Source organism: Vipera ursinii (assembly GCF_947247035.1).
Source record: "Vipera ursinii genome assembly, chromosome: 5".
NCBI classification, from domain to species: domain Eukaryota; kingdom Metazoa; phylum Chordata; class Lepidosauria; order Squamata; family Viperidae; genus Vipera; species Vipera ursinii.
The window spans coordinates 11,230,484-11,374,662 of NC_139518.1; the positions used below are offsets into that span (position 1 = coordinate 11,230,484).

General features: G+C 41.3%; 3 protein-coding genes across 10 annotated transcripts in view; 1 reads left to right on the forward strand and 2 right to left on the reverse strand.

The window, feature by feature from the left end:
• The window catches only part of ZNF639 (zinc finger protein 639), a 23,362-nt gene extending 8,047 nt beyond the window's left edge, over positions 1–15,315 (reverse strand). The window contains exons 1-3 of one of the 5 annotated variants that reach the window (XM_083363149.1): positions 15,200–15,233; positions 6,082–6,308; positions 4,408–4,466 (exon numbers count right to left, since the gene is read on the reverse strand). The gene's annotated coding sequence lies outside the window, so the exon portion shown is untranslated. Of the gene's footprint in view, positions 1–3,539; positions 5,128–6,081; positions 6,309–15,199 lie in introns of those variants that run through there. The other 4 variants (XM_083363147.1, XM_083363150.1, XM_083363148.1 and 1 more) reach the window with 4 other exon arrangements.
• Positions 15,316–39,232: 23,917 nt separating this feature from the next.
• PIK3CA (phosphatidylinositol-4,5-bisphosphate 3-kinase catalytic subunit alpha) lies at positions 39,233–80,510 on the reverse strand. 3 transcript variants are annotated; one of them, XM_083363643.1, is made up of 22 exons: positions 79,944–80,510; positions 66,030–66,297; positions 63,878–64,280; positions 61,467–61,673; positions 59,042–59,292; positions 58,320–58,565; positions 57,737–57,822; positions 56,380–56,485; positions 56,030–56,182; positions 54,566–54,700; positions 53,667–53,791; positions 52,922–53,003; positions 52,424–52,588; positions 51,698–51,801; positions 51,191–51,362; positions 50,353–50,459; positions 48,706–48,827; positions 47,672–47,750; positions 46,992–47,162; positions 46,031–46,148; positions 43,991–44,142; positions 39,233–39,704 (listed from the first exon to the last, which is right to left on the reverse strand). In XM_083363643.1, the coding sequence occupies exons 3-22, from the start codon at positions 64,227–64,229 to the stop codon at positions 39,434–39,436; spliced, it is 3,204 nt and encodes a 1,067-aa protein (XP_083219769.1). In that variant the 5' UTR covers positions 64,230–64,280; positions 66,030–66,297; positions 79,944–80,510; the 3' UTR covers positions 39,233–39,433. The 3 variants fall into 3 exon arrangements, with proteins under 3 accessions (XP_083219769.1, XP_083219771.1, XP_083219770.1); XM_083363645.1 differs by having other exon boundaries at positions 63,878–64,292; XM_083363644.1 differs by lacking the exon at positions 79,944–80,510 and adding an exon at positions 75,198–75,251.
• An 8,992-nt stretch (positions 80,511–89,502) lies between these two features.
• On the forward strand, positions 89,503–112,256 carry ZMAT3 (zinc finger matrin-type 3). Of its 2 annotated transcripts, none has more exons than XM_083363516.1 (6): positions 89,503–89,700; positions 94,620–94,954; positions 98,190–98,309; positions 102,382–102,548; positions 102,676–102,779; positions 103,804–112,256. In XM_083363516.1, exons 2-6 carry the CDS (start codon positions 94,679–94,681, stop codon positions 104,013–104,015), a joined length of 879 nt encoding a protein of 292 aa, XP_083219642.1. In that variant the 5' UTR covers positions 89,503–89,700; positions 94,620–94,678; the 3' UTR covers positions 104,016–112,256. The 2 variants fall into 2 exon arrangements, with proteins under 2 accessions (XP_083219642.1, XP_083219643.1); XM_083363517.1 differs by having other exon boundaries at positions 102,676–102,848; positions 103,804–103,926.
• Positions 112,257–144,179: the final 31,923 nt, after the last annotated feature.

The window sequence follows — 144,179 nt, forward strand, 5'->3', positions numbered from 1 at the left end:
AAGCTGCATTTATGACTGTTTTCAGCGCCCTGCAGTCATATGAACATTCTTTACGATGGTTTGGATTGCAGTGTTAACAGTGGATCAATGGTGGTTCATTGAATAACAGCCAGAAAAAAAAGATTATAGCATCGAATTAGTCATGCGACAGACCCATTTTACAACCGTGATGGGAAAGGCTCCATTACGGTCATAACTCGAGGAGTATTTGCAAAGAGCAAATAGGGCTGTGATCCCATGGTCGTGGCCTCCTTTTTCTGGCAACCTCTTGCTGCTGAAATAGATATTCAGACATATCTTTAAGTTTTATTAGCATGCCAATTTGGATACAAGAAAATTCTCTGCACTTTGCTTCTTTGTCTGTCACAGCATCCGCTGTATAATTATTTCACCGATGCAAGAAAACTTTAAATTGGCCTTATTATTTAATGGACTATTTATAAGTATTTTTAGGATAGGAATTGTGTGTTATTAAATGTAGATGCCCAAAGAAAGGCCTGAAGAATTAGAAATACCATTCAATAATTTCTCGAATAAAAGAAGTTCACAATCGCATTTCAATTTAATGTTACCACCCAGGTACAGAAGCCTCAGGTCAGAAATTTTCTTACTAATTAAAATATCAGTTAAAGATTTCATAAGAAAATATACTTTCGCTCTTTATTGCTGAGGTAAACCCAAAAGTATGATGAAAAAGATGCGACAGTATTTGCTCAGGGCGATTCTTATCTGTCAGCTTCAATGCATAATTCATAAGTATAGTCCTGGTATGGCAGAACCCCGCTAGACAATTCTCAATTCTCACCAGGCAATTTATTTCAGTATTGTGTATTACTGATAAATTATTCTTGATCTGATATCAGTTTTAAACAAAAGCTGTCCTCTCCTGGTGCAAATCTTGTAAATTCAAAGTCTGATACTTGGAGATCTCTAAAGAAAATGACAGATAATTTGTTTAAAAGTGGCTTGAGGCTGCATATGTAGCTTAGAAAACTACAGCCTCAAGCAGGCACCTGGAAAAAGCATGGTCAGAAACAAATGCTCCATTCTTCTCATGTAAGCTAGTGAGAGGCACTACTTAGAGATCTGAATGTAAAAGGATTATGAAGTTATTTCTCAGTATATTTTTAAAAAACATGTAATGCCCCTATATCAACACTAGGTAAAGGTAAAGGTTCCCCCGCACATGCGTGCTAGTCATTTCCGACTCTAGGGGGCAGTGCTCATCTCTGTTTCAAAGCCGAAGAGCCAGCGCTTGTCCGAGGACGTCTCCATGGTCATGTGGCCGGCATGACTAGACGCCAAAGGCGCACGGAACGCTGTTACCTTCCCACCGTAGTGGTCCCTATTTTTCTACTTGCATTTTTACGTGCTTTCGAACTGCTAGGTTGGCAGAAGCTGGGACGAGTAACAGGCGCTCACTCTGTTACGCGGCACTCGGGATTCGACCCGCCAAACTGCCGACCTTCTGATCGACAAGCTCAGCGTCCTAACCCACTGAGCCTATATCAACACTACAACATATTAAATGAAAGAGAACAGTCTATTATGCTACAATTTCCCAAACTGAATGAAAGCACATTTGTGATGGTATTTTATCTACAAGTTGATCTAAAAGCCATCAGGAATCAACAGTAAATCTCTATCTTGGTTCTCTATTGTTGAAGAAACTCCTTTTTCAGGGGCTTTGGGTTATTGACAAGCTTTGACAGCTAGCTGAAATGTGTCAGTGTCACCAATGCAACTCCTATTCTGAGTTTCGAACAACAAAGCTTTCACTGTGATGTAAAGTAAGCTTTCTAGTTTAGGGGCCAGTGGGAATAAAGGGCGTCCCTTTTATTGAAAGTGGAGGGAGTGAATTCATTGCAGTTTTTGTTAATTCTATGGGGGGTTACCAAAATGTAAGCATCTTCTCTAAGCATTATACAACTTTTGGCTTTCACTGGTTTTTGAATATGTCATTTTTTTTCTCCTCTTCGATGTTCAAGAATGATATTGCAATCCAGAAAGAGAGAAAGAAAATCTGTCTAAGAATTTCCCTCTAATTATAATGAATCCTTATAATATGAATTTTTCAAATTCAATTTTAAATTAACTGTTTGCATCTCCAGATCTGTAAAACAAAAATATGAAAGAACGTACAAGTTGCTAAATAGAATTTTTTAAAAAAAATTTATTTTATTCCAAAAAATAAATATAAAATATGAAATACTAAAGAAAAAAAATCTAAAAAAGAAGAAAATAACAAAAGCAAAACAAAACTTGACAAGAACATTAAGAATTATGAGTTAAAAAGTACAAAAAAAACAAAAACACATATTATCCACCCTAGTTGAGCACTAAAAAATCTATTCCAACCATAATAACTCCCCGCCTTGCAAAGCAGGTCCAAAATTTATAAATTTCTACATCTCTGTGCAGCCTAATTGACCTGTCATACATTACATATATATGAAAAACAACAGCAAAGTTAAAGTTCAAGGCCCTATGTTAACAGACTACCATTGTAATTTACTCATAGAAACTCTACAACAGTTCCTTATCTATCACAAATCAACCCCAACCATTATTTCTAATCTGTCCGGGATCAAATACCCTTGTTTGGCTCCTAATAATGAAACCTTTCCTTAGGTTTTTAATTGGGAACTTTCCCAACACAGTTCATAAGTCTCTGTTGTAAATATCTCTGCAACATATGTTTTTGAAAAATTCTCCTTTCTCACACTCCTCTTGCCAAGAAAGAAGTCCAGTCCACTGTTCATCAATTCCACTATCTCAGAATTTCTTGTGTTCGTATTCCTTTCAAACTCTTCTGGCACATATATATTTTTCAAACCAAGTGCCTTCTTCTTCACATCTGCCAGCAACAGATCAGATTCCAATTCTTCAAGTTGCAAATCAAATCCCATTGTTATTTCCTGCTTTTGGGTTTGTCTTGAGTGTGGTTCATAGCCATTGTTGAACCAGCAATTTTTTGTTTATATTTTCAAATAAAACCTATACGTTGGAGAACATTTTTTCAAATGCTTCCCAGAAAATTATATCACCTTTTAGAGACATTTGAGAAACACACTGTTCTTTCCAAGGACATGAGGAGCAGATAACCCAGCATCCACAAGGAAGGTTGAAATAAGTTTTTCCCCCCTAGTATTAAACATGACTAAAGGAAGGGGAATTTTCCCATCAAAAGTTAAGAAACAAAGATCAGAGGGTTTTTTTTTATTAAAGAGCTAGAAAGAACAAAATTTGTAATATGATCCGGTATAAATGTAAGTCCAATCAGATGATATTCACTGTCAGAAAATATACTTTCACTGCAGACCTCCTTATGGCTAAAATGAAAGTGGTTTGGAATTTAATAGTAAACAGTGAAAGAACAGGAAAAAATAGTTGCAGAAGTCCAACAAAGGATTGTAAAATAGTTCAGCAGTCAACTAGTTGTAAATCAAAAGGCAGTAAAGCTGCAAAAATTACAATTAAAACCTAGGCATGCTTAAGAAAAATGAACAGCTGAGAGAAAAGATGGTAAGAGACCCAACCTTCCGATTGCTCCTCACTAAGAATTGCAGTCTTCAAGATCCCCTCTTCTCCGTAGGTGCGTGATTGCCTGAAGGTAATGTTGGATCTTTCCTAGTCTCCCCTTCAAAAAACAGGGAGCAGAGCCACCAAATAACCAGCTTTGTGGCAAAAAAAGAGGTCACCAATTGTTCAGCACACCATCTTGGGTGAAGTCTGCTAAATAGAATTTCTGATTATTAGAAAAAGAAATAACACCAAAGGGTTGAGAACTACAAATTATACAAAAATAAAAATAAGGATGTTATTTTACTAACCATGGAATATATTACGCAACTCTAATATTTGTAAACATGGACAAACAACTCTTTTCAATAGAAGAGAATATTTGACTGAACTGTGGAGTCCTTGGTGCTGTCTGAATTTGGTTGTTTGCTTGCAGACATTTCATTACCAACTAAGTAACATCATCAGTGCTAGAGAGTGTGGGGTTTGCTCCCTATTTATATATAGTAGCTTGCTTTGCCAGTATTGGTGGAGGTGTGATTTTTTTCCTTGGTCGCTCCTTGATTTAGGGTAGTTTTTTGCTTGATTGTCTAGTGTTAATCAGACAAACAATCCACTTTAATTTTCAGTTTGGAAATTGTTTGTAGATGTGGAGATTGGGGGACAAAGACTTCATAAACAGGAGTCCCCACATGGAATCAAACACAGATCCCAAAATAAATAAATCAAGGTTTACAGCAGTGTTTATTAAAAAAACGTGCTAGTGAGACTCCCTCCAAAGAATACTGAGAGAAGTCCCATCCACTCACAATTATACATCTCAAAAAGACTGGAGAAACTAATGCATAAACAACACATTATGTAAGCATACATATTCATAGGTACCTTATGTTACTACAAATAATGGACCTCTGGCCACTTTCTGCACTGTTTTCCTTCCGAAACTAAAAAGAGGGAAAATAAAGCAATAAAACAAGGAAGGAAAAATCTCCTGTAAATAAAGAGGAGGGGGCAATTTGGGAATGCCAGACACCAAAAGAAAAATATTTCCCATTGCAAATCTATGGGATTATTCTAGTTTACCAAACTGTAGCCTTATATCTTTATACATCATCATTTAATCAATTTTACTCATCTAAGAACTGATTTTCCCACACTCAATATGGTGTTCACAGATCTGCGCATTCAAACTAATTTGGCTTTTTGATTTTTGACTGGCATGCTATTTATGGCAGTCATTTTGTAATTGGACAACATGTCCCTCCAACATAAACATAAAGTAAAAGTTATCTATTACTAAACTGAGGGATGAAATTTACAAATATGTACCATGTTTTCCCCAAAATAAGACCGGGTCTTGTATTAATTTTTGCTCCAAAAGACTCATTGTGTCTTATTTTCCTATTAGCTCTTATTTTCAGGGAAATACGGTACTAAATGTGTCCATCTGGCTGATGATCTTAACTGGGGCTTATTTTGGGGGTAGGGTTTAAAATACGAGCATCCTGAAAAACCATGCTAGGGCTTATTTTCCGGTTGGGTCTTATTTTCTGGGAAACGCAGTATGTATGTGTGTGAACATAAGGTATTTTTTAAGAAAATGAATTTATCTGAAGGGTTTCTAATTCTTGGTTCACAGAATAGAAGTGTTCCCAAGGCACTGAAATGTCTTGGAGGAAATTCACTAGAAAGAACACTCTGAACTGTGGAGGCTACAAGGCAAACTTTCTAAAGATCAAGGATAATCTATGCGCAGGCAGAGGTTTTTCAAAGAGAGAATTATGCTTGGTTAAGCATCTGTTAAGCACCCTTTAAGAGCTATAAGAATAGTCAATGACAAAAGTCTTTGAGGTTTGTATCTTGCCCTGCCATTAAGCCACTAGGTAGAAAATCTTTTATTGGTATAATGGATATCTATGTACAATGAAACTAGGAGAGGTGTTAAATAGGCTAAGATGAGATTGGTTCCCTCACGAACCTTTGAACTACATTCTATTATGTAGCTGGGCTTCAGAAGAGCTGTAGTTATAATACCATCAAGTTATTTATGCATGTGTTACGTACTGAACATTTGGTTTAAAAAAGTAACAAATGTCTACAAAGAACCTGAACATTCTAAACTCTATATACTACTAAATTTCTCGTGTCTGTTTCATTATTTGTAACCTTCAACTGGGCAAAAGACGCATTATAGGGCAACAATTTTTAAATCAGCGTTTTCGCTGCTATGTGCTTTTTTTTTAAAACTAGCATATTATCCTTTCTTCAGTGTGACTGTGGGAGTCCCACATGAAAACTATAGATCACATCATGACCAGTTGTAAGCTGAGGTCATATACCAGTCCAGTATCTGTTTTGTTTTTTAATATAAACAATGCTGCGCTTCAATGGTTAGATGACCTAGAGCAGACAGGTCAAACTTGTGACGTCACGCAACATATCGGAGCTTTTTCACCATTGCTGCATTTGCTTCCAGTTGTCTTCCGGGTGAGATTCAAGGTGCTGGTGATGACCTATAAAGCCCTAAATGGCATGGGCCCGGATTATTTACGGGAGTACCTTTTGCTGGCGTTAACTTCCCATCGTCCTGTGCGCTCCCATAGAGAGGGCCTCCTCAGGGTGCCGTCAGTCAGGGAATGTCGACTGGTGGCCCCCAGGGGGAGAGCATTCTCTGTGGGCGCCCCTGCCCTCTGGAACCAGCTTCCTGTTGAGCTCCGGATGGCTCCCGACCTTCGCTCTTTCCGCCGCAACCTGAAGACTTGGCTATTTGAACTTGCCGGCCTGGACTAAGGGATTAGGGTTTTAGAATTTACCGTATATACTTGAGTATAAGCCGAATTTTTCAGCCCACTTTTTGGGCTGAAAAATTCCACTTCGGCTTATACTCCAGTCAACAAAAAAAACTTACCGAGGACTTGTGCGCGGCCGAGGCTTTGGTGCTTCCGGGATCGCCCGCACCTCTCCCAAGCCACCGCCGTCCGAGACCTGCCGAAGTTTGGGGAGGTTTGGGGAGGTGCGCGCGCACCTCCCCAAACTCCGCGCCTTGCCTGCCTGCTTCTTTCCGCAGCGGAAAGAAGCAGGCAGGCAGGGCGCGGAGGAACGGAGACTTGCCGACGTTTGGGGAGGTTTGGGCGTCTCCCCAAACCTCGGCAGGTCTCCGTTCCTCCGCGCAGACCTGCCGACGTTTGGGGAGGTTTGGGCGCCTCCCCAAACCTCCCCAAACCTCGGCAGGTCTCCGTTCCTCCTGCCGACCTTTGGGGAGGTTTGGGCGCCTCCCCAAACCTCCCCAAACCTCGGCAGGTCTCCGTTCCTCCTGCCGACCTTTGGGGAGGTTTGGGCGCCTCCCCAAACCTCCCCAAACCTCGGCAGGTCTCCGTTCCTCCTGCCGACCTTTGGGGAGGTTTGGGCGCCTCCCCAAACCTCGGCAGGTCTCCGTTCCTCCGCGCAGACCTGCCGACGTTTGGGAAGGTTTGGGCGCCTCCCCAAACCTCCCCAGGTCTCCGTTCCTGTTTGGGGAGGTTTGGGCGCCTCCCCAAACCTCCCCAAACCTCGGCAGGTCTCCGTTCCTGTTTGGGGAGGTTTGGGCGCCTCCCCAAACATCCCCAAACCTCGGCAGGTCTCCGTTCCTCCGCGCAGACCTGCCGACGTTTGGGGAGGTTTGGGCGCCTCCCCAAACGTCCCCAAACCTCGGCAGGTCTCCGTTCCTCCGCGCAGACCTGCCGACCTTTGGGGAGGTTTGGGCGCCTCCCCAAACGTCCCCAAACCTCGGCAGGTCTCCGTTCCTGTTTGGGGAGGTTTGGGCGCCTCCCCAAACGTCCCCAAACCTCGGCAGGTCTCCGTTCCTCCGCGCAGACCTGCCGACCTTTGGAGAGGTTTGGGCGCCTCCCCAAACGTCCCCAAACCTCGGCAGGTCTCCGTTCCTGTTTGGGGAGGTTTGGGCGCCTCCCCAAACGTCCCCAAACCTCGGCAGGTCTCCGTTCCTCCGCGCAGACCTGCCGACCTTTGGGGAGGTTTGGGCGCCTCCCCAAACGTCCCCAAACCTCGGCAGGTCTCCGTTCCTGTTTGGGGAGGTTTGGGCGCCTCCCCAAACGTCCCCAAACCTCGGCAGGTCTCCGTTCCTGTTTGGGGAGGTTTGGGCGCCTCCCCAAACCTCCCCAAACCTCGGCAGGTCTCCGTTCCTCCGCGCAGACCTGCCGACCTTTGGGGAGGTTTGGGCGCCTCCCCAAACGTCCCCAAACCTCGGCAGGTCTCCGTTCCTGTTTGGGGAGGTTTGGGCGCCTCCCCAAACGTCCCCAAACCTCGGCAGGTCTCCGTTCCTCCGCGCAGACCTGCCGATCTTTGGGGAGGTTTGGGCGCCTCCCCAAACGTCCCCAAACCTCGGCAGGTCTCCGTTCCTCCGCGCAGACCTGCCGACCTTTGGGGAGGTTTGGGCGCCTCCCCAAACGTCCCCAAACCTCGGCAGGTCTCCGTTCCTGTTTGGGGAGGTTTGGGCGCCTCCCCAAACCTCCCCAAACCTCGGCAGGTCTCCGTTCCTCCGTGCAGACCTGCCGACCTTTGGGGAGGTTTGGGCGCCTCCCCAAACGTCCCCAAACCTCGGCAGGTCTCCGTTCCTGTTTGGGGAGGTTTGGGCGCCTCCCCAAACCTCCCCAAACCTCGGCAGATCTCCGTTCCTCCGCGCAGACCTGCCGACGTTTGGGGAGGTTTGGGCGCCTCCCCAAACCTCCCCAAACCTCGGCAGGTCTCCGTTCCTGTTTGGGGAGGTTTGGGCGCCTCCCCAAACCTCCCCAAACCTCGGCAGGTCTCCGTTCCTCCGCGCAGACCTGCCGACCTTTGGGGAGGTTTGGGCGCCTCCCCAAACCTCCCCAAACCTCGGCAGGTCTCCGTTCTTCCTGCCGACCTTTGGGGAGGTTTGGGCGCCTCCCCAAACCTCCCCAAACCTCGGCAGGTCTGCGCGGAGGAACGGAGACCTGCCGAGGTTTGGGGAGGTTTGGGGAGGTTTGGGGAGGCGCCCAAACCTCCCCAAACAGGAACGGAGACCTGCCGAGGTTTGGGGACGTTTGGGGAGGCGCCCAAACCTCCCCAAAGGTCGGCAGGTCTGCGCGGAGGAACGGAGACCTGCCGAGGTTTGGGGAGGTTTGGGGAGGCGCCCAAACCTCCCCAAACAGGAACGGAGACCTGCCGAGGTTTGGGGACGTTTGGGGAGGCGCCCAAACCTCCCCAAACAGGAACAGAGACCTGCCGAGGTTTGGGGACGTTTGGGGAGGCGCCCAAACCTCCCCAAAGGTCGGCAGGTCTGCGCGGAGGAACGGAGACCTGCCGAGGTTTGGGGACGTTTGGGGAGGCGCCCAAACCTCCCCAAACAGGAACGGAGACCTGCCGAGGTTTGGGGACGTTTGGGGAGGCGCCCAAACCTCCCCAAACAGGAACGGAGACCTGCCGAGGTTTGGGGACGTTTGGGGAGGCGCCCAAACCTCCCCAAACAGGAACGGAGACCTGCCGAGGTTTGGGGACGTTTGGGGAGGCGCCCAAACCTCCCCAAAGGTCGGCAGGTCTGCGCGGAGGAACGGAGACCTGCCGAGGTTTGGGGACGTTTGGGGAGGCGCCCAAACCTCCCCAAACAGGAACGGAGACCTGCCGAGGTTTGGGGACGTTTGGGGAGGCGCCCAAACCTCCCCAAAGGTCGGCAGGTCTGTGCGGAGGAACGGAGACCTGCCGAGGCTTGGGGAGGTTTGGGGAGGCGCCCAAACCTCCCCAAACAGGAACGGAGACCTGCCGAGGTTTGGGGAGGTTTGGGGAGGCGCCCAAACCTCCCCAAACAGGAACGGAGACCTGCCGAGGTTTGGGGACGTTTGGGGAGGCGCCCAAACCTCCCCAAAGGTCGGCAGGTCTGCGCGGAGGAACGGAGAGCTGCCGAGGTTTGGGGACGTTTGGGGAGGCGCCCAAACCTCCCCAAACAGGAACGGAGACCTGCCGAGGTTTGGGGACGTTTGGGGAGGCGCCCAAACCTCCCCAAAGGTCGGCAGGTCTGCGCGGAGGAACGGAGACCTGCCGAGGTTTGGGGAGGTTTGGGGAGGCGCCCAAACCTCCCCAAACAGGGACGGAGACCTGCCGAGGTTTGGGGAGGTTTGGGGAGGCGCCCAAACCTCCCCAAACAGGAACGGAGACCTGCCGAGGTTTGGGGAGGTTTGGGGAGGCGCCCAAACCTCCCCAAACAGGAACGGAGACCTGCCGAGGTTTGGGGAGGTTTGGGGGAGGCGCCCAAACCTCCCCAAACAGGAACGGAGACCTGCCGAGGTTTGGGGACGTTTGGGGAGGCGCCCAAACCTCCCCAAAGGTCGGCAGGTCTGCGCGGAGGAACGGAGACCTGCCGAGGTTTGGGGACGTTTGGGGAGGCGCCCAAACCTCCCCAAACAGGAACGGAGACCTGCCGAGGTTTGGGGACGTTTGGGGAGGCGCCCAAACCTCCCCAAAGGTCGGCAGGTCTGCGCGGAGGAACGGAGACCTGCCGAGGTTTGGGGACGTTTGGGGAGGCGCCCAAACCTCCCCAAACAGGAACGGAGACCTGCCGAGGTTTGGGGACGTTTGGGGAGGCGCCCAAACCTCCCCAAAGGTCGGCAGGTCTGCGCGGAGGAACGGAGACCTGCCGAGGCTTGGGGAGGTTTGGGGAGGCGCCCAAACCTCCCCAAACAGGAACGGAGACCTGCCGAGGTTTGGGGAGGTTTGGGGAGGCGCCCAAACCTCCCCAAACAGGAACGGAGACCTGCCGAGGTTTGGGGACGTTTGGGGAGGCGCCCAAACCTCCCCAAAGGTTGGCAGGTCTGCGCGGAGGAACGGAGACCTGCCGAGGTTTGGGGACGTTTGGGGAGGCGCCCAAACCTCCCCAAAGGTCGGCAGGTCTGCGCGGAGGAACGGAGACCTGCCGATGTTTGGGGAGGTTTGGGGAGGCGCCCAAACCTCCCCAAAGGTCGGCAGGAGGAACGGAGACCTGCCGAGGTTTGGGGAGGTTTGGGGAGGTGCCCAAACCTCCCCAAAGGTCGGCAGGAGGAACGGAGACCTGCCGACGAGCCGCGGCTACACAGGGTATTCCTGTGTATTCAGGCTTGCAAAATGGCGGATCGAGCCTCTGCTGGCGGCAGAGGCTTGCAGAACGGCGGATCGGCTTATACTCGAGTCAATAACTTTTTCCAGTTTTTGGGGGTGAAATTGGGGGTCTCGGCTTATACTCGAGTCGGCTTATACTCAAGTATATACGGTAAATTTTAGAACGTGTTTTACTGTTTAGGGCTACTTGGTTTATTTTAATTTTTGTATATTATGTGTTGTATAGTGTTTTGATTGCCCTGTACACCGCCCCGAGTCCTTCAGGAAAGGGGCGGTATATAAATAATATTAATATTAATATTAATAATAATAATAATAATAATAATAATAATAATAATAATAATAATAATAATAATAATAATAATAATAATATTAATAATAATAATAATAATAATAATAATAATAATAATAATAATAATAATAATAATAATAATAATAATGGGGTGGGCATGGCTTCCCGATGATGCGTCCAGCCTGTGGGCTGGCAGTTTGACACCCCTGGCCTAGAGAGACATTGAAATTTGAACATAAAGATTCTTTTAACATTTATATTTTACTATGTTTTACTAATCTAGATGAAATGTTAATATATATATATATATATTACAAGTCCATGTATGATAAGCCATAAGCTAAGTAAATAAGTAGGACTAAATGAAAACTGGGCTAACTTAAAGAATGCATCCAAAATCTGGGGCCCAAGATTCTTCTGGGATTGAAATTTGGCAAGGTTATAGTCACTTCAGGGCTGCCAAGCCCATCTGCGGTCATGAGACTGTCGTTGTCAATTCTTCCTTTAAGTCAAGTCAATTGGGAATCTGGCAGGAAGTGGCTCGCACTCTCACTCAATGTAGACCACCCACGGGTATTTTGTTTCTCTGTTTAGGTAAAGAAATATCTTTGAAACAATGACCCAATGGGTTGAGGTTATCTTGACTATATAACGGTAAATATTAGGACGAGAAAAAGCACTTGGGAATGGGAAGAACATAGCTGCTCGTGCTTTTCTCACTTTCAGATATTGCCTGCAAAGTTTCCAATTTATCTTAACTGCACAGCTAAAGTTTTGAGACCTTGGATGCTGATCTAGATAACACACACACACACACACACACACACACACACACACACAGAGAGAGAGAGAGAGAGAGAGAGAGAGAGAGAGAGAGAGAGAGAGAGAGAGAGAGAGAGAGAGAGAGCGCTCTTACACAGGAAGAGAGCACAGACATACCACACTCAAGTATGCATCTCTGCTTCCAAATGAATAACCTTCAGCTCAGTTCAAAAATTTCTGCATTTGCCAAAGGCAATTCCCACCATCGCAACATCTCAGAAATCACCCGGGTTTCTCAAAGATCACTAACTTGGGAGGGTTGAATTATATATGAGGCTGCATGGGTTAGCTGGAAGTCAAGACAGGAAACCTGTTATCTTAAAATATCCAAGTCATATTGAGTGGACCTGTATACGGTCCCAAAAACAGAAGTTGTTTCTTCTTTTATGCCAACTGAAGGGAAAGAATGGGGGGGGGGGGAGAAGAGATGCACCATCTGACCTGTAAATAACTCAGGAGTACTGTATATAAAAGTGGTGCAGATGAACTGCCCTTTACATAAAATATGAAGAAAGAAACATCACAATAAATGTTCTTCAAAGAGGAGGAGTAGAATTTTGGTTTGTTTTCATCTAGTGCAGGGATCAGCAACCTGAAACAGTGAAAGAGCCACTCGGAACCGGTTCCCTCACAAAAGGAAAAACTGGGAGCCGCAAAAAATGTGTGCACATGCGCATACATGCGCAGAACAGGGTTTGACTGAAGAGTGGAGCCAAGGTGAGATATGCACCTACCCTGCATATTTGAATTGATTGGTTGAACTTTTTTAGTCCCACTCTTTTTTTTTTTTTTTGGACTGCACATGTCAGAGGACTGGGAGCTGCAGGAGACGGCTGAAAGAGCCACATGCAGCTCTGGAGCCGCGGGTTGCAGACCTGTGATCTAGTGGGACCCAGGAAACATGCCTTTTCCATAACAGACCTGCTGTGGAACACCCTTCCCCTTGAGATCCAGCAAGCTTTCACCCATAACTTTCTGGAAAGCTGCTTGAAAGATTGCTTTTCTCTCAAGCATGGGAATAAGAGTCACTTTGGGCAGCCAGATGGGTGGCATATAAAAATAACTAAATACATACATACATCTGCAACTCTGGGACTCCATAGTTCACGCGCTCCAAATACGTGGTCCCATGGGCTGCATGTGGCCCTAGACAGCTAGTAATGTGGCCCCACAAGACTGTAAACTTTAAACATTATATAGTACAGTTATATACATTGACTGTTATATATTTTATATGCATCCCAAGAAAATTCCTCTTTGCTCAATGTAGCCCAGGCCAGGTGAAAGGTTGGTCACCCACAGCATAGATCAGGGGTGTCAAACTGCTGGCCCACAGGCCAGACACCTCATGAGGAAACTGCACCCACCCCATTGCTGGCAATGGGGGGAAAGTTCTGATACGTCTCACATCACGTGACTTGAGTTTGACATGTCTGGCATAGATGAATGTGGATGTACATAGATTGAGTGCTTGTTTTTTCTTGATATTTTATTGTTTGTGATTTTATACTGTAGGCCAGGGGTGTCAAACTGCCGGCCTGTGGGCCAGAGGCGTCGTCCCAAAACCACGCCCACCCCATTGCCGGCAATGGCAAAAAAGCTCCGATACATTGCTCGATGTCACATGACGTCGCACGTTTGACATGTCTGCTGAAGATAGCTACCCTGGGTTGTGAATACTGTACTGCAAGATGGCAGCCAAATAAATATTTTAAATTAAATAAAAGAGTCATAAATAATGTACTTTGATCCATAATCCAACCTTCTCTCTCAAAAATTCTCAGACAGAAGAATGGAGTTATTAGAATAGAGGAAGAAATGGATCTTCCCTATCAATACATTGATGTCTAATGTACATACGACTAGGCTCACACAATGTGCTTAAACTAGTTACATTTTTCTGGGTTCCCATATTACAATGCATTATAAACTAATCAAACAGGCCTTGTTTTATATGTGCTATTAAAACAATACTCTCCCCACCCTGCAATAAAATGAAGTTTTGCTTGGTATTCACATGCAACCACTGTCTTTAACTGATTGATGGATTGCACAAAAAATAACCACGCATAATCTGAGGAGGAAGGAGAAGTTCTACCTGGAGAAGAGATTTCAAATGTTTCTTCAAATAAAACCCTTAGAGCAAGGAAAAATAAAACGTTCCAGCCTGCCAATCTATGCTTTACCTACCAGTTTCCTACTTCCAAAGATTTAATGTGTTACAAAGATGGCTTCTCTGAATGAGGAAAGTTTGAACTGGCACCCGTGCATTTTTACACCACCAAGGCGCTACCATCTCCTTCTGATGAGGTAAACTTGTATATTCTTCCAAGACAAGAGAGGAAAAACAGTAGAAGGGGCACCCATTTTTGCAGACTTATTCCAAAGACCAGAGAAAGATCTACTAACAACCAGCAGAAATCTCCTTTCAGAGGGGGCATTTCGAATTGGGAAAAAGTGCAAGAAGAGAAAGCATTCAAACCATTATATATATATATATATATATATATATATATATATATATATATATATATATATATATATATATATATATATATATATATATATTGTGTGTGTGTGTGTGTAAATTACTAACAAAGAATTAAAGGGAAACTGAGATGCATTTCTGACTCCTTAGTCGTCATTTGAAACATATATATATATATATATATATATATATATATAAAAGAATTAAGCAAGTGATCATTTTTTTTTAAAAAAAAAAGAAAAATAACAGCTGGCAGAACCGGTAGTAGAGATGTCCCAACGGTTGCAGAGGAGAAGATGCAAAGCAGATCATACACCACATTCTTATTGTAGGAAAGATGAATTATCCCCCCACTTTTTTTTATAAAAAAAATTATCTCCTGCAAATCCAGGGCCCTCAATCAACTCGTTCACCCCCCTTCCCTCGAACCCCCCCCCAGCCTGGTTTCACCTCAGACTGCGTAGTTATTTTGGACCTGAAATCCTTTGTGGGGGAGTGAGAATTGACTCCTACGAGGGGAATCGGAAGGAGCTTCCCTTCCTCTCTGACCCCCCCACCTCCACCCCCCCAAGGCGACCTGATGCCTGGCGGGCGGGAAGAGGAGGCTTCCCATTCAACACCCGGGGTTACTCCCAGGTAAAAAGGAAAGGGCGGCGCAACGGTTCGCCCGCCTGCTGCTTAACCTTGGAAGCGAGGAAAGCGCGGAGAATAAACCACCACGGTCGTTATCGCCGCGCACGAGAGAGAGAGAGGCTTCATTCACCGCCCTTCTGCAGAGCCTCGAGGCATGCCTTCCCCCCTCACACACACACACACACACAAAGCCCTCCCCGGGAAAGCGGTCGGGCTCTGAGCCGGAGCTCCGAGCTCCTGGGAAGGAAGGGAAATGGGAAACTCCGCCGGCCCGGCCCGGCGCGGCCCGACCTGAGGCGGCTCTCGGCGCACGCGAGCGGGAGAGGCGCGGCCAAACTCACCTCAAAGAGCAGGCCGCAAGCGTCGCCTCACGCGCCGCCGCCGGAACACGGGAGACCGGCGGGGGAGCGCGCGAGGACCTGGTGGACGTGAGGGACGGCTGGCCCCGCCCTTCCCCGCTCCGCCCCTCGGGGAACAGGAGAGCGCGCGCGCGCCAACGCGCACGCGCGCTGCCTTCCTTCTCTTTTCGGGAGGTCAGCCTGGACCTGGGTCAGACGTTGGGTGGCTTGTAGTGGCCTTCATGTGGGGGGGTGGGGGGGGTGGGTTTCAGCCGTGGTCACCCTGGGGAAGGAGTCCCAGGTCTCCTGTCATGCAGGGCTTGACCTCTGACTTAGGGCATCAAAAAGAGGATGGGGGTAGCCGTGCAACCCCAAGAGCAGGGGGTCTTCAAACTTGGCCCTTTTATGACTTGTGGACTTCGACTCCCAGAATTCCTCAGCCGGTCACGCTGGCTGAGGAATCCTGGGAGTCGAAGTCCACAAGTCATAAAAGGGCCAAGTTTGAAGACCCCTGCCCAAGAGGATCTGAATACAGTTGGCTTATCTGCAGCGGTTTCAATCAAAGAATTGGGGCAGGGATGCATTTATTTATTTATTTATTTAATTAATTAATTAATTAATTAATTAATTAATTAATTTTATTTTATTTTTATACCGCCCTTCTCCCGAAGGACTCAGGGCGGTGTACAGGGCAATACAATAAAATACAATATATAAAAATTAAAAAATATTAAATACAACGGCCCAATTCAATAAATTAATACAAAGCGTTAAAATACCCCTAAAGCCATCAGACCAGGCTGGCTTGTTCAAATAAATATGTTTTTAGGTCACGTCGGAAGGAGCGAAGGTCGGGAGCCGTCCGGAGCTCCACCGGTAAATGGTTCCAAAGGTCTGGCGCGGCTACAGAGAACGCCCTCCCCCGGGGGCCGCCAGTCGACACTCTTTGACCGACGGCACCCTAAGGAGGCCCTCTCTGTGGGAGCGCACTGGACGAAGGGAAGTTGATGCCGGCAGCAGGTGCTCCCGTAAATAACCTGGACCCATGCCATTTAGGGCTTTATAGGTCGTAACCAGCACCTTGAATCTTACCCGGAGGGCAACCGGAAGCCAATGCAGCTTACATGGGAGTATCGGGAAGCCACCACCACCACCACTCGCGCGGCTGCATTCTGCACCAGCTGGAGCCTCCGAGTAGTCCTCAAGGGCAGCCCCATGAATGTTGGCATTGGAGAAGATTCCAGAAAGCACCATGGACAGCCAAAAAGAAAACCTATGGAACAGCCAACAAAGTGACCTAGTGTTCTCATCAAGGCCCAAATGCCCAAGATTAAATTATATCCTTCAGACACGTTATTGAAAGATGTAGAGAAGGCTTGCAGAATAACGGGAGTTGGAAGGGACCTTGGAGGTCTTCTAGTCCAACCCCCTGCTCTAACAGGAGACCCAGTACCTTTTTTAAGAAAATGGCTGCCCAATCTCTTATTAAAAGCTCTAATGCTGGGAAAAGTGGAAGGAAAGACAGGATGACCACCAGGGAGGTGGGGTGACTCAGTTATAAAGGTGAAGCGTGCATTGTTAGAAGAACTAAAGAACAGGTTGGGGACAGATTGTTAGGGGTGGGTGGGGGGAAATCTATATGATCACTTAAGAATTGAAAATGGGTTGATGATTAATCAATGATTATTAAAGTTGGCTATCGGTATAATGTTAGGTATGTTGAATTGCCCCAAATATATAAAAGGCAAGATAAAAAGATAATAATGCTAATGGAGAAAAAGTTGAAATCAAATCTAGCCACAATGGAAAAGCTGTTGTAAGTAAGCTAGATTCAAGGCATCTACTTTATATTAGATGATTGCACTTTCTGTAATTAAAAGAGCAGGTAGAGCATCTGGAAGGTGGTCCTTGATCTTCAGCTGTCACTGGATTTGCAGATGGTAGTTGTGGCGAAGGCAGATGTTTACAGCCATGACCCTTCAGCTACAATCCTTCCTGAATTAGTTTTGATTTGGCAGTTTTAGCTTGGTTATGCACAATCTTAGTTATTGCAATGTATTCTATGTGAGGCTACCCTTGGAAGCATCTAGAAGTTGCAATTGGTGTAAAATATGGCAACCAGGCTATCTTCTTTTTTGACAAAAATACTGGCTTAATAGATGAGAATATGACTCACACAGCATACCTACTGCTACAAAGCCTTAAACAGACCTTCTCCTGATAATTGTCTTAAAAAAATATGGGGTAAAATATGGGGTAGTTGATATTAGTGCTTGATGGATTCATAGTTGGATGAATGACCATACCAGCACAGTGCTGGTTAATGGCTCCGCTTTTACTTATAGAAAAGGGTTGAGTGGATGATTATCAGGTTTACAGATGACACAAAGCTAGGAATGGTAGCTTTAGAGGAGAGACTTTAACAAACCCACACAGGCTTCAGCTCGGTGCTGAAATGAATGCAAGTCACGCTGGCTGAGGAATCCTGGGAGTCGAAGTCCACAAGTCATAAAAGGGCCAAGTTTGAAGACCCCTGCCCAAGGGGATCTGAATACAGTTGGCTTATCTGCAGCGGTTTCAATCAAAGAATTGGGGCAGGGATGCATTTATTTATTATTTATTTATTTATTTACTTACTTACTTACTTACTTACTTACTTATTTATTTATTTATTTTAATTTTTATACCGCCCTTCTCCCAAAGGACTCAGGGCGGTGTACAGGGCGATACAATAAAATACAATATATAAAAATTAAAAAATATTAAATACAACGGCCCAATTCAATAAATTAATACAAAGCGTTAAAATACCCCTAAAGCCATCAGACCAGGCTGGCTTGTTCAAATAAATATGTTTTTAGGTCACGTCGGAAGGAGCGAAGGTCGGGAGCCGTCCGGAGCTCCACCGGTAAATGGTTCCAAAGGTCTGGCGCGGCTACAGAGAACGCCCTCCCCCGGGGGCCGCCAGTCGACACTCTTTGACCGACGGCACCCTAAGGAGGCCCTCTCTGTGGGAGCGCACTGGACGAAGGGAAGTTGATGCCGGCAGCAGGTGCTCCCGTAAATAACCTGGACCCATGCCATTTAGGGCTTTATAGGTCGTAACCAGCACCTTGAATCTTACCCGGAGGGCAACCGGAAGCCAATGCAGCTTACATGGGAGTATCGGGAAGCCACCACCACCACCACTCGCGCGGCTGCATTCTGCACCAGCTGGAGCCTCCGAGTAGTCCTCAAGGGCAGCCCCATGAATGTTGGCATTGGAGAAGATTCCAGAAAGCACCATGGACAGCCAAAAAGAAAACCTATGGAACAGCCAACAAAGTGACCTAGTGTTCTCATCAAGGCCCAAATGCCCAAGATTAAATTATATCCTTCAGACACGTTATTGAAAGATGTAGAGAAGGCTTGCAGAATAACGGGAGTTGGAAGGGACCTTGGAGGTCTTCTAGTCCAACCCCCTGCTCTAACAGGAGACCCAGTACCTTTTTTAAGAAAATGGCTGCCCAATCTCTTATTAAAAGCTCTAATGCTGGGAAAAGTGGAAGGAAAGACAGGATGACCACCAGGGAGGTGGGGTGACTCAGTTATAAAGGTGAAGCGTGCATTGTTAGAAGAACTAAAGAACAGGTTGGGGACAGATTGTTAGGGGTGGGTGGGGGGAAATCTATATGATCACTTAAGAATTGAAAATGGGTTGATGATTAATCAATGATTATTAAAGTTGGCTATCGGTATAATGTTAGGTATGTTGAATTGCCCCAAATATATAAAAGGCAAGATAAAAAGATAATAATGCTAATGGAGAAAAAGTTGAAATCAAATCTAGCCACAATGGAAAAGCTGTTGTAAGTAAGCTAGATTCAAGGCATCTACTTTATATTAGATGATTGCACTTTCTGTAATTAAAAGAGCAGGTAGAGCATCTGGAAGGTGGTCCTTGATCTTCAGCTGTCACTGGATTTGCAGATGGTAGTTGTGGCGAAGGCAGATGTTTACAGCCATGACCCTTCAGCTACAATCCTTCCTGAATTAGTTTTGATTTGGCAGTTTTAGCTTGGTTATGCACAATCTTAGTTATTGCAATGTATTCTATGTGAGGCTACCCTTGGAAGCATCTAGAAGTTGCAATTGGTGTAAAATATGGCAACCAGGCTATCTTCTTTTTTGACAAAAATACTGGCTTAATAGATGAGAATATGACTCACACAGCATACCTACTGCTACAAAGCCTTAAACAGACCTTCTCCTGATAATTGTCTTAAAAAAATATGGGGTAAAATATGGGGTAGTTGATATTAGTGCTTGATGGATTCATAGTTGGATGAATGACCATACCAGCACAGTGCTGGTTAATGGCTCCGCTTTTACTTATAGAAAAGGGTTGAGTGGATGATTATCAGGTTTACAGATGACACAAAGCTAGGAATGGTAGCTTTAGAGGAGAGACTTTAACAAACCCACACAGGCTTCAGCTCGGTGCTGAAATGAATGCAAGTAATCTGCATCTGGGAAGGAAAAATGAAAGGGCCCCAAGATTCCTGTGCTGAAAGATTTCTACTGATTGCAAGGTGTTTTGAAGGTAATATTAATCTTTAAAATCCTAAATCCATGGTGGCGAACCTATGTCACGTGTGCCACAGGTGGCACGCAGAGCCCTTTCTGTTGGCACGCGGTCGGCCCAATCGTAGGCCTTCAGCTGGGTTTTATAAAACCTTTTCACTTTAGGCCTATGCCACCGTATGCAAAAAAAAAAAAATGGCGATGGTGAGGTAATCCTAACCCTAAGTGGAATTTTCCTCCTATGGGATTTTCTCATGTATTTTACCAGGAAACATAGATAGGGCAGTCTAGAAAGGTAAGTGTCCTCCTAACCATACCCAAGCACTCCGGGTTTGTTGGCAATGTCCATTTTGCTCTATGAGTTCATGGTGACCTAACCCTAACCCTAACTGGAATGTTTCTCCAATGGGATTTTCCCATGTATTTTCCCAGGAAACAACCATACCCAAGCACTTCGAGTTTGTTGGCGATGTCCATTTTGCTCTATGAGTTCATGGTGACCTAACCCTAACCCTAAATGGAATTTTCCTGCAGTGGGATTTTCCCATGTATTTGACCAGCAAACAGAGATAGGGCAGCCTAGAAAGGTGAGTGCCCTCCTAACCTTACCCAAGCACTCCGGGTTTGTTGGCAATGTCCATTTTGCTCTATGAGTTCATGGTGACCTAACCCTAACCCTAACTGGAATGTTTCTCCAATGGGATTTTCCCATGTATTTTACCAGGAAACAACCATACCCAAGCACTTCGAGTTTGTTGGCGATGTCCATTTTGCTCTATGAGTTCATGGTGACCGAACCCTAACCCTAAATGGAATTTTTCTCTAGTGGGATTTTCCCATGTATTTGACCAGCAAACAGAGATAGGGCAGCCTAGAAAGGTGAGTGCCCTCCTAACCTTACCCAACCACTCCGGGTTTGTTGGCAATGTCCATTTTGCTCTATGAGTTCATGGTGACCTAACCCTAACCCTAACTGGAATGTTTCTCCAATGGGATTTTCCCATGTATTTTACCAGGAAACAACCATACCCAAGCACTTCGAGTTTGTTGGCGATGTCCATTTTTCTCTATGAGTTCATGGTGACCTAACCCTAACCCTAAGTGGAATTTTCCTCTAATGGGATTTTCCCATGTATTTTACCAGGAAATATAGATAGGGCATCCTAGAAAGGTAAGTGCCCTCCTAAACATACCCAAGCACTCCAGGTTTGTTGGCGATGTCCATTTTGCTCTATGAGTTCATAGTGACTTAACCCTAACACTAAGTCCATGGTTGCGAACGTCTCTGTGGGCATGCAGTCCTAGGCCTTCAGCTGGCTTTTATAAAACCTTTTCGCTTTCGGCCTCTGCCGCTGTGTGCAAAAAAATAAAAAAGGTTCAATCAATCAATTTCAACTTCTCACCGGAAAAAAAATGATCTCACAAAGTTGGAATTAATTGATTGAACTTTTTAGTCCCACCTAGTCTGCCCTTACCACTGCAGCCATGCCCACCCAATGGGCCACGCCCACCTGGCACCCGACAATACATAAGTGGGTTTTGGGTCGCAGTTTGCGCACTCGGTCTCTAAAAGGTTCGCCATGATTGCCCTAATTTCTTCGGGTGTGACTGAGGAAAAGCCTCTCTCATTATCAAATTATCTTGCTAAGTAGAAGTTTACATATCTGGGAATTGGTCAAAGGCCTTCTGTGTCTCTTTCGCCTTATAGAATGCTTTTAAACATTTTGTTAGAGGTATTGAGTGCTATTTGTTCAATAGGAAAGTGGAGTTTTCATTCAATATGTTAAATTGTTCAATGAAGATTGTTAGTCAGACTAAGAGTAGCACGATGTGTAAACCTAATTCATAGAGTAATGAAAATTCTCTCCTGCCCACAAACTCTATATTAAAAACAGGTCTTTGAAAATTACACAAAAAAGGACACATCATGTCACCTAAATTTCAAAGGAGGGGGGAGATTGCAAGCCTATAACTCTCCCCCCTTTTTTTCCATTTAGCATATTTTTCCTTATCCCATTTCACCTATCGACTGAAATGGAACCCAGCCCTACCAGTTCAAGATGATATCAGCTTTGTTTCTATCATGCTTTTATGCAGCCTTGTTGTATATTCAAAACCAGTTAATTTTTTTGTTAAGTGAATGGTAGCTCACAAAGGATGATGCCGCTATGTTCCCAAGAGATACCAGTATGCCCATGGACATGTCATCAGGCACTTGCTGGGATTTCTACTTTACTTCTTCATTGCTAAAAATGTTTCTGAAGCTCTCATAGCATAGCACAGATATAAATTATTTGAAAATCAACTTGGCAATTGGGTATAGTCCTTTTTGTGTGTGTGGTGGTGGTGGGGAAAAGTCCACACATGCCAGGATTCTACATGGGAGAAGACAGAATCTTTCAGAATATTGGGAAACGGCCTGATCCGTATTATTTGATGGCTGCATTCCCATGACAGATCAAGCCACAGTCAACAGTCAACTCCATTAGCATATTTGTACTTTGTTCCACTTGGTCTTTGCTTTAGAATAATACATGTTAATAAATGTAGCTTGAAAAGCTCTGTGGACTTATTCCCCCTTTATTATGTAAAAAAATAATAATTAGTTTGAGTGATATAAGTTTCACAAGATGAACCTGGTGAAAGTCAGTATCCAATGAATGAGTGGGTCAGCGCTTATTGTGACACAAGGCAGCCTGTGGGTCTAGGCAACAAGAAGTCAGTCAGACCTGGGAGGACCTGGAGATATGATCAGGGGGAGGAAGAAAGGTAAGGGTTATGGAGCAGGAAGAAGGAATCCAAGTGGTTTCAGACCAAGAGACAAATGCTGCAGTGAAGAGTAGGGAGCTGATGGAAACGGTTCAGGAGCAGATCACAGAGCTGGAGATAAGCAATCAGGAGAATAATCTAGAGCAAGAAGGAGGAACATCAGAAGATGACACGGAGCTAAATGGAGACATCCCAGAGGAGAATGGAAGGGATTGTGAGTTTGTGGCTGGAGCTCGGCCAAAGATCAAAGAACAAGTTCAAGGAGGACAGGAAGTATTTACAGAACAATCTGATGAAGTCCTAACAAGGAATGAAGAATCAGTTGGGGCAGGCCAAGATTTGTTCAGAGGCTTTTCAGTAGGGCCTCACAAGAAGATCCTGAGGCAGGCTGGGAGATCCTGGGAAGAAGTCGCAGAGAGAGTGGGAACAGGACAGAGCCAGATGGCAGAAGAAGACAGCCAAGGCCAAGAGGCAGGCCTAAAGCTAGTCAGAGATCTGTTGGCAGTTGTCACCAGGTCTGACCTTCCACTTGAGGAAAAGTTGGAGTTGGAATTCGTCACCCTTCAGTTTATGATGGGAGGCAACGTGCATTTGCTTGGGGAATTGCAAAGCCAGGCGGTGGTGGAGAACTTCCGACAGGAAGTGTTTGCAAAATTCCCTATACCAGCTTTCCACGTGACCAGCTCAGTGATCTGTTGTGATCAAGGTGCCAGCCAGTGGCCTGACAGGTCTCAGCTCTTGAATGAAAATGGCTGTTCCAGACAACAAGAAAGAATCTACTCCCAGCTCATCTTCTTCCTGTGCAGAGCCCCTTTCCTTAAATCTTGGGATCAACTGGATCGACTGGCTGAAATGCTACATAAGTTGAAGAATTGCATCTATTACAACCCAGTGGCCTTGGTTGGAGTCATTGTGCAGGTGGATCCAGACCCAGGATTGGATGCAGAACAGGAGGCCCGGGCACGGCGCTGGCTGAGATGCTTGCTAGATGGGTTCTTTTGCTGTGATTTGTTGTTAGATCACGATGGGACAGAACCAGAAGTGCAAGTCCAGGTAGCAGTCTATCAGTCAGGCCAACCCGAAAGAGCTTTAGAAGTCAAGAGAGCAGCTTGTCAGGCAATTCGAGCAGCCCTGAAATTCTGAATGGGCACAACGAATGACCACTCTGATCACATGAGGTAAGCTCAAAGACCTGGAGTAACAGTGTGCCTTTGGGTCTCGCATTATCCTGAGCTAAAGTTTGTTTTAACAATGGTTTATTGAGTAAGCCTCAGCACAGTAATTGGGCATATACTGTACAACATGCCACAGCAATGCCAAGCGACCTCCATTTGCTTCTAGCACTGATATTAGCTTGTTGGGTAATGGAACATCTGCACAAAAGCAACCAAGCTCAGAGCACTAAGGGCCCCACAATATCAAGCAAATTTGGGACTTATTAAAAGAAGGAATTAATATGCCAGTTAGGTAAAGCACCAGGCTAGGAAGTGGGAAACTGTGAGTTCTAGTTTCGCATTAGCCATGAATGCCAGCTGGGTGACCTTGGGCCAGACAATCTGTCTTAGCCCAACTTGCCTCACAGAGGAGTTGTTGTTGTGAAGAAAATAGGAGGAAGGTGTGTTGGATATTTTTGACGCCTTGAGTTATTTGTAGAAATAAAGGCAAGATATAAATAAATAAAATCCTGTTTATACTAACACCAGTGAAGGAGATAGAACATGTGTAGAGCAAGTGCTCATATTTAAATAAGAGCCAAACAGATATCTAGATGAGAAAGAAATAATTTTGTGCAGTAGGAGAAATAAACCATCCATGCTCTTGGGCCATGCCTATTTTGAAAGATTCAAGGCAGAAGTTGAAGGTGGCTAGTTCAGACATCACACTCTGTCAGAGCCAGTTAGATAAAGTATTCATTAGATTTATGTTCAGAAGTTCAAGAAAGTATATGTAGGATTTGTTTCTCTATTCCTCCCTCCCACCAAACCCCCAGTTTTGTGAGACAGTTGAATTGAGAAAGAGTGGCCTAAAATTCAGTGAGTGTTCATGGCTGAAGGTGGATTAGAATCTGGGTCTTCGAAGTCCTTAACCAACACTTTACTCACTATAGTACACTGGCTCTAGCAAATCATAGTGTGCATGAGCATTTGTGGTGGGGAGAGAATGGTAGCATGACCCGTGTTATGAATGGTAGCAAATGCATGACCTGTGTTCAGAAGTAATGGTATTAGTGGATATCCGTACAGTAGTATCTGCAAGTGCTCCATCATTGGAGGTTTTCAAAAATAAACCGGACAATCATTTGACTGGGAGGGTATAAGGCAGGGGTAGGCAACCTTAGCTCTTTTATGACTCGTGAACTTCAACTCCCAGAATTCCTGGCTCAGGAATTCTGGGAGTTGAAGTCCACGAGTCATAAAAGAGCCAAGGTTGCCTACCCCTGGTATAAGCTTTGCAATAGTGGTGAATATATGTAGCTCAGGTGTAGGATGAGGGTGAAGATTTGTTCTCCGAGCGTGTGGGTTGCCTGGCATTCCACAGGCAATTCCATCAACAGACACATTGGCTTACAACCAACCAGCCTACCAACCCTTCAGAATCCAAATCAACTGCACAGCCAGCCAGAGACAGGACCGGCCCTCAACCAACCCACGGAAGCCCCTTCTCCTCCCCAACTCAGCACTCCCAATAACCCTGACCTGAGGTAATGGACCCATCACAAGACCCATCACCAGCTTCTCACTGATGACTCGCACCTGACCCACTGGTGACTGACACCCTCCAACCACCCTGACCTGAAGTAACCTCCCCATCACAAGACCTATCACGACCCACTCTCTGATGACTCATCACAAGACCTTCACTTGACACACCCACACCCGGAGCCCTTATAAGCAGAAAAGCACTGACACAGACATCCCCTAAACGCTGCTGAAGAGGTTATCTAGCTTGGTAATGAAACTTTTGGAAAACAATCCACAAAACCGGAGGATGAACCTCCACACTCAGGACATAAAGTCTCCTGCCTTGAGCAGAGGGTTGGAGTAGAAGACCCTGAGGTCCCTTCCAGCCCGATGATTCTATGTTCTTGTATGACAATGAGCACATTCATCATCATCATCCTAGCATTTTCCCCACAGCTGCAGGGTCCACTTTTCAGATCAAGAAGCACCATCGTGTATGTCTGTATGATAAAATGCGGCATCTGGGCCTAACGGGGGATTTTTCATGTCAGCGTGAAAATGAGCATGCTGCCATTGCAATTTGCTGTGGGCATTGCTGACACAAGAGAATTTGCAAATTACGCTAAGCTATAAATCATGATTTATATACCACAGTGGATGATTTCACAGAACGTCTAAGTCAGAACTGAATCAATCATAATTGTAGCTTAGCCTGCCAGAACGGCCTTCTTGATATGGTCAATTGGCTAATCAATAAAAGTATTAAACTGTAAGTTGTTCTCCAGTTTCCACCTTTGAAAGACTGTAAAACATAATTTTTGAGGTCTTCTTCTAGTCAGGAGCTCCACTAGACTCTGAGGATTTCAGTGTCTAGAAGGAAATAAGGCAGATTATTTCATTTCCTTTCATTCAGGTTTTAGGTGTAAGCCTCCGGTGCGGGAGGGCATTGTTCAATTTTGTGGGGTCCTTGATGCTCTCTGAACTTGGTTATTTTCTTGCAAATGTTTCATTACTCGACTAGGTAACTTCATGTGCACATGATGTCACCTAGCTAGGCAATGAAACATCTGCAAAAAAGCAGCTAAGCTCAGAGAGCACCAAGGACCCTTCATTTCAACCCTGAGTTACAAATAGTCTCTTCTATTGATATTCGGTCTTGCTGGTGACTTCTGTCAGGACTTGGATGGAGGTAGTACAGTCACCTCATCCTCATCCTCTTGGCAGCTTTTGATATTGTTCATGGTATCACCCTGTGAAGGTTGGGAATTGGAGATACTGGTTTGCTCTGATTTCCCTCCTCTCTGATGACAATTGAAGTGGGTGGAGTGATCAATCGGGGTGTGTGTGTGTGTGTCACTTCCTTGTATGGCACTTGGTTTGGGACTGTTCCTTTTAGCATTTGCATTAAGCCATTGGGGAGAGCTCATCCATCCGTCTGGGGGTGTGGTTTCATCAGTGTGAAAATGATTAATTGTACATCACCACGCTGGGTCACAAAGGGTCACACCATCATAAATATGAACTGGTTGTCAAGTGTCTTGAGTTTTGAACACATGATCATGGGGATGCTGCAACAGTTGTAAGTGTGAAAAACAGTCATAAATCATTTTTTTTCAATGCCATTGTAACTTTGAACAGTCACTGAATGAACTGTTGTAAATCAAAGACTATCTGTACTTTCCCAGTGTGTTCAGAGGGGATAGATTTGGCAGACTTGGATAACTCATCTCATCCTATAGCCCAGAGAAGAAACTGCCCAGTTTCCTAAGCAGTGCTGATAGTTGCCATTACACTCTTGGAAACCTGATGACCCAGATACTGAAGAACTGCTGACGTGAGCCGTGGTGGTGCAGTAGTTAGAATGCAGTCCTGCAGGCTAATTCTGCTGACTGCCGGCTGCCAGCAGTTCGATTCTCACCAGCTCAAGGTTGACTCAGCCTTCCATCCTTCTGAGGTCGATAAAATGAAGACCGAGATTAATGGAGGCAATATGCTGATTCTGTAAACTGCTTAGAGAGGGCTGTAAAGCACTGTGAAGCGGTATACAAATGCTGTTGCTATTACATTTTAGCCTTTACTCATCTGAGGAATTAGCTCTGCTAAGAGCACCCAAATCAGGTCTTTATCAGGGAGGATATCCTACCCTGAAGACATAACTGACGCCCTCTCCTTTCTAGTTCCCATGTCTAGAAAAAGCCAGCTTTTTCTCCTTGGCTTTTTAAAATAACAAATGTGGGGTTGAGCGGGTCCTGGATACTGCCTTTATTGCCTTTGATGGCTATAATTGTTAAAATTGACCTCTTATATGTGTTCCTCACTTAATGGCCCTAGTTGAGTCTGGAATTTCCATTGCTAAGCAAAGCAGTCATTAGACAAAACATCATGTGGGCCACACTGCTTAACTCTAGCACTTCTGGGACTACATGTCATTCACCAAGGACTTTACACTTCTCCTACTCTGCCACGTTCGCCTCCACTGCAGCATCTCTTTGGAAGCTGCTGTCTTGTCCTTCATTCCTGATTTATTACCCAATTGCAGACCAAAATCTCTTGATCAGGGGCTTGATTCAGTTACATTTTTAACAAGTACTTAGTTATGTACACTTCCTTGTGCTTTTGTTTTCTTCCTTTCAATCATGTGAAGTACTAATACCACTTTACAATGCCTTGGTAAGGCCACACCTGGAATACTGCATCCAGTTTTGGTCACCACGATGTAAAAAAGATGTCGAGACTCTAGAAAGAGTGCAGAGAAGAGCAACAAAGATGATTGGGGAACTGGAGGCTAAAACAGGGAACGGTTGCTGGAATTGGGTACGTGTAGTTTAACGAAGAGAAGGGTGAGGGATGACGTGATAGCAGTGTTCCAATATCTCAGGGGCTGCCACAAAGAAGAGGGAGTCAAGCTATTCTCCAAAGCACCTGAAAGCAGGGCAAGAAGTAACGGATGGAAACTAGTCAAGGAGAGAAGCAACCTAGAACTAAGGGGAAACTTCCTGACAGAACAATTAACCAGTGGAACAACCTGCCTCCAGAAGTGGTGAATGCTCCAACACTGGAAGTTTTTAAGAAGAGACTGGACAGCCATTTGTCTGAAATGGTATAGGGTTTCCTGCCTGAGCAGGGGGTTGAACTAGATGACCTCCAAGGTCTCTTCCAACTACGTCTTCTTCTTCTTCTTCTTCTTCTTCTTCTTCTTCTTCTTCTTCTTCTTCTTCTTCTTCTTCTTCTTCTTCTTCTTCTTCTTCTTCTTTCTTCTTCTTCTTTCTTCTTCTTCTTCTTCTTCTTCTTTATTTTTTATTTTAATTCCATTTATATCCCGCCCTTCTCCGAAGACTCAGGGCGGCTTACAAGCTTAGCAGTAGCCTTCATTCTATGTATATGCCTGCTTATTAGGGCTTTCACATACATCCCCAAGCGGCATTATTACAAAGTCAGCTTAATTGCCCCCAACAATCTGGGTCCTCATTTTACCTACCTCGGAAGGATGGAAGGCTGTTCTTCTTCTTCTTCTTCTTCTTCTTCTTCTTCTTCTTCTTCTTCTTCTTCTTCTTCTTCTTCTTCTTCTTCTTCTTCTTCTTCTTCTTCTTCGCAAGATTCTTCAAAAGTGGTTTGGCATTACCTCCTTTCTAGGGCTGAGGGAAAGTGACCGGCCCAGGGTTACCCAATGGCTTTGTGCCTAAGGTAGAACTAGAATTCATGGTCTCCTGGTTTCTGGCCGGAGGGCTTAACCACTACCCTAGATTGGTTCTGTAGTGTGTTTCTGGGCGATCTAGATAACAAGGTAATTTATTACAAATATTTCATAGTATTTCTAGATACCAAGGGGCAGTCAGGAACGATTGTTACTAGAAGTCTGGAACCTTCAGTTTGCACAGTTGCCTAACTGAATAATTTTTCTTCCCTAAACTTTCAATTCTATCAGCATCCAAAACTACTTTGAAAGATTTTTTAAAGATGTTTTTCTGTCACTTTTCTTTACAGATCTCCAGTAATGTGCAAGATCTCACCGTCCCTGGAACATCATTTAAAATTCAGATTATTCCCTCCAAATTTTCTCTGTGTGTTCTTTAATTTGGGAATTGTTTACACCAATATGAAAATGTCTCAACAGATGGCAGCATTACGCTGTTCTTGTCTGGGTCAGACCTGTTTAAAGGTTAAAGGAAAAACCCAGCTAGTTTGGGAAGTGTCCATCCATCCATCCATCCATCCATCCATCCATCCATCCATCCAACAGTAGTAAACAATTTCTGTATTGTTGCCAAAACAACCATGGAAGCTCAAGTTTGACTTGAAAAAGCCTTTACTTTTAGTATGAAAAAGCCTAGCTCTTGATACCCCAGCAAGAAGGGAGAGAAGAAATTTAAGGTCAGAGCAGTCGATGCTTTGATAAAAGTCAGTCAAGATATTCAAAATTCAAAACTGACATAAGAAATACAGGTAGTCCTTGACTTACAACAGTGCATTTAGTGATCGTTCAAAGTTACAACGGCACTGAAAAATGTGACTTGATACGACCGTTTTTCACAGTTACGACTTTCGCAGCATCCCCATGATCATGTGATCAAAAGACAGATGCTTGGCAACCGGTTTGTATTTTTGACCATTGCTGTGTCCCAAGGTCATGTGATTCCCTTATTGCAAAGTCAGTGGGGAATCCAGATTCACATAACAACTTGGTTACTAACTTGTCAACTGCGGTGATTCACTTAACAACTGTGGCAAGAAAGGTCGTAAAATGGGGTAAAACTCACCTAACAAATGTCTCACTTAACAATAGAAATATTGGGCTCAATTGTGGTCGTAAGTCAAGGACTACCTGTACCTATAGTTCTCAAGATCGACTGGTTGCTTAATAGCCATTCAATGTTACAGCAGACTCCCCCCCCCACAAGCTACTTATGACCCTATTTTGAAGTTATAGCTGCTGCAACATCCTGCCTCTTCCCCCCCCCCCAATTCCCCCCCACCTGGACCTTGTAAGCTTTGGGCCTACTCACACTTGTCAACCATCACACGCTTAAATTTTGAAGTTCTCTGGACTTCTTGTTGGGGAAAGAGGTGAGGCTACGTGTCCCTGGGCTACATGGCTGCCTCCTGGGAGTGGCCAGGATTTTCAGCGTGCCTGCAATTCCTTGCGGGTGCATTAAATTAGTGGCTGCTTGCATGGGACTACCACACAGCTCAGGGACATACTCCTTGTTGTGTTGTGAGTTCTGGAGAGCAGGAAAGACGCCGAGACAATTACAGCATGGCAGATCTTTATTAGGTGGAAGTGACTGTACTGGGGAATAGGGGTTACCTGCCCTCCTTTTATACCTGGCCAGGTGAGCAGCCGGCCAATCAGTTTGAACCTCTGTTTCCCGCCAAAACTGGGTTCCCGCCAAAACAGTTACAGTTCAACGCCCTCTGGTGGTGACTGCTATGTAAGTGTGTACTCTTCACCTGGATACATAACATTCCTTTTTTTGCCTTTACACTGTTTATACAGCGCTGCAGCAAAAGCAGCAAAATGGAGTTCATTCTTTGACCATAGTGCGGCAACCCAAAAGTGGGGCCTTTCTGGCCCACCCGCATGGGTGTGCCAAAATGGCCACTTCTGTGAGGCTGCCACGTAGCTCAGGGACAAACTCGCATTTTGCTGCCTTACTATGGCATGCACAGCACTGCAGAAGGTCTGCCAGGGCCCAAGGGGTAGCAAGCAGTGAATGGGGTGTTTTGGGGAGGAAGCCTTGGCAAGCCTGCCTTCGGCCTTCAAAGACCTTCCCCACCTCTGAGGTCCATGCATTTAATAGCTGCATCAGGGAAAGCAGAGGGTGTGGGTGATTAAGTGAGCCCATTTTGCTTAATGGCCGTTACCACTTCCAGCTGTCAATAATGGGTAAGCTCCATTACAGTCATATCTCAAGGACCACCTCCACGACAAAGGAAACTTATCTTGATTATTCCAAAGTTAAGGTGCAATTGATGGAGATTGGACCAGGTAAGATAGAAAGGGAATAAAACAAAACCCTATGTAACTATTTTCCACTCAGATTAAAACTATGGATCCCGGTTCTAATTTCCTGGAGGATGGCTCTCCTTGCATCTTTTCAGAAATTATTTGCACGTAGTCAAAATGTATTATAACTGATGTTGTTTTGCTTAATATAGTCTATGCCACAGAACAAGGAATTCAAACAGGTAAGGTGCGTTCTCTTACCCAACGGCATCACAAACTAACCAGATTTCAATATACTATCCTCTAATGTGAGTAACTAGTATCCTGGTTAGTTCACCTAATGACCATGGTGGTGACTTTACAACCACTGCTGCTTAACGACCACCGCAAAAAGTCGCAACATCAGGTTGGTCATATTTTATTATTGTTATGGCTTACAATCATAGTGGACAGGCTCCAATACTATGTTCTATGTTCTGTAATGTATCTATTGCTGTAATCGATACGAAATGTAAATCCCATTTTGGAATTATTTTTCTAGGAAATTGTTAAAAATCAAATGAACATTCAAAGACAATATCATTCTAAAATTCATTTTTATTTTAAAACTTAAGGTGCATCCAGGAGAATATTTACTATTGTTTACTATGCCTACAAGCATCTACATACTGCCTTTTGGTCCTGAAAAGGGTTACCATGATAGCCCTAAGGAATTAAAACATTATTTTAAAAAAATACAATAAAAAAACCAAAGGAAAGCTAAACAAATCCAAATCTACCATAGCTAGGTTACAGTGAGAGCCAGGTTTGCATAGTGGTTAAGGCACCAGGCTGGAAACCAGGACACTGATCTTGTTCTGCCTTAAGGAGAAAGCCATCTGGGAAATTTTAATTCAGTCACTCACTCTCAGGTCTAGGAAAGAGGCAATGGCAATCCACTTCTAAGAAAAATGTTGTCAGGAAAACTACAGAAACATCCAGGCAGTTGCCAGGAATCAAGACTGTACTTGAAAAGGCACACACAAAAACTGCACTAAATGCTTGATGTCTAGGAATTCTAACTTCAGCAAGTGTGGCCACCGAAAAGCTGCCTGGCATCCCCTCCAATTAGCATTAGCATCTTAGTCTTAGGCTGCACACTGAATGCACTGAAGGGAAAGGTGATACCCAGGTACAACCATGAACAATAGTTCAAAGATCCTGATACAAACAAGTTTCCACTGAAAAGTATGTTGCATGTGCAATATTATTTTGCCGAGATAGCAAAAACACTTAGACTTATATACCGCTTCATTGTGCTTTACAGCCCTCTCTAAGTGGTTTACAGAGTCAGCATGTCGTCCCCAACAATCTGGGTCCTCGGAAGGATGGAAGGCTGAGTCAACTTCGAGCCCGTGAGAATTGAACTGCCAAACTGCCGGCAGCCGGCAGTCAGCAGAAGTAGCCTGCAGGACTGCATTCTAGCCACTGCACCACCATGACTCATGGAGATATTACATATTTGCAAATAAAATGTGTGACCAAGATGTAAGTAGCCATTCATCAGTACCGCTTTTATATACAGTATATGGAGAAATATCTAGTGTGACAAAATTGTTCATAGACATCACAGCTTCTCAGGACTGTGGCCTTTTAAAAAATTGCCTAAAGACTTACCAGTGTCAAGGTTCAGACTTCTATTTAGTTAAACATACTAGTCTATAACAGTCCATACCGTTATTTACTCCGACCAAAGTGAAGGAGGATTTGTGCTAGGTTTGTTACAAACTAAATTTAAATGCCATTCCATTCTGTACCTTTTGAGAGTAGGGTCTGTGAAGGAACAGCTGGTATAACCACATACACTTACTTGTTCACACCAAAAAGTGACCCGTCAATGGCTAGTCTTATGTAAAACAGACCTATGATGCAGAAAGTCAACAAATAAATGCCTTGAGAATTTGTATGATTCTTTAGCTTTTCAATGTAAACTTAAAATCTGTAAAAACTTTAAAAGCCATTATTTTGTTTAAAACTAAAGTATTCCAGGTATGAATAAACATAAAGGAATTTTTGTTTTTCCCTAAAAGGATCCATTTCTAGTCTGAAGCCTGGCAGGCAGTTAAAAAGGGGTAAGCTTACACAGAAGATGAGGAATTAATATACATATTATAAAATAAAGTGAAAGACTTGAGTGTTAGAAAACCTGCAATGACCATTCATAAAAGCGAAGGGATGAGCAAACCCTCCCGTTTCTTTTGTACTTCAGTTCCAATTTTCTCACGTGATTTCAAATCAATACAATTCAGTGTTGCTAAGATGTTTTTCAAATTCTTTTCTGAATGTAAATATTTGTGGAATAAACTATACCAAAGACAGACAAATCATGCAGAACAGTGAACTAGTGAAGGATTCTGGATCAAAAGTAGTTTGTTTTGCTACTTGTGTATCTACTTGCCAGTGGAGGTATGTGCTCTGGCTACCTCAGACATGTCAAACACAAGGCCCGGGGGCCGGATCCGGCCCGCAAAGTGGTTTCATGCGGCCCGCGAAGCCATCCTGGAAACAGTGAGGGAATGGCCCCCACTGCCTTGGCCCTGGCCCAGAGACCCTCCTCCTGCCAGAGACCCTCAGATCTGTCCCACTCCTGCCCAGGCCCCCATAGGCACCCTTGATGCGAACGATGTAGAGCTGGCCACGCCCACCCAGTAGGCCATACGCACTCTAGCCATGCCCACCCAGTAGGCCATGCCCACCCTGGCCATACTCACCCTGAGGGCAACCGCAATGCTGATGCGGCCCTCAATGAAATTGAGTTTGACACCCCTAGGCTAGCTAGTCATATTGATAGCAATAATATTGGGTTCTAAACATCTTAGAACATGGGTGTCAAACTCACTGCATCATGTGATGTGTCACAAGATATTGTGCCTTTTTTTTTGCATTGCCAGAGCTGGGGTGGGTGCAGCCTCAGCATGATGCAACCGGCCCATGGGCCAGCAGTTTGACAGTCTTAGAAGTTGGAGGCTGAGGATCTAGCACAAACTCCAGAAAATTTGAGAGAGCAAAAGAAAAGCAAAGATCATCAACGGGATAGCAAAGTTCCTTACCTTTCCATATATCCAGGCAGAAATAGTAGTTGCTGACAAGTCATTTAAAGGCTTAAACTTGTTGGTGCTTCTTAAAATCTGAACCTGCATTTTTTGATCATTAGAATTGCCATACCTGAGATCTGTAATGACACTATATCACAATAATATACATCAAATTTTAAAATGCACTTAAAATAGAGTGCTCATAAATACTTCTATTCACTGGAACAACAAATAGGAAATTGGAAGTCTGACCAGGTTTATAATGTTTTTCAGTAGGTATTATATATTTTATCCAAAATAATCCTTTACCAGAAAGCAAGTTATAGGTTATAACTGATCATTAAGTATTGGATAACTATATTTTCAAAGTACTTATGTTATTTCCTAAGTAAAAATGCAACCAAAATACAAAAGTGGAACACAACTGTTAAATTAGAGAAAAATACATTATGATCAGTTCAGCATAGCTGTAATGAACTGTAGATAATTCATAGGTTCAATTCCTGGTGTTTCCAGATAGAGGATGGAAAGAATCCTGGAGAGATTACCAATACAAAAAATATTAAGCACACAAAGTATCTAGTTTGGTATAAGGTAATTTCCATTATTCCTATAAAACAAATAAATGCCACATTAGATTCATGGGTCAAGTTTTTGTCAACTCTTAGCAACCACATGGAGTTTCCCCATGATAATCTGTTCTTAACCTGGACTTTCAGCTCTTCCAACAAAGTACTCATTGCTACTGAGTCTATTCATCTTGCTCCTGGTTGTCCTCATCTTTCCTTCCACCTTGTCCAGTGAGTTAACTCTCAACATGTGTTAGAAGGATAATTTGAGCCTGGTCATTTGTGCCTCTAGACAGAATTCTAGGTTGGTTTGATGATACATTTATTTCTTTTCTTGCTGTCCATGGTATTCCCAGCAGTCTTCTACACCAACATTCAAAGATGTCCATCTTCAACTTTTGTTTTCATAGAATATCAGAGGGAATATAATGATTAGCATGATTCTGGTCTTTGTGGGCATAGGCACATCACAGCATTTAAATCAGTAATTCCTAGCGTTTGTATCTGTTCCTTATCTATAGTGTTAAAGAAACAAACTTAATCACAACTGAACTATAATGCAAAATGAGGATCTTTTCTAAGGCAGCCATTATAGACATTGGCTAAGATCCAAAGTTGTAATTTTAGATACCTAAAAAAAGAATCATCAACCACCACCTTTCTATTCCAGAACATGATACTGAAATTTGCTTTTGAAAGTCAACTTGTTTTGAGGAATTCTTGATCCTCTCTGAGCTTGGTTGTTTTCTTGCAGACATTTCATTACCCAAGCTAGCTAACATCATCAGGGCTAGTAGGGATTGGGTTTGGTCTCGTTTTACAGTGGCTTGCCCTGTCACGTGTTGGTGGGAGCATTCTTGGGGGTTCTCTGGTCAGACTGGTTAGTGCCAACTTGTTTGGCAGTTCCTTGGTTGGAGTAATGTTTGTTTCTTGATTGTTGGTCTAATGATAATTGTGATGTTAATCTCTGCTCATCTGGGTGTTGATAGTTGGTGGAAGGATGTCCTGGTCTTTTTCTTTCTTTTTTGACTTGTTGATTGTCTCTCTTTTGAATGGCATATAGAGGTGCCTATTGATGGCTGATTTGTCAGAGTGCCAGGCTTCCGAGTATTCTCTTGCGGTTTTGGACTTGGCTTGATCTAGGATGGTCACAGTGTCCCAATGGAAACTATGGCTCAGTCTATTTATACGTTGCAAACTTAAGGAGTTTCGTATCGTATCTTCTGACTGCTGATTGATGTTCATGGATGCACTTTGCTAGTCGTCTGTCATAGTGCTATGGCAGACCTTACACTGTACACTGTGGATGACTCCTGTTTTTATTCTTGGGGCTGTTGGATCTTTTGGTTTACTTAGGATGTATTTGTTTTCACATTCAATTTACCATCTAGCATGAAGGGATTTTTGGGGTGGGGGTAGGAAATACAAATCAAAGGCATAGAATTAGTGGTACTTTTTTGTAGGGTTGTGTGTGAATCCTAGTTCCATATAGATTATGCCTCAGACAATTATTAGAATACTGAAAAGTAGTCCAGATAACCCAAGAAATATTTTTACTGCACTTTCAGGTTTCCACAATCATATATGCAGGTTGAAGGGATCAAATGACTGTGCAGGTATTTATTATAAAATTATGGTTCCTAAGCAATCCTACCCTTAAACGATCAATGACAAGGGATATTTTAAACAAACACGTAAATTGTTTAAATACATAAAAAGTAAAAATAAATAATAAACGAATAAATGTTGGTATTATAGTTCATCAACATTAGGAAGGCTGCAGATTTCCTTTTCCTGCCCTATGGTTTCATCTGTACCAACATTAGTTTTCAAGGTGAGTGGATTTATGATTTTTGCAAAGAGCTGTGCATAATTGTCATGGCTATTTTTACACATTATCTGTACCTATAAAAATAAATTCAAGATGAAATTACTAACAGATAACAAATGTTTACCTTGTTCAAGAAATATAGCCTCTTCACCATTTACATTCTATACAAATTTATTTGTTATATTCTACTAGCTACTGTCAGCACACCATATTCAAATTATATTGCACTCTGAATAATACCTATTTGAGGGGGAAAAATGGTAAATGCAATCAAATATCCAGATTTCAGGAACATTTTCAAATTCTATAAATTCAGTGAGACAACATTAGTGTAAAAGAAATGGCATCTTAGGTTTTTGGCCTCAGGATACACAATGTTATAAAAAATATTTGTGGAACAATTTGTACCAGCCACTAAGCTGGTTGATGCCAATTTTTTTTATCAGTTTCATATTGCAATAAAGACACAGGCACAAACATATCTATAAAGTATTGGTTGGTTAGCTTTGCGTGCTCTGAAATATGCAGCAATCTGAAGACTGTTTAGTGATCAGATTTACAGTATAATATTTCTGGTTTGTTGGTTATTCTAATTAAGCAATTCCTTTCCAGCAGTCTAGGAAAGAAAGCCAAGGGAGAGATGGAAGGCAAGTTAAAAATAATCAAGATACCCCAAATAGCTTTTAAAGAGCATTGCCTGAGATTATTTTTAGGAAGATCTGAAAGATTTCATTTCATTCTAATGCACCAAAACTAGCATAAACAAGAATCGGTTTCTACCTCCATAGATCTTCTTATAGGAAATTCAAATAGTTACCAATGGAAACAAACTTTGTTCGAGAACTTTGTAGTATTACTTTGGCTAGGAAGCTGAAGACACAAGTTCCCCCCTTTTCATCCAGTTGTTTCCCAGTCTATTCAAGGTTATTTTCTGACTGTATTAACCACCAGTATTAAGCTTTATTCAAAGAGCTCCCAAACTTTTATAAGAAGGTATACGATGCTCCCCTTTGGTTAAGCCTTAAGTCAAAAGTCTTTAGATTCCTAGATTACACTTAGCTTAACTTCACCATCTGAACTTCAGCAAATGTGCTCAAGGTCTGGTTCAACTTCAGCACTGAAATATGTTTATTGCTGACCATTTTGGCACTCTCCAGATACGTCAGGGTATAACTCCCACCACAAAGCAATTAGTTCTACCGGATAGGGATGATAGCAGCTGTAGCCCAGTAGATTTGGCAGATGGCAAGGTAGGGACTCGGTGGCTCAGTGGGTTAGGACACTGAGCTTGTCGATCAGAAGGTCGGCAGTTTGGCGGGTCGAATCCCGAGTGCCACGTAACAGAGTGAGCGCCTGTTACTCATCCCAGCTTCTGCCAACCTAGCAGTTCGAAAGCACATAAAAATGCAAGTAGAAAAATAGGGACCACTATGGTGGGAAGGTAACAGCGTTCCGTGCGCCTTTGGCGTCTATTCATACCGGCCACATGACCACAGAGACGCCCTCGGACAAGCGCTGGCTCTTCGGCTTTGAAAGGGACATGAGCACCGGCCCTTAGAGTTGGAAACGACTAGCACGCATGTGCGGGCGAACTTTTACCTTTACCTTTTTAAGGTAGAAAAGTCAGTTGTAGACAATGGAAATTGAGCATTCTGATCACAAGTCATATTTATTTAGAAGCAAGTGTTACCAGTTTCAAAAGATTTTCCCCTTCCCCTTTGTGATGGCACAGATAAGGACTTGCAGGCTCTAACCTCATCCTAGAGCCCTACTGCAAGTACAAACTCTGTGCAGCAGCCGAACTTAAGCAGCCTTCGGAACATACGAACTGTAGGCATACATATCCAGCTTTGTTCAATTTACCATAGGAAGTTCTCAAAATCTTCTCAGCAAGTGCTGAACAAATCCCTGGATGTAGTAATAGTATGCCCTGCAGTGCCTATGGAATGGCTGCATTTCAGCTGGTTCTGAAGTCAGGACTCAGTACATACAGAGAAGCCATGCCTGGAACAGCACAGGATTCTTTAAATCTGACCCTACAAGTCACTGCATCAATCTAGTGGTTTATACAAATCTGTTAGACAAAGGAGTGGTCTGTAAAATTAAAATGGCAGAAAATCAACATAAAGAAATATATATTAATAAGTTTCTGTTATATAAATAACCTTTATAAAAATAATCTTTAATTCTAATAACTCACCTCTTTTTTAGGCTCTGGAAAGCATGCATGAAAAATGTTTTGAGGTTTAGGTTAGAAAAAAATAAAATCCAAACTCCACAACCTAAGAAAAACCACTATTCTTAAATCCACGAATTTTATCAGACATTATAAAGGCACCATCCCCTCTATTTTTTTTTCTGAGTACAGTTCATGGGAGAAGAAAGCTCTTTTAGAAACAGTGAACAAAATTGCTAAAGTGTCCTTTTTCATTATTCTGTAACTGATCTGAACCCTTTTTTCACCAGGTGAAAGACTGGACATGTGAAAGATTGGGCTATTATGCTGGCATAAATTCCCATTAAATAAACCAAGATGAACAAATCTCCAAGTTTACCTTCTTATACTTAAGGCATAACACAACTACACATATAGGAAAGTTACATGTTGAAATGCATGATTTATAGTGTTCAAAACACTACAAATATTTTATTTAAATAACTTTGCATTTTTTAACCTTGCTGGAAGTTCAAATGCTGTTCTTGGTTTGTGCAACTGTGATGCAACAATTTTTTTTAATGCTGCTGAGACAACAGTGCAGTGGAACAGCCAAAAATTAGGCTATCAGTTTTTTTTATTATTGTTACTTTAGTTCAAGGCATGCTGCTTGATTGTGTGGAAGATCCAGTCCATTTTTGTTGTCCAACCACCATGATGAGCATCATTCATCTGTTTCATGAAATACTCAAGAGCTTCTTGTTCAGTTTTGTCTAATGCGAGAGTCTTGCGTATATATGCAATGTCATCAAAAGACTGTAGTTCTGGCATCCCTGAACCAAGCATCATAGAAAAGAGGTTTATGAAGAGGTTGGCATGTTGTCGAATTGCTAAGTAGGCCTTGTAACACATTTCTTGGAACCTTGAAAAGAGAAAGAAAAAGCACCCCAATAAAGTCCTATCAGATTAACAACACACTGGAGATCAGCCAACAAAAACATTAGCATCCTTCTGTTTAAAAAGATTATGTGGCTGCACATTTTTGTTTGAGTGTTAAGAAAAACAATTCTATAGCACAGACTCACTCAATCTAGGCCCCTTCAGATGTTCTGAATTACAACTCCCCAAATTCTCAGCCATCATGCAATCAGATCATGTGAGTTGAAAACTGTAAGAGGTGTAATCCAATACATTTGGAGACATGTTGATTGCCAATATCTTTCGAGAAATCAAGTTACTTTAAATGTAGGAGTAACAAATATTACTCTTAAAAGAGCTTTATGTTATTCAGTTCTGTATACTTTGGATAATAGCCATCATCAACAACCTCCATGTTCAGCATTAATAAGCATAGTTATCATTTAAATACATACAGGAAGACAAAATGCAGCTTTTTTTATATGAGGCTTACGGGTGGTGCCAAATTCATTTGCAATTTTCAGTGCAGAGATAATAATAAGGCCAAGATGTGTCTTTGCAAGTTTTCCACTTGCAAATTGTTCTAAGTTTCATGGGGGAAGAGTTATATTATTACAAGATTCCAAATTGTACATGCAGTGAAATATTCAAATTAATACCTAAAGAGACCCGAGGGTAGACATCATAGACAACAATCCAGTTTCCAATGATTATTCATAAAAAGCTGATGCTAGATTGGCCCATCACCATCATCATTACCACCATCATTATTTTAGAATATAGAATCTCGAATAACAAGTTGGAACGGACCTTGGGGGTCATCTAGTCCAACCCCCTGCTCAGGCAGGAAACCCTAGACCATTTCAGACAAATGGCTGGCCAGTCTCTTCTTAAAAACTTCCAGTGTTGGAGCATTCACAACTTCTGGAGGCAGGTTGTTCCACTGGTTAATTGTTCTGTCAGGAAGTTTCTCCTTAGTTCTAGATTGCTTCTCTCCTTGATTAGTTTCCATCCATTGCTTCTTGTCCTGCCCTCTAGTGCTTTGGAGAATAGCTTGAGCCCTTTTTCATTAAACTAGACACACCCAATTCTAGCAACTGTTCTTTATATGTTTCAGTCTCCAGTCCCCTAATCATCTTTGTTGCTCTTCTGTGCACTCTTTCTACAGTATCAACATCTTTTATATACCATGGTGACCAAAACTGCATGCAGTATTCCAAGTGCGGCCTTATCAAGGCATTGTAAAGTGGTATCACTTCATGTGAGCTTGATTTTATCCCTCTGTTGATGCAGCCTAGTACTGTGTTGGCTTTTTTTGGCAGCTGCAGCACACTGCTGGCTCATATTTAAGTGATTGTCCACTAGGACTGCAAGATCCCTCTCACAATTACTACTATTGAGCCAGGTACCATCTATACTGTACCTGTGCATTTGGTTTTTCTTGCCTAGATGTACAGTCATGGCCGAAATTGTTGGCACCCTAGAAATTTTTCCAGAAAATCAAGTATTTCTCATAGAAAAGTATTGCAGGAACACATGTTTTGCTATACACAGGTTTATTCCCTTTGTGTGTATTGGAACACAACAAAAAAGGGAGGAAAAAAAGCAAATTGGACATAATGTCAAACAAAACTCCAAAAATGGGCCGGACAAAATTATTGGCACCCTTAACTTAATATTTGGTTGCACACCCTTTGGGAAAAATAACTAAAATCAGTCGCTTCCTATAACCATCAATAAGCTTCTTACACCTCTCACCCAGAAGTTTGGACCACTCTTCCTTTGCAAACTGCTCCAGGTCTCTCTTATTGGAAGGGCACCTTTTCCCAACATCAATTTTAAGATCTCTCCACAGGTGTTCAATGGGATTCAGATCTGGACTCATTGCTGGCCACTTCAGAACTCTCCAGCGCTTTCTTGCCATCCATTTCTGGGTGCTTTTGATGTATGTTTGGGGTCATTGTCCTGCTGGAAGACCCAAGATCTCGGACGCAAACCCAGCTTTCTGACACTGGGCTCTACAGTGCGACCCAAAATCCTTTGGTAATCCTCAGATTTCATGATGCCTTGCACACATTCAAGGCCCCAGTGCCAGAGGCAGCAAAACAACCCCAAAACATCATTGAACCTCCACCACATTTCACTGTAGGTACTGTGTTCTTTTCTTTGTAGGCCTCATTTCGTTTTCGGTAAACAGTAGAATGATGTGCTTTACCAAAAAGCTCTATCTTGGACTCATCCGTCCACAAGACGTTTTCCCAGAAGGATTTTGGCTTACTCAAGTACACTTTGGCAAACTGTAATCTTGCTTTTTTATGTCTCTGTGACAGCAGTGGGGTCCTCCTGGGTCTCCTGCCATAACGTTTCATTTCATTTAAATGTCGACGGATAGTTCACGTTGACACTGATGCTCCCTGAGCCTGCAGGACAGCTTGCATTCCTTTGGAACTTGTTTGGGGCCGCTTATCCACCATCCGGACTATCCTGCATTGCAACCTTTCATCAATTTTTCTCTTCTGTCCACGACCAGGGAGATTCACTACAGTGCCATGGGTTGCAAACTTCTTGATAATGTTGCGCACTGTGGACAAAGGCAAATCTAGATCTCTGGAGATGGACTTGTAACCTTGAGATTGTTGATATTTGTCCACAATTTTGGTTCTCAAAATCCTCAGACAGTTCTCTTCCCCTCTTTCTGTTGTCCATGCTTCGTGTGGCACACACAGACACACAATGCAAAGACTAAGTGAACTTCTCTCCTTTTTATCTGCTTTCAGGTGTGATTTTTATATTGCCCACACCTTTTACTTGCCCCAGGTGAGTTTAAAGGAGCATCACATGCTTGAAACAATCTTATTCATCCACAATTTTGAAAGGGTGCCAATAATTTTGTCCAGCCCATTTTTGGAGTTTTGTTTGATATTATGTCCAATTTGCTTTTTTTCCTCCCTTTTTTGTTGTGTTCCAATACACACAAAGGGAATAAACCTGTGTATAGCAAAACATGTGTTCCTGCAATACTTTTCTATGAGAAATACTTGATTTTCTGGAAAAATTTCTGGGGTGCCAACAATTTCGGCCATGACTGTAGAACCTTACTTTTTTCACCATTGAATTTCATTTTGTTAGATAGTGCCCAGTGTTTGAGTCTGTCAAGATCCTTCTGTATCTTAAGCCTGTCTTCTGGAGTGTTGGCTCCAGCTTGGTGTCATTTGCAAATTTGATGAGTTTCCCATCTATCCCCTCATCCAAATCATTGATAAAGATGTTGAAGAGTATTGGGCCTAAAACAGAGCCTTGGAGTATCCCACTGCGTTCTTCCCTCTATGTAGATGCCGTTCCATTGAGGACTACATGTTGAGTGTGGTTGTCAGCCAGTTACGAATCCATCTGGTGGTGATTCTGTCTAACCCACATTTTTCTATCTTATCTAGTAGTAGGTTGTGGTCCACTTTTATCAAATTTCTATGTTGTTTATATGGCTTACAACATTAAAAAGACATTTAAAATATATGAAATGAAAATATCTCGGTTGCTATGCCAAATTAAAAATTGTTGATTTCAAAAACAACGTACAACAGAACCTTGCTATTTTTCTAAAGAATAAGAAGGTAGTGCCTAATCCGTTTTTAGGGGCAAGCCGTTCTACATTAAAGGGGCTGCCACTGAAGAAGTCATCTTCTGGGCCCCAATTCCCCTTGAGTAGAGGGTACCTGTACTACAAAAACTCTCTAGCTAAATTATTTAGAGTGAGCAGGTTCTGCTTGGAGAAGATGATCCTAAAAATATGAAGGACCTAAACCATAAATCACCAAGAGCTTCAATTATGGGAATCTCCCACAAAGTAAGTGCAACTGTATTGTGCCAAATATTCTTGTGATAGCTAAACTTTTGAATTCCTTTCAAGGACAGCCACATGTAAGGCAAAGTGCAGTTAACTGAAAGATAAGGAGGATGTGAGTCAACACCTCCAGTATTTGGTAACTTTTTTTTGTGTGGTAATCTCTCTGTGATCATATAGCAGACTGTTGCCCTTTGGCTTCTAACCTGCTTTTTTCCATTACAGTAACAACAGTGCCTCACAGGCATATGTAATTATTTTCTTAAAAGTTTTAACTGAAAATTGTGGCCCAAATTGTTGCTGCTACCTAATGCACAAGGTTTTATTCAGGAAAACTCCAGGGAACCCAAATACTATTTTCTCTATAAAGCATAATTTCATGTTATTGTACCGCCCTGCAACAGTAAATTTGGTCAGAACAAATAGCATTTCTATTACACAATACTCACCTTTCGAATTCTCTTGTTTTGGTACATTCTTGTGCTCCTTTACTAATCACTATTAAGAAATCTTGTGTTAAGACAAATGGCACACGCTCCCGTTTGTAACCAAACTTCTTCTTTTTGTGATCCAAAAAGTGTCCAAAATCAATGTGAAATAGCTGTGGAGAATATATTTCAGACTGTTATTAATATGAAGAAAGAGCTAATGTTAATTTGCAGAGAAGAGCGAGAAAGATCGTTAGGGGACTGGAGTCTAAAACATACAGTATGAGGAACAGTTGCTGGAATTGGATATGTCTAGTTCAGGGGTCAGCAACCTGAAACAGTGAAAGAGCCACTCGGAACCGGTTCCCTCACAAAAGGAAAAACTGGGAGCCACAAAAAATGTGTGTGCATGCGCGTACATGCGCACATGCGCAGAACAGGGTTTGACTGAAGAGTGGAGCCAAGGCGAGATATGCACCTACCCTGCATATTTGAATTGATTGGTTGAACTTTTTTAGTCCCACTTTTTTTTTTTGACTGCACATGGCAGAGGACTGGGAGCCGCAGGAGACAGCTGAAAGAGCCGCATGCGGCTCCGGAGCTGCGGGTTGCAGACCTGTTGTCTAGTTTAATAAAAAAAGGACTAGGGGTGACATGATAGCAGTCTTCCAATATTTGACGGGCTGCCACAAAGAAGAGGGGATCAACTTATTTTCCAAAGCACCTGAAGGCAGGACAAGAAGCAATGGATGGAAACTAATTAAGGAGAGAAGCAACCTAGAACTAAAGAGAAATTACCTGACAGTGAGAACAATTAACCAGTGGAACAACCTGCCTCCAGAAGTGGTGAATGCTCCAACATGGGAAGTTTTTAAGAAGAGACTGGACAACCATTTGTCTGAAATAGTATAGGGCACGGGTCGGCAACCCACGGCTCCAGAGCCGCATGCGGCTCTTTGAGCTGTCTCCTGTGGCTCCTAGCCGCCCGGTGCGCGTGCACCTCTCCGAATGGGCGGAGGTGCGCGCGCACCTCCCCAAACCTTTGGATAGGTGCGCGCGTACCTCCGCGCGAATGGGCAGCGGCGCCGTTCTTTGAGAAAGCTGCCATGGCACGTTTGCAGGCTGCCGAAAGCGGCAGCTCTGCAGACGGGCCGCAGCAGCTTTCCCAACAAGCGGCGCCGCTGCCCATTCCGAGAGGTGCGCGCGCACCTCTCCGAACAACCGTAGGTGCGTGCGCACCTCCCCAAACCTTTGGAGAGGTGCGGGCATACCTCTGTGCGAACGGGCAGCGGCGCCGCTCTTTGAGAAAGCTGCCGCGGCACGTTTGCAGGCTGCCGAAGGCGGTAGCTCTGCAAATGGGCCGTCGCCGTCGCGCAACTGGGAACCGGTTCCATCACACATAAAAAAATGGCAACCGTGCATGTCCGCGCATTAAAAAACCATTTTGCGCATGCGTAAAACATTTTTTGCGCATGCGCGTGCATGGACGCATGCATGCGGCTCCCACTTTTTTTAATGTGTGATGGAACCTGTTCCCAGTGGCTCTTTTCCTTTTTCAGGTTGCCGACCCTTGGTATAGGGCTTTCTATCTGAGCAAGGGGTTGGACTAGAAGACCTCCACGGTCCCTTCCAACTCTTTTATTCTGTTATATCTGCTCAGAAGTTTCAATCTATATGCCAGGGTACAAAACAATTTTATATACATTAGTACTCTTCAAAATGTACTAGAGAACTCTGGCATTTATTAGAAGTTTGTTTGGAAAACCTTAACTATGCGGTGGGGAAAGATTTCCACAAACAATGAAGTTTCCAGTGAAATGAAAAATATTGGGTGAATTCTAAAGAACATTCTCAGGTCACATTTGTAGTGCTAAGGTCTAAGTTTTTTTGCTTGTGTCCCATGTGAATGTTACTGTAAAGGTTTCTACAATGCAAAGAACACAGGATACATGTCTATAGGATCCTCAATAGATGCAAAAAATATACTTCCAAGATAGAAAATATGACAATAATTGCATCCCATAAAGATACTGAAAGAGAACATATTTTAAATATTTTTACCTGTCCATCATCTTTTACCATAATATTGCTATTATGACGATCACCAATTCCCAATATAAAAGTAGCTACACAATAGCCAGCACATGAGCGAGTAAACAAATCAATAGCTGGATCATACCTAGGAAAGATAAAAATGTTAGTTTGGATAAAGACTACTTTGTTATTTTGGATGTGTCAAATAAAGTAGAATAATTATTAATTGCTGTAGCTATCTTGTAATAATCTTACAAACCTTTTTGGCAAAGGAGAAAGTTTTTTTATTTTTGAAGATTTTCAAAGTTCATTTTCAATTAAAGCATTAACAGCATGATTTTTAAGTTAATAAAATATAGACAGTGCAAAATCGCATGTACACTATATTGAGTATCAAAGGAAAAAGAAAATTTGCTTTACTTAGGAAAACACAACCAAGAAGATATCACAAAAATCTCTTAACAGAGTGACAGAAAATAATCACTTTGCGTTTACACTTGTCCAGCAATCTCCCAACACTGGCAGACTTCAAAGGAACCCTGCGGTCCAATAACTTGGTGATGAAATAACAAACCTTATTGTATCTATGCTGTAGATCATTATAACAGATTCCAGTGCTAGCTGTTTTGAGCTGTCCTCCAAAACAATTTTTACAGTATTTTGGCATTTTCCAACTGCCAACACCCACCATTAATATACTATCTATCACATAAATGTAGCTGAGCTTCTGTAACACAGAAAGATTTTTCAGAAGACAACAAGGTTGTGCATGCTGCTATATCGCCCTAACTTCACATCTCAGCCACAATCAAGGAAGCTGGATGATCAGAGCCAATTATCCACTGGGTTCTGTACTTATTAACATGTTCAATGCCCTTGGGTTGTGAGCACAATAGGTTTTACAAGAGGAAAAGATAAGGTGATAAGGAGCCTCCATCAAGAAGAGATGATTTAAACAAAAATAAAAAAGGTTAGTTATTCAACTCACATTTCCCCTTTGTTCTTGTCTTTGAGCCACTGGTGTAATGTGTGGCTGTTGAATTGCAGCGCGCCTTTAAGGCCACCCTTGCACTGGATTTGCATGATTGTATGTGAATTTCTCACAACTTCAATAAGCCCCACACAGTCACCAATGGATAAGCATCCATAAGGTAGCATCCTATAAAAAAAGGAACATGACACTTTTTGCTTTTGTTTTCCAATAGAGCTGTCAAAATATTAGTATATGAATATGTCAATCACAATAAGTAGGTTTGGGTTTTCTAATATAACCTAATTAACGTCACATACCCATCGTTGAGCTATATTGTCATTAAGAGATTTTAAAGAATTGTGCAAATAGTTCCAAGGACCCAGGCATATATATTTCTGTATTTCAAACATGAGCCACTCACGTCATATTTGAAATAGAAAAGTTTCAAACACAATTTGTGGTATAGGGTAAGATCTGTTCTTTCATATGAAATATTCCACTGTGTATGCCCGACAGGGCTTTTCGCAAATGTGTACAATGGAGATACAAAACCATTAGAAACCAGTGGTACTTTCCTGAGCTGCTTGAATGAAAAAAAATGCAGTCACCCTGCACAAAGAAAGAGGCTGCAAACAAATCTGAAGCGGAAAGGAAAAAGACAAATAGAATTATTGGCAGAATTTATGAATACTTGCCTAAGATCAAGGCCTTGGTTTTGCCAGATGTTCTCCATAATTCGAATTATTTGAAGCGTGAGCATATCCTGGCGTAGGTCTGGATAAAAAATGCATTATGTAAAGGATGAATTTTAGAAAACTGAATATAGTTTTTAAAACTTTGTGTTTTTTTTAATATAAGCAAACTTAAAGTATTTTTTTTATTAAGATTACTTTAAAGACTGTTAAACCAGCCGATGTTAAAATCCAATTTTTAATCCAGGGATGCTGAGTTGAGGAATAACATTTACCAACTTTGTGATAGATACTATGGGGGACAAATATTATGGTCAACTTCAAGAAAATAACTTCATTGGCCAGGTAAAGGTATTTCTTTTGTGATACTATTAGATCAGAGTAAAAGAGAACAGGAACAAGTAGCACTGCCCCTGCAATGGCTTCTCTGTTGAACAAAGCATCTATTCCACTCAATGCTTCATCAAGAACACTGTAAGATCCCCAAACATTTAGGAGGAAGTTCAGCTATGCTGGTAGCGTTGTTCCCTAGGCTGAAAGTTCCCCTCTTCACCTATTTCTCATCCTCTCAATTCTCTGTAAACCAATTGCCCTGTCCATCTGAATGGAAACGATGTGAGTTTTTGCCAGAAGATCTCATACAGATATGAAGTACCAAATTCTTTTTTTTAAAAAAAATAAAAAAATAAAAAAATTGGAGTACTGCTACAATGTTATTTTCAAAATGAAAAGAGATCTCTTACATAGGATGCAATAAGTATAAACTGTCTGATAGAAAAGATTGCCCTCCTGCTCTGTGTGAAACCTTCACCTGATAAGTATGAATAAATTTGGATTTAGGTGGTCAAGAAATACCTTTAGAAAATAATCTGATGTATATCCTGGGATGCATAGGGACTATAACTGTGTGAGTGTCCAAAGGACAGAAATTCATGTGAAATGAATATTTATGCTGCGATATAAACTCTGAATTAGAGTGTTTCAGGCAGGATAATGAAAACAACAAAGCAGAAATTACAACAAATGTTTTTTTTTACCATCCCCATTTTTAAAGATGATCTCATTGTTCTGAAATAGCAGCTCAGACATAATATCTGGGTTTTCCCAATTAAGCCATAATGGTCTTTTGGCAGAAGACATAATCCTGCATTCCTCAAGCCTACAAAGAAATAGATAACTGTTTAAGCATGGGTGTATTCAAGTAGACATACATTATTAATCCCTTAGAAGTATAGATTTAACTTTTCACTTCTAATGATCATTCTCTAATTATAACATGGAAAAATGAAAATGTATAACTCTGAATTGGTTTTAACCACAAAACATATTCAGTCTAAAGCAACAGTGTCACTGCTCATGGCATGAACCAAAAACTGCATTGAAAAAGCCATACTGAATTGAAGTCTATGGAAACATTTGTTGGACAATAATTCACAGAGATGCTACTTTGAAGTAGGTTCTCCTTAATTAAAATAAGCAAATAAAACCATGAGATTGCCTTCTAATTAACCCCATTTGATTTTGGAGCAATTCAGAATGTATTAGAACAGAACTTATAAAACAGTTTTAAATAGAGTATCTTACATTGCTAATGCTTTCATCAATTTAATTTTATATAATTGTATTTACTGCAATATTACAATGTTATACTCTGCTATAGTGAAATAGTTTTATAGAACACAGAACATAAAGGCACAAGTTTGACTTGATCTGGCTTCAGCTTCGATCAATTTTGCAAGTGTCAGTGTCAACTGAAATTAGTTTTCCATTTGGTTTTATTGGTGCACTAATACAGAAATAATTTTATTTGGAATGTTCATTCTTAAATAGAGACTCAAAGTGAAAAATGGACTTGAATGTAAATACTCCAAATAAAGCATGTTATTTAGGTACAATATACGTGGGCAAAATGAGGTTGCAACAGATTCTTCTGACTTTCTTTTTCCAAGTTTGAAACATTTCAGATTTGAAATATTTTGCATACTTTTACTTTTAATCAAAACAAAACACCTGCAATGGGCATATGTATAAGTAGTTAGTAACAGGAAAAATCCAAGAAAGCTAATTAAGAACCATAGGTTCAAAGAACTCAACAATGATAGGTTTAACAACCTATCAGTATAGTTTCAGTTTTCATTTGTAGACTGTAAGATTTAATTACAACCAACTAACTCCAGTCACGGAGTAAAAATGAAATCTGAGTGGGATAGCAGAAACACGGTGGCCAATAGTCATGAGATATTCTTTTTAGGTCACTAAGACATCTATGCTGACTCAAAAAGGGGAACCTACTACTTCCTGGGTGTTAAGGAGCACACTGATTACTTTTTTTCTAACTCTTGAAGTCTTCTATATATCATTGTATTATTTGAAGTAAATAATATATTTTATTTATCACACAGCTTTTATTCTCTCATTATTACAAAATGTAATAATTACTTTGCATCATGTCATTTTTTCCTAAGGTTTCCCACTGGTTTCTTCATGCCAATAAATTTAAATTTCTCTTGGGCCATCTTAGCTAAACAGTCTTTATCCCACGAGTTACAGGATCAAAACAGGATGAAGGAGACAAAGTGAACTCATACTTTAAGAACTCATGTGTCGATACCATTCTCAGCATCCATTGTTTGTATTCCATGTATATATTTAATGGCTCTAATTTCTGGGAAGGAAAAGAATACCTCAGGGTTCCAAGCTGGTGTGCAGGATTGAGAGGAGATATGAAGCCCTGCAGAGCATCCATGAAGTCTGGCCGCCTCATCTGCTCCACAAGGAATTTCATCTGTACCTGTTTAATGACAGTCCCACATGTGTCAAAAGTTTTACTTCTAGCATAAATACCAGCATGGTATTTGAAGCATTCAAATGCCTTGGGTGGAGCAGTGGGCTAATGCCTCCTTAAGTAACACCAGCTGCCTGCAATTAATGCAGGTTCGAGTCCCACCAGGCTCAAGGTTGACTCAGCCTTCCATCCTTCCGAGGTAGGTAAAATGAGGACCCAGATTGTTGGGGGCAATTAAGCTGACTTTGTAATAATGCCGCTTGGGGTGTGTGTGAAAGCCCTAATAAGCAGGCATATACATAGAATGAAGGCTACTGCTAAGCTTGTAAGCCGCCCTGAGTCTTCGGAGAAGGGCGGGATATAAATGGAATTAATAAAATAATAATAAATTCCAAAGGGGGAAAAAACAGCAAATTCTACACATGCTGTTTTCTAAATATGTATAGTTAAGAGCCAGATTGGTATAGTGGTTAAGGTGCTGACCTAGAAACCAGGCATCAGTGAGTTCTAGTTCTACTTTGGCAAGAAAGCTGGCTGGGTGACCCTGGGCTAGTCACTCTCTTTTAAGTCACCTTACAGGTTGTGGGGAAAATAGGAGGAGGAAGGAGAATTACTACTCCAAGGTTCGCCACCTTGAGTTACTTATAATATAATAAAGGAGGTATGAAAATCTAATACGGTAATAAAAATATAAAACATACAATTTTAAACCTTGTTTGGCTCATGCATAATTTTACCTTTTGCGTTTCATCCTTTTTCTCCTGTTTAAGGATATCGGTGAGGTTAATCAATTTTTCCATAGCTTCCACTTGCCGGCTCAGATGTTTTAGGTACATTCCACAAGCTCGGCAGTAGGAATCCAAGAGCAGACCAAACCTCTGGCTCACATTTTTATTGTGCATTTCAGACCTAATATAAAATATATATTAAGTAATGATACAGACTGCTAAAGGTGTTCATAAACATCTTCAATGTTATGTTATAATAATACTTTAATATCATCAAATTTTTTGCATTTATTTTAGAGCCAAAATAATTACTGGAAGGTCTTGTTTATCAAGTATATTTTCAACCATATAAAACATTAACAAAATTAAAACTATTTAAAAGCTTCTTATTCACAAGACAGTTAAGCTTAGATTCCTGTCTTATAATACAAGATATTATAATGTAATACTTTTTAAGGGAGATGGGTGGTTCAGAAAGTTGACAAATAAAACAAAAATAAAACAATCTAAACTTACTTTAAATGCCAAAAGAAGAAATGTCCTATTCTCTGATTAGTCAGTGCCTTCTTGAGTAAAAATCTTACCAAGAGATTATCCAAGTACTGTTCATACTTCAGAACCTAGAGATAATGGTGAAATTGAATTGTGATTGGCATTATCAGTATTTTCAAGGCTGGAACACCCCTGATGACATCAGCATAGCTATTTGTGTACAAGCAGTCCTTGCTTAATGATAGTAATTGGGACCAGCTGCAACAATGTAACTCTGAGCCTGTTGTAAATTATCTGAATGATGAACACATGGAAGTGGAGACAATGTGATGGCAACAACTACAAAGATCAGACATAAGTCCCCCTCATTTAGCACCATCTAATTTCACTGAATAAGCAGTCATTCAATGTTGACATCCTGTACTATGTTTTCTGACTGATACCTCTTAAGCAGGGTTTGGTTATTGCGTGGGTTAATGATTTAGGAATTTATTTCATTTTTTTATGATGCTTAATTGTGAACTGTAGATGCTTGTATCTTGTGCAGCAACAATGTTTCATATAGCTGCAAATAAAACAATTCTTTTCAATTATATTTTTCCTGGCTCTCCTCTCAGTAATTTCAAATCACTTTTAAAATTTCATGAGAAAAGTTCTGTCATTCTGTCCTTGGGAAATTTCATCTATGTAATTTTTTTGAATGCCTGTACATATGATAGAAGCAGAGTTAATTCAAACAGAACACAGTACCTGCACCAGCTGAATCAAGTACTGAGAGAGTTTGTCATCTGTCAAGTATTTTTCCAAACACCGAATTGCAAAAGCTCGCACCATTGGGTCTGGATAATTGCAGTCCAAAAGCTCCATTGCTTGCTCAGGCCTGATTTGAGGCCAATCTTTCACCAAGCAGTACATCTGTGTGAGATATAGTAAAGAGAGCAATATCATGACTGTAGTCATGAAAACAAGCTTCTGAGTCAGACCAAATTCTTCTCAGGCTAATACTCTGCTTTCAACAGTGGACAAACAGATATCTTTAGAAGGGCAGTCAGAGGATATAAGGTAATGACTGCCTTTTAGTTCATAGTACTTGGTAGCTAATGGTGCCCAGTAGTCCCAGAGAAGCTTACCATATTATCTCATATTGCATCAGATATAATATTATAGCATCCTACTATAATGAAACATTAAAAGTCCTGCTTAACAAAGAAGTTTTTTAAGGCTTTTGTTCAACAATAGAGTTGTTACCTGGGCTACTTCATCCCTGGAATTCCATTTAACAGACAAAAGAAGTTTGGGTAGGATTTCTGGCATAGATACACAGTAGTGCCTGAAAAAGGAGATGAAGAAAAGTATATTGCGCAAATAATTCTATGTACTACTTCTATATGAAATTCATATGAAACAAGAAATAATATACTAAACTAAGGATAGGTTTTTTTTTAAAAAAAAAAATAAAGTTTGTTTGAAAAAAAAACATTCCTAAATATCAGCAGAATGCCTATGAAAAGAATACCGTGTAAATCTTAAGGCAGGACATGGGCCCATAATCCAGAAAAGATATATAAAATCAGTGTCACCAGCAGAAACTCAAAAGACCTTGGTGGTTTAAAGTAAAACAGATTTAGATCACCTAACACGTTTAATGCTTTAGGAATAATCTCCCAGCTGGAACTGGAAGTGAACCTTGTATATTTAGAGGACTAATATGTTGCTTGAACAAATGCAGATAGCATAAGCTACTTCCTACTACATTTTCTATTCCTACCTATAGTACAGTCTAGGGGAGCTTTACATATTTATTCATTAAGAAAATTGTTATGGCTGTCTTAATTTACTCACAGTGGCTCTGGGCAGCTTACAGAAATAAAACTCCATATTAAAAAAATCAGTAAACTCTACCCAAGTTGGGGCAGCTGGATCATATCTAAGGACCATAGACACAGCTATGCTCTGTAATATCATTTACATAATGAAAAGCTGGTTGTTATACCTGTGGCTCCAAAGGAAGTCTTTTTCTTGTTCAGTTATTTCAGATAAGGGGTCTCTAGTACAGATTGCCCGAAGCTGCTCTTTATCGTTGTCTCTTAACTCATTATCTCTAGCTATTCTGTTACTCTGTTGAAGAAAGGAATACACAGAATCATTCATATAATGAGCACCGTGTTCAATCGTTGTGGCCAAAAGTGCTCAAAAAGACTTATTTTTTAATCTTCTGAACTAGCTGATGGAAAACTGTGCTTGGGAATATTTCTGTCGTGTGTCTTAAAGGTTTGTAATGGTAAAAGTGTTTCTTTCTTCACCACTAAAGAATGCACACAAAGTTCAGGAGATCTCCAAACAGGTTTTGATACTTCCTCAAATGGTTCAAAAATACAACATTATAGACATGGATGATTTAACATTTTTCCCCACTATGATATAATTTGAAGAACTAAAATCTCTGGGGGTTTTCCCCCCATAAATCAATAATCTTTCACATATTTATTTATTTTTTTTTAAATACGAATTTATTTAAAATAAAAGCTATTCAATGACTTAAGATGGAATTTTATCCAAAGGAGGGCAATAATATTAATGAGCCTGTTTGGAGTTTTCAGTCAGGTGCGGACTCGGGTAAACAGTAGTTTAGTTGGTTTCTCCAACAGGTGAATACAGATAGTTATAGTTTTATTGTTAGATCAGGTCACAGCACCGAACTCATACTATTAATACTATATAATTTTGAATTTTGCATTTTGAAGATGTAAAGCAACTGCTATTTTATTTTGGTACCTAAAGAGCAGGTTGATAGCTACATTTCTATACACAAAGGACCTAAAAGTTTGCTGTGGCTCATTGTTCATGTTTTTAGCCCCAAGAAAACTAGGGAAGAAAAAAAAAAGTCCTCACCAGCCCTGCATGGTTATAGTTAAATCCTTGTTCTCGAGAAATAATCCAGTTGGCATGTTCTTCTATTACTGACATGTCAGGAAATTTGACAGGACTGCTAAACCAATCAAATTCCAGTTCCAAACATGGAGTTTCCTAAAGAGAAGACATGTTCTTTTGTTTACAGGCAGAAATAGTGAAAATAGAACACTTAAAAGAACTAAAATGTTTTAAATGCCTTAGATCATAAGTACTGTTTCTTGCACAGTGAAAATGAATCTATCTATTGAAAGTTGGAGCATGAATTTCTCCTCAATATTTTTCATGCCAATTAGTTGTTGTTTTGCCTGTGTGTTACATCGTGTGAATCCTAATTACAACCCAAAATATTTTACAACCTTGTTACTGTAAAAACAGAATGATACACAACTTTTCTGCTCAGAGCCACATTTGGCTTTTGAGTGACAAGAACTGGCAAAAAAGTAAATGAAGCATGGACAAAAATGAAATTTAATTTAAGCAAATTTTAAAATTATTTTAAACTAAATACAATTAATATTATTCTGCAGGTGGTTGACAATTTCTCTCTTCTGTAACTTTAAAAGTGACGGTTCGCCTAACTTGAAGAAGAAATGAGGCCAACCAAATCTTTCAAGGATCTTGAATCTATGATGGGGCATTTTACAGACAATTATTAGGAATTATGATCAAAACCCGATTTAGGACAATAAAGCAAGCTAGAAATTGGCTTAAAATATATTATTATAAACACAATAGTGTGAAATCACAGCAGGTATTTCCTTTCCGATGCATTGAATTCTTCCCAAGAATTTAGAATGCTATTATGTATCGTAGTTTACCTGCAGATCCAAGCTGTGTAGCCTTTTGTAGGTGACAGATGGAATTTTTTTCAATGACATCCAAGGTTTTTTGTTATGATGCCCAGTATTGGGACCACCAGTTATTTATTTGTATCCCACCTTTATTATTTTTATAAATAACTCAAGGTGGTGAAAATATCAAATGCTCTTTTCTCCTCCTATTTTCTCCACAACAACAATTCTCTAAAGTGGGTTGGTCTGAGAGAGAGATTAACTGGCCCAAAGTCACCCACCTGGTTTTCCTAAGGTGGGACTTGAACACATATTCTCCTGCTTTGTAGTGGCTAGCCTGCTGCTTTAACCACTAACTAAACTTCTCTCCAGTTGCACCATAATCTTTCAGCTTTGATTTTAAGATCTTGGTACTTCTTGATCTTCTCCAATTCTTTGTCTTCTACTCTTCTCTCCCCTGGTATTATTATTATTATTATTAATTATTAATTATTAATTATTATTATTATTATTATTATTATTATTATTATTAATTATTATATTTGGTTGCATAGTTAGTCAGATGCTTAGACTGAATTTGACATTTTTATCTATCAATTGAGTCATTATTATTATTATTATTATTATTATTATTATTATTATTATTATTTACCTTATTTGGGTTGGATCCGGTGACTCCAATGGGATTAAGAAGGTCTTCCAACCCATGAGGTACAGGCCACAGATTCAGAGCCATTTTGCCAGAAACAAGAGTGTCTGTGTAATCAAACATGTTAATATTTCCCCACGCCAATGGGCAGTGCTCCTTCAAAAGAGCAAACAATCAATGTTTAGTCTCCTCTATTAGTAAGATATTGCAAACTCAGATTTAAAGGAAATAAACGAGGAAACACAAGTTACAGTACTACTTTTATCAATCAAGACAGTATAAATGTTGAGAATGTTTTTTAAAACATCAGTTCGCCCTACTTCATTTCTAATAGTTGATGAGAAGAATTTTACCTCCTTTGCACCCTTTCTGCCTTTAACAGAGCAGATAGAAAGGCAAAGCCGAGCAGCACGTGGAAGATCAAGAACAGGCATCTCATACTGCAGCCATTCATTCCATCTGAAAGATATATGTTTATGGCCAAATATTTTTCAATGACATGGTAAATAAAAAATGGGCAACAAAGATTTTTAGCGGTTACCAATAACTTTCCGGGTAAAATTCAAACAGCTTACTTATTTATTCTAATGGGCAGGTACAGCACAATCACTGGTCATCTAGAAAGCCCTAAAGAGGCATAGGAGCTGATTTCAGCAAGAGCTAATCCTGTTATTAAAAACCTAAGGCAAATTTTAATTCCTGCAAATTTGCAGGAAAGGCTATTCTGAACGTTCGTTCCATTTTGAATGCAGCTCTGCTAATGCTAGCCAGCATGTCCTATGCCATCATAAAAACTGAGTGTGGTACGCACTGAACACTTTCCCCCTTATTTATGTCAATTAGAGAGAGCAAAGGAGAAAGATTTCAGATTTAGAGTTGGCTATACTGCACCTGCACAAAGCATAATGTAGGGATTACATAATCCCAGGAAGAAGCATTCTAACACCTGTTCAAAGAAATTAACTACATGAAAAGAAACTGTCTGGATAATGGTCACGGGCAGTACAATTTAATCCTTAGCTTCTGATGGCAATTGGGACCAGAATTTCTATTGCTAACTGATGCAACGTCATAAGACAAATTCATTCTTGTTTATGAGCAAGGGCATAAATTACCTACGCATACTCGTAACAAAGAAAATTTGAAGCTAATCATCTGGATTTGCTTGTATAAAAAAATATCAAACTAAGCACAAACGTTAGTTGACACAGGACTCTTCATTATGTGAAAAAGTAGCATACCACAGGATGCCATGTATCCTTCTACACTTGGATACAAGTAAACACATCCTACAATTTCATCTTCATGATGTGCTCTGTTATTATAAAAGGTTAGCTTGCTTTTCTTCATTTCATTTATATCAGGGGTGTCAAACTCAATTTCATTGAGGGCCGCATCAGCATTGCGGTTGCCCTCAGGGGGCCGGGTGGGTATGGCCTGGGTGGGCGTGGCTAGAGTGCGTATGGCCTACTTGGGTGGGCATGGCCAGCTTTACATCGTTCGCATCAAGGGTGCCTATGGGGGCCTGGGCAGGAGTGGGACAGATCTGGGGGTCTCTGGCAGAAGGAGGGTCTCTGGGCCAGGGCCAAGGCAGTGGGGGCCGTTCCCTCACTGTTTCCAGGATGGCTTCGCGGGCCGCATGAAACCACTTCACGGGCCAGATCTGGCCCCCGGGCCTTGTGTTTGACATGTCTGATTTATATCATTTACCTCGGATTGGAGCAAGGTACTCTTTGAGTATTCACGTTATCACATAAAGGCTCTCCTCCATGATAGATACCAGTTCGGACATAAATCTGAAAAAAGTATACACTGGTTCAAAAAAAGCAAAATCAATCACAGAAAATCAATCAATTGGCTGATATTTTTTTATGTTTATTTGTATCCTGCTTGTAATATTTTTATAAATAACTCAAAGCGATTAAGGGCAACTCTTAATTAAATAGAATTAGCAAATACAGGCCAATAAAAAGTTATTTTCTGTTTTAACACAAGAATTTACCAAAATTACTTTTATTTTATATTTCTGATATAGTTCAAAATTTGAGTATGCAAAGGAAAAACAAGTTTGCAACAAAGTATATTTTACAATGATCCAAATGGTGAACTACAATACATAAATTTCAGTAAGAGGTACCTGTGCCAACCTCATCAGAACATTTACTAATCAACTTCCATTTTTTATTGGATTGTTTTTATTAGATATGCCACAGAGTTCAGAATCAGGTATATTCTGATGTTGCTAATCGTGAACACAACTATCACACTTGCACATCCAGAGTTCCTCTCCTACCTTGTCAATGTCCCGAATATTTACATTTACATAAGTAGCACAGAGAATCTTAATTCTGAGATGACTCTTAATAGCCCAGAGAGATTTGGCAGAAGCTTCCCCATTCATGTAAGGAGTAGCTGTAGAAATACGTCTAGAATAAGATGGCATCGCAAACGTATCCAATGGCAGTTGGGCATAGAGACTCTCTTTAGTCATCAGCATCAAATTGGGCATTCGACCAAGCATGATACAGCTCCGAATATACTGAAATAGGTAAGTAGAATAAAACAAAACCACAATGACTGTCCTGGACATACCACTTCTGAATCATGTTTAATTAGCTAAGAAGTTCACAATGTCAGCACGGTTAAGATTTTGCTATTTAAGGCCAAAAAGGCAACACAACATCAGAATCGAATGCAGGTAACATGCAAGACTCAGGCTAAGGTTAAATAAAGTGTTACCATTTTATTTCAAATGGTTGACCTGGAGTCAAGAAGACTGATTTCCACTATATAACAATACATTATATGAAGTAAGTGGAATATTCAAAACTGAAATTTCTCAGTAAGCCCACTAAATAATATACACGTAAAAATAGCTTCAGAGCATCATATTTTACACTATGCTATATCAATTGCATTTTTCTTATTTACACAGATCTGTTTCCCCCGTAATTCCCCAACTCCAGCTTGGATGAATGACATTAATTCTGGAAAAAACACTCGATACACACTTACCTTATACTGACTCAGTGGGTGCTTTTCTAACAAATACTCATCACAGCCACAGACTTTTAAAATATATTTCCCCTGGTACTCTAACACGCAGAGTTTTAGCTGTTCTGATGATAGCAACATACTGCGTGTTTTTTTCCTGATTGCTTCAGCAATTACTTGTTCTGGCACATAATCATGATTGATTTTTAAGGTGTACTTCTGTTTGTCATTATTGGGGGAGACTATAACCCAAATCACTACTATTATTTGACCTGAAAAAGAAGAAAGTCGGTTCAGGTTGCAATAAGCATCACACCACGCAACAGCAGACAGAAGGGGAAAGCTCTGGCCCCTTTATGTTACCCTATTTCAGTGATGGCGAACCTTTTAGAGACCAAGTGCCCAAACTGCAACCCAAAACCCACTTATGTTTCGTTGAGTGCCAGGTGGGCGTGGCCCACTGTGTGGTTGTGGCCCATTGGGTGGCCGTGGCTGCAATGGTAATGGCAGACTGGGTGGGACTAAAAAGTTCAATAAATCAATTCCAACTTTGTGAGATCTTTTTTTCCCCCATGAGAAGTTTAAATTGATTGATTGAACCTTTTTTTTTGCACACAGTGGCAGAGGCCTAAAGCAAAAAGGTTTTATAAAACCCAGGTGAAGGCCAAAGACTGAGGCGACGGTGCCCATGCCCATAGAGAGGGCTCTGCGTGCCACCTGTGCCATAGGCTTGCCACCACAGCCCTATTTCAACATATCTTGAAATTAAAAAAAAATAAAAAAAAAATAAACAGACCCAAATCACTAAATAAAGGTAAAGGTTGCCCTGCACATGCATGCTAGTCGTTTCTGACTCTAGGGGCCGGTGCTCATCTCCGTTTCAAAGCCGAAGAGCCAGCGTTTGTCCGAGGGCGTCTCTGTGGTCACGTGGCCGGCATGACTAGACGCCAAAGGCGCACGGAACGCTGTTACCTTCCCACCGTAGTGGTCCCTAGTTTTCTACTTGCATTTTTTACGTGCTTTCGAACTGCTAGGTTGGCAGAAGCTGGGATGAGTAACAGGTGCTCACTCTGTTACGCGGCACTCGAGATTTGACCCGCCAAACTGCCGACCTTCTGATCGACAAGCTCAGCGTCCTAACCCACTGAGCCACCGCGTCCCCTAGAAATCACTAAATACTATGCATCTTTTTTTTTGTCATTAGAAAGGTAACAATTATGTTTTAGAAAGGTGAGTAAAGCACAGGATTATAAATTGGCACACTGATATTGCAGGGTGAAAGGCAGAAGTCAGTGAACGTGCTTGGATAGCTTCCAGCTGTACCAGCAGTAAGCAGGCCAGAGAGAGGATCCCAGGACCCAGAGATGCTGCATCTTTTCTGGTTCTGGAACAAACTGAAGGCAGCATAGGGAGGAGGAAAGAGGGAAAGTGCTGTTGCTGAACAGAAAGATTCAGTTTGGGACTGGGAACAGTTGGTGGAAAGAGGAACTGATTGTATCAAGTCAGGTTTCTCCTTTTTTAAAATTGTATTAGCAACAATGCCTTGGTAAGGCCACACCTGGAATACTGCATCCAGTTTTGGTCACCACGATGTAAAAAAGATGTTGAGACTCTAGAAAGAGTACAAAGAAGAGCAACAAAGATGATTGGGGGACTGGAGGCTAAAACATATAAGGAACGGCTGCTGGAATTGGGTATGTCTAGTTTAATGAAGAGAAAAACTAGGGGTGACATGATAGCAGTGTCCCAATATCTCAGGGGCTGCCCCAAAGAAGAGGAAGTCAAGCTATTCTCCAAAGCGCCCAAAGGCAGGACAAGAAGCAACGGATGGAAACTAGTCAAGGAGAGAAGCAACCTAGAACTAAGGAGAAACTTCCTGACAGTTAGAACAATTAATCAGTGGAACAACCTGCCTCCAGAAGTGGTGAATGCTCCAACGCTGTAAGTTTTTAAGAAGAGACTGGACAGCCATCTGTCTGAAATGGTATAGGGTTTCCTGCCTGAGCAGGGGGTTGGACTAGATGACCTCCAAGGTCCCTTCCAACTTATTGTTATGTTATGTTATGTTATGTTATATCTAAACACCAAAACTGGAGGAGGTGGGAGGGGCGAGAAAGGCAAAAGCAAAATATATCTACAATCTTGCTACAAGATGTGAATTCCATTTAGGAAAGAAAAGCTGAATTCACTGGTGGCTTACTATGCAATAAATAACAAAAAAACTTTCCTAAAACTTTGTCATTGCTATTTATGTAGAAAAGAAATGGTTACACCAAAAAAATTGTACTGAATAGATTAGTTTAAAAACTGTGTACACGAAATCAAATAAAATCTTTTAATATGGTCACAGTTAAAAGTTTGCTTTAAAGTGTACAGTATAAATTGATAAAAGTATCATCCCATTTCCCTGAATGCCAAAACAATTAACTAAGGCAATTGTCTTTACCTTTATCAAGTTTATTGTATATATGCTTTGGTAGGTCAGATGATTCTATGTTTGGGGGACAGACATACAAGGCTCTGCTATGGGGTGCATTAGCATCTCGTAGTTCTACCGCTTCTTTACAAACGTTAAGAATGTTTCGTCTGAAATCCTGAACTTCTGGATCCTTCACCAAGTCAAACTCACAAACGGGCATGCCAATAGCAAAACCTAAAAAGAAAAACACGCTCCTTTGATACTGTGCCAGAGTGCAAGACTCCACCATCTCATCCCAAAACCTGCTAGTGATCTGCCAAAGCTCAGCTCTGGGCTTGAATATCAAGCACGTTGCAACTATCCACCAGGTGGTGACCCAAGAGCTGTGGGTGGTTCTTCACTACAAGCTAGATGTAAAATGTGTCCCCTCGTCACGCTAATCCAGTTTTAAGCAAGATGTGTCAAACAAACAACAGAAACCCGGCTGAAACAAAATATTAAACTGAAAACATGCAGTAAGAGTTGGAGTCACCCATCTTGTTAAAAGCCTTCAACATGGGATGGCTCCAGGACTGCGGTGATGGCAGGTTCATTTAGTGAAAAGTGGTATGATTTGTTCTATTTTGGGGATAAAGAAATAGTGATGGCACCACTCCAATATGATACATTTGATGTTCTTTTAGTGTCTACGGAAATTTTCAGACATCCAGGTCATGGTTGTCCCAAAGGTGCATTTTCAAAAGGCAACTGGACTTTCTTGGTTTTTTTTTCCTTTGAAGACATTTTGCCTCTCATCCAAGAAGCTTCTTCAGTTGTTTTTCTAGTGATTTTATCTTTTCCCTTATCAGCAAATTTTCCTCTAACATAGGAACTTGGAACTGGCAGAGAACTGACATCCTGTCTCTAATTCACTCAGAGGATCTAATAATATATGGAACCCTGCTACTATGTGGACAGAAAACCTGGGTAAATTCTTTCTGTTTGGAGACACAGAATATCATGGTTATTTACTGAATTATGCAGATAGTCCTCAACTTACAACTGTCACTTAACGACTGTTCAAAGTTATAACAGTCATGGAAAAAGATGCTCATAAAACATCACATCCCTATCACATGACCACTTGTTGGATGCTTCACAAGCAGCTTGCTTTTATGACTGGCTGCAGTGTCTAGAAATCACATGATCACAATTTGAGCTTTTTCTTCCAGTAAGCAGCAAAATGCCCATTTGGGAGAATGGGTTCTCTTAGTGATCACGTGATTTGCTTAATGAACATGTAATTCAGACCTATGGCCATGTGATTCATTTAATTTCCACTGTAAATATGGTCAAAATATTGGGTCTAGGCATGTGGGCACCCTGACTTATAACTGCAATGACTTACAACCAAAATTCTGGCCCCAAATCTAGTCCTAAGTTGAGGATTGCCTGTAATCTTCTTTGTCACAAGAGGCACCAACTTCCCCTCCCCCGTCTTTTCCTTTCCAGTTAAACCTCTATTTATCTTAATAAAATGGAAGAAATTACCATTTCACTGAGTTGTTCTAAAGGTGGCTCATATGAAAGGATAAAAGCAAGGAATGATGAATGACAAATTAAGTTTTGATTGTATGTTAAAAGACTGTTTCATTACTGGCAGACTAAAATAATCTTTTTGAGCTATTGAGCTCATCAGTTTTGGAAGTGTGGACTCAAGACATATAATTACAGCAACTGAGGTAAGCTAATTGCATATTCACAAAATGACTATCAGCCTGGTTGATCACAAAAATCCCATTTGTTTGTTCCATAACCTGTACAATATTTCTTTATTATTTAAACATATTTTTCTACTTTGAGGGCCAGTAAACACACTTCTAAACAAAACACTGGATTTAAATCACTCAACTTTTAAAATTTCTTATATGGATATTTATTATATTTTAAAACTAGTCCAAAAACTGTACTTTCTGGGCAGATTACAAAATTATTTAAGATACTAAAAAGAGCAAAAACATAAACAATAAAAGCGCCCACCACTTAGGACTACAAATACCTCAAATAAATGCACAGAGAGCTCTATATGAAAGGAAATCTTCCTTTATATATTCTTGCTCCAAGCAATTTAATGATTAGCATCACCTTAGATTGTGCCAGAAGACTGACAGTCAACACAGTTGATGAAGCATTAGAACATGTACTAAATTATTATTTTGTATACAGGATATTGCAGAAATGTATCTCCTTACACAATTAAAATCAGGTGAAAGGTCATTCACATTTCCAGAAAACTAACAGTGCCTATCTTATGAATCATCCATCTCTCCCTGAGGTTGAAGGGAAGTGAGACACCTTCCTTTACAAATACTTTAAATTGCATGCAGTAAATCACATATATAATTGCAGTAAGCAATAAATCATATATAGCTGCAACCAATTAAGACAGCAAGCCTCACCAATTTCTCGATTCAGAATTTTCTCTTCTCTGTTGCCCACCGGTTCTATAACTTTTAAAAAAGGTTGGAAGAGCCGCAGATCACACAATCGCCGGGTTTCATCAAAGAATTCTTCTCTTTCCGCTTCTTGAGTAACACTTACAAAAATGTAAGACGATTCGTCTTGAAGGAGCTGATAGAGAGGGTACTTTCTAGCTTCTTTAAAGAGTTCGTGTTTGATATTTAACAAGGTGGCCTCACGGAGGCATTCTAAAGTCACTATCATACCATTAGGTAGAAGACATTCTACTAGTATTTTTGGTGGCATTAGGTGCATACCCCATAATTCACCGGATGATGGTCGTGGAGGCATTTTGTCAGGCCTCTTCTTTGACTATTATCAAAAAACTATGATTGTAGACTCCTGTAAGAAAGACTAAGTAAAGTTAAATAGGTTTATGTGAGTTTCACAATCACATTTTATCTCATATCACACCTTTCGAATTATGCATTAAAACAATGAATGCAAGATTTGTTGACAATTTTCCTTCCAGTCTTCATAATTAGATTAATTGTACCACCACGGCTCATCAGAAAATTAATAAAACTGCAAACCACATTTGACCAGGAGAATGTTTGCAGTGACCAAAGTATTTCGCCATGCCAACAGGGACCTAAAAACCTACCCAATGGAAAATAGGAAACAGAAATGGCAGCAATCAAAGATTGACAAATTTGCCAGATAGAGTTTAACAGAACAGAAAGGTAGAGTGTCAGGTATGCATTTATTTATTAAATTTATCTCCTCCCCCACAGTTCAGCTGATACTGAGTGACTTACATCTAGATAAAATTCAATGAATTAAAATTTCAAAAAATGAAACAAGCTAAAAAACCCCACAAGGGTTTGGAAGGGAGAGGTGGACCCCATGCCAGTTAGCATAGCCAGGTTTTAAGGCTTTTCCTGAAGGCTGAAAGAGGTATACAGATATTCCATCAGAAGTTAAAAGCCACACAGTTCTGGCCATAAACATATTGGAACAAAACTTAAGAGTCCAGCCAGTTTACTATGATATATATTTGGTTGTAGTGGATAAGATTTTCCCCTCCCTATCCATTACCTCCTCCAATGATAGCCTAATCAGCAACCTGAATTATTGGATAGAAATGTAGTGTTTCAGTTTCTAATTCTTTTGTTATAATTATAAGAACATTCATATTTGAATAAAGTAAACCCCTTTACTCAAAAAACAAAAACCCACACATTCCAAATGTAAGAGTAAATACAGTTCTTAGTAGGTCCTCTGAATTATATTTTAATAAAGTAACAAGGAAACTGCTAGATTTGCATGTAGTAAAGCACATGTTCTTAAACTCATAGTTTTTTGCTCTATGAGAGAACTTGGTTTGTGCTATACACACATGGAAGAGTTCTCACACATATAGTGCACATGCCTATCCACTTAACAGCCCCTCCATTCATGGAATTTTTAAGTTTAAGTCTCTCAAGATAAACTTTGATCACTCTAGCACATTTTGGAGAGCAGGTCTCAAGATAATTCAGGTTTGAGATTTCCTGCACTAACTAATAAAAGTACAAGTGGATCTTTTTTAAAAATGCAAAGGATTAAAATATTTTGAATTCAACACAGGCAAAATTGGACTGTGCCCAATTCGTATCTCCCAATTGAAAAATGATGTTTACCCCAATAAAGTCAAATACAAACTTCAGCTATACTCTTCTTGTTAGTCAGGGTATCAACTCAGGGTACCACCGGTCAAGGATTGCCGACGGGCGATCCCCAGGGGGAGGGCGTTCTCTGTGGGTGCGCCTGCCCTATGGAATCAACTGCCAACGGAACTCTGGACTGCCCCTGACCTTCGTTCATTTCGCCGGGACCTAAAAACCTGGCTCTTTGAGCTATCTGGTCTGGACTGAGGGGTTTAATGTTTTTAAATTGTGACTTTAATTTTTGCGGCTAGACTTAATTTAATTTTAATTTTATATTGTATTGTTTTTAAATTTTGCCTTGTAAACTGCCCTGAGTCCTTTGGGAGTAGGGCGGTATATAAACCGAATTAATAAATAAATAAATAATAAATAAACTCTTAGACCAGTGGGCTTGAAGAGAAATGACAAGACAAATAAACAAGCAAATAAAATAAAAACGTACCTGTAAGTCTTATTATTTTGGAACAGGGAGATACCATACAGCTCCCTACTTCACATGATGGTCACATTATTGGGAAGTTCTCTGTTATCCACATGTTGCAATTTAGGAATGGATTTTTTCTATCATCCAGAAACATTCTACAATCTTTATATGAACTTCTTCTCAACTCTTGGACATCATACTGTTTGAATTTTTACTGAAAACACTAAAGTTATAATCAAATTCAACATAGCTATTGAAGGGTAAATGTGCAAATCATATGACTACCCTAGGAAAAAAAGAGAGGGGGGGGAGAGAAAAGAATTATTTCAACAAGTTATATCATGGAAAGCTACACAGACTCAAATAGTAATAGTAATAGCACTTAGAGTTCTATAATGCTTCACAGTGCTTTATGAGGTGATTTACAGTGTCAGCATATCGTCCTCAACAATCTAGGTCCTCATTTTACTGACCTCAGAAGGATGGAAGGCTGAGTCAACTTTGAGCTGGTCAGGTTCGAACTGCTGGCAGTAAACTGAATTAGCCTGCAATACTGCATTCAAATATATACTATAGAATGGGGAAAGGATTTTAGGGACAAAGATTATATAATTTTTTCCCCTTGTAATCTTAGATTCTGCTTTATGCCTAACTGCATTAACAATTAATATTTGTTCCAATTTATTAGTTATTGATTAAAGCTGATATCCTAAATATACAGTGTCCTCTTTGAGTTGGCCAGCCTTAAGAATCCAATCAATATATGTCTATATACATTTACAAGATACTTAATAACTTATCACTTCTATTTTCTGAAGTTCCTTAAAAAAACAAACTTCAGAGACTGAGCTGACTTTCATCTTTCTTTCATATCTCCCTAAAATTTGTAATCCCTTCCTTACTGTCTCTTCTGTAATGACACACAAGACTAATTTGATATGTAAGAATTTATATTTTTATATTAAATTACTTAATGAAATATCACCATGTTACAAAATACAAACTATGCACATGCAAAACAACATATTACTTTTTTGATTATGCAACATTATGTGAAGCTCAGAAAAGGATTCCAAAATTAGACTATAATGAAAAATATATTGATAACCCACATCAGTAGAGACAGCAACACAGAACATGCAACATACAGGACAGATATCATAGGTGGAATCGTAATTAGCCTGTTCCAGGATGCGCTGAAAATACCAGATCTTTTTCTATGTAAGAACATCCCTTCCACTGTCTGGTCTTATTGTGGAAGTGGGGAGTAATTCCTGAGAGGGATGAGTGAAAAATACTGGGAGTTTATATAATTCCAACAGGATCATCCAAGATGTTAAGATCACCATAGCTGTTCAGATAAAGCAAGCAGGAGGCTATACAAAAAGTTGGCGGTGGAAAATCATTTTAGTGAGAATGGCAAAGGAACTGTTTTATCCTATGTGGGAGAAGGTAATGGTACAGGTAATCCTTGTTTAGTATCTTGCCTTGTTTAAGGGCTGTTTGTAATTGCAATGGTGATGAAAAAAATAACTTTATAACTAATCACATCTACAATTTTCGCAGGTCTGTCAAGCAAAGGAAAGCTGAGTAAGATCATAAATACAGTCATAGTTTCACTCAGCAACTGCTTCACTTATTGAGCAAATTCCTGTTCCTAATTGTGATTGCTAAACAAGGATTATCTGTAATCCATTCCTGTATTTTATCAAGAAAATTGTATGGACCAACAATATAAAGTGATTGAAGATATAGAGGACAATGAACTCCACAGATTGGAGAGCATTCAACATACTACTGAGGAAGAGCAGAGGCTCTTTCAGAGTTGTTAGTTTAAAGCCTTTAGGGCCTCTGGCTGCTGATGTTGCAATGCAGGGAATAAAGTTTCAAAGCTACAAAAACAGATTTATAATGGAAACACTGAAAGTATGAACATAGGAGAGTTTAACATAATGAAAAATGAAATGAACCGGCCACATTCTGACAGCTATTGGTAAATTGCAAAGGACTGGAATTGGACACTTTCAGTCAGAAAATGCCAGAAAGAACTATTTACAGGTATTACTTAGAACACACACAAACACACACACACAAGAGGAGGAGGAACAGGACTGCTTTTATAGTCAGGAAAGATAAAGCAAGACAGTACTTGGATACCATGCAGTCAATGAGTGAATAATATCAGTTGACCTCTTGGAAAACCCATTAATATGGTGATTATCCAAATTTATGGTCCAATCAGAAGAAAAAAACACAAGTTGACGATTTTCAAGTTCAATCATGTCCAACCAAACACTCAAGCAGGTTGTGCTGCTTGTGGACGAAGATCGGGATGCCAACGCTGAAAATGTTAAGAGGAAAACATAGTTGGATTGCATGGCTTTGGAAATGAAGCAGGGGGATGACTTAATTTCTGCCAGTCCAATTATTTCTTCATTGCTAATACTTCCAGTCTTCCCCGTGTACCATCATGAGAAGAATATAAAGAAATCAAATTTGCTATACTATACAGTGGAATAGAAAAGCAGAGTTTTTATAGCAAAGAGGTTACCAGGATTTATTTGGCAGTGGAACAGTTCATGTGCAAGTTCCAAGACAAACTAAAGTGGAAGAAGAAAACCAACCAGTTTTCACTGACAGGCAACCAGAGAACTGTGGAATGAAATAAAGTAAGTTGTTAGGGATGAACATGAAAAAACGATACAGAAACACAAAAACGCAAAATAAATCTCAGCTCAAAGGCCAGAAATTGTTAAGAAGAGAAGCAAAGGTCAAGAAGTATGATGACCTCTGAAAGGAACTTTAAAAACTTCATAGAGCTATTAGAAGAGATAAGTAGCAGCATTACAATGACATTTATAAAGACATAGAAGAGTGAAACAGACTGAAAAAAGACAAAAGTCTTCCAAAGGATCCCCAAACACTGAAGGAGGTTCTAACTTTGAATTAATAAGCTAAAGGATGTTGTGTGTGTGTGTGTGTGTGTGTGTGTGTGCGCACACACGCATGCATACTTTCAAGTCAGTATTGAATCCTGATGACTGCCTGGACAAGTCTCTGCTTTTTTCATGTGGAAGGCAGGACTAGAATTCATGGTCTCCCGGTGTCTAGCCTAATGCTTTAACCACTACACCAAACTGGCTCTCTTGATGGATGCTAATGGACAGATTCTAACCGATTCTAAGAAGATCAAAGATGGAGAGATAATAAATTCTATACAGTAGAAATGTTAACATCCAAAATAGTTGAAAAGATATTTTCCATTTATAAGGACCTCTAGTACTAGAATATGAAATTAAGAGTACCATTCTAATCATTACAAGTTGGAAGAATACAGGAATTTATGGAATGTCTACAGAAATTGACAAGCAATAGATCAGAAGAGATTAGTTTATATATCAGTATCAAAGAAAGGAGACTTCACAAAGCGTGCAAACCATGGTACAATATTGTTAATTTTGCATACCAGGAAAGTAATGTTTAGGATCATCCATTGCAGACTACAGCCCTATACGGAAACTAAGATTGTACATCACCCAGAGCTCCTCTCTGAGGGAGATGGGTGGTTAAGAATTATGAAATATAAGCAAACAAATAAATAAAATGCCAGGTGTTCAAACTGGCTGAGGAGCAAGCAGTGTCACCAATGATGCCAACAGAGAAACCGAGAAAGCCAAAGGGTAAAAGTTAGGATATGCTTTATTGATTACAAAAAGGCCCTTGATTATGTCGACAATGTCAAATTGTGGAATGAGTTTAGGAAAATTGTAACCCCAGGCAACACTGTCATCAGATGCTAATGAAACAATCCAGATGCCCCTCTGGAAACCAAGCAGGTGTATCAGATCCCTAGGATGAGCAGATCAGTTGGATCTGTACTTCTGAAAGGGGGGGGGGGGAGACAGACTCCACAGCAATGGAAAAATGGTCTGACTATAACAAAAGACAGATCTTAATGTCTCCTATTCTCAGATTATGTCCCACATCTGTTCCGGTTGTCAAGTTCCAATACCAAAGAGAAGGGACAAAGTTTCTTCCTTTACTTGGAAACTGTCCACTTCCCCCACCACTCCTGTCCAATCCAGCTCTATCAATAAAGGCAAATTGTACTTAGTCTTATGGTCTTCATCCAACAGCCCAAGCTGACCTTTTCAGGTAGCATCAAATCATAGCTGATGTTCTAAATAGCCAATGGCCATCTGTCCTCTTCTCTAACAGACTGCAAGGGAGAAATTATGGTGGCCACATCAACTGACATGCACCGTCAGGACAGCTACAAGTCTTGGGCTAATATTCTATAATGTTGCTCACCCCAGTCCTATTCCTATTGCTCAAACTGCTCCAAGCCAGCATCCCCCTCCCCCCAAACTAGCACTAGCACTCTCCATACATCAATTCAGACAAGCTACTTGGTAAATAAATCTGCAAAAACCCTCACCGGCTTCACCCACCATATTTTCCACCTCTGAGGGAGAAAGGCTTGTCACCAACATTGCTGCAGGAGCTACAGACACTTCAGTTTCAATGAGCATCCAAAATCCTGGCTCCTACCTAGCAACAGGCTGCCAGTCCAGCTCCAACTTGATATATATTTGCTACCTCTTTATTACTGCTGCTGCTACTCAGGAACTTGTTCATACAACCTCAACATTCCCAATCATCTCTATTCAACCTTCATTCCTAATAACTTTATACCTTCCTTTTTTCCTAAAAACAATGTTATGCTATATTATGATGCTGTAATGCAACATAATTCCTTACAAAAATTTATAAAAAGGAAGGTTCCACACTGTATTTCTATCTAGAGCCCCCTCTACCACTGCAAGAAGGTATCTCAAGCAGTGATCCCCAACTTTTTTGAGCTAGGGTCATGTCTGATATTTTGAGAAAATGGCAGCCTTGATGATATGATAAGGAACCAAACAATATTGACAAAAACTGGTGAAGTTGATCCCTGCTACTACTTTTAGTCTTTGCTCCTGCCCCCTCAAAAACCCTTTCACCATCAATTTTTCAAAATGTTTCAAGCATGGAATTTCAAGCAGTACAAAGCTGCCATTTTTCAGTGTAAAATGGGCCTCTTGAGGTATTTCAAAGCTTATTATGATTGCTTTGCAAGTACAAAAGACTTCCAAAGTGCAGAAACAGCAGTTCTGCATAGGACATTTCACAAAATTTCAGATTAGAGAACTTTGAAAAATAAACCATTTTGAACAACACTACCATTTTTAGTCTCAAATTATCTTTATCTTCCCTAGCTGCGATCATTTATTTTTATTTCTAAGAATGCCCATGTAGCTTATTAAAATCCAGATTTTTTAAATGTATTTTTCTTACTGGAAAAGCCTACGGTAGTTTGTTGGGGGGAAAAAACTTAGTAAGTCAACAATTTTTTAAAAAATTAAAAAGAAAATTCAATTGGTGATTGTTCAGATATAATATCATCACTCTTATCTGCCCTTTAGGTTTCCAGGTGACTATACATCTGTATTTGATATGTAATATAATGTAAATCTACCATGGAAAACATGCTGAGTAAACATGGACTTACTCAATTCCATTTTACTACAATATGTGAAATAAATTGTTTTGCTTCATACTTACTGAAATATGTTTACAGGCATTATCATTTCTTGAACACAGTACATTTTTAGAAATAATGTTGTGATTTAGTTGTAGAATTGTCGGTATTTTAACATGCAGTTCTTTTTATAGTTTGGAACACCCAGATTCTAATAGTGCCACTGTTACTATGCAACAGATTATTAGCAAAGCCAAAAAGTGAACAGACTAGCAATCCTGCCAGTTCTTGTATTGTGTTTTGGACTATGGTGCCCAACAAAAAAAATGAAAACATTTCGTTCTTTGGGCTTTGGGATCTTTAGGCAGAAACTTTGGCATATGAAGCAGCTATTTCATATAGGCAAGCATTTTTACTGCTGTGAAAGTGACTTGATATCTCACTTCTGAATAATGATCAATTAAGTCAATCAACTGATTTTTTCTATTTATGTCTAGATCAGATGTAAATTTGTAATTATACTGAAAGATAATTGTCAATGTACAATATTAATACATTACAGGTAACCCCCAACTTATGATCAGTCGCTTAGCAACTGTTTGAAGTTATGATGGACCTCCTTGGAGCTATTTATGACCTGGATTCAAAGTTCTCGTGGTTATGTGATTGTATTTTGGGCAATTGGTCAAGGGCCCACATCTATGGCTGTTTGCAACGTCCCGTGGTCAGTCCAATTTACAATGTTTTCTGCCGGAAACCAGCATTTACTTCCATTATCCACAAAAAAATACCCATTGCAGATAACAGATTTGCTTAACAACTGGCACATTTGCTTGATGGCCACAGTGTTTACTTAACAACTGTGGTGAATTATGTCTACTTTGGAACCAGTTAACTGTTGGTAACAATATTAAACACTGAAACAAAAGGTTTCTGTTAGTATGCCTAGAGATAAAACAAACATGTAAGAAGAATTTACTTCCAAGTACTGACTCAACTAATTCTGCCAACAGATGGATAAACCTGCTGGATTAGACCAAGCATCAATCCTTATAATGGCCAATTAGATACCTATAATAAACCCACCAAAGAATCAAGACAATAATTGCCCTAATTGTCTCCTCATTTGCAAGGAATATGCACAAGCTTAGTTTTTGTAAATCACAAATCAAAAAAATCTTTGAAATACACAAAAATACATATTTTTTAAAAAAATTAAAACAGCACTCATAAAGTTAGGCTCAAAATTCAGAAGGTTCTTGATAGATTTGAACACTGGGCCCTATCCAAGTAAATGCAATTCAGAATTTGTTTAGGCAAAACAAAAACAAATGCATAGGTGTAGAATAAGTGGTACCTGGTTCAATAGCAGTAACTGTGAGAGAGATCTAGGAATCCTAGTGAACAATTGCTTAAGGATGAGTCAACAGTGTGCTGCAGCTACCAAAAAAGCCAATGCAATCCTAGGTTGTATCAAATGAGGGACAGTATCAAGCTCATGCAAAGTGTTCATACCTCTTTATAATGCACTAGTAGGACCACACTTGGAATACTGGTCACTATGACAAACAAATATATTGAGCCTCTGGAAAGAGTGCAAAGAAAAGCAACATAGATGATTAGAAGACTGGAGGCTAAAATGTTATGACGAACACTAGTCTAATAAAGAGAAGGACTAAGGGTGACATGATAACAGTCTTCCAATATTTGAGGGGCTGTTAGAGAGGAGGGGTTCAACCTATTCTTCATAGCATCTGAGGGCAAGACAAGAAGCAACAGATGGAAACTTATCAAAGAGAGATCCGGCATAGAATTAAGGAGGCATTTCCTTTCAGTGAGAACAATTAATCAGTTGAATTGCTTGCCTCCAGAAATTGTGGATGCTCTATCACTGGAGTTTTTAAAGAGACTGGACAGCCATTTGTCCAGAATGGTATAGAGTCTCCTGCTTAAGAAGGAGGTTGGACTAGAAGACTTCCAAGGTCCCTTCCAACTCTGTTATTCTGTCAATTGTAACCTTTTATTCTATACTTCAGGCTAAGTAACAAGATAATTTTCCCTCTGTAGAAATTTATGTAATCAGTAATATTATTTTCTTACTCTCTCTACTTAATCTCTTACTGAACTATAGTTCCTCTTATGAAAAGACAGCTGTTCTTAAAATAAGCAACTTAACATTTGGTAAAAGAAACAAAGATAATTCCCAGGCTCACAATTTTTCCAACTTCAAAAATGTAAGGAACAATTCTTTGGTTTTTTAAAAATTTATTATGCCAACTTATATAGCAGCATCTTGTAACTGTGATTCTGGTTGGTGATTTTAGGATTAAAATCAACAATCATATGATGTAGCTTGTAGAATAAATAATATTAACAGAATACCACCATAGCATAATTCCATATGAGGACAATCAAATACAATCCGTATATTATAATAAGTCATATGAACGGGTCTTCAGACCACTAGAAATTTTTCATTAAGATGAAAATGTAATTTATACTTAGAGCTTATGTATTAAACATTTCAGAGCATTATTACACTAGAGTGAACATGAGTTTAACACTGGAATTTTCCCTGTTTCAAGAAATATGTAATAAAGAAAACATTTTCTGTTAAGAAATAAATTTATGAGTATCACATAACTAGCACTGCTGCTCAAAATATACATTTACTACCATGCAGGTCTCTCACTCACACTGCTAAAGAAACTCCATTGATAACCAAATATATTTCACTACAGTACGGTACTAATTCTTCTTTTCAGTGTACCAAATTATTCCCTCTAGGTTTTAGGACTTGGGGCAATCAAACATAACCATGAATCATAGAATCCTGAACCATCTAACAGTTTTTAAAAGAATTCAAATGTGAACTCACTAGCATCACAGAAAAAAACAACCCTGCAACTTGTTCTCAAGTATGGCTCAGTACCAGAGGGCAACCAGTGTTCCATCACTGTTTAAAAAGAGACCTGGGAAGATCTGAGAAATTATAATCTGGACATATTAATATTGATTCCAAGCAAATTGGTAAAACATTATTTTTAAAAAAACCAAACCAAACCCACAAAGCCTATATAAGAACAAGTCTTCTGGAAGAAAAGAAGAAAACAAATGTGTGACATATTTTCTTTTTTGTGTTGCATACTGATAATGAGATTAGTATTAAGGGAAGGGCTGAGGTAGCTCAACAGATAGGGCACTGACTAAATGACAATTTTGTGCCATTATACTCGTCAGCTGAAGGAAAAATGGATTCAAAGAGACATCTGTATGTTTTAAATATTCCAAGGGTGGTAGCAGTAAAAATGATTGCAAGGCTGCTTTCCAAAATTTTGGAAATGGAGTAAAAACATTGCTGTGTGAAAGGGTTGGAATTAGTCATATGAATTTATACTTTTTGAAGACACATAGTGTATTCTTTGCTGTTGTCTATTCAGCTTGGGATTAGGTAGCTCATTTCTCTTATGGTTTTTACATTAGATACTTTAACAGTATTGTCATCAGGCAGTCCCTGACTTCTAACAGTAATGGAGTTGTATGTTGTGACAGTCCTACAGCTGATTACCTAAGTGACCAACCCAATTTTACAACTTTGTCGTGGCAGTTGTTAAGTGAACCAGCAAAGTTGTCAAGCAAATGCTGTAGTCATTAAGTGAACTCACCGTTTGCTATGGGGTGTTTTTGCTGAAAACCAGAAATAAGTATCAGTTATTGGCAAAAACATTGTAAATCAGTCACATGACCTTGGCACGCTGCTAACAGTTGTACATGTGGGCTGGTTTCCAAGTGCCTGAATTGCGTTCACGTGACCATGAGGTAGTAACAATCAGAAATCCAAAATCAGGCCATAAGTACCTTTGCAGAGGAGTGTCATAACTTTGAACGGTCATAAAACAACTGATTGTAAGTCAAGAACTACCTGAAGTTAATCAAATATTTACATCTAGGAATTATCTCTATTAAGTCATTTGTGATGTTCTTTGTGATAAGTAAGATATTATCTACAATTAATATGCATTAAAAAGACAGTAAGCCAAACAATACCAGTCTATATATTATGGGAACACAGCATTTTATACCTGGTATTATATGGATAACAGCAGTAGTATTAAATAGACCAGATTTTGATTATAAGTATTCCACTTCAGGATGAGAATAAATATGCATACAATATACTGATAAAGTATACAATCTATATACAAATCATGCTTTGTAAAATATAAAGTAGGTCTACAAAATAACTGTAAAGTGATTTTCCTCTACAGCAGACATGTCAAACTTGCGACGTCACGTGACGTCGTGTAACATATTGGAACCTTTTTGCCATTGCTGGCAATGGGGTGGGCACGGCTTCTGGATGATACATCCAGCCCATGGGCCGGCAGTTTGACACCCCTGCTCTACAGTACCAGGTTCTGAATTATGCAACAATAGTCAATATTCAGAATACAATAGCAATAGCAGTTAGACTTGTATACTGCTTCATAGTGCTTCATAACCCTCTCTAAGCGGCTTACAAATGTCAGCATATTTGCCTCATTTTACTGACCTTGGAAGGATGGAAGGCTGAGTCAACTTTGAGCCAGTCAGGATCAAACTCCTGGCAGTGGACAGAGTTAGCCTGTAATATTGCATTCTAACCACGGCACCACCATGGCTCTTACAATAAAAAGGTACAATGTTTTCTCAGGTAGCATGGATATATTTAATGATATAATTTAAGCATGGGAAGGAATGTGATTCTGAGCTATTTATGAATACATTCATTGATAAGGTTTGCCTTTGATACCATGATAACTTCCTTTTAAAGCCTTTCTAAATGTGTTTTTTTTCAAGTCAATGTTTACATAAGCAGCAGGTCTCACTGTTTATGGAAACCATATTCCTCTCGCCTTATGTTAATCACAAGAATGAATTCCAGACTGCTGCAATAATAAATGTAGCAAAGTGTAATCAACTACATTTTTGTCCTACTAGTCTGACTGAGATTACTCAGGTTTGTTTACGCAAATGGGAACACTCTAAATGGCAAGGGACAGATTGTTGTTATTGAAAACTGTATTTATAAACAAACAATATTTGCAATGTTCCAGTTTTTACTGTTTTCTCCAACAATACCAGCTAGGCAGCCAGGTAAATATGCCACATGGCTAAAAAAAATAGGGAAAAATTCTATTCATCTACAACTGCTTTTGTAAAAAGGAAAGATAGTGTGTAAAGGATATAAACATGACAATCCCAAGAGAAGGGGAAAAGGTACAAAAACAGGAATGGGGAGGAACTGCCCATAGAAATAGAGATCCAGGAAACAGGAAAACAAGGAAACCATCACATGGCAGAGTATAGGTAAAGAAACAGGGACTGAGAAATTTGCCCCCCCCCAATCACATTTGGAGTGGAGTGTTGGATATGTTTGCTGCCTTGAGTTATTTGTAAAAATAATAAAGGCAGAATACAAATAAAACAATATCACAAATCTGATATGGAAGAGCATGGAGGAATAAACGAAAGGAAGGCATGTCCACAGTATGTAATAGCCCTGTAGAAAACTAAGCTGTACTCTTGAGTTAATGTGTCTACAATTTGACTACTATATGTTTATTGGATCATAATCTTCCACTAACATCTTCTAATCCCAAATATGACAGTCTTCATAATGGATGTGACTGGATCAACTCCCATAATTCCCAGTCTGCAGCCATATTACCCAGGTACTATGGGAGTTGAAAGTTAACGTATCTTGAAGGGATCTGTTTAGGGAAGGCTGAAAAACACTTAAAGGTAAAGGTTCCCCCACACATGCGTGCTAGTTGTTTCCGACTCTAGGGGACGGTGGTCATCTCCGTTTCAAAGCCGAAGAGGACGTCTCCGTGGTCATGTGGCCGGCATGACTAGACGCCAGAGGCGCATGGAACGCTGTTACCTTCCCACCGTAGTGGTCCCTATTTTTCTACTTGCATTTTTACGTGCTTTCGAACTGCTAGGTTGGCAGAAGCTGGGACGAGTAACAGGCGCTCACTCTGTTACGTGGCAGTTGGGATTCGACCCGTCAAACTGCCGACCATCTGATCGACAAGCTCAGCGTCCTAACCCACTGAGCCACCGCGTCCCTTGAAAAACACTTACTGCATTATAAACATATTCACCTGAAAGTTCTTGCCATTTTGGCTTTTCTAAAGCAGCTGTCTCTAATATTGTTCAAGGAGGGAAACAGTGATATGGAAAAAAGCAAAAAAATAAAAACAAAACAAAACAGCATGAATTTCTGTTGATGAGAGATAAATAGATATTACTAGAAATGCAAAATTACTAGTGGTGAGTTTCAAAAACCAGACAACCACTAGATCTCTGAAAGAAATATAGATAACTCAAAAGTTCTCAAATTAAGGGTTATAACAGTTTTAATATATTTCACAGACAGGATTAATATAAATGAAATGGCCAAAAGCCTGATTTCAGCATATGTTTATACATTTTCAGGTTTTGAGGATCTACTGTCATCAGCCAGCAACATCGGAACCAACTATTCTAAGAAATATTGGCACATTTTCAGCACAGTGTAGTGCTGTATTCTTTGCAGTAGTTGCAGAAATGTGATAATGAGGCTCAGTATTTTTATTCTTTTTATTTTAGAAAGTTGCATTGGGGTATCTATTTTTATTGAAGTATAGAGCTCTGCGCTACTATAATAACTGTTGTTTCCCTCAGCTACCGCTCTTTGTATATTTATTGCTGTTATTTTTCTATTGAATTTTAATTTTAGATTAGCCAGCCAGAGTTGCTATTGTGAGATGGGCAGCTATATAAATTGACTGAAATAAACACAATAAATACAACCACTCCTAAAAGTAAATAGCATGTTTGCTTCTTGCTGAAGAGCAAGTCAATAAAATTATTATTATTCATAGGAATGTCACACAAATTTGTTTGGCATTTTTGGGGGATGCGGGAGTAGTGTATTACAAAGTTTGGAAAGCCTCAGCCTTGCTCCTTTTTACAGGCCTTTCCAAACAAGTCCACAGGAAAGTTCTACTTCAGAGAAACATTGCAAGAAGGCGGCCAGCAAGACCCTGAGCATCTTGAAATCAGGATGGAATGAAAATGTAATAAAATATACAAAGGATGAGCTGGGGACAGGAGTTTATGTGTGGGGGTGTGGATGAGATTTCCCAACTGCTAGTCCTCAACTTACGACCACAATTGAGCCCAAAATTTATGTTGTTAAGTGAGAAATTTGCTCTGGCCCATGTTACAACTTTCTCATCACATCGGTTAAGTGAATCACTGCAGTTCTTAAAATTAGTAACACAGCTATTAAGGTTGACTCAGCCTTCCATCCTTCCGAGGTAGGTAAAATGAGAACCCAGATTGTTGGGGGCAATTGTAATAATGCCGCTTGGGGTGTGTGTGAAAGCCCTAATAAGCAGGCATATACATAGAATGAAGGCTACTGTTAAGTTTGTAAGCCGCCCTGAGTCTTCGGAGAAGGGCGGGATATAAATGGAATTAAAATAAAAATAAAATAAAAAATTAAGTGAATCTGGCTTCCTCATTGACTTTGCTTCTCAAAAGATGTCAAAAGGGGATCACATGACTCCAGGGATCCTGCAACCATCATACATGCGAGTCCGTTGTCAAGCATCCAAATGTTAATCATGTGACCATGGGGGATGCTGCAATGGTCTGTGGCAAAACGGTCATGTCACTTGGCAAAACGGTCATGTCACTTTTTCAGCACCGTTGTTAACTTCACAAAGGTCACTAAAGGAACGGTTGTTAAGTCGCGGACTACCTGTAACCCGTTGGACCCATAGGTAGATTTTTTTTTTAAAAAAGGCTGAAAATAGCTTTCCTACTTCAGCAGGTGCGAAAGGAGGGCAATGAGATGAACCACGGAGAGGTGGGCAAAGCCCTAAGCTTATATATCTGGGTCTGGACTGAGGGGTTTAATGTTTTTAAATTGTGATTTTAATTTTTGCGGCTAGACTTAACTTAATTTTACATTGGATTGTTTTTCAATTTTGCCTTGAAAAACCGCCCTGAGTCCTTTGGGAGTAGGGCGGTATATAAACCGAATTAATAAATAAATAATAATAAATATATGGGGGAATTAAGCAAGGGAGGCTGGAGACTGCTGGAGCTTAGCAGGGACCCACCCACCCACCCACCGGGGCTCCCTGCCTGCTGCCCCCGCCTGGGCTACCTCTCGCCCCCTCCCCGCCATTCGTTGCCCAAAGCGCCGCTGCTTCTCCCACCGAAGCGCTGGTGCCCCTAGAGAAGACCGGGGGGGGGTGGGGGGAAGAGACCCGGTAGTCCCGAAGCCCCCTTTCCGTCACCGCGGACGCCTCCGCCCGCCAAGCCAAGCCTCCGTTCTCGGCTGCGGACCATCCCTTCGCCGCTTCACTCACCTTGGCCGGCCTCGCGTGGACCGGAGTCGATCCAACCCCCCCTCAGAGGAAAGCGGCGGTGTGTTTGTGTGTGTGTGTGTGTGGGGGGGGGTAAACCTGTCTCCTCGCCCCGCTTCCCTCAGACGCGGTCGCCCGCTCTTCCTCCTCCTCCGAAGGTTCCAGCGGGTCGGTGGGGAGGGGGGGCGGGGCGGGCGGGAGCGCGCGCGCGCGCGCACACAGACACCCGCTCCCCTCGGTGTTTGACAGAACTGCGAGCGAGCGCGCGCGCGCGCTCCTTTTTTTTTTTTTTTTAACGGACGGGCGCACGAGCGCCGCGGGCTCGGCCTTCCATTGGGCGCTTTTCTTTCTTTCCTTTCTTTTCTTCCCACCTCCTCCTCCTCTTCCTCCTCCTCCTCCTCCCTTTTTCTTCTTTTCTCCCTTCCGCCTTCGCTCCACCCTACAAACAAACAAAAACACCCGCCGACGCCCCTCCCCGCCCCCTCCAAACAGGAAGCGAAAGGAGGCGACCCCGGATGCAGACCCGACGACGGCCGTTGGGAAGAGAAGAGGCCGAGAGCGGGGGCGGGGTTGGGGTTGGGAGGGAGGGAGGGAAAGGAAGGATGAGAGGCGGGGGTGGGGGGGAGAGAGGGGGAGTGAGGGAAATCCGATCATAGGCACCGATCGGTTTCCAAAGCGCATGCGTCTCTGAGTGACGCAAGCGCGGTGTTTTGAAAGGTGTGCGGGTGGTTGGAGCGATAAGGGGGGGGCGAAATGGAGAAACGTTTATTGCTACATTGTAATTAGTCTTATTGATCTGGATGCGGTGGCTCAGGGGGTTAGGACGCTGAGCTTGTCGATCAGAAGGTTGGCAGTTTGGCGGGTCAAATCCCGAGTGCCGCATAACAGAGTGAGCGCCTGTTACTCGTTCCAGCTTCTGCCAACCTAGCAGTTCGAAAGCACGTAAAAATGCAAGTAGAAAAATAGGGACCACTACGGTGGGAAGGTAACAGCATTCCGTGCGCCTTTGGTGTCTAGTCATGCCGGCCACATGACCACGGAGACGTCCTCGGACAAGCGCTGGCTCTTCGGCTTTGAAACGGAGATGAGCCCCTAGAGTCGGAAACGACTAGCACGCACGTGCAGGGGAACCTTTACCTTTACCTAATTAGTCTTGGTTCGCCTAACTCTGGCGTATTGAATAAGACACAATCTGTAGGGAATAGCATGGAGCGCTAAGCCGTATGTCACAGACCTCCAAAGCTACCGCTACAGAACAGACCAACTTAGAATGTGGCTTTTTATTTATTATTTATTTATTTATTATTGGGACTTATATGCCGCCCTATCTCCCAAAGGACTCAGGGTGGCTAACAACAGTAATATATAATAAATACAAAAGTTAAGATAAAAAATTAAATTAAAGGCCTCTGTACAATAAATTAAAATTAAAATAAATTAAAAGTTAGAGTTAAAAATTAAAAACATAATTAAAATCCCTGTCAGTCCAGGTCAGCCAGGTGGAAAAGGAGTGTTTTGAGGCTGCGGCGAAAGGACCGGAGATCTTGGTGTGCAGACCTGACACTCCTACCTCTCTTCCCTACAACAACAGCCCTGTGAGGTGGGTTGGACTGAGAGAGAGTGAGTGGCCCAAAGTCACCCAGTTGGTTTCATACATAAGGGAGATAGATCTAAAACGCCTTCACCCCCTGCAGGAAACTGGATATCTATCTATCTATCTATCAGTATGGTCACTAAGTGTCTCACTACTAATAACTTCATGGTGTGTAATCAAATACATGGAGAATATATAAATCAGGGTTGAAATGTGGTGTCCTTGATGCTCTGAGCTTGGTTGTTTTCTTGCAGACATTTCATTACCCAAACAACCAGGTAACATCAGTGCTAGTCAGAAGTAGGGTTTGCTCACATTTTATATTCTAGTGGTTTGCCCGTCAGTATGGGTGGGGGTCTTGGAGATTCCTTGGTTGGGCTGTTAAATAGTATGGAAATGTGTGACGATATGTGTGTATTTGTGAGAGCTGCTGGTGAAAGCTACAGTTGGTGAAGTTTTCTGCCGGGTGAAAGTTGCCCCCCCTTGAAAGGAAGGAGTTCCTAAGAATTGTTCTTAACCCATTTCCTCTTATCACAGGTGGCAAGAATGCTCACAGCCAGCTTTTGCAGCATACAAATATAAAAACGATATAGATAGTCATCCTGTACTGAATCATGTGTTACTCCCTGTGATTCTTTAAGGATTTTGGAGGGTATCTGGTGGAGCCATGTTTTGGAAGGGCAGGGATGCAGTGATTTGCAATTAGTCATGACCTGATGATTGATATTGTCAGCTAATAGAATGTACAATGGTTACTCATCCATAGTACAAATGGATATCTAATCCTGGAAAGTCCAAAATGCCAAGGGTTAGAAAACAGGTACTTATTATAGAATTTGGAATAATTGGACTATTCCTTTTGTCAGAAATTATGAACATGGCATCATGCTGGATGCAGCTACTAAGAAGATTGATGAATTCCATCAACTGGTTAAATATGGAAGCAAGTCATTCCATTTAATTGTTCTATCAGGAAATTTTTCTTGTATAGTAATAATATAGAATAGTTAGAATAGAATAGAAAGCCCTTTCTGATGTATGTCTCACAAGGAGCTAACTAGGAATTATAGTACCTGACTCTAATAATTAACAAGGGTCATTTTGAAAAAGGCTGTTTTTGGAATAGTTAGCTTAGGGCTTGAAAGATTAGAACAAAGATTTGGAATTAAGTCTAGAAATAATTGGACTAGACTGGGACTAATATGGCTGTTACTATATTGTCATGAATCATTAAACAAGGAAGATGGGAACTAGCCAGCCAAATGCTTCTGAGGCTTCATGTGAAAATTATAGTTAGTCTACATCATTTACCAGTAAGAGGTTTGTTTGTTTTTCTGTTTTGCCTTTGACTCATTCCTGGAGACTACCGGGACAAGGCCATGTAGTTATCCAGGCAACAATATATTTTGTCACTATCTCCTTAGAGCTGAAAGTGGCCAGCCTGAAATCATCCAATTAGCTTCTGTGCCTAAAGGCAATTTAAATTAGGTTTAAATTTCCCCACTGCTAGTCCAGCCATTAACCACTAGACCAGACCAGCTCTCATTCAGAGTGATCCATTTTCATTATAGAAATTCCATTGCAGCTGTGCTGGATAATAATGTGAATATTATTTAATGTGCTAGCAGTATTAGAGTTGTTCTTCACAATTGTACTTAAAGCCTAATGATCTCTAAAAAATGATTGTTCCATACTATTGTTCCATAATAATGGCCTTGTTGTTCTAGATTACTCTTTTCCAGGTTCTGCCGTTAGGGAAGGACTAAGCAGTATTTCCAGTCATTTAGAGACCCTTAAGACTGTATCAAGATTTTGAAGTTTACTCAAAGCAAATAGGACAGTGTAATTACAACCAACTAGGGATATTGTCCAAAACAATGCATCTTAAAATCCAGATTATGAAGTTTTTTTAAAATAAAAAATAGTTCCTAATTAAGCAAAAATAGCCCAGAGTTGTTGCCAGTAGGGCAATGTATAAATTGTGTGTTTGTGTACATACAGGATCCCACACATGTATATACAGGACCCAAGTTGCAGACTGCAGAGAGGCTGTCCAACACTTAGTAACAGGATATAAGAGACAGGTAGGAAGGAACAGATTGCATGAAAAGGCACAACCAACCCGTTGGCTTATAATATACAGGAACATGTGCATGGTGTGCAGACTAGATCTTCCCAAGTCTGGATGAAGATTTCCACAGAAGGTCATGGAGAATTAAGAGGGCTGAGATCCTGTGGAACTTCCAGATCCAGATGGACAGGCAGGTACTGCTCAATCAATAGAAATAGCAATAGCACTTAGACTTATATACCACTTCTCAGTGCTTCACAGCCCTTTCTAAGCAGTTTAGAGAGTCAGCATATTGCCTCCAACAATTTGGGATTTCATTTTACCGACCTCGGAAGGATGGAAGGCTGAGTCAACCTTAAATCAACCAGACATTGTAGTAGAAGACAAGAAGCAGAAGATGGTGATAGATACAGTGATACCAAGGGACAGCAACATCTGGGTGAAGAAGGAATATGAGACACTGGAAAAATATTGGGGCCTAAAGGAGGTATTAGAGGGGATGTGGAAAATAAAAGCAAAAAATGATACCCATGGTAACAGGAGCACTTGGGGCTGTGAGTCCTAAGGTGGGAGAGTGGTTCCAACAGATGCCAGGAACAAGAGTTAATGTGCTTGTGTATTTCATGTCTCAGTGAATATTGAATAAGGGTTAGTTGCACTAGCCTTCCTGTTGGAGCTGCAATTCAGGAAATGAAATATTAATTCATATGGTTTTCATTTGCTCTATCAGTGCAACCTTTTGGGCTAAATTTGAATAATTAATAGGATAATTAATATGACCTATTCCATATGAGATATACATGTATTCTTCTTGCTTATACAGATGGTTCTCAACTTACAATCATTCATTTAGTGAACAAAGTTACAATGAGACTGAAAAAAACGACATGACCGTTTTTCACATGGACAACTGTTACCACATCCCCACAGTCATGTGATCAAAATTTGGACACTTGGCAACTGGTGTCCTGGGTTCTTGTGATCACCTTTTTGCCAGCTTCACTTAAAAAACCGGGTTACTAACTCAACTGCAGTTGTTCACTTAACAGCTGTGGCAAGAAGGGTCCTAAAATGGGGCAAAACTCAACAACTGTCTTGTTGAAATGTTAAATAATGTTAATAAGACATTTCATTTGCATTTAGTTTATTTTAATAAATATCACTTGTTGACAGTACTGGTTCCTCTGAAGTAGAATATTCTAATTCACATCAGGCTTCTTTGAAAAGAATTTTAGCTTCAACTCTTTATTCATTTCAGAAGGAGTAAATCATGACACATCACTTGGGTGAAACACAAAACAACCGATAGCAAAGCTGCTGCATTTTGACACCTGCTTTTTGTTCCTGGATGATTACTGTTAATGTGATATTTTATTTTTATTTTAATTCCATTTATATCCCGCCCTTCTCCGAAGGCTCAGGGCGGCTTACAAGCTTAGCAGTAGCCTTCATTCTATGTATATGCCTGCTTATTAGGGCTTTCACACCCCCCCCAAGTGGCATTATTACAAAGTCAGCTTATTGCCCCCAACAATCTGGGTCCTCATTTTACCTACCTCGGAAGGATGGAAGGCTGAGTCAACCTTGAGCCTGGTGGGATGCGAACCTGCACTAATTGCAGGCAGCTGGTGTTACTTAAGGAGGCATTAGCCCACTGCACCACCAAGGCTCTATGTAGAAATGAGGATAGGTTTCAATGTTTTCCATGCCTTTGACCACTGTAAAATGCTTAGTGTAAATATTTGAATTACTGTATGTATTTTTATGGGGGGGTGTTAACTGCAGCCCAGGTTTCAGAGTGAAGCACAGTGCAAGTCAATAAATTTGTACCACCTCTATGGGAAGGTAACAGCATTCTGTGTCCCTTGGTGCGTAGTCATGCTGGCCACATGACCGCGGAAGTGTTTTTGGACAATGCAGGCTCCCTCAATTAAGAAATGGAGATGAGCACCAGCCGCTAGAGTCAGACCTGACCGGACATAGGAAACTTTTTATCTTTACCTTTTTATTTTTAAAGATGCTTGGTATCTTGAAGCAAGATGAGATCTGAGCTGCAAAAATCTAGAAACCCACTAGATGGGAGCAAAATAGCATGACATGTATCCTTTGCTGCTCTCTCGTATTTCTCTTGGTTTTGTCAGCCTGTGAATTCCAAACTCACCTTGGCTACAAGGCCATCTGGGTGACCTTTGGCTAGTCATCTTCTCTCAGCCTTAGGAAGGAGGCAATATAAAACCACTTTGGAAAAACCTGGCCGAGAAAACTGCAGGGACTTGTCCAGGCAGTCTCCAAAAAGTGGACACAGTTGAATGGAACTTAAAAACAAAACACAGCCCTGCAGTGTAAATTTTTTCCAACTCTCAGAATGCTTAATGTGAAGCAACTAGAAGGTTAATGGCTAAAAAAATAATAATTTAGCATTTTGACAGCATGTTTTATATATAGAAAAGGAGTAATCCAATCATTGTGTTGCAGGCAGTGATTAGATTCATAAAGCCAATTAATCTGTTATCAGTAAACTATTGTTAAATAAACTAGCTTGGGTTTAAATATCACGCTAAGCCTTATTTGCTAGATTTGGTGTGGGAGAGCCCTGACCCGGCATCAGGATTTTGGGAATCACAGTTTGCTACCGTAGGTGTGTAATCCCACTAAGCCAGGGATAGGCAACCTCGGCTCTTTTGTGACTCATGGACTTCAACTCCCAGAATTCCTGAGTCAGCACAGCTGACTCAGGAATTCTGGAAGTTGAAGTCCATGAGTCACAAAAGAGCCGAGGTTGCCTACCCCTGCACTAAGCTATATATATATATATATATCACGGCATAGAAAGAAAGCGCGAGTGAGAGACTATGCTGCCTGTATAAGGTTATGATATAATGAGGAAAAAGCGCCCACTTCTAATCAGTGCTTTTTTTGTAAAAGAAAAAGTTGCCGGAACTCACACGTCATACAACCTGCCTTGCCTACCCTACAAGGTTCCATCCAAAAAAGGTGCCGGAACTCCATTCTGAGCGTTCTACAGGGAGTGCAGAATTATTAGGCAAGTTGTATTTTTGAGGATTAATTTTATTATTGAACAACAACCATGTTCTCAATGAACCCAAAAAACTCATTAATATCAAAGCTGAATATTTTTGGAAGTAGTTTTTAGTTTGTTTTTAGTTATAGCTATTTTAGGGGGATATCTGTGTGTGCAGGTGACTATTACTGTGCATAATTATTAGGCAACTTAACAAAAAACAAATATATACCCATTTCAATTATTTATTTTTACCAGTGAAACCAATATAACATCTCAACATTCACAAATATACATTTCTGACATTCAAAAACATAACAAAAACAAATCAGTGACCAATATAGCCACCTTTCTTTGCAAGGACACTCAAAAGCCTGCCATCCATGGATTCTGTCAGTGTTTTGATCTGTTATTTTGCGCCTTGGTTTCTCCACACGCTTCTTGCGACCCTGTTGACTATTTTGAATGAAACGCTTCATTGTTCGATGATCACGCTTCAGAAGCTTTGCAATTTTAAGAGTGCTGCATCCCTCTGCAAGATATCTCACTATTTTTGACTTTTCTGAGCCTGTCAAGTCCTTCTTTTGACCCATTTTGCCAAAGGAAAGGAAGTTGCCTAATAATTATGCACACCTGATACAGGGTGTTGATGTCATTAGACCACACCCCTTCTCATTACAGAGATGCACATCACCTAATATGCTTAATTGGTAGTAGGCTTTCGAGCCTATACAGCTTGGAGTAAGACAACATGCATAAAGAGGATGATGTGGTCAAAATACTCATTTGCCTAATAATTCTGCACTCCCTGTATAAGAAAAAAAGCCCTGCTTCTAATTAGTACTAACGGGAGGGGGAGACTTCACTCATGATCTCCAGTGTTTATTCCTTGTATGGGCTCTAAACTTCAGGCCAAGCAACCTTGGATGACAACTGAGAGTCTGGAAGTTCAGTGCCATCTAGTGACCATCTAGATTTTTGTAGCGATAACCCTGGGCTATTCGGTGTACGGATGTTTTTATTTTTTTTTGGTTTGTTTCCATCACTGCTTTCAACAAGAGGGAGATGGAATTCAAAACCCTAAATGCTCAACTCCACGATTCTTTGTTTTTTTTAAAAAGGCAATACTCCACTTATAGAATTACACGCCGTCATAAAAGTGTTCTTCTTTCGGTGGTTTACAAGACTATACACTCTTGTTACTTTACAGTGGCGGGGGGGAGGGGGGAAAGCAGCAATTCTCTGGATACCCATACACGAAATTAGGGGCACACGCCAGGCTTAATTATACTGTGATCCCTTTGACATCGGTTAGTGTGCATCGGCCACGTCCAACAGTTGTTCAACACAGCAGTGGCTTAACCTGAACCGCGCGGCAGGCGAGACACCGGTTAACTCCTTAACCGGGTCTGCAAAATCCGAGGCATCCTTGCAGTGTGGTTTTTTTTCCCCCACCTCCCCTAGGATTTCCCAAATGTAAGATTAAGAGCCTTGGTGGAGTAGTGGGCTAATGCCTCCTTAAGTAACACCAGCTGCCTGCAATTAGTGCAGGTTCGAGTCCCACCAGGCTCAAGGTCGACTCAGCCTTCCATCCTTCCGAGGTAGGTAAAATGAGGACCCAGATTGTTGGGGGCAATAAGCTGACTTTGTAATAATGCCGCTTGGGGGGAGGGCAAAGCCCTAATGTTGTTGTTAGTTGCGAAGTCGTGTCCGACCCATCGTGACCCTATGGACAACGTTCCTCCAGGCCTTCCTGTCCTCTACCATCTTCCGGAGTCCATTTAAGCTCACGCCTACTGCTTCAGTGACTCCATCCAGCCACCTCATTCTCTGTCGTCCCCTTCTTCTCTTGCCCTCAACCTTTCCCAGCATTAGGCTCTTCTCCAGCGAGTCCTTCCTTCTCATTAGGTGGCCAAAGTATTTGAATTTTAGCTTCAGGATCTGGCCTTCTAAAGAGCAGTCAGGGTTGATCTCCTCTAGGACTGACCGGTTTGATCGCCTTGCAGTCCAAGGAACTCGCAGGAGTCTTCTCCAGCACCATAGTTCAAAGGCTTCAATTCTTTGGCGCTCAGCCTTTTTTATGGCCCAGCTTTCACTGCCATACATTGCAACTGGGAAGACCATCGCCTGGACTATACACACTTTTGTTGACAGGGTGACGTCTCTGCTTTTTAGTGTGCTGTCTAGATTTGCCATGGCTTTCCTCCCGAGGAGCAAGCGTCTTTTAATTTCTTGGCTACAGTCCCCATCCGCAGTGATCTTGGAGCCCAGGAAAATAACATCTGTCACTACCCTATGGACAGGACCAAAAAGCCCTAATAAGCAGGCATAAATTAAATAAATAAATAAATAAATAAATAAATAAATAAATAAATAAATAAATAAATATACATAGAATGAAGGCTATTGCTAAGCACATTGATTTGTGCTTTAGATCAGGGGTCTTCAAACTCGGCCCTTTTATGACTCATGGACTTCAACTCCCAGAATTCCTCAGCCAGTGTGCCTGGCTGAGGAATTCTGGGAGTTGAAGTCCATGAGTCATAAAAGGGCCGAGTTTGAAGACCCCTGCTTTAGATTGTAAGCCGGAAGGGCGGGATATAAATGGGATTTTTTTTTAAAAAAAAAGGGGGAAAAAAGATACTGGGCTTCGGTCCTGGGAATCGGCATCCTGGGAGTTGTGGTCCAGGCGCGCTCGGAGGCTCTCCGGCTGTCGGGGGTGGGTGGGTGTGGGATGAAGCCGGCAGCGGCGAAAAGCGCCTCGGTCGCGCCTGGAAGATTCAGGCGCTCTGGGAGGAGACGTGGCAGGCTAGTTTCCCCGAGTCTCCTCCCCCTCCATTTTGGCTCTGCGGTCACTTCCTGCAGCTGTTCGCATCTGTGTCCGGTTGTGCTACGCCCTCCCCCGGTCTCAGCCTCTCTCCTTGGCCATAGAGGCTGTAGAGGCTGGGGAGATGGGAAGAGCGAGCCGGCGGGGCTGAGCCTGCAACGGAGCCCGCCGCAGCCGGCGATCGGCGTCCTGGAGGCGACTGACGCCCGCGCACCTCCCGCTCCTCTTCCAGCTCGTGGGAAGCCGGTAGGTTCATGCCGTCTTCCTCCCTCCCTCCCTCCCTCCCTTCCTCCCTGCCTTTCTTCCTTCCTTCTCTTCCGGAGATTTGGCGTGGGAGAGCCGTGACCCGGCAGACCCAGGCGAGGAAAGCGGAGGCTCCGGCTCTGCCTTTCGTGGTTGGGGGCTTTTGCCACCTCTGTGGCAGCTGTCGTTGTTCAGCTTGGTTTTGGGGGAAAGTCTTCGGAGCGGCTGCAAGGCGATGCACATCTGCATCTGGAAAGGGAGAGGCAGGACTGGATCGGATCGAGAAGGCGAGGGAGGAAGGGAACTCACGATGGTGATCATGGGGATGGCGATGATGACCAGGATGGTACCAATCCCTTGCAGTTTAGCAATCAGACTGTCGTGAGACCCCCACACCCCCCCCAGAACACTGGAGCAAGTGAGGAAAACCCCCAAACAAAACAGGTAGTCCTCAGTTTACGATCACAACGGAGTGCAAAATTTATGTTGCTAAGGGAGACATTGGCCCCATTGTACGACCTTTCTTACCGCAGTTGTTGAGTGAATCACTGCAGTTGTGAAGTTAGTAACACAGTTGTAAAGTGAATCTGGCTTTCCCCCATTGACTTTGCTTGTCAGAAGATCGGAAAAGGTGATTTCATGACCCTGGGACACTGCAACCGTCATAACTGTGAGTCAGTTGCCAAGTGTCCGAATTTTGAACACGTGACCGTGGGGATGCTACTACAATGGTCATAAGTGGGAAAAACGGTCACTTTTTTCCAGTGCCGTCGTAACTTTGAACGGTCACCAAATGAACTGTTGTAAGTCGAGGACTACCTGTAATGCTTACATTAACCTGAGAACAGCCTGCTCTGCAACCTCAGCCATACAAGGATGTTCTCCAAGCCTCGTCCTCAGCTGTGCTGGATCTGTTCTCTTTTGGGATGGGGGTTGGGGGAGTAGTAAAAAAAAAATCTCATTCGGTGTTGTGAATTTTCTGCATGAGTTATCAAATCCTCCTGTTTTAATAGGCTCTCCCAGGCTGCTCCTTTCCATTTCATGAATCCGGAATCAAGCACTAGAGATCAACTTTCATTCCTAGATGAGTTGCTCTAGCTTTTCGGCTGCTGAAGCTTGCTTGTTCCTTCTGGAAAATCTCTCCCGTTTCCCAGTTATGTATTTATTTAGCCAACACGGAAAGATCTCTCCTGATGGCTCACTTTTATTTGCCATAATGAAGCGTTGCAAAACCTGGACGCTTGAGACCAGTGCAATGGCAGCAATACTTCTCCAGGAAAAGTCACAACAATGTAGGGAGAATGCACACATGTTCTTGTTAGGTGCCCCCCCCCCAGCAACAGGTGCCCTGCTGGAATCTTTGAATGTCTAAGGAGTGTCTCAATCATTCAGGTCATGATTGTCCCAAAGGTGCTTTTTTCAAAAGGCAACGGGACTTGGTTTTTTTGTTTGAAAATGTTTTTGCTTCTTCAGTTCAGTTCAGATAAAAAGCGACACATTTTCAAAGAAAAAAATGAACGTCTAGTAGGGACTGCTGGAACGTCTGAGCACCCTTGTCTAAATTTAGGGGCGGGTTCCCCCCTCCCCTACACCGATTTTCCATATGCAGGCGTTTTTATATCTCATGTTTACCTTGTTTTATGGTGTTTTTGAAGTGACTGAAATGTTCAGATGGGCTAGATGGGGTTATGTGAAAGAAATATCGCTGAACAGTGTTTACTTATTTCTTTCCCTTCTTTGGGAGAAGATGAATTAGAAAAGGTATTGCGGATCAAAAGCAAATTTCAGTTCAGTCAAATCAATCACCTCAATAGTGAAGGGTTTAAAAGTTTGGATTTTATTCAGGTCCCCCTGAGCAATGAATTTCACTGTGTGGCCTTCACCAGTCACTGTTTCTCAATTTATTTTGCAGAGTTCTTACAATAAAGTGGAGGGGGAAAACTCTTTTCCTCCCTTCACTAAAGGTAGGAAGCAGAAATATGATTCGCTGAGTTCAATTTTTGTGTTTTTGTGTGTGCCTGTGTGTGCATTGCATCTAGCAAAAATTATATCCTGCCCATCTTGTATGCACACATCAGTTAGACTGCCTTACGTTACCGTATGCTGCCTTCAATTTGGGAGGGGGGGAGAACAGGGAGTATATAATAACAGAAAAAAGTTTATACAAATGTAAATAGTGTTGTCTAGCAACAAGTGTGTTCCTTGGCAAGGATTGCACAGAATGCCAAAAGATACCTGAAGCTTCAGATATTCAGGTATTTCCTGAATTTTCCTCCTGTAGTGATAGCCGACCATTGTACTTTGGTATTGCATGCATAAGGTAAAGGTAAAGGTTCCCCCGCACATGCATGCTAGTCGTTTCCGACTCTAGGGGCCGGTGCTCATTATTTTATTTATTTTATTTTTATTGCATTTATATCCCGCCCTTCTCCGAAGACTCAGGATGGCTTACAAGCTTAGCAGTAGCCTTCATTCCATGTATATGCCTGCTTATTAGGGCTTTCACACCCCCCCCAAGCGGCATTATTACAAAGTCAGCTTAATTGCCCCCAACAATCTGGGTCCTCATTTTACCTACCTCGGAAGGATGGAAGGCTGAGTCAACCTTGAGCCTGGTGGGATGCGAACCTGCAATAATTGCAGGCAGCTGGTGTTACTTAAGGAGGCGTTAGCCCACTGCTCCACCAAGGCTCTTATCTCATCTCCGTTTCAAAGCCAAAGAGCCAGCGCTTGTCCGAGGACGTCTCCGTGCTCATGTGGCCGGCATGACTAGATGCCAAAGGCGCACGGAACGCTGTTACCTTCCCACCGTAGTGGTCCCTATTTTTCTACTTGCATTTTTACATGCTTTCGAATTGCTAGGTTGGCAGAAGCTGGGACGAGTAACAGGCGCTCACTCTGTTACGCTGCACTCGAGATTCGACCCGCCAAACTGCCGACCTTCTGATCGACAAGCTCAGCATCCTAACCCACTGAGCCACCGCGTCCCTATAATTGCATGCATGATATCATACATTTGTTGTTGTTGTTGTCGTCATCATCATCATCATCATCATCATCATCATCATCTCTTCGCCAATCAGATTTCCCGTAACTCTTCAATGAACCAGATAGAATAGAATAGAATAGAATATTAACTTTATTGTCACTTTGAATGTACACTAATTGGCATACATTAAAATGAAATTTCGTTGCACACGGCTCTCAAAGGGTCACCACCACCAATATACACTACATAAATATGCCAAAAATAAATAAATACAGAATTACGCATATATCAGTTCATGGACTATTATTGCAGTTGCCATCAATAGAAAATATAAGTGGGAGAGGTATTAGTTTTGAGTACATCCTGAAACAAATTGTTATTGAGCATGCGCACAAACAGACATGTACAGGTCGAACAACAGTTTATTTATTGACCGAAGTTAACAAGGGCATTGAAAAAAGTGACTTATGATCGTTTTTCACACAACGGTTGCAGCATCCCCATGATCATGTGGTCAAAATCCAGACACTTGACAACCCATTCATATTTATGACGGTTGGAGTGTCCCGGGAGGGTCATGTGAGCATCTTTTGGGATCTTCTGACAAGTAAAGTCAATGGGGAAATCCAGATTCGCTTAACAACTGAGTCACTAACTTAACAGCTGCACTGATTCACTGAACAACTGTGGCAGGAAAGGTGGTAAAATGGGGCAAAACTCACTTAACAAATGTCTCTCTTAGCAATGTAAATTTTGGGCTCGACTGTGGTCGTAAGTCAAGGACTACCTGTATGCGTTGGTGATGGTGATGGTGGCGGAAAGATTAAAGGAGCCTGATGAATTGTTGCAGGGAAGGAGTCCTGTGGTTGTAGTGCCACTTACCGAGAAGGGCCCTACTCTTTTTGCAGTCCGCCAGCTCTCCTATACACAGTTAGGTGTTTAATGCTAGCATATTAAATCAATTCCGCAATCCCGGAAGCACCAAAGCCTCGGCCGCGCACAAGTCCTCGGTAAGTTTTTTTTGTTGACTGGAGTATAAGCCGAAGTGGAATTTTTCAGCCCAAAAAGTGGGCTGAAAAATTCGGCTTATACTCAAGTATATACGGTACATACATGTGTTAATACAGCAGGCTCCAACACACAGCAGTTACAGCAGGAAACGGAAGAGACAGAACACATCTGTGGAGCCTTCCCTTTTATACAAAGGCTCTTAAAGAGACAGATCCAGCTGGCTCTTAAAGGGACATAGACCCTGCTGAATCATTCCCAACATTACATCATACATCTCACATTATACAAGCTGTTTAGCTGTTAAATTATTACTTTGACACTTAGCAACAGAAATTTTGGGCTCAACTGTGGCTGTAAGTCAAGGACTACCTGTATCCTATGCTAAACCAGAGACTAACAAGTTCCATTGACTTGAGGACCACACTTAGGTTACTGGTAACATGTCAAGGGCTACGCCCGAAAAACCTCTGAGGCTATATATCCCCATTTTTGAAGCAGACTTGGGGAGTGGTGCAGCAGAGCAACCATTTTGACCTTTATAGTTTGCCAAATCCCACCAAATCCCCCTAAACTCCAAAATTTTGGTCCTGACTCTCTCCCCCCCAGGGGGCAGAATTATGGAAGGAATGCTGGTGGATCTCATGTAGCCCCTGGACCTCACATTTTGCACACCTGTGGTAGGCTAAAAAGTGAACTTTCTGGCCTTTGGCATAGCCTCTTAGGCGAACTTAGTGAGGACTGCAAACCACAGTTTATTATCAAGCCAATTGTAGACTTTAATAGACTTTATAAAGATTCCTTAGCGGGTGAATACAGTGAATGAGTTAAGCCAAATCTTGCCCTGTAGGTATACCATCCAACCCAATTCTGACATTTCTTGTTGGAGGCTCCTGTTGAGTTGAATTTTTCTCTTGCTTTTCAGTCTGGATCCGAAGTCGTCTTTGGGTTTTGAAGAGAGAATGCTGGAAGGTCGGTCAGCCAATGATTCTTCTGCAGCAAGCTGGGTTTCCTCCTCTTCCTCCTCCTGAAACGCCCCCATCTCTTCCTATGTCAGTGGCCACCAGGCCCACAGCCACCTTGCCACTTTCACCACCGAAACCGCTGGGACCAGGGCCATCCTTGCCACTTGCTCAAGATGAGGAACTCACCACGAGGGGGGAGCAGGACCCCTTGCTGGAAGAACTGTGTAAGCCATTGTGCTGTAGGCTTTGCAACGTTACCCTGAACTCTGCCCAACAAGCCCAGGCACACTACCAGGTGAGGATACCATGTTTGCATGTTCAAATCTCCTGTGTAGTTCAGTGGGTTTCACAGCCGAAGGTTGCCATTTATTGTCTAAGGTGATATAATTGGAGGTGTCGGTGTATAAACTGCGGGCTAACTCTGCCCACAGCCCAGAGTTCAGTCCTAATGGGCTCGAGATTGACTCAGCCTTCCATCCTTCCGAGGTTGGTAAAATGAGGACCTAGATTGTTGGGGGCAATATGGAAATTATGCTGATGTTGTAAACCCCCTAGAGCAGGGCTGTCAAACTGCCGGCTCGCAGGCCGGAGGCGTCATGCCGAAACCGCGCCCAGCTCATTGCCAGCAATGGAAAAAAAGTCACGATACATCGTGACATGTCATGTGACGTTGCAAGTTTGACACCCCTGCCCTAGAGAGTGCTGTAAAGCCCTATGGGGCGGTATATAAGTCTAAGTGCCATTGCTATGAACTGTAGCTTGTTTGAAAAGAGGCAGGTAGTCCTCGCATTCAAAGTTGCAATCTACCTGTAAAAAAGGGAATTACCGTGTTTCCATGAAAATAAGATCCAACCGGAAAATAAGCCCCAGCATGATTTTTCAGGGCGCTCGTAATATAAGCCCCACCCCAAAAATAAGCCCCCAGTTAACATCGTCAGCCAGAAGGACGCATTTAGTACCGTATTTCTCTGAAAAGAAGACCTAACCGGAAAATAAGCGCTAAGGCATCTTTTGGAGCAAAAATTAATATTATTTTCGGGGAAACACGTTATGTCCCAATTCTGAAGTTCTGACAGTTGGCTCCTCCCCACTGGTCATGTGATCACACTTTGGGCGCTCGGCAACATGGCTGTATTTACATCGATTTGGGCATCCCATAGTCACATGACTATGTTTTACGACCATTTTGCCTTAAACTGGAAGTTATTTCTGGTTTTCTGCAAAACTGCACCTTAGCGAACAATGGGTTCGCTTACAGTAATGAACATGGCGGTTGTCTTACGATAGCCATGTTTGCTTAATGACTGCCACAAAATAGCCATCAAATTGGGTTGGTCACGTGATTGATTTCATTTACGACTGTCACAACATATGACTGTAATGGGCAGAATTCATTGTGGTTGTAAATTGAGGCCTACCTGAACTGGCACACTGTTTTGGGCCATCTTTAGACAGCTCCTGGTATTGGACTAAAAGCTGAATTCTGAAACAGGAGTCGTGCTTCACATAATACCTTTGCCATAATTTTGCAATATAGAGATTATAAATGAAGCATCTCCTTTTCGAAAAAAAAGCCTGCTCTTTTTTTCCTGTGATTGTGATTTATAAGAAGGGTTTCTGTTTTGAAAGACAAGGTACAACTAATTGGAGTGGACCATGATAAACATAAGGGAAGAATAATAATGGGCCAAATGAAGTAAAAATTGGAGGCTTGAATTCTACTTATTTTTTAAAAATTATATAATGATCAGCATAGAAATCAGTAATCTCATAAAAAGGACAGGATTCCTGAAAAATAATATTCAGGATAAAAGCTTACTTTGATTGTAAGACAGAACACAGTCATATACTACAATAGCCACATTCTATACCGTTTATAATCCCACCTAGTACGTATCCATCAAGGCCAACAACCTCATTCCCCCCCCCCAGTGAATTTGTCTACTTCCCATCCAACCATTTAATAGCTGTGCATTCCATAATTAATTTAGCTTTGTCCATGTAATTCAGGCTTTGCGGACTGATGGAGATGGGGTGGTTCCATGTGAGTGGCTGGCAAATGTGCTCGTGCAGGTCCACTTGTGCGAGCGGTGTGCATGTGCACCCTCTGCTCACAGAAATGGAGCTTGCGTGCCTGTGCTCACCCGCTGCTCATGCCATCTCCGCGGCCCAGTTGCAAATACCTCACAGCTCAGTAGTGGGCAAGACAGCCCAGAGGTTGGGGACCCCAATGTAATTGGCCCTAAATCTTTTGTTTTGGGTTTCCTGCCTGAGCAGGGGGTTGGACTAGATGACCTCCAAGGTCCCTTCCAAATTATTATTATTATTATTATTATTATTATTATTATTATTATTATTATTATTATTATTATGTGTTTTGATGGATTTTATTTATTTATTTCATGATTTTCCCACCTACGGCTGGAGGCAGGTCTTAGCCCCCACACTTTAACCACTCTACCACACTGCTTCATGAGCTGAGGGATTGCGATAAAGTCATTCAGAGAGCTTCCCTGACTGTTGTGGATTTGAAACTGGATCTCCACCCCTCCCCAAACCCCCAGTGCAGGCCTTGATCCCACATTTGCCAGTCTTCTATTGTGAAATAAATTGTTCTTCCCAGAAACATAACGGGCCCCCCGTTTTATATACAGGTAGTCCTGGCTGTATGGCCACAATTGAGCCCAATATTTATGCCGCTAAACAAGGCAGCCTTAAGTGAGTTGTGCTTTATTTTACAACCTTTTTGCCACAGTTGTTAAAGTGAATCACTGCACTGCAGCTGTTAAGTCATATAGCTGCCTCAGGAATTCTGGGAGTTGAAGTCCACGAGTCATAAAAGAGCCAAGGTTGCCTACCCCTGCCCTGGACAATGCATCTGTCATAAACACATGCCAGTTGCCAGGTAACCCAGGTTTTGATCATGTGACCATGGGGATGCTGCAACAGTTGTTAAGTGTAAAAACCAGTCATAAGTCACTTTTTTCAGTGCTGTAACTTCAAATGGTCACTAAATGAATGGTGGGAAGTCAAGGGCGACCTGTATCTGTCCAAAGTCAGGGAGATTATACCTTTTCTAAAAATCACCTCCTAAAATTATGCTGGTTTCCCCCCCCCCCCCCGCCTTCCTAGTTTGATTACAAAGACCTGCTTCTTAACACAGGAAGGAGCAACCAACGTCTCTGTGTGCAAGAGCTATTTTAGACTGAATGGCCCATCAGGACTCCACTCCTGATGTGGATGTGTTCAAGACTCTTACGTAGGGAGCAGTTTCAAGCGTTCTACGGGGTAAAAAGGGTCCTTCAACCCCTGCAAGGCTTAGAGCACTAATTTCCCTCCTTAACCTTACCATAAACCCACCCCTCGTGGAACCACCCCCCCCAAAAAAAAAATAAAACCTAGAAAAGGAAGCTCTGAAGATTTAATTCCACCAGTTAGTATTGATGAAGGCTTAAGAAAGAATGGTGGTAGGTCACTGATGGCTTTGGTGGACTTTGTGCGAGGCTAATAAAAGAAATTTGATTTTCCAGGGTAAAAACCACAGTAAGAAACTTCGGAACTACTATGCTGCCAACAGCTGTCCAGCTTCTGCCCGAGTGAGTAACTCTCTTGAGCCAGCTACTCATCCGATGGTGTCCCTTGCGCCCCAGGTAATGATGTGCAGCAGTGCCATATTAATCAATTGGTAGTGCATCTTCTTTCAGAAAATGGGATGTTGCATATTGTTTGGTTTGGTTCTGATTTCTGTGTTTTCTTTTAAATCTCAGTTTAAATCAGTTTTCTTACAAACTGTTGAGTTTGTTAAAAAGCAGAAGGTGACTATTGAACTTCAAGGCAAGTTAGATGATGTACTAAATGTGTGTTTATTTTAAAGTGTTTGGGTTTTATTTTTAAATGGCAACTTAATTCATTGCTCCCAGCATTTCAATCTGTTTCTCCCCAAAGCTGCTGCCTCTTTGCAGGTTAAAGAAGGTTTTCTTGAATGTACCAATTCCTTCCCTTCTCTAGGGACTGTTATTGTTTAAATATAAACAACTAGATCTTAAGAATACATATATTTAATATATTGTCTAGATCAGCGGCTCACAACCTTTTCTATACCCCGCACCTCTAGAACACTTCTGATATATTCTCACACCCCTTACAAAAGTTTGAAATAATGGCAACGAAATATGCATATATACTATAACTTTGAAAACCCAAGTTTTTGCACCACCTGTTGGGAACCCCTGGTTTAGATGAAGCTTTGCTGAGTGGTCCTGCTATAAAAGCTTATAACCTGATTCACACATTATGTTCAGTTATGGTTTACTTAATCATAATATATATACCGGTATATATATATTTATTTTAATTCCATTTATATCCCGCCCTTCTCCAAAGACTCAGGGCGGCTTACAAGCTTAGCAGTAGCCTTCATTCTATGTATATGCCTGCTTATTAGGGCTTTCACACACACCCCAAGCGGCATTATTACAAAGTCAGCTTAATTGCCCCCAACAATCTGGGTCCTCATTTTACCTACCTCGGAAGGATGGAAGGCTGAGTCAACCTTGAGCCTGGTGGGACTCGAACCTGGCTATAGAACAATTGGCTTGGTTCACACATTTCGCTAAGCCACGAACCAGAATTCACAAAGCAAAGTGGTATTCATGGACCATTCTTAATGAAAACAAACTACATTCTCACTTAGTAAATTGTGGCAACCAAGTCTGTGTGCTTTGCACTGATAGTTCTCTTGGGGTTGTGGGCAAACATAGGATTTCTCTTTCATTGGAACGTGATTACCCTCGTATCATTTGGTGGCATTTTCCAGCATTAAATGGAGGAAACTGGGGAATGTGTTCAATGAAGGTCAAATAAGATTGTGGTTCATCTGCCTACCATTTGCAAATTTCAGTGGTCAGCCATTTTTTAAAAATCAAATATATAAAAAATGACACCCAAAAGAAAAATAAAAGATGCCAGTTTATATTTTGAAACCACTATATGAATATTTTAGTTCTCTTGAGAAGTCTATAATGGTGGGAAGGGTGGAAGGAAAGAGAAGAGGATGGCCAGTGGAGAAAGACTTGAAGGATCAGGTTGAGGATAGATCATAGCTGGGTGGAGTAATTCAGGATTGGAATTTGAACAAGGTACTTCTTCCTTCCTCATGATCTACTTCTAGTAGATTAGGGGTCTTCAAACTTGGCCCTTTTATGCCTTGTGGACTTCAACTCCCAGAATTCCTCAGCCAGCCATTGAATTGAAGTCCACAAGGCATAAAAGGGCCAAGTTTAAAGACCCCTGTAGTAGATGGATCATATGAAAAAGACTAGCAAATGTCAGATCACCCATCTCTGTGTCTGCAGATATTCCTTGTTGCCTGTCAGCTTTCTTTCCCTGCCCTGCTTCTTTGAGTCTAGAAAAATAATCATGTTTGTTTCTCTAAACAACCCCCATTTATCTGTTACAGATAGTCCTCAACTTACAACTATTTGTTTAGTGACCATTCAGAATGACAACAACACTGAAAAAAGCGACTTATGACTGCTTTTTCATGCTCATGACTGTTGCAGCACCCCCATGGTCACATGATCAAAATTTGGATGCTTGGCAACTGGCTCATGTTTATGGGGGATGCAGTGTCTCGGGGTCATGTGATCCCCTTTGGTGACCTTCTGACAAGCAAAGCCAGTTAACAACCATGTTACTAATTTAACAACTGCAGCGATTCACTTAACAACCGTGGCAACAAAGGTCCTAAAATGGGGCAGAACTCATTTAACAACTGTCTCGCTTAGCAATGGAAATTTTGGGCTCAGTTGTGGTTGTAAGTCAAGGACTACCCTGTAGAAAACTGACATTTTGGTGTGTGGATCATGGGAATAAATTGGTATTATGACATCTGATGTGCAGATATTACACTGCCTATGTATTTGGCCATTCAACATATTGTAATATATTTTTACAACTAGTTCCTTGCCTCTTCCTGAAATTAAAGTTACTTTAATGGCATCTTCACTAATTTATTTTCTGAGAAGCAGGCACTCTCTAGCTGCCAGGTGGAGAAGGCAACCCCTAAGACACATTCAGATGTGTCCGCAAGCCTGAAAGGATTGGGAAACTGTTGAATAAATGATGCTGTGTATTCTAGAAGAAACACAGAGAAAATTGGCATTCTTATCTCTCTTTCAGTATAGTTCAGTTCCTTTAATAAGGGGAATTAATTATATTCCCTCAATTCAAGTGTAAATTCATAAGGCTGGCCACTGGGTGGAGGCAGTTTCTTAGATTAAAAAAAAAGAGCTTCTTTAAAATCTAAAATGTCTTTTCACAATACTTACCCTCATAAAAGCAAATGGGTGTCATTGCTGTATTGGGAATAATTTCCTGTGAAGTCAGCTACGCTGCTTTGATTTTACAAAGAAGTTTGAAAAAAGGAGGCTCATCCAAAATTTACTAGTAACAGCGAACTAACCAATCAGAGCGTTGGGCAAATAATGGACAGATGAAAATGAAAATTAAAAAAAGGTTGAATTTGCTAAGGAAATAGAATGTAAATAAACTTTACAATTGAAATTTTCATTTGTTGATAGGCTGCTGAAGCACAGAATTTGGGGGCGATTTACGAAAAGTGTAAAATGCAATGGTATTCCTTTCAATAAAAGCCAGAAAGAAGATTAGTTAAAGACCTGGCTCTTCGAGCTCTCTGGCCCAGGCTGAGGATTAATCTTATTTTAACTGGGGTTTTATTTATACAGGGACAAATATATATATTTTTTAAATTTGTTTTTAACTTTTGTGTCTTGTTTTTTTTAATTACCCTGTAAACCGCCCTGAGTCCTTCGGGAAAGGGCGGTATATAAATGTAATAAAATAAATAAATAAATAAATAAAGTATGGTTAGTCCTTTCTCCATTGACTGTCCTTGTCAGAAGCCTTTCTGGGAAGATTGCAAATGGCGATCACAAGACCTTGGGACACTGCAACCATTGTAAATACATGGTGGTTGCCAAGCACTTGAATGGGGTGGATCGACAGTCATAAGTCCAAGAACTAGCCATAAGCCACTCTTTTCTGCATCATTGTAACTTTGAACTATCTCTAAATAAGTGGCTGTAAGTTGAGAACTACCTGAAGGGAGATTCGGACTACATGTCAAGGTGAATTTCCTGATGATAAGAGCTGCTGAAAATCAGCGGTGTCCAATCTAGGCAACTTTTAGAACTGTGGACTTCAAGTCCCAAAATTCCCTAGCCAGCTGGCTGGGGAATACTGGGAGTTGAAGTCCACCAGTCTTAAAGTTCCCTGGATTGGACATCCTGTGTTAAATAATGGAAAAGTTTTTCTAGCGCTCTGCTAGTCTCCCCTCTTGGGGATAATTAGTGGATTTCTGAACTACAAAAGACTGGATCAAACAACTTTGCCTCCAATTCATACACAAAGTTTTTAAACATGCTTTTAAACACGGAGTTTGTCTGTAGAAAATTCAGGACTGGGGACAAAAGAAAATATCTATTTCAGCTGTTACCCATTGCATTTCATTAAGCTGGAGCCTTGTAAGGACTTTGGGACTGCTTATGAAGTCATACAGATAAACATGGTAAAAATCAAACCTGTAACGCTAGGCCCAAAAATATTGCATTGACAGCTTTTGGGGATCTCATTCAGAATTTTTGTTTGGAAAGAAAACAAATGCTTTGATATATCTAAATATATCTTCCTTTTTTTGCCCAGGGGTCCTCCCCGAAACCAGGAGGGCGCGTGATCTTGGCCACGGAGAACGATTATTGCAAACTGTGTGATGCGTCCTTTTCTTCGCCAGCGGTGGCCCAGGCTCACTATCAGGGGAAGAATCATGCCAAAAGGCTGCGTCTGGCTGAGGCACAGAACAACTCGTTCTTGTAGGTATTAATAAACACTCAGCAGCGGTAACAGCTCCAGTAGTTCTGCTTAACTTTTCCTGCTGATGCCTGTGAATTTTCCTCACTTCCCTGCAATTAATTGGTGTTTTCCTATTGTCAATAACAGAGAGTCATCTGAAGTGGCCGGCAAAAGGAAAGCACGAAAAGAAGGGAACGAATTCAAGATGACGCAGAACAGAAGGAATGTTTATGCTGTGCAAAATAACACAGGTATGGTCAAGATCGGCAAGAGTCTTTGGTATTCTCCAGGGCTTTCCTAGGCCATACCACAACAATTTGGTGAGATTATTTATTTATTTGCTTAACCTAGAGTAGAATAAAAAGCAGAGGTTTCTGTTTCCAAACTTGGCAACTTTAAGATTTGTGGACTTCAACTCCCAGAATTCCTCAGCCAGCGATGGCTGAGGAGAATTGGAGTCCACTAATCTGGGAGTTCGAGTCAGCCAATCTTAATGTTGCTAAATTTGGAGATCACTGTTCTAAGCCAAGGAAACACCCACATTTGAGTCCTAGTTCCTTACCTTGTTAAAAAAAAGTGCAGAACTGAATATCAAAGGGTCCTGTTCTAATAACACATCACACCACCCTGCCTCTCAGGAACTCATAAGCTCTTCCACACAATGCTGTTGTGTTGTGCAATCCTGTCCCCCTCAGAACCCCGCTCTAAGTCCTGCAGTTTAAGCCTTCTTAATACAGGTAGGCCCTCAATTTATGACCATAACTGAGTTCAATTTTCCATTGCTAAGCAAGATAGTTATTAAGTGAGCATTGCCTCATTTTACCCCCTTTTTAAACGACAGTTGTTAAGTGAATCACGGCAGTTGTTTAAGTTAGCAACATGGTTGTGAAATGAATCTGACTTTCCCCATGACTTTGCTCATCAGAAGGTGGCAAAAGTTGGATCACATGACCTTGGGGCACGGCAACCCCCCTAAATACATGCCGGTTGCCAAGCGTCTGAATTTGGATCATGTGACCACAGGGATGTGGCAATAATCGTAAGTTACTTTTTTCCCAGTGCTGTTGTAACTTTAAACCGTTACTAAACCTGGTAAGTAACGAATGGAGAGTTGTAAGTCGAGGACTACCTGTATTTGAGAAAATGTACTGGATCTCATGAGTTGTTGATATGCTTTGAGGGTGAAACCAGCTGAGCTCTGGTGGACGTTACCTTTTGGGAAAATTCTTCCGGCTTGCCTGTCTCCAAAAAAATGTCTTGCTTGCTTTCCTCCAGGCCCTTATTTCAACCCCCGCTCCCGTCAGCGGATACCTCGTGACCTCGCCATGTGCGTCACCCCCAGCGGCCAGTTCTACTGCTCCATGTGCAACGTCGGGGCCAGCGAGGAGATGGAGTTCCGGCAGCATTTGGAGAGCAAGCAACACAAGAGCAAAGTCTCCGAACAGCGATATAAGAACGAGATGGAGAACCTTGGCTATGTCCAATGAGACTCGATCCCCGATAGCCGCTCTTTTTTTTTCTTTTTGGACTTTTCCCTATGTAGGGAGCAGCTTCTGCTTGCTTGCCTGCCACGTGCCCTGCATCTGTGCTCTGTGCCTTAGGAGGCCTTCTCCCCAGCTCTCTCCGTGCTTCTCCCAAACCTAACAAGTGAAGTCCATGAATTTTAAGTCAAAAAGACAAGAGAAACGGGGTCACACCTCCCCATTGGCAGGAATGTGTGCTACAGGATATTGGATGTTGATGTGTCTGGCCCATTAGCTGCCTGCGAAAGAGAACCAGCTCCTTTCACTGGTCCCCTGCCATCCCCCTTGCATGAGTGAGCTTTGCTTGGGAAGGTAGCAAAGGGTTCATCCCCCCCCACTCTCTCTCTCTCTCTCTTTTTTGCTGTGCGTCACGCCATGTTTGCATATGGCGGCTTGGTGAAACAAAGGACAAAGGGTCAGCCTACAGTGGTGTCACCTGTCTGGGGAACGCTTCCAATTCCTCCTCCATGGTTAAATCCCGTAATCTCCAGCTGTGCAACAGTTTGGGAGAGCAGAGGCAGGAAAGACCTCTGTGGCTAGGCTAGTCAGAATGAAAAGAACTGGGCGAATTGAACCAGTAGGGACCCGGCTGCTATTAAAAAAAGTAACGGGAGAAAAAGGACAAATGTAAGCGCGCCAAGTGAATCTTGGAAAGAGTGAGTCTTAGGATTTAAATTTTTTTTAAATCAGTATCTTTTTTTTTTAGGCCCACCTAGAAGCCAGGAAAAAGATGTGTTGTTTTAATAAATAGCAACCTGATGCTATGCCCAGGTGAGGTCTGAAGCATTCTCAAGACAGGCGTTGCACTTGAAAAGGCTTCAGTTCAATAGCATCCGGTTCTTTTACATCCTCAAGTTGCTGTAGCTTCCTGCAAAATAATCATTTATTATTATTCTGGGGGAAGATCGAGTGCTGGGTTTGAAACCAAATTCAAGTATGCTTGGGTGTAGTATATTAGAATGAATGAGAGAATTTCCTTTCCCTAATTTGGGGCTTTGCATCTGTTGGAATTGCTGCTAAGATGATGCTGACTTGGTACTTTGAACGAAATAGGAAAAGCAGCTCCCAAATTATTTTGTAATAGGTGGGGTCTTTTCCCTTCCTGATACTTTCCACCATTAATTGATTTTTTAAAAATAAAATGCTTTCCATTTTTGGCAAAACATCCACAAGCAGGCCGGGCATTCTTGATTTGAGAACAATAATCTGAAAACGAGTTCTTTTGGTTTGTACTGCACTGTTTTGTTTTGTTGCTAGATTTAGCAATGGAGGCCAATAGCCTCTAAATTTCCAGAATTATGCTTTCTGATGCAACTGCTTCCCATAAAGCACATCCTAAACTGAGATGGGCAACTATGGCCCCTTTATGACCTGTAGACTTCAACTCCCAGAAATCCTGGCTCAGGAATTCTGGGAGTTGAAGTCCACAGGTCATAAAATGGCCATGGTTGCCCACCCCTATTCTAGACGAATGCATAGGTACTATGCATGATATGTATGCTGTATTTGTGAACTTCTAACCCAAATTAAGTGAAACGCTTCTCATTAGCTGTCTCTGTCCTTGTCTGGGGGTTGACCATGTAGATGGCCACCAACTTTTATCTCAAGCATGCTTGCAGGAATCACATTTCCTTGCAATCTCAACTGTTAGAGGAATTGGTGTTCTCTCTTTTTTAAATATGCTCTTGTGGTTGAGTGCCTGTTCAGGTGACAACGATGCAGGATTACACCATAACACCAACATGATGCAAACCTCTCTTCCTCGTGGGTGTCTTTTTGTTTTTAACTTTTCATTTGTAACCTTCTAAGTTTTAAGCTTCGGGAAAGTTGCTTTTCTAATTCTCCTAATCATAGTCCTTAGAGGTAGGTGCTAAAGCTCCCCACCCCAACTCTGTTCAAATGTGTTGGATTTCAATTCCCACAATTCCACTACCACATACGAGAGTTCGAAACTTAGACATCTGGACGCACTAGATAGGGTTTAATCCTTTGCTAGAGATTGTTAGAGATTATAGCCTTCCTTTGCAAGTGGGAGAAAAGACTAGATTTGAAATGAACACAAAGAACATATCGATGCAAAGACATAAAAAACTGAAATACTTAAGATAGGAATTGAGATGGAGGAGTGCCTACTTACTATTTGTCCTAAAGCTCAGCTGTTGATTTCATTGAGAACAGATCTATCAAAAATCCAAGGGTAGAGTTGCTTTTACCAATAGAAGAGAATATTTGTAGCTCAGGGTTGAACTGTGGGGTACCTGGTGCTCTCTGAGCTTGGTGGTTTTCTTGCAGACATTTCCTTACCCAACTAGGTAACATCATCAGTACTAACATAATCTGAGAGCAAACCCTGCTCCCTTCTAGTACTCACAATGCAAGAAAACAAGTTCAGAGAGCATCAAGGACTCCAGATTAGCTCTTGAAGGTGAAAGATTGGTACCTCTTTTGGCATAAATCTTCAGCCTGTTTGGAAGTTTGCAGACGTAATGATTATAGACCCTGAGAGGTGACAATTGGAAACAAAGGAAATGAAATATTTATCAAGTTGTCTCACTGGCCAGTAGATTGATTTTTTTTGGTATGTGTGCTGCTACTAATCTGTATATTTTTGTATTTATTTTGATCATGCTGACCATTAATAAGCTCACAAATATTTAAGGTGTTATCTGATGGGTTTTAATTTTTTTTGCTGCTTTTTTAATTTTGACAACATGCATATCATTATTTTTTTGAAAATTTATTTATTATGTTTCTTGAAATGTGTTTTCTTTTGACCTTTCCATGTATGTTTTGTTCTTAAATGATCCCCATAGGATCCAGTCATTGGAACTGAGTGGCCAAGAAAATTCTATGCGGTAATATCAGTCTTTGATTGTTTAGGACTATGATGCTACTTAGGATTTGTAGGATTTGTCTCTGTAAAACATAGGAGCATTATCTTTATTGCAACATTGCCATTTTCTCATGGGTCTGTCCTACCTGGCTCACATATCACACTAAGCCATGTTTTATTAATAAACCACAACTGAGTTCATATATCACACTAAGCCAAACAAGTATGGTTTACAAACCAGAACAGCTAGTCTAAAGATGGTAGTGGGCGGTTTTCTGGCATAGTTATGTTATTTTAAATAAAGGGTCAAATCATTAAGACGTAATCTTGAGTTTAAATTTCCTCCCAAGTTGATCAGTGTTTCTGTATAGCTTGTTATCAGATCAGACAAATAATCTAGATCTTGGCAACTTTAAGAATTGTGTACTTCAACTCCTAGAATTCACCATCCTGCTAGAATTACAGGGTGGGGAATTCTGGGAGTTGAAGTCCACAAGTCTTAAAAGTTGCCACGGTTGGGTACTTCTGATCTAGATTTTGCCATGTTTCTTTATAGCAAGACTACGTCAACCAAAGTGCTTAAGCCTAAGTAGAACTTAAACGTGTCAAGTTTAACGTAATGTACTTTCAATTGGAAATTAATATACACATTGGGTTTTAATATATCCAAATGGGGAAGAAGTTGCTTCCTAGGATATTGCGTGATATCGTTCCAGCTTTAGCAACCCTCTCAGTCATGTTCCAGCAGTGAAATAAAATCAAAGTTTGCCATAGAATAAATGAATATTACATGGATTCTTTCTAATCTCCATTCTTATAAGGTTTTTTTTTATGTTTTTGCCTTCTCCTTGGTTGATCTTCAGAACAGAAGTAGTATCTTTTGCAGGATGCTTGCACAAGTCGCCCTGCATTTTTTCAAGGCACTTCTTTGTAAGTCTTAGAATGGATGGGCACTAAATTAAGGAAAATGTTGCGGCAAGACCTGAGGCTGGGCCCTTCCTTGTAACAATTTAGGAGGAGCTCAAAACACCTATTTTTCCTCCATTTATTATTATACATTTTTGAAAGAATGTAAGAAATAGATGACACAGGGACTGAAATGCAGGCAGATGTGCACCTGATCTGAAATACAGAGCTAGCATAGTGTAATACATCATTAGAAACTTAAAAGTACTGTGAGATTTCATATCTATTTTCTAAACTTGCATGCCTCTGCTTTAAGCTAAAGCTTGGGTAATTTAGTTGAGGTCATTAAAAAAATATAGATAGTAAATAATACATGAAATCTTCATAGAGATTCTCAAACATCCAGGTTGTCTCAAAGGTGCCTTTTATTTTTTTTTAAAAAAAATAAAAAACAGTCCAGCTGCTTTTTTAAAAAATGAAAAAGCGCCTTTGGGAATATGTTAAAGCAATTCTATGAACCAGTGTTTCTCAACCTCAGCAACTTTTAAGATAGGTGGACTTCGACTCCCAGAATTCCCCAGCCAGCCACAGCTACAAAGTATATATTACATTAGGATATGAATTCTAAAAAATTTGGATGTAGCATGATTCTGTGCATAATAATAATCTAGTCCTAGAATGGTTTTCAATAAGAATTAAATTTCTGTACAGGTAGTCCTTGACTTACGGCCACAATTCAGCCTGAAATTTCTGTTGCTAAGTGAGACATTTGTTAAGTGAATTTTGCTCCATTTTAAGACCTTTCTTGCCACAGTGTTGGAGTGAATCGCTGCAGTTAAGTTAGTAACATGGTGGTTGTTCAGTGAATCTGGTTGCAAAAGTTGATCACATGACCATGGGATACTACAATGGTCATAAATGTGAGTCAGTTCCTAAGAGCCTGAATGTTGACCACATGAGCATGCGGATGTTGCAACAGTCGTAAGTGTGAAAAACGGTCATAAGTCACTTTTTTCAGGGACACTAAATGAACTGTTGTAAGTTGAGGACTGCCAGTACAATGTTACTCTAAACACTGTGGGAGGCCTCCTCCTACCATTTAGTTAACCATTCTTCCAAAGAGAGAATCCTTGCAGGCACCCTGATCTTAAGTATTAAGATTTTCCCTTTGTCTGGAAAATCAACTACACCTAAAGAAACTACAGTCAAGGCCATCTGCAACCAGCATTTTGTTCCCATTGCTTAAGCAATAGGTTCAGTTTGAGTTGTTAAGCCTATTTTGTCACTGCAATAACACGCAACATAGTGGGTTAGGACGCTGAGCTTGTTGATCAGAAGGTCGGCAGTTTGGTGGGTCAAATCCCGAGTGCCGCGTAGCAGAGTGAGTGCCTGTTACTTGTCCCAGCTTCTGCCAACCTAGCAGTTCGAAAGCATATAAAAATGCAAGTAGAAAAATAGGGACCACTACGGTGGGAAGGTAACAGCGTTCCGTGCGCCTTTGGCATCTAGTCATGCCGGCCACATGACCACGGAGACGTCCTCGGACAAGCGCTGGCTCTTTGGCTTTGAAACGGAGATGAGCACCGGCCCCTAGAGTCGGAACCTTTACCTTTACCTTTATTGAGCAGTTGGCCACAAGTTATAGAACGTTTGAATGTCCGAACTTGCTTAGATCTTATTTGGCTCTTATTCATTATCATTAGATCAACCTGATGGCACTGACATTTTGTAGGAGCTGGCTTAGAGATTTGAGTACCCGAACAATCCTTACTAACTTTGTTAAAGCTCATCTGTAGAGAGACCTGGTTAAATTAATTTAAATGATTGACTCTAAGCACCTCCTGACTCCAAAATGGAAGGCACAATATAATAAAACCGAGTCTGCCTAACAACATCCACACCCCCAAATAAATCTGACAGGGGCCCCAACACTTTAATCCAGGGCCCAGAAAAATAGCCAGTTCTAGTAAGGCTTTTAGAAACATCAGGTTTAATTTGAAAGGTTCATTGGTTCTTCATTATCTTCTTTTCTTTTTTACTGCACAATAATAAAGATTCAGTCTGTGATATGTTCTTTCTTTGGTTGAGATAAGAGTTAAAATAGGAATATAAATTTTATCTCCCATCTGGATACTGATAACTCTCTCTTAATATAGTATTTTGCGCTTCCATAATAATTGTTAAATTTAGCTACAAGGTTTAGGATAACAATTTTTGTTAAAAAAAGCCCTTTTTGCCATTTATCATTGTTAAAGATTAAGAAGTGCAAATTACTGTCTGGCATTAATAGACATTGCCTAGATATAAAATTGGAGGCACTTTTCATTTCCATCATGTAAAATTGTCATCACGAACCCCTTTTGCAGAAGTTGAAATTGCTGTGGGGGATGGACGTGCATGCTACAATAGCAGTTGTAAAGAGATCAGTTGCAAAATATTTCCGATTATCTGATTCTTTCCGAAAGGAAGGGATTTAATTACTTTTTCTTCTCAATCTCAGTTTGAGATTGTCCCATTCTAAAGTGTCGTATCAGTTTGACATATAAATACTGTAGGACTTGTATTATTTTTACTTGCAAATTCTCGTTCTTGAATGCTAAGCACTCAGTAATTTGGGGTGGTTTTGAAAGCTTGGAAGGGATGTTGACCGTTCCTTTTTTCTCTATATCCTTGCTCCAAATTTATAACATCATATGATTATTAGAAGAGAACTTGGAGGTCTTCTACAACAGAGCTCTCCAACCTTTCTCAGTTGGTGGACCAAGGAAAAGGGAGGGGGAAGTATTTTACAGGCGCATGTGCGCGCGCAGCTACAAATGGGGCCGTGAGCACACATGACACAAATGGGACGATGCTAGGACATGTGTGGGACTCCCTAGCACCGCCCCGTTTTTGCAGTGTGGCACCCCGTTTTTGCCATGCAGCACCTCATTTGCATGGTGGCGATGCTAGTGTGAGTGGGGGCAAGTGCGGACACATGCCCATATTGACCAGCCTGTTTCGTGGCCTGGTAGTGGGTCGTGGCCCACAGTTGGGGACCCCTGTTCTACAACATCCTATCAGAGAAGTCACTATCCAATCTATTCAGCAGTGTTCAGTTTTCAATTTCACATTCTGGCTTAAAGAAGATTGCAAGCTAACTCTGAAAGCATTTAATTTCAGTAAAAAGACATTTGTCAGATTTACTTAACAGGACATTTTTTTTTAGAAAAAATGGAATTTTAGCTTTCTCCCAAGGATGGCACAAATATTTAATGTGATTTGAGTGAAGGAATGCCTTGATCCTATGTTTGGCATGCTGTGTGAGCTGCTTAGAGCTTATGAAAGTTACCTTCAGAGAAACCCAGGTGATGTGGTTTATTCAGGGTTCTCTAACCTCTTTAAGACTGTGGACTTCAATTCCCAGAATTCAGAACTCCACACGACTGGCTGAGGAATTCTGGGAGTTGAAGTCCACAAATCTTAAAGCTGCCAAGGTTGGAGAATCCTGGCGGTTTTAGCTTAGAGCAGCGGTTCTTAAACTCAGTCAGAGCCTGCGGGGTGAAGGGTCTTAAACTACATAGAAGAGGGTCACAACTTTTAAAAAACTCAGCTTTGCACAGGCGGAGTAGCAGTGCTGTAAAAACTTGTTTTGGGCTTAGTCTGAGTGGACAATTATTGACACCTACATTGATATATAATTTAACACTCAGATTTATTTCTTAGCTAATTCTACCACCAAAGAAAGTTTTGTTGGGGTTTGGAGTGGGGGTGGGGAAACACAAATTGTTTTGGGTGTCATGGTACTGCAAACTTTGAGGACTGCTGGCTTAGTGTAATATGTGAATACAGCCATTGTGATTTGTAAACCATTTGTAGCTTAGCACCCAGTATAAACTCAACTGCTATGGCTGAGTCAACATTTGAACCTTATGTGGTTTAAATATGGTTTCTTAAAGTGATGTTAGAATCCAGCCGTTGCTTTCCACAGAGATACCCACAACTTAATATACTTATTGAGTTGTGCAGTGCAAGAGTACTCACATAAATGCACCCGTTAATACCCAAAAGAGGGAAGAAATCTGTATGTTTAGGGTTTGGTTGGAAATCACTTCAATTTAAAGGTGTAAAATGTATTTCTGGGTTCAGTTTGGAACTTCTGTATTAAGAGACATCCTTTATGTGGGTTGTAAACTCTGACATATTGCAGAGAACTTTAGGAAATAATAGCATTTGCAGTTGCCACTTATTTTTTTATAGTCTTGAGGATCTACCGTCTCTGTCTTTTGGTTTCTATGCCAGAAACATGGCTTTAGGCCCTTCATTTTTTTTCCTTTCCTCTTTGGGAGTCTTAAAAATGGCAATTTCAGTCTTTATGTCTAGTGATGTTTCACTGTGGAATTTGAGCCCCGCAAAGCCACTGACCAATATGCAGCATTTACAGACTTTGCACAGCTTTCTAATAAAATGTACTGTTTGGATTGTGATGAATATTAAATAGTGTGTTGCGTTAAAATGCGTCACAGGTCACATGCATTTCAACAATCATCAGGTCCTCTCTTTTCTGAAGATCCACTTCCTTTTTTTATTAAAGAGTTTTTTACAGATACATTTTAAGCCTGCTTTGGACCCGGCTGCTTTAAACAACTATCGTCCAGTCTCCAACCTTCGCTTTCTGGCGAAGGTTGTTGAGAGTGTGGTGGCGCATCAGCTCCCTCTGTTCCTGGAGGAAACTGATTATCTGGACCCGTACCAATCGGGCTTCAGGCCCGGACACAGCACGGAGACGGCATTGGTCGCGCTGGTGAATGATCTCTGGAGGGCTAGGGACAGGGGTTGCTCCTCTGTCCTGGTCCTATTAGATCTCTCAGCGGCTTTCGATACCATCGACCATGGTATCCTGCTGCAGCGTCTCAGGGGGTTGGGAGTGGGAGGCACTGTTCTACGGTGATTCTCCTCCTACCTCCAGGGCCGCTCGCAGTCGGTGTTGACAGGAGGGCAGAGATCCGCCCCGAGGTCTCTCATTTGTGGAGTTCCTCAGGGGTCGGTCCTCTCGCCTCTCCTGTTCAACATCTATATGAAGCCGCTGGGCGAGATCATTCGTGGTTTTGGGGTGGGGTATCACCAGTACGCTGATGATACCCAACTTTTTCTTTCCACCCCGAACCAACCCAGTGATGCCCTCTCCGTGATGTCCCGGTGCCTGGAGGCGGTTCAGGTCTGGATGGGGAGAAACAGGCTTCGTCTCAATCCCGCCAAGACTGAGTGGCTGTGCATATCGGCATCTCGGGTTAACCAAATTATTCCACCTCTAACGATGGGGGGTGAGGTGTTACCCCCCGTTGATAGGGCTCGCAACCTGGGCGTCCTCCTGGACTCACGGCTCAATTTTGAAGACCACATAGGAGCCGTGACCAGGGGGGCTTTTGCACAGGTTCGCCTGGTGCGCCAGTTGCGTCCCTATCTGGACCGAGACGCCCTACGCACAGTTACTCATGCGCTTGTGACCTCCCGTTTGGACTACTGTAACGGTCTCTACATGGGGCTGCCCTTGAAGACCACTCGGAGGCTTCAACTGGTGCAGAATGCGGCCGCGTGAGTTGTAATGGGGGTCTCCCGATACTCCCATGTAACACCTCTACTCCGCGAGCTGCATTGGCTTCCGGTTGCCCTCCGGGTGAAATTCAAGGTGCTGGTTATCACCTATAAAGCCCTACATGGCCTGGGTCCGGGCTATTTGAGGGAACACCTGCTGCCGGCATCAAACGCCCTTCACCCAGTGCGCTGGGTGCGCTTTTGAACTGCTAGGTTGAGCAGACCCACAGGGAGGGTCTGCTCAACCTAGCAGTTCAAAAGCACGTAAAAATGCAAGTAGAAAAATAGGGACCACTACGGTGGGAAGGTAACAGCGTTCCGTGCGCCTTTGGCGTCTAGTCATGCCGGCCACCTGCTCAGGGTTCCGCCGGTAAGAGATTGCCGGCGGGTGACACCCAGGGATAGGGCCTTCTCAGTGGGAGCGCCTGCCCTCTGGAACCAGCTGCCGGTGGAGCTGAGAACTGCCCCCGACCTCCGATCATTCCGCCGGGGCCTGAAGACCTGGCTCTTTGAGCTCTCGGGCCCAGGCTGAGGAGAAATTTTTAATTGGGGTTTTAAGTGTACAGGGTCAATTTAATATTTTTTAATTTGGTTTTTAACTTTTGTATGGTGGATTTTTTAATTCCCTGTAAACCGCCCTGAGTCCTCAGGGAAAGGGCGGTATATAAATGTAACTAAATAAATAAATAAAATAAATAAATAAACATAAAAAACATTCTTCTATAGTAGGCAAACCCTCCTTCTTCCTTATATTATCTGAAGCAAGGCTGGAGAACCAGGACATTCCATTTGGTAAAATAATATAACAGAATAATAGAGTTGGAAGGGACCTTTCAGGTCTTCGAGTCCACAACCTATAGGAGACCCGATACCATTTCAGACAAATGGTTGTCCAGTCTTTTTTTTTTTTTGAAAGCCTCTAGTAATGGAGCACCCACAACCTCTGAAGGCAAGCAAGTCAGGAAATTTCTCCTTAATTCCAGGCTGTTTCTCTCCTTGATTATTTTCTATCCATTGTTTCTTGTCTTGCCTTTTGGACCAGAACTGGATGCAGTATTCCAAGGGTGGCCGTAATTCATTTAAGAAAACTTAAATGATCCAGATGGTTATCTTAGTCATTTAAGAGCACTTACTCAGTGGGTTAGGATGCTGAGCTTGTCGATCAGAAGGTCAGCAGTTTGGCGGGTCGAATCCCGAGTGCCATGTAGCAGAGTGAGCGCCTGTTACTCGTCCCAGCTTCTGCCAACCTAGCAGTTCAAAAGCACGTAAAAATGCAAGTAGAAAAATAGGGACCACTACGGTGGGAAGGTAACAGCGTTCCGTGTGCCTTTGGCGTCTAGTCATGCCGGCCACATGACCACGGAGATGTCCTTGGACAAGCGCTGGCTCTTTGGCTTTGAAACAGAGATGAGCACTGGCCCCTAGAGTCGGAAATGACTAGCACGTATGTGTGGGGGAACCTTTACCTTTACCTTTTTAATTATTGCCCACGTTTGCAAGAATTCAGCCATGTTAACTTGTTTTTGGAAGATGGAGATTTGGATAGTTTGCATATGACCCTGAGGGTAAAGGTTGTACACTCTTGGCCGTGGGACTTCTTTACACATGCACAAAAGTCGTTGGCTTTCACTTGCAGAGCTGAAGTACCCAGAGGTGTTGTGTTTAACATGAAATGCTGCTGTGTGGGCTTGTCTTTATTAATCCTTGATTCACTCATGCATATTTTCTCTTCATGTTAGAGTTGGCAAGTGATAAATGTATTATGAGAAGGACGATGGACCTTCTGACAGGCTGGGCTGGCAAAAATCTTCACAGTGTGATGGAGATATGCTGTCAGTTACAATAGCAATTGGTCACTGTAATATAAACAAGACAAACCATTTAAACAAATCTGAAAGCTCAGTAGGCATAACAGGCTAAACCCATAATGCACTTTGTTTGTTCTTCCCAATCAATTGTAGTTTATTCAATAAGTCTTGGTTAAGCCAACTGTCACCCAGTCTCAATGCTCATTGATGCAAAACCCTCTCCTTATTTACAGAATTTATGAATTGGGTTGGAGACTGGCTGATCTCTTTTTTCAGGGTCTGCAGCCTCTCTTTCTAGCGTGTTGTGCAGAGGTCTCCTTGTGCTACCAAGGAGTTGCACAGACAAGGAAGGGTACTGAGAGCAGTAAGAGTCACACAGTAATCACAAGAGTACACTGAGTTGTGAAAACAGAAAGTACTTTACTTTTTGAGGTGGTGTAAAAACAAAAATGCACGGTCAAAAATAAATAGTCCAGGTCATACACAATAGTAACAGTCCAAGGAGTATTCCAAATACAAAGTCTTCTTACCGGTCCAGAGGTCAAAAACACAGTTGTTCAGGTTTATCACAGTAGTAAACCAACAACACAGCAAAACAGCAACAGTAGAGAGAGCAGTGAATTCAGAGAGAAAGAAGCTACGTTCCTAGCTCCCTCTTATGGCCATGAGAACACTTACACACCCATTGGCCAATTAACATCTTAAACTCACAACATCATAGTTTATATATTTCCAACCCAACTATGTAGGCTATCACCATATGCCTAACAATATTCTCCATACATTTGGCAAGGTGATACATAGGATGAGGTTACAGATGGCTTTTTTTTCCTCAAGTGGTTTCTCACCACTGTATCTGTCACAGCTCAGTCATTTAATTTATTTATATGTTATCTTTTAAGCGTGAAAATGTGACCTTGGTAGCTTTCCCACCTCAAATTGAAACATTTTAACATTTTCCTTCCAATTTAATTTTTTTATGGTAAGATTACAAAAAATAGAATACAGTCTCCCCAAACAGAACTAAGAAATAAAAAAAATCCAAATTAAGAAAAAACCCAGAAAAGTATTAATACAAAATATCTGAAGTATTTTGCAAACCACTACATATTTACAAAATAGGCCTTATAATAGTATCTTGATACCAAATAATAGAAATAATTTTGGCAAATAAATTCTGTTAACTCTGTTAATTTAAAAATACCTAAGATAATGACTCTATTGTTATATGCATCAATATAGTCTACAGTCTAGTTTTCTGCTTCATTTTCTGATTATAGTATATTCCAAAAATGGAGAAATTTCCAAAAATCAACCTTTAACATCTGGAATAATATCAAAATACAGGTAGTCCCTGACTTACGGCCACAACGGAGCCCAACATTTCTAGGCTCAATTGCTTAGCTTGTTAAGTGAATTTTGCCCCATTTTATGACCTTTCTTGCCACAGTTGTTAAGTGAATCCATGCAGTTGTTAAGTTAGTCACACGGTTGTTAAATGAATCTGGCTTTCCCATTTTCTTTCCTTGTCAGAAGGTTGCAATAGATGATCACATGACCCCGGGGCACTGCAACTGTCGTAGTTACACGCCAGTTGCCAAGTGTCTGAATTTTGCTCAGATGAGCATGGGGATGGTTGTCAGTATGAAAAATGGTCATAAGTCACTTATTTTCAGGGCTGCTGACTCTCAATGGTCACTAAATAAATGGTTGTAAATTGAGGAATACCTGTAATTCTTTAAGTAACGCCCATGTCCAACTATAATTTCTCAAGACGGGTTCCAAATTTTTGAATACAGTTTAGCATTGCACATTTTTAACGTTTAGGAATTTCCCCCTAAATCTATTTGTGAAGATTGACAGTGAAATTGTTATTCCAAAAAAGTCCCAACAGTTTGCAAGATAAGATCATGGTGTGGGCAGTGATCCTCCAAATTTTTTATGTCTCCCACAAAACAAATTTGATGTCCATCCATTCAAAAGCATTTTTGATGAAACACTTGGTTTCAAGTCCATCAATAACATTTTTTAAGCACTTGCAATCTCTGATAACGGTATTCATTCTGTAAATCCCATTATAGACTGTCCTCACTCATTAACCACAACTGCAACCAACAACATTGTCACTAAAATGACACAGTTGCTGAGCAAAAAATCATGTGACCACACCAGACTTATGATGTCATTTCCACTTCCATTGATAAGCAAATCACACTTGTTAAGGAAGACTCATTGCAACTGGTGATTTCACTTCCAAATTCTCCATTATTTCTGCTTGTTGGAAGCAGGTTCTGAAGCTCACAAATGTCAGGTGCATCACTATGGGCTGCTGCAGTCATTGTAAATGCAAGCATTGGTTGTGAACCTTTTTTTTCAACCATCATAACATCCAATTCCTTTGAGGGTATAAAGGTGTCTGGCTCATATTGTATTTGTCCATCCGTCCATCGATCTATCCATACACGCATCCATCTTCTACACCCGATAAGGCCCAAAGAATTCTTGCAGCACACATTCTTGGAAATAGAATATTTTTACTACTGTTTGTTGATTCAAGAAATTGCCATGACCATAATAGGAATAAATATTTTTTAACAGGACCCACAGGGGATAATATTCTGTTTTTATTCCGCCTACTTGTTGCTGATAAAATATAAGCTCAATGATATTTTTGCAAGGCCAGTAAATTAAAACCACCACCATCATGTGGTAATCTCAATTTAGCTAGTGAATTCCTTGGTGCTCTATTTTCCCCAAACAAATTTCCTAAATAACTAATTGATCTGAAGAAAGGATTTATTTATTATACCTCTGAAGATTTAAACGAGGACTAACATTCATTTTAAAAGCATTAATTTTAACCAACAATAGAATCCCTCTATTAACACCCTAATAAATATTTTGCAAAAGTTTATATTACCGCATATTCTTTTGAAATAGAATGCTCAAAATATTTAATATTATCAGTAGAAATCACCAGAACCAACTCTTTACATCATTTTGCTGATATATTAGAGCCGAAGGGGAAGTAAACAAGATTTATCCCAATTAATCTTAAAATATTTCAACAAAAACAATGATGGATGAGGATCAGCAGTACATTTTAAAATGCTGGTCTAGAAATATACTGACGTTAGAATAGAATAACAGAGTTGGAAGGGACCTTGGAGATCTTCTAGTCCAACCCTTGCTCAGGCAGGAAACCCTATACCATATGAGACAAATGGTTGTCCAATCTCTTCTTAAAAATTTCCAGTGTTGGAGCATTCACAACTTCTGGAGGCAAGTTGTTCCACTAGTTAATTGTTCTAACAGTAAGGACGTTTCTTCCTAGTTCTAGGTTGCTTCTCTCCTTGATTAGTTTCCATCCATTGCTTCTTCTCTTGCCTTCAGGTGCTTTGGAGAATAACTTGACTCCCTCTTCTTTGTTGCAGTCCCTGAGATATTGGAACACTGCTATCATATCATCCCTAATCCGTCTCTTCATTAAACTAGATCTCACAAGTGCAGTAAAGTAACCTCCACAGTGTGTTGTTGTTAGCTGCGAAGTCATGTCTGACCCATCGCAACCCCATGGACAATGTTCCTCCAGGCCTTCCTGTCCTCTACCATCTTCTGGAGTCCATTTAGGCTCACGCCTACTGCTTCAGTGACTCCATCCAGCTACCTCATTCTCTGTCGTCCCCTTCTTCTATTGCCCTCAACCTTTCCCAGCATTGGACTCTTCTCCAGTGAGTCCTTCCTTTTCATTAGGTGGCCAAAGTATTTGAGTTTCAACTTCAGCATCTGGCCCTCTAAAGAGCAGTGAGGGTTGATCTCCTCTAGGACTGACAGGTTTGATCACCTTGCAGTCCAAGGGACTCGCAGGAGTCTTCTCCAGCACCATAGTTCAAAGGCCTCAATTATTTGGCGCTCAGCCTTTCTTATGTACTTCTGGTAGTTCTCAATCCACGTACTGCTGGAGTCTAGCTTGTAGGATTTTAAGCATAACTTTAAGCATAACTTTACTAGCATGTGAAATGAGTGCAATGGTGCAATAGTTTGAACCTTGTTTGGCACTGCCTTTCTTTGGAATTGGAATTTAAACTGATCTTTTCCAATCCTATGGCCACTGTTGGGTTTTCCAACAGTGTGAGTGGGTTCATTTTTGAACTTGAGGTGTATTGTGTTGCAAAGGTGGCAATAGATACAGAAAAATACTTCCTGGGAAGCTTGGTGCGCTGAAGATGACTCTGTGAGAATGGAGTGGGCAAGCATGTTGAGAGCAGGAGCCAGTGAATTGGATCCTTGAATGCCTCTCTGGATTAAGGAGAAGACCTGGGATCTCCCATAGTGTTCCAGACAGATGCTCCTTGTGATAAGGAGAATTAAGGAGAGAACCAATCTAGAACTAAGGAGAATTTTCCTGACAATTAGAACAATTAATCAGTGGAATGACTTGCCTCCAGAAGATGTGGGTGCTCCAACACTGGAGGTTTTTAAGAAGAAATTTGTCTGAAATGATATAGGGTTTCCTGCTTGACCAGGGGGTTGGACTAGAACACCTCCAAGGTCCCTTCCAACTCTGTTGTTCTGTAAGACTATAAATCAGCGTTCTTAGAGCTCTGGAAGCCAGGAGAATCAGCTCTACCTAAGTTGTGGTTTAGAACCTTCTAAAGCAGGGGTGTCAAACTGCTGGCCTCCACGCCGGTTACATCATGTGGAGGCCGCACAGCTGTCGCAATGCAAAAAAAGTCACGATCCATCACGACACGTCATGTGACGCAGTGAGTTTGACACCCATGTTCTAAAGAAACCATGGGTTTCGCCACTTCCTTTCTTAATCACTTTTCCTGCAAATGACTTGTAAATTGCCTTTGGGATAATATGAAGATGCTTCAGACGGGGCAAGTGTTTATTACACTGGGAGATTTTCCTTCAATCCTCAGAGAGAGAAGTTTCATGTGAGTTTAAGAACTTAAAAGAATTTTGTTTTGTTTATTTGAACATAAACAGCAAAAGGACGATTAGAACATCTATGGAACATTTTTTTAAATGGACAAAGAGGCCAGATTGACTGGAAATAAGATTATGAATTAATTATAAGAAAACTCTGTTTGTTTAGAATCCTATTAATATATATATATATATATATATATATATATATATATATATATATATATATATATATATATATATATATATATATATATATATATATATATTTATATATATATGAAGTTTATGAATTTAAGTGTAAGAAATCTTTCCCTGGGCAAATGTTGTGGATTAAAGAAGAACAAGCAGGGGGTTGGACTAGCAGATCTCCAAAGTCTCTTCCAACTCTGTAATTCTATTCTGTTCTATTCTATTCTGTTCTGTTCTGTTCTATTCTATTCTATTCTATTCTGTTCTGTTCTGTTCTGTTCTGTTCTGTTCTATTCTATTCTATTCTATTCTATTCTATTCTATTCTATTCTATTCTATTCTATTCTATTCTACTCCTATTCCATTCTATTCCATTCCATTCCATTCCATTCCATTCCATTCCATTCCATTCCATTCCATTCTATTCTAGACCCGTACCAATCGGGTTTCAGGCCCGGGTACAGCACGGAGACGGCATTGGTCGCGCTGGTGAATGATCTCTGGAGGGCTCGGGACAGGGGGCATTCCTCTGTCCTAGTCCTATTAGACCTCTCGGCGGCTTTCGATACCATCGACCATGGTATCTTGCTGCGGCGTCTCAGGGGATTGGGAGTGGGAGGCACAGTTTTACAGTGGTTCTCCTCCTATCTCTTGGGACGTTCGCAGTCGGTGTTGGCAGGGGGGCAGAGGTCGACCGCGAGGTCTCTCATTTGTGGAGTTCCTCAGGGGTCGGTCCTCTCGCCTCTCCTGTTCAACATCTACATGAAGCCGCTGGGTGAGATCATTCGTGGCTTTGGAGTTGGGTACCATCAGTACGCTGATGATACCCAACTTTTCTTTTCGACCCCAAACCACCCCAGTGATGCCCTCAACGTGATGTCCCGTTGCCTGGAGGCGGTTCGGGTCTGGATGGGGAGGAACAGACTCCAGCTCAACCCCGACAAGACTGAGTGGCTTTGCATACCTTCGTCCCGGGTTTATTCGGACATTCCACCTCTAGTTATGGGGGGTGAACTATTACCCCCCGTAGATAAGGCTCGCAACTTGGGGGTCCTCCTAGATTCACGGCTCACTTTGGAAGACCATATAGGAGCCGTGACTAGGGGGGCCTTCGCACAGGTTCGCCTGGTGCGTCAGTTGCGGCCCTATCTTAGCCGGGACGATTTATGCACGGTCACTCATGCGCTCGTGTCCTCTCGTCTGGACTACTGCAACGCTCTCTACATGGGGCTGCCCTTGAGGACTACTCGGAAGCTCCAACTGGTACAGAATGCAGCCGCGAGAGTGGTGTTGGGAGTCTCCCGATACTCCCACGTTACGCCTCTGCTCCGTGAGCTGCATTGGTTGCCAGTTGTCTTCCGGGTGAGATTCAAGGTACTGGTAACAGTATTTAAAGCACTCCATGGCATGGGGCCGGAGTACCTCAGGGAACATCTGCTGCCGGCATCAAGCTCCCTGCGCCCTGTGCGTTCCCACAGAGAGGGCCTCCTCAGGGTGCCACCGATCAGAGAATGTCGATTGGTGGCCCCCAGGGGGAGATCCTTCTCTGTGGGCGCTCCGGAGCTGTGGAATCAGCTACCGGTTGAGCTCCGGATGGCGCCCGATCTTCGCTCCTTTCGTCGCGATCTTAAGACATTTCTGTTTGTACAAGCCGGCCTAGCCTGAGGGGGAGTGTTGGGGTTATTTTATTTTTGTTTTTTTAACTTTTCTGGGGGTTTTTAGTGTTGTATTTATACTGTTTTAATTAGGGCAATTTGTTTAATCTTTTTTAATGTTTGTATTCACTATTTTATTCTGCCCTGTGAACCGCCCTGAGTCCTCAGGGAGAAGGGCGGTATATAAATGTTATTAAATTAAATTAAATTAAAATTAAATTATTCTATTCTATTCTATTCTATTCTATTCTATTCTATTCTATTCTATTCTATTCTATTCTATTCTATTCTATTCTATTCTATTCTATTCTATTGTTCTGTTCTATTCTATTCTATTCTATTCTATTCTATTCTATTCTATTCTATTCTATTCTATTCTATTCTATTCTATTCTATTCTATTCTATTCTATTCCTTGAAGGCTGGTTACTAGAGGCAACCAGAAAGACCTGAAGAATATAATTAAAGGAGAATATCCACTAATAATGTAATGGGGAAAAGTACAGGTAGTCCTTACTTAATAACCATTTGTTCAGCAACTGTTCAAAATTACTAAGGTGCTGAATGAATGGACTTATGACCTGTTGTTAGAAATTCGGTATATGCAAACACACATCTATCTCTGTCTCTGTCTCTGTCTCTGTCTCTGTCTCTGTCTCTATCTATCCATCCATCCCCCCATCCCTCCATATCTCTCTCTCTCTCTCTCTCTCTCTCTCCCTCCCTCTCTCTCTCTCTCTCTCTCTCTCTCTCTCTCTCCCTATCTATAAATATATAAAATATAAATATACATAAAATATATATAGACTAAACACATAAATGGTGTGGAACTGAAACAACGATAAAATAACCCCAATTGTCCATAATTTGAGACAACCGGGCCATAATTTCTGCAATTACATTACAAGTGAAGTGCTATTGCTGAAATTATTCAGAAAGGAAGAGAGGAAAATTAGTTGCCATTCTGGGCTCATTGTAATTCTTATGCTGTGGAAAATGTTCATGTTCTCTCCTAAGGATGCAGCAGGTAACTGACCTTGTTGGCACATGGTTTGAATAAACCACAGTTAGTGAAATATACTCCTTTGAATCCCAGAATGTAATTTGTTGGGCTTTTCTTTAGAGAGGGTGCAAACCCAGCCATTGTGTAAGAAATACCCCTCATTCATAGGTTCTTCCACTCCTCGTAAGAGAGTGCATCCAGGCTCAAACACATAACACTACAACACTGCAAAAGCTACCCTATAAATAGTTACTGAATTTGTATTCACGTTAAGCTGCATTCAGTGGCCATCTTGCCCCCAGTACGCTTAACCTGGTTACTGTTCTAGCCCATTTTCTGGGTTTGCACAATACATGGAATGTCTATCCAACTCACTACACACACAAACACACACACACACACACACAAAGAGTGGATTAAGGCCAACTGATACTTGGTGAATCTTAATTTGAAAAGAGCCATTTTGGTGTAGTGGTTAAAGCATCGGGCTAAAAACCAGGAGACTCTGAACTCTAGTCCCTTCTTAGGCATGAAAGTTGACTGGGTGACTTTGGGCCGGTCATATTCTCTCCCGACCCTAGGAAGAAGAAGGCAATGACACAAGAGACTTTCAAAAAAGTCTAGGAAGCTGCCCGGAGTCAACACTGTTTGAAGGTGTAGAGGCTCCATGGTGAAGGATTCTGGGAGATGTATTTCAGCAATACCTACAGATCCACAAATTCTCCATATAAAAATATGGCAGCACTGTAATAATATAGTGAGGGATCATTGGTTCTCTGCTTTGATAATAGAGGGACTACTTCTGAAGTCCACTTGCTGGGAGACAAGAGGGCTTCTTTGCGCCGTTGGTTCACCATGGTGAGAACAGACTGCTGCACTAGATGAGGCAAAGGTCCACTCCAGCAGGGCACTGCTTAAGTTCTTATGTACACCTTGACCAAATTATTCACCATCAAACTGATGTTCTATAAGTGATCCTTGACTTACAACCTTAACTGAGCCTAGAATTAGGGTTGTAAATTGTGGCAGTCAGATCACCACATGATGAGTTGATTTTACAACTGCATCCTGGCACAGGGAAGCATCTCTGTGGCATGTCATGTTTTTGCTCTCCAGGGATCTGGCTGGAAGACAGTCCACCTCAAAACCCAGGCAGTGATTCAAGCTTGGATGTCAGGACAGCCCCCAGGAACCAGCCAATGACAATGGCTTGTGACCTTGCCTGCTGCCTACCGGGTTGACTTGCTGAGGAAGTCAAGCCAGGAAGATTGCAAATGAAGATCAAGTGCTCATAGAGTGTTTTACAATCTGTTGTAAATGCAAACAGGTTGCCAAGCACCCAGATCGCAATCATGCGACTACAAAGGTGTGGCCATGACTGTACATTTTGGCACTGATTATACATCCCTTCATTCAGTGCCGTCATAATTTCAAACTGTCACTGAACAAATGGTCATTAAGTGGGGACTTCCTGTCTTAGTTTTCCATCTTAAGGATATTTCCTGTTTTAACTGACTTTTAACTATCCATTTAGGAGTACTGGCTAAATCAGAAAGGTTAGCAAGCTTAAAACCATTCATTTTCATTGATTTTTTCCCCCAAGACTTAATTCTATCACATCTGTCAGTTTATTTTTATTTTTTAAATTAGAGCATTTTGTTTTCCTCCTACATGAACAGGCTTTAAATTAATCAAATAAGGTATTAACCAACCCAAACATAATCTCTCTGGCTTAATTAGTGTTATTGGGGTCAGCTAAAAAAACCCAAACATTTCTTGTTTGAAAGCAAAGAAGATAAAAGGCACAATCCTGTTAATCAGTTAACCAAGCAATAGCTTCAAAATACAACACAGAGTCAGGAAAGCTCAGAATAGGGACAGGATACATTTGATATCCAACTGCTTAGATCCTAGGGCTGCATAGATGACTCCAATATTTCTTGGGCTTGAGTTCAGGAATATGTACTGATTCAAACTCAGGATGTTCATAATTATGCAACATTTACCCATGTAGATGTTAATGGACAGAAAGATCAAAAGCTTATGTGGATCACAGATTTGGATCCTATGGACACCCCTGATGGAAAATTTCAGAAGTGGTTAGACCACAAAACAAAACCCATCATCCTGGGAGAGTTGGCCAAACACCTCCATGCCAGTTCAACTGCATGGATATGCGCAATCAGGAGCAATGGAGCTAGCTGTGATGGAGGCCCTACTTTATTATGAAAACAAAGTCCAGTTGCCTTTTGAAAAATCACCTTTGGAACAACCATGACCTGAATGACTGAGAATCTCGATAGACATTATTATGAGAAGATTTTCCATTTGAAGACATTTTCTTTCTGAAGGGCTAAACTTGGAAGGGACATCCAATCCTAGGGCAGTTCATGAATGCAAAATTGCATGCCACAAGAGAAGCCTTGAATCAGTCTATACAGAGTTAGTACATCGCCAACCCATTAAAATGACAGGATCAGGAAAAAAAATATATTTCTGGTTTCTTAAGATTCATTCTTTTTTGCATTGGAGGCTGGCAGCTATATCTGCTGCAGCTGCCAAACAAGCCAACGCAGTCCTACACTGCAATAAGAGAGGGATATAATCAAGATCACGTGAAGTGTTAGTATCACTTTATAATGCTTTGGTAAGTCCATACCTGGAATACTGCATCCATTTTGGTCACCATGATGTAAAAAAGATGTTGAGACTCTAGAAAGAGTACAGAGAAGAGCAACAAAGATGATCAGGGGACTGGAGGATAAAACATACAAAAAATCATTGCAGGAATTGGGTATGTCTAGTTTAATGAAGAGAAGGATTAGGGGTGACATGATAGCAGTGTTCCAATATCTCAGGGGTTGCCACAAAGAAAAGGGAGCCAAGCTTTTCTCCAAAGCATCTGAAGGCAGGACAAGAAGCAATGGATGGAAACCAATCAAGGAGAGAAGCAACCTGGAACTAAGGAGAAATTTCCTGACAGTTAATCAGTGGCACAGCTTGCCTTCTGATGTTGTAGAAGTTTTTAAGAAGAGACTGGGCAAACATTTCTCTGAAATGCTATAGGGTCTTCTGCTTGAGCAGGAGGTTGGACTAGATGACCTCCAAGGTCCCTTTATTCCCTTATTCAGTATATCCCACTTTTTTTTCCAAGGAAGTTACCTGGCAGTAAGACAAAATAAAAAGAGTAAAAGAGCCTTGGTGGAACAGTAGGCTAATGCCTCCTTAAGTAACACCAGCTGCCTGCAATTAGTGCAGGTTCGAGTCCCACCAGGCTCAAGGTTGACTCAGCCTTCCATCCTTCCGAGGTAGGTAAAATGAGGACCCAGATTGTTGGGGGCAATTAAGCTGACTTTGTAATAATGCCGCTTGGGGGGGGGGCGAAAGCCCTAATAAGCAGGCATATACATATTATGAAGGCTATTGCTAAGCACATTGGTTTGTGCTTAAAATTGTAAGCCGCCCTGAGTCTTCGGAGAAGGGCGGGATATAAATGGGATTAAAAAAAAATCATTGACCTTGATTTTTCTTATACGTACCTTTTACTCCTTTGTTGCTGATGCATTCATCAATATACTGTATCTAGATGAACCTATCTTTTTAAAACAAATGTTAAATATTTTTAGGAAATTGCTTTTTTACCGAACTAAATGGCTACTGCTCCAAAATAATTTGTTTTTTCTTTTAGTGGCTGAATAAAAATAACCCGATATTTCAAGTACCGTCTCTGTTTAATTAGCATCTTAAATAATTCTATTTAGATTTTGGTCCTTTCCAGAGCGCTGAACTATTTCAGAGGGCAGTGGATTATCTTTCGAAAATGAGATTCTTTCCATTTTAATTAAAAAATACAATCAAGGGAAAGGATGGTTTGATCCCATCTGATACAGGGAAAGTGGTTGGGGGTCCGATTAAGAACTGGATCATTAGCAGAAACGGCAGCTGCTAAGAAAGTTACCCATGAAAATTAGACCTTACTCAAACTGCTGCCTCTGTCTGGACATGTGTTTTTACGTGAAAGAGCAGGGCAAAATTAAAAGTGCTCAATTGTTAAACTTAAACTTTTTTTTAAAACTTAAAACTTGATCTCTTTTTAAAACGATTAGTGAATGAGCCCACATTTTTAATCCTTAATTTAGCATTCCACCCTATTTCAGCTTTGTTAATATAAATGGGTTAATATAAAGCAGTGTTTCTTAACTTTGGTAATTTTAAGATGTGTGGACTTCAGCTCTCAGAATTCCTCAGCCAGAATGGCGAAACGCTTGGAATCAAAGACCACACATCTTAAAGTTACCATGATTGAGAAACACTGATATAAAGAATTATACTAACATAATTATAAAAAAAACGTATGCACTTTGGCTCCCTTCTGTTTTCATTCTGCCAAGGATGTAACAGTTTTGATTTTGCGTTTTCAAAAATGAGGAAATACTTTTTATTGTTTTTTTTCTTCACACGGTCACAAGCACATCCTAGCAATCCAAATAAAATCATTCCTCATGTATGTATGCCTATCCTTCAATTAAATGCACATAAGGAAGAGGACCGCACCACAACTGTGTAGGACTGGTTTAATTGTCAGACTGTGGTTTCTCTTAAGAAACCTTTCCTAATGTTTGAGTGGAATTTGCCTTTTCCTTCATTAATTCATCATTTCACTCCCCAAACTCTGGACTAATAGAGAACAGATCTTGATCTTCATTGCCCTGACCTCCTTGAAATCTTTGATGTTGTATCTTTTCTTGGACTTCTCTTCTCAAGACTTAGCATGACTACCATCCTCAATCTTTCTTCAGAGAAACTTTTCACACTATTAAGCTTCCCTTTCCTATACATAGTAGTCTTAAACTATCTGCCAGGCTTAATGGCAGTAACTGTGAGAGGGATCTTGGAATCTTACTGGACAATCAATTAAACATAAGCCAACAGTGTGCGGCAGCAGCCAAAAAAAACCAACAACACACCAGTGCAGTCCTAAGTTGCATTAACAGAGGATTCAATCAAGATCATGTAAGGTACTAATATCATTCTATAAACTGCTAGAATACCGCAACCAGTTTTGGTCACCACACTATAAAAAAGATGTTGAGACTCTAGAACAGGGGTGTCAAACTCAATTTCATTGAGGGCTGCATCAGCATTGCAGTGGGGGCCGTTCCCTCACTGTTTCCAGGATGGCTTTATGGGCCACATGAAACCACTTCGCAGGCCGGATCCAGCCCCCGGGCCTTGTGTTTGACATGTCTGCTCTAGAAAAAGTGCAGAGAAAAACAAAGATGATTACGGGACTGGAGGCTAAAACATATGAAAAATGATTACAGGAACTGGGCATGACTAGTCTAGTGAAGAGAAGGACCAAGGGAGACATGATAGCATATTTGAGGGGCTGTCACAGAAAGGAGGGGGGACAACACACAACAGCCAGAGACCATATGGTCGATTCCAGTGAGGGGTCATGATTCAGGGCTGCTTCTTAAATCAGGCTGCAGCTAACTACTATTAATCAAGGGATTATCCCTTATTTGGTTTTACTCCCTTATTTACTCCCTTATTTAGTCTCACAGAATGTCTTTGCTCTGCTCTTCACTCTATTCAGCAGGTGGGTTTTTTTTTGGGGGGGGGAAGATCTGACTTCATCATCATCTGACCACACCAACTGTTCAGATGGTGCCTCTGTTTGATCAGCCTCAGGTGATTCATGGTTTTGTGTCCTCAGTCTGATATTTCTCAGGTTTTGTTGAAGCCTCTAACGTAGCATCTGAGTTGTCTGAGTCCTAGCCCATGACACAAACTGTCTCTGTACTTTGCATCACTTGAAACCTCCTAATCTCACTTCTCCTGGATTATCTAACTCCTTGGTAATCCTGACTCTTTTATTGTTTTACAACTCAGCTGTTAGACCTTTTCAGTTCTACAATCTCTCTTCTTTCTCTTTCCTTTCCTTAGGATATCTTGTCATGCTTCTTTCCATTTCTGGGATTCCAAATTCCAAATATCTGGGATTGGGGTTGTTTGTTTGCAATATTAGGATGCTAGTTGCTCTTCTTCCAGTGTCGTTTTTCTCTCTCTATTAGTTTTCCCTTTTAAAGGATTGGGGGAAGTAGCAAAGTTGCCTGCTTTTCCAATCTTCTTTCCCAGGTCCACTTTTTTCTAAGATGTTTCATCTGGTGGGTTGCCAATCATATTTTCTCCAGTCCTGTCTCATGTATATACACCTACTCCTTCAACAGCTCACCTCGCTAATCACTTCATTCTCCTTTTCCTTCAAACATCTTGTATACCACATGGTGCTTGGTTTTAAGGCTTTGTGACCTCTACCTTTCTTTCTGTCTATCGAAATATGTCCAATTCATTGCATGTTCTCCCAACCAAAAGCATCTTTTTATAAGCAGAAAGTGTCTTCCCATGCTAGATCACTTGTCAATTTTTAAATCTTCTCAGATTCACCTCCTTGACTTTCAGAAAGGTACTTGCTTATGTGCTGTAGGACATGGGCTTGTGGTGGGGTGACACTATCAGGTGACTAAAGAGCTTAGTGAAAGTCAAGCAGAGACAGCCATGTCACATGAAGTTGGGGATGGATAACATCCTTCTCTACCACTTACTAAGAAATTTTTAAGGGCTATGGACAGATACAGTGTCCATCTACATCATAGGCTGAGTTTCCCCTAGGACAGGGGTTGGCAACCTGGGCTCTTTTATGACTTGTGGACTTCAACTCCCAGAATGGCTGGCTCAGGAATTCTGGGAGTTGAAGTCCATGAGTCATAAAAGAGCCAAGGTTGCCTACCCCTGCCCTAGGACATAGCCTTATTATGCTAAGTGACCATTGGAGGCACTTGGAAAATATCTGATCATCTCATTCAAGTATGATTTGGTCAGCTTGAGGTTCTTTCTTTGGATATTACTCCCATTCCCCTTCACAATGAAACTTGCTTTCTCTTCATGTACAGGTAGTCCTCGACTTAGTGACCGTTCAAAGTTTCAACAGCACTGAAAAAAGTAACTCATGACCATTTTTTAATACTTATGACTGTTGCAGCATCCCCTTGGTCACATGATCAAAATTCAGACACTTGGCAACTGACTCACATTTATGACAGTTGCAGTGTCCCAGGGTCACGTGAAGACCTTTTTTTAAAACCTTCTGACAAGCAAAGTCAATGGGGAAGCCAGATCCAAAGGGGAAGCTAGGTTAACAACCATGTTACTCACTTAACAACTGGAGTGATTCATTTAACAACTGTGGCAAGAAAGGTCGTAAAGTGGGGCAAAATTCACTTAACAAATGTCTGACTCAGCAACTGAAGTTTTGGGCTCAGTTGTGGTTGTAAGCTGAGGAGTACCTTTACCTAGTAAACTCAAAATCGGGGTATCAAAATTATTGTCACTGCTCCCCTGAATTTAAATTAAAATATACCTCAACACAGAAGTGTAAATAATTTATTAATTTTAAGGAGGAAACAAGAATCCCCCCCATTCTGCTCTTTTAAATCTCCTTCTAAACTAGAAAATCCGTAGTCTTCTAGTTTATGCATCTGAACATTTGGCATTAGCATCTACAGGCAGCATGGAAAAAGAAAGAGGTTTTAATCTTCACTCAACCACCAAGTCTTGCTAGGTGGACCTCAAGGCAATCACGCGTTCTCAAGTTTTATCTCTTTCCCCGTTTTTCACGAGAACAAAAATAGGGGCAATGGGAACAATTATATCCCCTCTAGCTTCCTGGGGGTAACTCAAGAGGTAAATTAAAATTAGACTCTGCATATTTACAGCACTTATCAACTGCACAGAGGACAATGGGGTTGACTTCTGAGCAATCACCCATGTGGTTTGGCTGAGAGCATCTCGGTACCATAAAACAAAAATCCTTCCCAAACCTATAATGTCTCTGTCTCTTGTCTCGCACAAAATTCAATTCCTTTGCTGATCTTACTTGTCATAGATCACAATTTGTGAATGCTCCAGAGCATGCCATGTTAGAATTAAGGATGATTCATGCCACCCTTTTAGTCTGTCAGAATGAGGTAGATTCGATCCGTGCTGCAGCTGTGCCCACGACAAAGCCCTTGCTAGTCAACAGTTCCCAGCTTTATTTACATTAGTCTTCTGTACTTTCAGCCAACTGACATGGATTGAACGGCCTAATGTTTGAGCCTACCTGCCAGCTGTGCATGGTATCAGCAGTCTTATTTTCCTCTGTAAGATTGATTGTTTAGCAAACAGCCTTTATAATGAATTGTGTGCCTTGGCGGCTTGCCTCTTCCAACTGGGCTAAAGACCCATCTGGCCACCCATTAAGAAAAAGAAGCATGATAAATTAGACCCACACATTATCCGATCAATGATATTTGCATGTCACAGTGCCCATTTCTGAGTTGGGGTAACAAGCACATTTTGAGCAATATCGCAAACATATTTTTTTTTTGGTCATCAGAGCATAAAAGAAGCAGGGTGCGGGATCTGATGAAAACTTTAGCCTACTGTTTTGTGTTCACAAAGACCAATGAGATGCTTCTGGCTTATTCTTTATGCATGTCCTGTGTGTCCTCCAGAAGTTTATGGCAGGACCCCTAAGTCTCCCACTTCAATTTCCACTGACAGTAACAATTCTATGAAGTAAGTTGGGCTGAAATATAGTGAATGATCCAAGTTACTCAGTAAACTTTTATGTCAAAAGCTGGACTTGATTGTGGGTCTTCCAAATTCTAATCCGGCGTGCTGTGAGTAACTTTCAGTGAAAAGAAGGACTAGGGGTGGCATGATAGCAGTGTCCCAATATTTGTGGGGCTGCCTCAAGGAAGAGTGGGTTAACCAATTCCCCAAAGCACCTGAAGGCAGGACAAGAAGCAACGGATGGAAGCTAATCAAGGAGAGAACCACTGTAGAACTAAGGAAAAAATTCCCGACAGTTAGAACAATTAATTAGTGGAATGGCTTGCCTCCAGAAGTTGTGGGTGCTCCATCACTGGAGATTTTTAAAGAAGAGATTAGACAACCATCTGTCTGAAGCGGTATAGGGTCTCCTGCCTGAGCAGGAGGTTGGACTAGAAGACCTCCAAGGTCCCTTCCAACTCTGTTATTCAGTTATAATTTGTATTGAGGGACCTATTCATTGTCTCTGATCCTGGAAGTCAGAGCTCCCCTTTACTAGTAGCCATAGCTAGTTTTATCCGGTGTTTGTCTAGTGTCCTGTTAAAGCCATCTTTGTTCATCAGGGTCAACATATTAAATTGTAGAAGAGGGCTCCATAGCTTGCGTGGGTGTGTGAAGTTATACGTCTCATTGCCTCTCTCATCAGTTTTGATGATCATATAGGAGCCGTGACCAGGGGGGCTTTTGCCCAGGTTCGCCTGGTGCGCCAGTTGCGACCCTATCTGGACTGAGATGCCCTACGCACAGTCACTCATGCGCTCGTGACCTCCCGTTTAGACTACTGCAACGCTCTCTACATGGGGCTGCCCTTGAGGACCACTCGGAGGCTTCAACTGGTGCAAAATGCAGCTGCGCGGGTTGTGATGGGAGTTTCCCGTTACTCCCATGTAACACCTCTGCTCCGCGAGCTGCATTGGCTTCCAGTTGCCCTCCGGGTGAGATTCAAGGTGCTGGTGATGACCTATAAAGCCCTATATGGTTTGGGTCCAGGATATTTGAGGGAACACCTGCTGCCGGCATCAAGCTCCCTTCGTCCTGTGTGCTCCCACAGGGAGGGTCTTCTCAGGGTGCCGCCGGTCAAAGAATGCCGGCGGATGACACCCAGGGATAGGGCCTTCTCTGTGGGGGCGCCTGCCCTCTGGAACCAGCTGCCTGCGGAGCTTAGGACTGCCCCCGATCTTCGATCATTCCGCCGAGACCTGAAGACCTGGCTCTTCGAGCTTTCCGGCTCAGGCTGAGTTTTAATTGGGGTTTTAACTGGGGTTTTACATGTTGCAGGGACTTAGTTTAATCTTTTTTAAATTGGTCTTAATTTTTGTATTAATGTTTTAAAATTATACCCTGTAAACCGTCCTGAGTCCTTCGGGAAAGGGCGGTATATAAATTCAATAAAATAAAATAAAATTAAATTAAATCTCTTTTCTTCAGCTTCTTTAAATAATCTCACTAGATTCCAGTAATATGAAAGACAAAACCCCCAGCCCCACTTCCACACTACACAGAGTCAGGCAGGCACACACATATTCACACACCCGCAGACTGTTTCATTTTTATTTATCTGTTACTATGAATTCACGGACAACATTCTACAAGATTTCACTACTCAGAGTATTTGGATCCAACCCAATTCATTTCTTATCTAGAAAAGACCAGATTTTTCTTTTTTAGTAAAGCCATTAAATCTGGAAGAGTTGATTCAAAGTTAGAGAGAATCAACAGCACACAACAACATCTTCATTTCCTGCTCTCGGTGAAAGACTTTGCCCTCAGTATTTCTTCTTGACCTCATTCAAAGGCAGACCGCTTTTCATTGAAATAAGGAAAGGCACCATAGGACAGCCTTGCTTGATGCCCTCAGCTTATCAAATGAGCTCTGAAAATATTGTTCACGCTCTGCTACTTATGTTCATGGATGTTCTCAGCCAGATGTGTTCTGACTACCAATCAGGTTGTATTCAAATTCTGCAGCTAGAGTGTGTTGTTGTTGTGTGAAGTATTTGTAGCCTAATTCAAGGCATCTTCATTTGATCTTATTGCCTGAGTCAATCCATAATGATAAATCATGCTTTAGTTTCTTGAGCAAAGTTCAGCCTCCTGATTCACATTGGCTGTTTTTGGCTTATCGGAACCTGATTCTTGTAAATCAGGTGTGAATTACGAATCCTATCAATCATGGTTTAATATTGAGGAAACCTTGATTTACTGAATGCACAACTCCACTCACGTCATGTTAAGCCACAAACCACGGGGAATGAATAATAGCTACTGGATTCATATTTCCAACTAGGTTAGAACCAAACCTAAAATCGTATGACTTAGTTTCACAAACCAGTCAATAGATGAAATGGGGCTATTCCCTGATTTAATTTTATGTCCATTGCTTTATAGCAGGGCTTTTTAACCAGTGGTACGGGTACCACCTGTGGTACATTGGCACCTGGCAGGTGGTATGCGACCATCCTAGAAAAGCGGTAGTGGGAGAGGGCAATGAGCTGAACCGGTGGCAGCACCGCACAATCTTGAGCGAGAGACGGCTGGAGCTGCAGGGCTGTCAGAGCTCAGTGGAAGCGCCAGGCTCCAGCTGGAGCTTGGCGCTGATCCCGGTGCTTCTGCTGAGCCCAGAAGAAGCGCCAATCAGCTGGAATGTTGCAGCATCTCCAGGGTCTTGTGATTTACATTCAGATGCTTGGCAACTGATTCATATTTATGATGGTCACAGTGTCCCAGGGTCATGTGAAGTGACCAAAACCTGCTGCAACCACCCAGCAGACTGGGGGGAATAAAAAACAAACACCCCCCACCCCACCCCCACTGCCAATCCTCAGCAGAAATGCTCACAACAATGAAAACCTCGGACAGGAGGAAGAGCGCCGCTGGGCGGACAGGCAGGTGTCTTGCTTGGCTGTGGCTTGGGGGGCACTTTTTTCAGTGCCATTGTAATTTTGAACAGGCACTAAGCGAACTGTTGTAAGTCGAGGACTTCCTGAACTTCATCACTTTTTTCCTTTTTTTGGGTCATCAAGTTTATGACACCTTCCTAGGTGACGTGGTGGCTCAGTGAGTTAGGACGCTGAGCTTGTCGATCAGAAGGTCAGCAGTTTGGCGGGTCGAATCCCAAGTGCCGCGTAACAGAGTGAGCACTTGTTACTCGTCCCAGCTTTTGCCAACCTAGCAGTTTGAAAGCACGTAAAAATGCAAGTAGAAAAATAGGGACCACTCCGGTGGGAAGGTAACAGCGTTCCGTGTGCCTTTGGCATCCAGTCATGCCGGCCACATGACCACGGAGACGTCCTCGGACAAGCGCTGGCTCTTCAGCTTTGAAACGTAGATGAGCACCGGCCCCTAGAGTTGGAAACGACTAGCATGCATGTGCGGGGGAAACTTTACCTTTACCTTTACCTAGGTGACTGGTGGTACTCGGATGTTGCCATATCCTAAAAGTGGTACAATGGGTGAAAAGGTTGAAAAGCCCTGCTTTATAGCTTCTCAGGTTTTTCTTCATTGCTATTGTATATTTGGCCCAGAATGGAGAACAAGCTGTCACAGTCATATCTCTACTTCATATCTCCAATTCTGTCTTCTACCAATCAAATGAAGAAGACCAGAAAGATTTTATCTCATCTTTTGTTCAAGGTGATGTAGCTGTTGCTCCCCCTCCCATTTTTCCCATAACAACAATCCTGCAAGGTAGGTTGGGTTAAGAATGGCTGGCCCTAAATTACCTTTTTTAATGGCTGCAGAATCCATTGGAAATAATGTTTTCCTATTGTATATCCTGGAGAATGTAAGATTACTGTAGACAAGGTCATGTGTTTATGTGCAATGACATAGAAGTCCCACTGTCTACATGGTAGCCACATATCTAAGTAGCCGTGTCCTAGGATCACGTGATCACCTTTGGTGACCCTCTGACAAGCAAAATCAGTGGGAAGACAGATTCACTTAATAACTGTCTTACTAACTTAACTGCAGTGATTTACTTTAATAACTGTGGCAAGCAAGGTTGTAAAATGGAACAAAACTCACTTAACAACTGTATTGTTTAGCAACAGAAGTTTTGGGGTCAGTCCTGGTGGTAAGTTAAGGACAACCTGTAAGCAGTTTCTGTATCAGGTGCCACTCATGCCCACAACTTTTTGGCATGCAGATTAGTTGTGGAAGGCTGTGGATTGTCTCAGTGTTCTGATTTAAGACAACAGTGATCCATAAACTTACCAAACAATCTGATTTTGCCCAACGTGCTGATTCAACTAAAATGTGGTTATGTTATGTGGCTCTTTGGGCCATAAGAACATAGCTTGTATCTTTGACTGCTTTGGATGGGGCCCTAATAATAATAATAATAATAATAATAATAATAATAATAATAATAATAATAATAATAATAATAATAATAATAATAATAATAATAACAACAACAACAACATCAACAACAACAACAACAACAATAATAATAATAACAATAATAATAATAATAATAATGTTGGAAGGGTCCTTGGAGGTCATCTAGTACAACCCCCTAGCTTTTCTCCTCCAAAATTCCTTTCCACAGCTGAATTCTCTGTGGATTTCAAAGCAAGATGTTGTGTAGGAAAAATTAGACTCCTTAGCCTGGGGTGCAAAAAGCTTTTAACTCCTTTAAATGATTGACATTAATCTTGACTATGAAAGCCTTTTTATCTGAGTCAAGAATTCAAGAGGGCCAAAAGAGCAGCTGAAAGAATGCAACAGAAATAAAACAATAAAGAATAAAGTAAAATCAATTCAGAGAAACAACGTGTACAATATCAGTAAATAATATTAGTAATGTAGGTAGTCCTCGATTTACGACCACAATTGAGCCCCAAAAATTCTGTTGTTAAGTGAGACATTTGTTAAGTGAGTTTTGCCCCATTTTACAACCATTTTTGCCCAGAGTTGTTAAGTGAATCACTGCAGTTGATAAGTTAGTTACACGGTTGTTAAGAGAATCTGGCTTCCCTATTGACTTTGCTTGTCAAAAGGTTGCCAAAGGTGATCACATGACCCTGGGACTCAGCAATGATCATAAGTATGAATCAGCTGCCATGCATCTGAATTTTGGTCTTATGATCAAGCAGATGCTACAAAGGTTGTAACTGTGAAAAATGGTCATGGCTGCAGCCATTTTTTCTTCTTATTCTAGGTTGCCACATAGAATGGAGGGAGTGGGGGGGGGGTTTGCCCAGGTGCTTTGTTAGTCAAAATAAACTTTTGTCCCGTGGAAACCAAGGTCATTGGCTGCTCCCGAGACTTGGGACTCTGTGTTGCATAAAAAGCCCGCCAAATAACGTAGTTGCGTGCGTAGTTTAATGGGTGGGACTTTTAATTTTGTATGGGGAAATTGTTACTTGTGTATTCAGTCTTGGTTTCACTTTTGACCTGAGCTGATACTATTGTAACAATAAACATGTTCTTTGCCGAATTTTCAAGCCTCAGAGTTCTGCTTTATTTCTCTCTGTCTGTTGGAACCATGACAAAGTCACTTTTTTCAGTGCCTTAAGTGAACGGTCACTAAATTATAAATTGATCTTAACCTTTTAATCTGTATTAATTTATTACGGGCATTGCTGTTTAATTACTTTTTAATTTTTGTACCTTGTCTTTTATTATGTATTGCCCTGTTCTCCGCCCTGAGTCCTTCGGTATACAAATTAAATAAATAAATAAATAAATAAATAAATAAATAAATAAATAAATAAATAAATAAATAAATAAACAGTTGTAAGTTGAGGACTTCCTGTCGTAGTAATTGCAAAAGGCAGCTTTACTTGGGACAGCTTACATCCTGCAGCGCTATCTTTAGCATCACTGAATGACAATATCTCCTTATCCCAGGTCCTTGGGAAGGATGCGATGACAAAAATGCCAGCTCTAGTCTAAACATCTGGCTGACTGTGTGTGACCAACCAAAATAATAAATAATAATAATAACCTTTTCTAACAGTACCTACAATTGGACAGCAAAAGTGATTTTGGCAGGGGTTTACTCTCCAAGCTTGTTTCAATTTAGTTTCTGAGCATTTCATTACCAGACTAGGCAACATGATCAGCAGGATTTTTTTGTCCTATTCCTCTATACCAAGGGTGGGGAACCTTGGCTGCTTTATGACTTGTGGATTTCAACTCCCAGAAGTTTCTGAGCCAGTCATGCTCTGTACCAGGCATGTCAAACTCGCGACGTCACATGACGTATCGGAATTTTTTCCTCATTGCCGGCAATGGGGTGGGCGCAGTTTGACGTGATGCATCCGGCCCGTGGGCTGGCAGTTTGACATGCTTGCTCTGTACTCAAGAAACCAGACCATTTGAATAAAAATATCAACAAGAGACCATAAGAAAGGCTGAGCGCCAAAGAATTGAGGCCTATGAATTATGGTGCTGGAGAAGACTCCTGCGAGTCCCTTGGATTGCAAGGCGATCAAACCGGTCAGTCCTAGAGGAGATCAACCCTGACTGCTCTTTAGAAGGCCAGATCCTGAAGCTAAAACTCAAATACTTTGGCAACCTAATGAGAAGGAAGGACTCACTGGAGAAGAGCCTAATGCTGGGAAAGGTTTAGGGCAAGAGAAGAAGGGGACGACAGAGAATGAGGTGGCTGGATGGAGTCACTGAAGCAGTAGGCGTGAGCTTAAATGGACTCCAGAAGGTGGTAGAGGACAGGAAGGCCTGGAGGAACGTTGTCCACAGGGTCGCGATGGATCGGACACAACTTCGCAGCTAACAACAACAACAACATCAACAAGAGAACCAGTCAGCTGCTCAGAATTTAAATATAGCTTCACACAACCAAGACATATATATGCTAAAGAGGAATAGGGCAAGAAAATCCTGTGGCTGTTACCTAATCTGGTAATGAAACGTTCAGAAAGTAAGTTGAAACAAGTTTGGAGAGCAAACCACTGCCAAAATATAAAACCCAAGCTACAAATATTTCCCATTATTATTTCAAAGTAAAAGTGATTGCTGAGACAGGTGCTGTGTTCCTTCCTTCCTTTCCTTTGCAAACAAGTTTTTCCAACTCTTTCAAATAAAAATCTCAAAGGCAAGTTCCATTTTGCAATTACACCCTGAACGTAACAGATGTGGATTGTGAATTAAGATTAATGTCCTTCACTGAGTTCAGAGGAAATTTAGCTCAGAAATTGCTCCATAGTCAGTACTTCCAGTTTGTGTGTGGAACATGCATGTTAAAAATAAATTTTCTCTGGTTAAATTTGTATTACTCTGAGTGCTCAACTGGAGATAATAAAAATGAATGGGGACTATGTTTACTAGGATCTGTTTGGGGAGCCGCAGTTAGAAAGGTCATGGAAATGTTCCTTATTAAGGTGGTGAAATTCTAAAATGCATTGCAATGTGTAGGAATGCATACTAAACACTTCTTTATGAATAATTCAAGCAGTCATGTCCTTTAGCAGCTCATATAACTTATTTAGGTGTTGCCCTCAGCTGTCTCTGCATGTGGGTATGTGCACCACCCTTCACTTCATACAGCAACAAACATGTATAAGCCAAAATCTCCTATGTTTAATATTTAAAGTACAGCACAAAGATTTAAGTAGTGGCTTGTGATGGTGGGGGGGGGGGCAAAATTAAAGTAAAGAGGTCAGTTATTTATTCTCCAAAGCACCTGAGGGCAGGACAAGAAGTAATTGGATGGAAGCTCATTAAAGAGAGATTCAACCTGGAACTACAGAGGAATTTTCTAACAGTAAGAACAATTAATCAATTGAATAGCTTGCCTCCCAGAGTAGTGGGTGCTTCATCGCTGGAGGACTTCAAGAAAAGATTGGATAGCTATTTATCTGGGATTGTATAAGGTCTCCTGCCTTGGACAGAGGTTTGGATCAAAAGACCTGGAAGTTCTCTTCAGGGCCTATAATTCTAGGTGAATGCAGCGCCAAAATTTGTTCAGAATGTTTTCCCCCCCTCTTTTGATCTATTTCCCTCTTTGCCTTTTATGTTTTGATTCTGTACTTTTTTTGAACTCTTTAAGCTTCTGCAGTTATTTACTTATTCAATTTCTATAGCTACCTATCTCAGTGGCTCTCCAAAACTATAAAAAAGAATGAAAACAAGCATTTTAAAAAGAGTAAAAATATCCAAAATAAATGTATACAGCAGTTGAGATACTTGGCCAGTTAACAATAAAGCCAAGTAAAGTGGCCCTTATCACATTCAGCACTCCAAGCTTGGAAACACAGCCAGGTTTTTAAAAGCCTTACAAAAGGCTAACAAGGGTTGGAGTCATTCCACTTTCCAAGGGAAGGATATTCCATAGAGAAGGGGCTTCTGCAGAAAAGGCCCATCCTTCAATCTCCACTAACTGACTCTCTGGCTGACAGGATCTGCAGCACACCCAATCTGCTGGACTGAACGGGACGAGTAGAAAAAAGTAAAAGAAAAATGAAGACGGTGGCATTGATCACATGGTTGTAGCTAATATTTTGCCTTTTTTGACCCCTCCATCCAGTGGAGGGATTCAGCCAGTTCACACCACTTTGGCAGAACCGGTAGCTAATTTTTTGTTGCCCAGGCCCAGAACAGACTTCCGGAAGCGGCATCCACGCAGAGAACCGGTTGTTCACCTATTTGAATCCCACCACTGCCTCCATCCTTAACTTCTTGATAAATGTTACGAAAGCCAGAGTGTGCTCATAGTTACAGAAATAAAATAAAGGTTGTTTCTGTGGTGCTCACATTAAACATGTTAGTTAAGAATAAGTACAGCTTTGTTGTAGAAAAGATAGGTTTTAAAAACTGTCGAAACAAATATTAGTAAGCCTATGAAAAACTAACTAGCTGCACCCATTTTTTTTAATAAGGGATGCTGCGGTTACTGAATCATCCCCATTTGTAGAAGGCCCTGAGGTGTTCATGATGGCCCGAATATTGTCAGAAGTTCTACTTGTCAATGTCTGCTGATTTCAAGGTGTTATTTTACAACCTTTCTGAATTACAGGGCCTTAGAAATCATTTATGAGGTCCAAGCATTTCTAGCTACACTATCAGATATACTGTACAGAATCCTTAGGAGGTGTCACAAGTTGTTTAACATACATTCAGGTTACTGGGGTCCAACACCTTCCCAAGTCAACACAACTCCACCTGGCCTCTAGGGCAGTGGTCCCCAACCTTTTGGGCATCAGGGACCGGTTCCATGGAGAGGAATTTTTCTGTGGACCAGAGGGTGCATGATTTTGGGTTCTGCCTACATCCCATGGATTGGGCTTTGTTTGTTTGTGCGGACTGGTTGCTGGCATTCTGTGGCCCAGTACTGGTCCACAGACCAGGGGTTGGGAACCCCTGCTCTAGGCAACACACCCACTCAAAGGCTAGTACATACTGTTTACTATACTACTTAATTCTCAGTTCTCGATTTCTTAAGTCTACTGCAATGACTGCTCTTCCAGTACTTCTCTTTGTGAATCCTGGCAAACAGTAAGACTCCATTTGCCTTATGTTTCTTTTAGTTTCCCAAAGAAACACAACCCTGATAATGCTCTGTTCAGCTTTTATAGCCATCAGTTGCTGGGTTGGCCAGGGAGACAGAGGTAACAGCAACAGAGTTGGAAGGGACCTTGGAAGTCATCTAGTCCAACCCCCTCATGCAGGAGACCTATACTATTTCTGACAAATGGCTGTCCAGTCTCTTCTTAAAAGCTTCCAGTGATGAAGCACCCACAACTTCCGAAGGCAATTTGTTCCACTGATTGATTGTTCTCACTGTCAGGAAAATTCTCCTTAGTTCTAGGTTGCTTTTCTCCTTGATTACTTTCCACCCATTGTTTCTTGTCTTGCCTTCTGATGCTTTGCAGATGAGATTGACCCCTCTTCCTTGTGGCAGCAGGTCTTAAGAGGAAAGGGCACCAGCAGCTGAGGTGTGGCCATTTTGCAAGCAGGAGGGAAAATGAAGATGGTAGTTTCTAGATTCTGTTGCTCAGTGCTTGTTGGAATACTGAGAAGAAAAGGTTATGGCATATCAGAGATAATTTGTGGGCCTAGTCTGGACACTAGGCCTTGAATGGAAGCTATGGCAACTAAAGAGGTTCATGTGAGCCCTCTGTCAAATTCTCATTCATGATCTGCAGAAGTGTTTGGTGAGGAAAAAAGAAAGAAATTCAGTCAGAATGCAAGAAAGGAATTTGTCTCCTCAGAGTAACTTTGTGTACTCAACTGTTTCCAAAACAACTGAAATTTTTATGTTGGGTTTTTTATTGTTCAGAAGCTACCCAGTCACTGAGAGTGAGTGGGCATCCATCTAAATCCAATAAACAAACAAGCTTATTTGAGACCTAGTGAATGCCATGGTCCCCTCTAATGAGTAAATGCATTTGAACTGAACTAGATCAGTTTGGTCTAGAGAAAATTAAGTGTGCTTAACTCTCTGGAAATTAATAGAATGAGTTTGCTCTGATTCGTTTCATTGATTATCAATTAGATCTGAATATGGCTGTGCCAGGAATTTAGTCTTTCAGTATAATGTAAGAAATCTGAATCTGACAGCTGCAATTGTATACTTTTTAAAAGTCAAGAAATGCTTACAATTTCATTCCCTTAATCTATGTGTGACATACTTATTTATATTCAATGCATCTTTAGACCAACAAATGAAGGCAGGGAAAAGCTTACTAAATCTTGAGATACAAGATTTTTTTCTCCCTCATTTGTTCTTAAGATAACGAGCAGGTCAACTTTTAATGTCTCTTTCTCTTCCATAACTTTTTTTGTTGACTGTACTCTCACCAATGTTCATATTTCCATAAAGGAATATTTTTGTGTCACTTCTAGAACTGCATGAAATTAGTATTGAACTTGGCAAAAGGACAGAGTTTTATAATTTAAGATCAGCTATTTCACAGTGTGCTGATTTTTAAAGAATACCTTTGTTTCTCTTAATATAAAGCCGCTACTCTCACATCATCACACACTAGTATAGTGTAATTGTCATTCAGGCTATGTTGTTAAAAAGAAACTACAGTTTCCTGTAATGGGGATAATGAGACATGCTTAAACAAGGATAATGAAAATTTCTGGGGTTAGCTCTGAAAATCAGGTAGAACGTTCTTCTAGAGGACAAAGAAAAGGATTTAATTACTTTATGGAGAATCCAGATCTTCTCATCAAGTAGGCACATTTTACTTTTTTTGTATGCTGCCTTCCCACATTTTTTGACTTGATTTGTTTTTATTTATTGAATTTATTCGCTGCTCATCTCATAAAGAACTATTCTGGGCATTTATGTTGGGGTGTGTTTTTTTTGGTAAAAAGGCAGTTGCAGGACCACTCACTCTTCTGTGAACAGGCAATGTGTAACACTGACGGTTTTAAAGCATCTTGTTTGGAGGTTTCTTTTTCTGCATGAGAGGCTAATGATGAGATGCCTCTTATTCCATTACCTCAGGGGTGTCAAACTGCTGGCCTGTGGGCTGGTTGCATCATACAGAGGCCGCACCTACCCCAGCTCTGGCAATGCAAAAAAAGTCACGATATGTCGCGACACATCACATGACGCGACGAGTTTGACAAACATGCATTAGCTAGTTTTCTAGGATTTTCTATCTTTTTTTTCCCCCAGAAAGAACACCAAAGATTTAGTGTAAAGGCAAGCAAGGAAAGAAAAGTCTAAATATCTACTGTAAATCGGAAACCTCAGTTTGGTTCCTCTTGTTGACAACTTGGGATTCAGTCAGCAGTGGTAAACATTGAAAATGATGTTATTTCTTCTAATTCAGTATTTCTCAACCTTAGCAATTTTAAGAATAGATTTCAATGCCTGTAGAATTCCCAGCCAGGCTGTGGAATTTTGGGAGTTGAAATCCACTACGAACTGAGTCTGCTTTATTTTGAACAATCTTTTAGGATAAACAATTTGTTTACAGGTGACAAAATTTGGATGAGCTTGTCTGGATTCAAAAGCAAAATTAAACATTCTTTCAAGCAATTCTCTATTTCAGTTCATCTCAAATCATTTCATCACTTTGATTTTTAATTCCATTCACATGGCTGGGAGTACTTTAAGCCCTGTTCACCAACTTCCAAATTTCTATCAAAATTAGTGTACCTTTTTCTTATGAATGAAGGCATGCACAAATAGAGCAAAGAACATTAAGTTGTTTACTGCTTTTTTTGCAACTCTCTTCTCTGTATACACATTTTTCAATAACTTTCACAGATGCTCCTTTTTTCCCAGCAATGTCTTTTGTAGGCATTTTTCTGTTATTTATTATCCCACAAAGAATTCTATTTTGTGATACCATTAACGTAATTCTGCATTCTTTTATACTATAACATTCTTATCACTCTTATCACATCTCTACAACTTTTTTTTTCCTTGCATCCATTTTCTGTTTATTCTGTTGGGAATTGCTGCAGTCATTGCACTTTTAAGAAACAAATAGAAAACTGACAACAGAAAAAGACCTAGTTATCTGTCGAGTCTGCCCTTTGAAGCTTTTTTTTTGTTTTCTTTTTAATTTATGTATTTTTTTTAATTATTATTGTTATCTATGTATTTATTTCAGATGATGGAGATGTGTTTATC

What these genes read in the sequence shown, in the direction of transcription:
- PIK3CA (XM_083363643.1), bottom strand. Translation starts at nt 64,229, where the DNA reads ATGCCTCCACGACCATCATCCGGTGAATTATGGGGTATGCACCTAATG. An exon ending in AAAAGGATGAAACGCAAAAG is followed by an intron (nt 50,460 to 51,190) that starts GTAAAATTATGC and finishes GTCATTAAACAG; the next exon opens with GTACAGATGAAATTCCTTGT. An exon ending in AAAACAAGAGAATTCGAAAG is followed by an intron (nt 39,705 to 43,990) that starts GTGAGTATTGTG and finishes TCTCTTTTCAAG; the next exon opens with GTTCCAAGAAATGTGTTACA.
- ZMAT3 (XM_083363516.1), top strand. Translation starts at nt 94,679, where the DNA reads ATGATTCTTCTGCAGCAAGCTGGGTTTCCTCCTCTTCCTCCTCCTGAA. An exon ending in TGGTGTCCCTTGCGCCCCAG is followed by an intron (nt 98,310 to 102,381) that starts GTAATGATGTGC and finishes TTTTTTGCCCAG; the next exon opens with GGGTCCTCCCCGAAACCAGG. An exon ending in GCACAGAACAACTCGTTCTT is followed by an intron (nt 102,549 to 102,675) that starts GTAGGTATTAAT and finishes TGTCAATAACAG; the next exon opens with AGAGTCATCTGAAGTGGCCG.